Source organism: Canis lupus, chromosome 12 (genome assembly GCF_011100685.1).
Source record: "Canis lupus familiaris isolate Mischka breed German Shepherd chromosome 12, alternate assembly UU_Cfam_GSD_1.0, whole genome shotgun sequence".
Classification (NCBI taxonomy): Eukaryota; Metazoa; Chordata; class Mammalia; order Carnivora; family Canidae; genus Canis; species Canis lupus.
Genome location: NC_049233.1, coordinates 12,931,984 through 13,076,162, shown reverse-complemented (window position 1 = coordinate 13,076,162; position 144,179 = coordinate 12,931,984). Strand labels below are relative to the sequence as shown.

Below are 144,179 nucleotides of genomic sequence, written 5' to 3'. Positions count from 1 at the left end.
CCTTACCATCTTGTCAGCTCTTGTCACTTTTAAGAAGATTTTTTTGTATTTTACCCAGAATTCTTGGCTGTTTTCAGCATGCAGGATAGCCTAATTAACCTAACTCCCCATTACCTGGAAGCAAAGTTCTCATAGTCCATTCTCTATCAACAATCACCTGCATCTTTCAGCACTTTTCCTCCACTATTCTCACAGCATCTGTTTTTTTTTTAATTTTTATTTATTTATGATAGTCACACAGAGAGAGAGAGTAGTCACACAGAGAGAGAGAGAGGCAGAGACATAGGCAGAGGGAGAAGCAGGCTCCATGCACTGGGAGCCCGACGTGGGATTCGATCCTGGGTCTCCAGGACCGCGCCCTGGGCCAAAGGCAGGCGCCAAACCGCTGCGCCACCCAGGGATCCCACAGCATCTGGTTTTAACCTTTTGAGACCTCCAGGCCTTTGGCTTCTTCACTTCTCACAATATATTAGCCCCTCTGTCTCCACTCCCTTCTTTATATCCCGTGACCAATTATTTAGCCTGTCTTACAAAAATTCTTAATCCCTTTGCCCCATTTTCCTTCCCTTAAATCTACCTGGAAAAAAAAAATTAATCCTAGACCCAGTCCCACCTTCTCTGTTTCTATATTCATAGTGCTGAGTGCTTCTGGGGAAATCCACCCAACCACTCATTTTGATACTGTTCTTCTCTCATGGTCCTTGACAACTGCCATGCCCCCATCACTACCCATTAGGCATCCTTTACAACACAATCAGCCACCATACCGTACTGCAGCAATTTTATTAAATTTTCCCCCTCATGAAGACCCTTACCTTCCCACCAACCCCCACATACTCATATCATAAGGTGCTTACACCTCCTGGTTCAGCCAAAGCAGCTGCATCTTCCTATTTCTCCACTAGCCTCCTATCTGCCAGCTAACCTACATCTATGTCCACCCTTGTCTCTTCCTCATCTGCTTCACAAAAAGGATTCTCCCCCCTCCTAAGGATCATCCTCTCACCTGGCTCCATCCCCTTCCACCTTCTCAGGAACCTCAGGCCAATAACTGAACTCAATCTTTTCTCTTTCCTATGGCACCTTCCCATCATCATCTTGTAAACACACTCAAGTGTTTCCTGTTTTATAAAGGAGCTCTTTCCTTCAACTCTCCAGTCTGTCCAAGGAAGTGTTCTTGGCTCTGCTCCCCTAACATGGAGTTGTCACTCCTTCTACAAGTTCCCATTGTACCCCAGGATTATAGTCTGTTTCCTGGTACTACAATTCCGCCCCCTGCTCCCCCAAAAAACAATGAATTCCTTGAGGGCTGGGACTTTGTCTTAATCACTATTAAATCCCCAACATCTAGCATAGAATTTGTGAGAGGAATGGAAGAGGAAGCCCTGGGGTCATTGTTAGGCCCGGCAGCCCCCATTAATCTCTGTGTACTGGTTACCAGGGAATTCTGCTTTGATGGGAGGCCAGTTGGCAGAGTGCTAACTTTACAGTATTACTGATGCTATGCAATTCTTTTCAGTCTATGGAAATTCTGGCTTTATTTAGTTAGTATCTAATTTGCGGGTTAATAAGTCTTTGTCTGAAGGTCTTGGTGCACAGTGCAGGGCTAGGATCACCTTTCCCAGACTCCCCTGGGGCTTAGGGTGGGGAGATGAGTGTGTTTTGAGGCGCTGGCTCTTTGTACAACTTACAGGATCTCAGACTGGGTGTATTACTCATTAGGGTTTATTTACCTTTTGTGGTGGCCTAGAAAAAGCCAAACTTAATGAAGTGGTTACCAAAAGTCTTTAACATCATATTTTCCACAGAGTTCATAAAAATGTTGACAGTGGACTTTACTGCCACATGGCATCTTTCAAGGAGATGAACAAAAATGATATTAAGCCTATTGCTTTGGTTTTTTATAAAGTCTTCCCAGCAAGAAGCCCGGTGTGTTCTCATTCTCCACAGTAGCAAATAGGACCTTCTAATGGTTAATGAGTAAGTTGACCACATAGCCTTGGGCATGCCACTATCCTTCCCTGGGTCTTGGCTTTAGCACCTTAAATAAGAAGCTTGGATGAAACGAGCTTTAAGGTTATGTCTGTTTCTGAATAGAATGATGCTATTCTTTCTAAATTCACTCCCAGGACAACACACTGCCTTTGCTTTAAAGGGAAAGACAACAAAGAATATTCTTTTTTTCTCTGAGACATGATAGAAAAATGGGGGTGATAATAATAGCGCTGATCTCATAGAGCAGTGGTGGAGATGAACTGAGATATAGATACAAGTGATCCACGCCAAGTACGCAATAGGCATCCTCAGGTCACCCAAGCAGGTGCTAAGGGCCTGCATTAGGCAGGAAGATGTCCCTACCATGTCCCGCTTACCAAATACACATATTATCTGTCACATCCCAGGATGGCACATCCAGCAGGACCAAAAGGGAAAGAGGAAGAACATGCTGGGCTCCTTTCTCTGCCACCAACCATGGTTCCCTGCCTGGCCGTAGGCCCCCTTGCATGTATACATATGCCCACAGACATACACACATATCTCTGGAATAACACTGGACTTGCTTGGGGATTAAGATTCAAAGGAAATTGGAGTCCCTGGATGCCAACCAAGGGTCAAGCCCTGCGTCCTGCAAGGTTGGGTTCCTGATCCTGAATACCTTTCTCATCTCCCTCAATAAAGCACACATACTGGGGTAGGCCTGGTGGGGTCTACCCACTATTCATCTCTATTTCCTCCAGCTAATAGAACCAATTTTATTCAGGTGACTAAATTTATTTAGTCCTCCAAGATGAAAACTGATTCAACTAGTGGCACCTGGTTGGCTCAGCGGCTGAGCGTCTACCTTTGACTCAGGTCATGATCTCCAGGTCCTGGGATCGACTCCCACATCAGGCTCCCCACAGGAAGCCTGCCTCTCCCTCTGCCTATATCTCTGTCTCTCTCTGTGTGTCTCTCATAAATAAATAAAAATCTTTTTAAAAATTAATCACTATTTATTAAGGTGACAGCAGAGGCAGGAGCCTTTGAGGAGCATCAAGACATATCAAACCTGGTCACTTCCACCAAGGATCTCAGGGATCAGTTTCCAGGTGAGGAGCTATTCCTGTAAAAGGGGCAACCTCAGATGAATGGCCCCAGGAACGGTGCTCAAGCAGGCAGAATTTCACTCACTGAGCAACCAGATCTGACACAGAGCCCACAGAGCTCTGCCCTGCAGATACAATGGTGAACATGCTGGGAAGATCTGCCCTTCGTCTAATATGGGAGACAGACCAAACAAGTACACCCAGAAATAGGCAAAATAATAGCAAACTGCATTGAGTGCTACAGAAGACCCAAACAGGTTGGTGTGGTAGGACCCCAATGTTCATAGCAGTAACGCCCACAATAGCCAACCTGGAAGGAGCCACAATGTCCTTTGACAGATGAGTGGATAAAGAAGCTGTGGTCTATATACACAACAGAGTATTACTCAGCCATCAGAAAATACGAATACCCACCATTTGCTTCAATGTGGATGGAACTGGAGGGTATTATGCTGAGTGAAATAAGTCCATCAGAGAAGGACAATCATCATATGGTCTCATTCATACGTGGGATATAAGAAATAGTGAAAAGGATTATAAGGGAAAGAAGGGGAACTGAGTGGGAAAAATTAGAGAGGGAGACAAACCATGAGAGACTCCTAACTCTGGGAAACAAAGAAAGGGCTGCGGAAGGGGAGGTGGCGGCGGGGTGGGGGGGAGGTAACTGGGTGACGGGCATTAAGGAGGGCACTTGATGAAATGAGCACTGGGTGTTATGCTATATGTTGGCAAATTGAATTTAAATTTAAAAAAAAAGGATGGTGTAGTACGTACTTAAAAGAGGGGTCTCATTTGGAAAAGTCAAAGAACACCACTGTGCAGAGGTCTCATTTAAACTAAGGCCTGTAAGGTAAAAAGAAACTGGCCAAATACCAAGTGGAGAGCATGTTTCAGGCACAAGGGACAGCATGTGTGAAGGTTCTGAGGCAGGAAAAAAAAATGACTTATTTAAGGAATCCAAAGAAAGCCAGTGTGCCTGGAATAAAGGGAGGAAGGGAGAAAGCTAAGGGCAGAGCTGGCCAGGCTCTGTGAGCCATGGCGAGGAGTTTAGCTTTCATCCAAAAAGAAGCAGGGATCTACTAATGGGTTTATGAGGTGATGATAGTCCCTAGGTAGAAAGGAAAAGAAGTAGCCTTTCAGGAGAAAGCAAAGGAGTCATAGAAGAAAATAGTGGCTGAAAACTAACCAAAGAATTATCCATAAAGTGCTTAAACCCTCCAAAATGCACAGGAACTATAATGAAGGGGCCATTTTAAAGTTCTCCCTCTCTCTGTCTGTTCTAAAAAATCCTTGAGAATTTTAAGCACTAATTAAAAGGGTGGCGGGGAAGGACACTGAGGAATTTTAGGAGACTTTAAACAGCTTGCACAATTAAAAACCACCCTCAGATCCAACGCCCACATGCCTCCTGATAAATGTCAGCTGGACAGCACTTTACATTGAAGCCACACAGGGTAGGAGTGGGAAGGGTCAGTTTAGCTTGGGGATGGCCATCCACAGACATCCCAACATGGCAAGTGACAGGGGCTGGCCGCCCAGAGAGTATTACAGGAAGGCAAATGCCTCTCCCCATCAAACGAGAACACAAAATCCCCCACCCCATTGCACATGAAAAGTTCAGTGAGAGTTTGAAGATATTAAGCCAGGATTTCTGGAAGCTGAGTAAAAACGACCTTGAAAATAAACCACATGCTGCTGCTAATTAATCTTAGTTCCTAGTTCTTTCCAATCAGACCCTGAACTATAATCCATCTTCATTACACTTCTTTTAAAGCAAAAATGGTGCATTTCCGCAAGTCTAATTAAGGAAGGAACATTATAAGACCTTGGGTCATAACTCTCTTTCTGTCACATACGTGTACATAAGTCTGCTACACACACACACACACACACACAGACACACGGAAGTAAATTATTTTTAAAACCCTCCATAACCTATTTACTTGCAGCTACAGGCAGGTCACTCAAGAGCCCAAATGGAGATGAGATGACCAAGCTGGGTGCCATCAGAGTCATGTCAGCCAGTGGTTCTCCCCACTCCAGTATCTCCACCTTGCACACATCTACCCAATATATTTCTGTACACACACCTAGTTGGCAGCCACAGACTCAGAGGAGGGCTGCCTCCACAACCCCACCCCTGGCCCCAGAGAATGAATCAGATGAGACTGAACCAGTAATGGCAATTGAATGGCTCTTTGACAGTGACTGAATTTAGAATGACATTTGACCCACTTCTTCTGACCAATTAGACAAAAGGAAAGGTCTGCTGGGGGGTTCTGGGAAATATTCTCTTCCATGATGAAAATGATGAGCCCTGAATGTGATTGGGTGTGTGAGGGTAAGATGCTCATCTCCTCAGCAGCCAACATAGTGAAAAACTAGTGACCCCAGAGAGGAAAGTGACCTACCAGTGTGGACCTGCCAAAGATAGGACTTTGGGAGTTTGGGAGAACTTGAGGAGAAAGTATTGGGATCGAGCTGTGTTATTTCCAAGGGCTTGTCTAGTCATCATTGTCTAAGCCCAAGATTTTTTTTAAAAGATTTTATTTATTTATTCATGACAGACACAGAGAGAGAGAGGCAGAGACACAGGCTGAGGGAGAGGCAGGCTCCATGCAGGGAGCCCAATGTGGGACTCGATTCCAGGTCTCCAGGATCACGCCCTGGGCCAAAGGTGGCGCTAAACTGCTGGGCCTCCAGGGCTGCCCTAAGCCCAAGATTTTGAGTTGGAATCCCAAAGAAAGATTGGAATGGTTCAGGATCCATCTTTGAGTTGGACTTCACATCATGGGTGGGGACCAAGTTGGGGTTTGAGGGATCTGGTCATAGGTGTTTCCCAGCTGGGGATGGATCCATTCCATTGACACATTCCTCAGTCCCATTTCCATCACTACCCCCACATCCCTGGATGAACCATAAGATAGATTTGAGTTTTCCCAAACTCAACTTGTTGACAGTTGGAGGGTTCCTACAGGCCTGTCAAAGATTAGTCATTGAAGTTCAAGAACCTATCAACCTTTAAGTGGCCTCTGAGGCTTACTGAAGTCTCTCTCATTTACCTACAACCTCTACTCCAACCCACTTACCTCTTCCCATCCCCCACTTATTGCTGCGGTAACTATCAGTCAAACCCGGGAAGAGCTTCTAATTCCAGTCCTAGCCTAAATTACACCAAAAATTATAGATTATAAAGAGAGATACATGTGCCTTTGAATTTCTTGCTTAGAAAATTTAACAATCCATCTAGATGATTCCCCATTGTCACATGATCAGCTCAACACAGAGAGAGCTGATTCTCATTAAGAGAATATATGCCAGTGTAGTTTAGAAAGTACCTAAGTTCACAGGTATGGGTGATACTCTCTTAAAGACTGAACTCACACACATAGATTCGTACGTATTCATGTACACGGTGTAAGACCCAGCCAGGGAATCTCTTATAGCAGAGCAGGAGAAGAGGGCTGCTGAGTGGCACTGCCAGCAGGTTGTATTAGAACTTGAAGGTACAAACCCTTCACTATACAGATGAAAAGCTAAATCTCAAGAAGGAAAGGGTATTGGCCTGAGTCCCAAAGCTCCAAGCTTAAAATAAGTGAAAACAAGTGAGTTAATAGTGGTGTTAAGGATGCTGGTTTCCTGCATAGTAAAATGGTAGGAATGACTTTGTACACTCTTCAAGGTTAAGCCCTGCTGGTGTGGTGAAGTTTCACAGAGTAGCATAGACACCTCTTGGATAGCCCCCTGAACTCCTCCATCAGTGGTGGACACAGCCAGGCATTCTAAGGTAGGCCCCAAAGGCCATGACTACTCTATGTGATGCTGGCCACTGGCCACAGCTCATTGATCATTGAGGACACACAGCCCAAAAGGGGTCAGAGACGTCCTGCTTCCCAGGACTTTGACATCCATATCAGCACACATGGACTAGAAATCTTTGGGGCTAGATTGCGCCAGTGGGAACAACCCAGAAGAGGATCTGGAAACTCGTGCTCCTGAGCCATCAGGGGCTGCCCCATTTTGTTCCAAATCTTAGTTGTTCAAGCCTTCCTTTGATTTGTGAGGTACCCCATCATCTCTCTAACAAATCACCTTTTTTCTTTGCTTAAGCTAGTCAGTGAGGTTTCTGTTGCATGCAACTAAAAAAACAAAACAAACAAAAAAGCTGAACCACAAGTCTGGTATTCCACAGGCACCCCCAGTTTGCTGATTCATGGACAGCGTGTCTGAGAGGTCCATGAAGATAACTAGTTATATGGCTTTAAATCCCCCAACACTGTTCACTGGGGCAAAATAAATTAAATGAATCAGGCTATACAGAGCATCAGCAACCCATGTTTTAAAGAGCATGCTGAGTTTTATTGAGAATATTTGACACTGTACATAAACTTTGTCCTAAATGGATGACATTTTTATTTAGACAACAATCAAACTCGGGGGGCAGAGGCTGGGTAAGGGGTCACTCATGCAGAAACCTTGGGCCAGATGTCTGGATCCCAAATGTAAAGTTCTTTCACTGTCCCAAGCACTGCAGATCCAGGAGTTAAGAGCTTGGATCTTTAATCTTTATCCAGCCACAAACTCACCCTTGAGCCTGAAACAAGTCATTTTGCCTCTCTGGAAATAATTTCCTCCTCTGTAAAATGGGAATGTAGAGATACATCATTTCTAAGTTCCCTCTTAACTACAAAATCCCCAAATTCTATTCAGCTAGTCATCGGATAGTTTTCTGTTTATTCATTTTTAGGCAATGATTCCAAAACTGGTCCTTCTAGGACTCATAGAAAGGGTTATATCTCGGGGTACCTGGGTGGCTCAGTGGTTGAGCATCTGCCTTTGGTTCAGGGCATGATCCTGGGAGCTTGGGATCGAATCCCACATCAGGCTCCCTGCTCCATAGGAGCCTGCTTCTCCCTCTGTGTGTGTGTGTATATATATACATATATATATGTATGGAATATTACTCAACCATCAGAAAGGATGAATACTTACATCGATGTGGATGGAACTGGAGGGTATTATGCTGATTGAAATAAGTCAATTGGAGAAAGACAATTGTCATATGGTTTCATTCATACATGGAATACAAGAAATATTGAAAGAGATCATAAGGGAAGGAGAGGAAAATAAGTGGGAAAAAATTAGAGAGGAAGACAAACCATGAAAGACTCCTAACTCTGGGAAACAAACAAAGGGTTGCAGAAGGGGAGGTGGGTGGGGCAAAGAGGTAACTGGGTGATAGGCATTGGAGAGGGCACTTGATGGGATGAGCACTGGGTGTTGTACTATATGTTGGCAAATTGAATTTAAATTTAAAAAAAATGTCTTACTCTTTAATTGTTTGATTTTAGGAGTCTATTTGTTATGCCAGCTCAGCTTATAACTCACATTATATAATTATAACTATATAGTTAAAATTATAACATCATATACCTAACATTATAACTGTCCATATTGCTCACCCCTTCATGTCATTCAGACCTGCTCAAATGGCATGTGCTCAGAGAAGCTTTGCCTGTCTGCCAATCTAAATCGGCTCCTCCCCTCCCTTTACCATATCACCCTGTTTTCTTTGGCTTCATAGCAGGTGCCTCTACCTGAAATTATACTTGAGTGTTTTTTTTAAAGATTTTATTTATTTATTCATGAGAGACACAGAAAGAGAGGCAGAGACACAGGCAGAGAGACAAGACTCCATGCAGGGAGCCTGATGTGGGAATCGATCCCGAGACTCTGGGATCAGGCCCTGAACCAAAGGCAGACGCTCAACCACTGAGCCACCCAGGCATCTCTACTTGAGTGTGTTTAGACAATGATCAAACTCTGGGGGGGCAGAGGCTCCTTGTCTGTCTCTCATACCAGAAGTTGAGCTCCATGAGAATGCATAGCATATAAGAGGAACATGCTCAGTAAATACTCGTTGAATAAATATAGTAAGCCAGGCCATGTTGGGAACCCAGGCTAGGAGGTCCTAAAGCATAAACAAACTTAACCAATCAGTTTCCAAATCTTGGGGCCATGTCACCTTGGGGAGCTTATTAAGTGCACAGTTTCTTAATCTCAAGCCCAAAATTTCTACCCTGTCAGGTTTGGGCATGGAGTAGGAACCAAACCTCTGTGTGTTCATGCATGATCAGGTTTAAGAGTCAGTGTTCTGGCTCCCCTCGGGATCTGCACATGCCCCTCAGATACAAACTCAGAGTGTCCACACAGTGGAAATGAGGAGGCCTTCATCTAACCTCCAGTGGCTGGGGGAGATTGAAGAAAGACTGGCTCCTGGGGAAAGACAGTGTTCCTTGTGGGCAAGTGGGCATATTATTTAGGATATAGACTTGGCTGCAATGGACAGAGACCTCACCCCGCAGTGGCCTAAGCATCAGGGTAGATGTCTATTCCTCTCTGAAATCTGAGCTGGAAGAGGGGCATGCCCACCATTCCCTCTAAGGGAATGATACTAATGAGCCCACAGGGAACACAAACCCCTACCAATCACCATTGAGTGCCAGCTGCAGTACTTTCCGGAAAGACCTCCAGTTTGCTCCAGGGTGGGCAAGGGCGCAGCCTCCTGAATGACTCATAACCACCCTGTTGCACTCCATTACCACGTTTTATGGCAAGCCAGGGAACAGGCCTTCCACGTGTACGCTCTCCCCAATGAGCAATAAAAAAACGCCCAAGCACAAGAGTCAGATGTGCTGTATGTTAGGGGTTTTCTGTCCTCCCTCAGCCTCTGAGTGTCTGCCAAGTCCCATAAATTAGGCCAACATCTCCGGGCTCTGAAGCCGCAGAAGGAGAATCACCAGCAGCCAAAGCAGCAAATCCAGAGAAGAGGAAGACTAGATCAACACGGGGAGGAAAGTAGCTCATCCCTGAATTTCCCAAGCAGCCCTCAAGAGGGTTTTGTGCCACTTTGCAATTCCCTAGGGTGGTGATTCTCAAAGTGTGGTCCCTGGATCAGCAGCATCAGTGTCACCCAGGAACTTGCTAGGAGTGCATATTCTGGGGCCTCTATGCAGACCTCCTGCATCAGTAATTCGGGGGCTCGGACTAGCAATTTATGCTTTAACAAAGCCCCTTTAACCAGCCCTCCAAGGGCTTGAGTGCTCATAGAAGTTTGAGCACCCCTGCATTAGAGGCTTTCTTGTCTAACCAAAACCAGCCACACATTGGCAGGACAGGCAGGAGGAAGGTGAGGCCAGAGGGACACAACGTGTAAGGCTGTGCGCTTGCATGGCCCTGAGAGCGAGCACCTCATAGTCCCAGCCCTGTGTGGCAATGATATACGGATGGTCAGCGGCTATAGGGGGTGGTAGCTGGAGCCAAGTTGAGGCATTTGGACCTGGGAGAAGCGGTGATCTACAGGAACCAAACTCCACGGAGGCCACCCTGGGGGAGGGCAGGAACCCGGCAGGGTATGGACTTGTGCCTGGTAAGTGCTCGTGGTGGAGTATACCTGGGCCAGCTACGTTGTTCCCACTCTCCCGCTTGATGCCCTGGGCCAGCAGGGAGGAAGGTACCATGACCCCATCTAGCCAAGAAGGAATCTGAGGCCCTCAGAGCCCATCGTTTACGCAAACTCATCTGGCAAGTGAATGGTGGTGATGGCTTGGGGAAGGGGAGTGGGGACAGCACCAATGCAGGGCAAAGAGAAGGTGAAGGAGGGAAAGAGAGAGCTTCCCCCTTGAGGATTTTCCAGAGCCTATCCTTCTGTCCACAAAGCCCAGCCAGCAAATCTCTAGTTATAGCTTTTACAACTACCATGTTGGAAGTCAACAGCCTGAACAGCAACTATTTCCTTCTCTTTGCTTCCTGCTCAATCAGGCTTCATCCCCAAGAGGCAATAGGGACCCCATTGTTGCACAAGGGGGAGGTCCAGGCCAGGCACGCAGAGGGAGTGCAGATCAAGAGGTCAGGAGATCGACTCGCTAGATCTGTTCTAAAACACAGGATTTTGGAGCTGGAATGAACCTTAGAGATGATCCTATCTAACCCCATTTTATACACAAGGCACAGAGAGGGACAGTGGCGTGCTCAGGGTCACCGAGCAGATTGGTGGTTGAGCTAGAGCTGTAGTCCAGACCAAGTGCTGTCCTGCTCTTCAGAAACACATGTGACCTGGGGCGCCTGGGTGGCTCAGTGATTGAGCGTCTGCCTTTGGCTCAGGTCATGATCCTGGGGTCCTGGGATCGAGTCCTGCATCAGCCTCCCAGCAGGGAGCCTGCTTCTCCCTCTGCCTGTGTCTCTACCTCTCTGTGTGTCTCTCATGAATAAATAAGGAAAAGAAAAGAAAAGAAAAAAGAAGAAAGAAAAGAAAAGAAAAGAAAAGAAAGGGAAAGAAAAGAAAAGAAAAGAAAAGAAAAGAAAAGAAAAGAAAAGAAAAGAAAAGAAAAGAAAAGAAAAGAAAAAAGAAAAAAGAAAAAAAGAAACACATGTGACCTGGTCTTGCTGGCCAGGGCTCTTCTGTGGACTGGGTGGGACCCATCACTCCTGCCTCCATATTTTCATGATTCTATTATCCCCTAATTCTATCACATTATTAGAAACGTCTTTCTCTCTTCTTCCAAAACCTGAGCTGCATATTAGTTGACATGGCTTATTCTGTGGTACCAAGCACCCCCACCACCTCAGCCTTAACACATACAGGCTTGCTCTTCCCTTCTAGATCCCTCTTCAGTGGGAAGTGAGCCTTCTCTGAGCCCAGAAGGAGAGAAGAACTGGCTATATTTGGGTACTGGTAATGTTGCCATAATCCATGACTGAGGTAGCGTGTGCCACAAAGCAATCACCCACTAACTCCTAGAAAGTGTGAATGAATGAACAAATGAGACAAAACAAGGAAGGAACAGAGAGGACAAGGGAAATATGGGCCTGGTTGTCCTCTGCCTATCTGATGGCATTCAATCCCCAGGCAACAGGGAAAAGTAGAACGAGCAATAAACACAGGGGCAGGAAGGCTGCCATAAAATCCTGGCTCTGCCAGCAGCCTGGCTGTGTGGCTTTGCACAGGTGTGCAATCATAGCTAAAATATAATGGGTCTCTCCTCACAGTTCCTGGCACCGATCTCCTAAAACCCTTGTAATTCCCTAAGTGATAGGAGCATCTTTAGTTCTTGGTGGGCTCCTGGGTAGGCGGCCAGGCACCAGAAAGACCAAACCATGACCAAAAGGCTGAAACTTCCATACCTGCTCCTCATTCTCTGCCATGCAGAGAGGGGCTAGAAACGGAGTTAATAACCCATCAGGCCTACATGATGAGGCCTCCATAAACATCCCAAAAGAATAGGGTTCTGAACGCTTCCAGGATACCCTACACATGGAGGTGCTGGGAGGGGGCCGCCCCTGGAAAGGTCAGGGAAGCTCTGCACCTCCCTCCCCATAGCTCACACTTTGTCTCTTCATCCGGATCCTTCATCATATCCTTTATTAAATGATAAACTGACAAACAAGTGTTTCCCTGAGTTCCATGAGCTGCTGTAGCAAATTATTGAACACAAGGAGGGGGATCGTGGGATCCCTGGTCGGTCAGTAGTACAGGTGACAACGCGAGACTTGTGACTGACTCTGAAGTGGGGGCAGTCTTGTGGGACAGAAGACTAGGGGTTCTGGTACAAACTCCAGGTAGACAGCGTCAGAGCTGAATGGAATCGTAGCATACCCAGCTGGTGTCAGAGAACCAACGGGTGTGGGGAACATCCACACATTCGGTGACCAGCAGTGTGAGTGTGAGAGTAGCAGTTTTTCCTCACAACAGGTCATTTCCCTTATCTGGGCTCTGGTTTTCTTACCAGGAAAGTGATACAGTTGGGCTATCAGAAAATCAGCTCTAAGGTTTCTGCCAGCAACAACATTCCATCAGGCTACAACATCATACGACCAGGACAGAGCGCAGAAGGGGTCCTGCTGCATGAGTGTGTAGCTGGAGTTTGAGTGGAGCAAGTATAAGGATATGCTTAGGGAAAAATGACCCAAACTCAATGCTTTGTAGACTGAATTAATCATCAGTTGTGACTCAAGAATTCCTAAAGATGATGGCAAATGTGTTCTTTGCCCCCAAAGACATTATCTGAAGGAGTACTGGAGATTGTATCTCTCCTGGTCCAGGACCCTGGGCAGCCAGGCTTGCAACACTGAGTTGCAAGGGACTTGCACTTGGAGCCAGCTAGAGAGGGAAGTGGCTGGGTCTGCCTTCATTGCAACTCACCTACTCTCCACCCTCCCCCATACTTAGGCCCCAGGGAACTAACCATGGGCTTCATCAATGACCCACCTGTCCTCTGGCTTCAACTGATGAGGGGCTCTGGCAGCAGCCAGAGGACAGAGGAGAGTGAGGCTTGGGTGCCCATGCATCTCTTTCCCTCCCTGCATCCCCACCTCGGGCAGGCTGCGTCCCTCTGCTTCTCTAGATGGCTCTCCTTCCAGATACCAGTAACCACCCCTCCTGCCTCCCTGAGGCTTAAGAGTGGTAACAGCTCAGCCTGTACGAACCCCGAGCACAGCACAATCCTTCATGGCTCCCCTACACCTTCACCTTTGCTCCAAGACCCTCCTCTAATTGTCCTGCTATTAGTGGGCCACCAGTCTCCAGGAGGAACATAGACAAGGGCACTGATGGGAAAGGCAGACCAAAGAGATAAGCACCCCAGACTGGAGGGGGAAGGGGAAAGGAGACAGCATGTGGTCTACAAAGGCAGATCTTGGAGGACATAGACTTGCTCCCAGACCTCAGAATACGAGATCAGGGGAAATGCCCCCATCAGTAGGATACAGGCTTGTGACAATTATGGGGAAGAGTCATGTAGATGACACATTGCAAGGTCTCTGCCCCAACCAAGCCCTCTTCTCTGGGTACAGCCGAGCCCATAATGTCTGCTGAAGGTGGGCCTCAGTGGGACAGGCTGTGTGTGTGTCCCACCCCCTGCTGCCCCTGATTGGGTCAGGCACAGACAAGTGACACAAGCTGGACCAATCATATTTGCTCCATCTAGGACCACAAACAAGAGTCCCAGCCACTGAGTCAGTGAAGGACAGGTCAGAGAGAGCACATCCTATCCCATAGTTACTAACTTACAGAAGTGATCACTCTAGAAGATGGGAAAGACCAAAAACATAATGCAAGACAAAACGACATATCCATAGACCATTTACTATCAATGGATTTGGATTTTACCGTATCTTTTTATATATATATTTCTTACATATATTTAGTTTATTAATATTTTACAAATTAATACATTTTTATTGATGTATATAATTTTACACATATGCAATTTCTTCCCAGCCTTTCTTTTTTTTTTTTAAGATTTTATTTATTTATTCATGAGAGACACAGAGAGGCAGAGACATAGGCAGAGGGAGCCTGATGAGGAACTCTATCCCAAGACCCCATGATCATGATCTGAGCCAAAGACAGTTGCTCAACCACTGAGCCACCCAGGTCCCCCTCTTCCCAGCCTTTCTAGAAGAACAAAGTAAAGCAGCTGGTTACTGGGAGTAAGGAGGAATGTGGGGGAGAAGGACCGGAGATTTACTGAGCACTGTTCTATACCAGGCTCAGTGCCATGTACTATATATAAACCTCACTTGTCCTCGCAACCCTCTAAAAGCAACTATAATTGTCCTCATTTTGGAGTTAAGAAAAACAGGCTCAACGGGGTGTTATATGCAGCTGACAAATTATTGAAGACTACATCTGAAACTAACGATGTACTATATGTTGGCTGATTGAATTTAAACTAAAAAACAGAAGAAGAAAAAGAAACTCAGCCTCAGAAAAGTTAACTTTAGGAGCATCGGACAAATGGTTTTTGAGCTCCTACTCTGTACGCAGCATGGTTCTAGGCTCTAGGGAATGTCTGTGAACAAAACAAATCAAAGGTCTGCCCCCATGAAGTGACACCTCACACCCCATGGAGGAGAACTGAATAGCTGGAGTGTATGGCCATCAGTTGACAAATGTCATAGAGGCAAGAGCAGCAGGGAAAGGGCAGGGGAGTATATACAGAGGGATGAGAGGACAGAGAAGAGCATCACTCGGTGCCAACAGGTACAGGGTTTTAAAGAGGTGGCAGCATGAGCCACACAGCCATCTGGACGAGAGTGTTCCAGCAAAAAGGAGCAGCAAGTGCAGGCTGGATGGAGGGGCCACAAGGAGGCCAGTGCTTCTGGAACAGAGTGAGCCATGGGGAGGAGAGTGGGAAATGATGTTAGAGAGGCTGCCAGAGGAAGCAGGACTCAGGTGCAGGGGAGCCTTTGGAGGGTCCTGAGGAGACCCGTGGTCTAAGTTGGGCTTTACAGTTGGGCTCTTTCCAGGCTGCTGAGCAGAGAAGAGACTGAAGAGGGGTGACAGGAGGCTGCTGTAATCATCCGGGGGGAAGATGAGGTGACAGCTTGGCCTAGAGAGACGGCAGGGGAGTCGTGAAAAGCAGACAGATTCTGGGTATGGCCTGTAGATAAAACTCACAGAATTTGCATGCAGGTGGGACGGGTATTGGCTAGAGAGAGAAAAGTCAAGGAATATGGCTCCGGAAACTTTTTGGTCTGGCGACTGGAAGATGGTGTGTCAGTTACCCACTGCTGTGGAACAAACCACCCCAGGACTGAGTGGTTTGAAACCACCATCTGTTCTGCCCGTGACTTTGTGGGTCGGGACTTAGGAAAAAGCCGGCTGGTAGTTTGTTTCTGCTCCTTGGGGCGGCAGCTGGGGAGGTCAGGGCAGCAGATGGACCTCCAAGGTGGCTCCTCTCTCCTGCTCAGCGCTCCGGGCTCCTTAGCCCCTCTCTCAATCTTTCTCTCATTCTCTCTCTCCCTCTGTCCCTCTCTCTCTCTCTCTCGCTCTCTCTCCTCTCCTCTCCCACCCTCCATCTCTCCTCACAGCATGGCAGTCCCCTCTTACATGGAGGCTGCCTCCCACGAGGCAGGAAGTAGAAGCTTCCAGGCTACCTAAGGGCTATGCCCCAGACTGGCACGGCGTCATTTCTACCATGTACTATCATGCAAAACAGTTGCAGAACCTCACCTATTTCAAGGGGGTGGAAAGTTAACTCTACTTCTTGATGAATGAGTAGCAACATCACATCGCAGACGAGCATGGCAGGGGCATCGGGGATATTTTCCAAGCCATCTCTGGTAAATACGATCTGGCCCAGAGGAAGTTAGCATTTTCTAAGACGGGGAGGATAGCATGGGTTGGGGGGAGGTCAGAACTCCATTTCAGGCATGTTAAGTCTGAGCCACCCATTGATCGTCTAGGCAGGGGTGGAGGATAAGGCCCCGAATCTGCCTTCATCCATCCACCCACCCACCCACCTATTCATCCGCCAGGCCTTTAAGGAACAAGCAGGATCTCTATGGTTGGCCTTTCAGTGCCCGAAGGGTTTAGAGAACTTTTATAGCTTTCTGCTTGGGAGGACAGGAGAGTGGAGATAAGATGAGAGCTCAACACAGCCTCCTCCCTGGCAATGTCAGGCCATTTGTAGTTATAATAAACCCTTCTGCTGGCTCCATTCAAGGCCCCAGCACCAAGGTGTTATAAAAAAGGCTCTGAGTCAATGAGAGGCAGCTGGTTGAAGCATTTCCCAGTTTTTCATATGACTCATAAATTTGTTACACGGTGAGGAAATTCCCTGAAAGCTTTTTGGCAGTCTCATCCAGTCTGACCAGTAGCTAAGAAACACATAACCTTCCAGTTAAGAAAAGGAAAGAAAACACACAAGGCTTTGACTCAGGGCTTAAATGGAGGGTCACTTTGAAAGCTTTCCTTACACTGAGTTCACAACAGCTTTCCCAGAGAGATCAGAAATTTATCAGGACGGTTTGCAGTTGCAAGCAGACTTCATGCTACGGATAGATCACCTGGAAGTGTGTGTGGGGGGGGGGGGGGGGTTGTCAGGGGGGTGATGTGTGTGCTTGTGCATATGCACACGCACATGCCTAAAACACAAGCCCCTGGATGGGATAGATAAAAAGAGAGTTGCTCCGCTGACAGGCCTTTCTCTGATGGCTGAGAAATGCATGGCCTTCTTCCCAGACACACAAATGCCTGTGCCTATATCCAGCAAAGCCAGGGCCAGGACAGTGCAGAAGCAGGAGTCAGACCTGTCTCCTGTCACTGCCCTCAAGAGAATGCTGCACACTTTGGGAGCTCATGTTATGGGTTGTAGAAAGTCACTGGTCTCTTCACTCAGGGACTAAGCTCAGACCAACTGCCTCATCTGTGTGTTAAAAATCAGATGATGGGGGAATCCCTGGGTGGCGCAGCGGTTTGGCGCCTGCCTTCAGCCCAGGGCACAATCCTGGAGTCCCGGGATCGAGTCCCACGTCGGGCTCCCTGCATGGAGCCTGCTTCTCCTTCTGCCTGTCTCTCTCTCTCTCTCTCTCTCTCTCTCTCTCTCTCTCTCTCTCTCCCTATCATGAATAAATAATAAATAAAAAAATCTTTAAAAATCAGATGATGGTTATCTTTGGGAGGGAGAGCAAGGCAGGAAGGGGGAACATTTCTGGCACACTGGTGGTATTCTAGGTCTTGTTCTGGGTGGTGGCCAATAAATGTGTTCACTCTGTGCTAATCTGTCAAGGCTTTCTTTTTTTTTCTTTTTTTTTTTCTTTTTTTTTTCTTTTTTTTTGTCAAGGTTTTCAATCACCAGACCCGATTATTCTCCTTTTTTTTTAGGCAAGTGACCTACTACTTGACCTCTTGGTGACGTATGATTCTTCAACCAATCTCTGCTCTCACAGCTTTCTCTGTAGAGGATATGTGTACTTCTCCATATGTATATTTCCATAAAAAGTTTATTTTCAAAAATGACCTTGTTAGATCATTATATTGTACACCTTAAACTTCTATGGTACTGTACGTCAATTATATCTCAGTAAAACTCGGGGGAAATTACCTTTTCTGTCTGAGCCTCAACTTTCTCATCTGTCACATGGTGATGGTAAAAAACACCTCACACCTCCAGGGGGTATGGCAAGGATTAGAGACATTGAGGAGGAGTGTTCAGCAAGACATCATCACATGGTAGACATTTGACACCTGCTGAAGCTACACATGACAAAATGTGTTCCTGTGTTAATCTCCTGCGATGTGACATGATTGTCACAATAAACCATGGCTTCTTTTTTCCCTTCCTTCTCATCTACCCCCAACCATGGACCACAAGGTGTCTGTTGGTTGTTTGGCACTGGTATTATTTCCATGGGTTAGACTTTCAGAATTAAAATACTAGGCCAAAGGATAAAGAAAAAAGATTAAGATTTGTAATATATCAGTAGCTTAACATATACTGAAAAACAGGACCCTTTGAAGACCTAATGGATGTCGCTAATGTTGAATAAAAACCACTACGGCCATGCTTAGTGGAAGGAATTTCTTGAGAAAGCCCTGGCGGTATGGAGGTAAGGAAGGGCCTGGAACATACGCAGACAGTAGTAGGGCATTAGTAAGAGCAGAAGCTAATGGATATGAGAGGACAGGGAAGCTTGCATTTCCTGGTGTGGCTTCAGATTTTAGCCAGAGGCAGAAGGGAGGAGACTCTGAGTTTTAAAGTAAGTATCAGGGCTGGAGCCACATCTCAGGAAGAAAGCAGCATGGAGGGTGGGGACTGAAAAGAGGGGCAGGCCAGAAGATTCTTAAATCACTTTCTTAAATTGTGGTAAAATATATAAAGTTTACCATCTTAACCATTTTCAAGTGTACAGTTCAGTGGAATTAAGCATATTCGCATAGTTCTGCAAGCCATCTCCAGAACTTTTTTCTCTTGCAAAACTAAAACTCTACTCATTGAATAACTCCCACCACTCTACCACCCTCAGATCACTTTTATAGGGTTTATTGACCTACTAGATGTAGAGTTGAAGAATATGGAGAGAATAAGATGACTCCCAGGTTTGGGGGTTAGAAGGCTGGTTAGGTGGCAGGGCCACTAACCAATTTGGGGGATATAGGACACTTCACTTATCTCTTGCTCATAACAAACACCTCAAAACTTAGGGAATTCAAACAACAAAGATTTACTATTGCTCGTGATTCGGGGGTTAGCTGGATGCCTCCTCTGCCGGCTTTGTCTGAGCTCACTCATTCAGCTGTAATGAGCCAGAAGATGTGCCGGGCTAGAAGGTCTGAGCTGGCCTCACTCATGAGCCTGGCAGTTGGCACTGGCTGTCAGCTGGACCACTTTGGTTCTCTCTCAACTCACACCCTCCAACAGCCTAGACAGGCTTCCTCATATGGCAGCTAACTTCTTCCAGGCCTAGGCTTCAGACTCTCATAGAGTCGCAAGGTCAGCCCAGATTCAAGAAGAGGAGACGTAGATTCCACTTCTTGATAGGAGGAGCTACAGACAGCCGTATTTGATCTGCAACAGAAGAGGAGGACCAGGTTTAGCAGGGAAAATGAGTTTATGGCCACAGAGATAGAAGAGGAAGTTGACATCAACTCAAAGGAAGAGACTACCCAACCTAAAGGGAACATAACACTACAAGGAATGCAAAAGATAGGGTAACAGATGGGCCCAGACAGACCTAGATGAGGTGGCCAGAGGAGTAGAAAGAACTGGGAGAAAACTCAGTCTAGAAGCTGAGAGAAGAGGGTGGTTGACAGAATCATATGTTGCCCGCACGCAACTTATCTAAAATAAAGAAAAAACAATCACTACATGTGATGCCTGAGAAGACTCTAATGATCATGGTAAGGGAATTTTGGTAGAATGTTAAGAATGGACACGAAACTACTCCAGGTAAGCCCAAGGGTGCTGAATTTTCCCCTGTATACCCACGACACCTCACACCATGAATAGAGATGCTTGTGGTAGCACTCCTGGTGAGGGGGCCTTCCCCCTAGCCTGATGCCCCCGGGCTTGGTCACATGACCTGCTTCAGCCAATAGGAGGCAAATAGAAGTCCTGTGTGCCACATCCAAGCATAAGTTTGCAGAGCCACGTGCAGTTCCATCACTGCTCTTTTTCCTTCTAGGTGCTGCTGCTTCAGCCTGGATCCCAGAATGAACCACTGAGGAGTTGGAGTTGTTAGTTAACACAGTATAACCTAGCAAAAGCGGACTCATCCGGTGCTCAGTAAATGTTCATCGAGTTCCATCAACTAAAGACAAAATGAGGGGCACCTGCGTGACTCAGTCAGTTAAGCATCTGCCTTTGGCCGGGGTAATGGTCCCAGGGTCCTGGGATCAAGCCCCACATTGGGCTCCTTGCTCTGTGGGGAGCCTGCTTCTCCCTCTCCCCCTCTCCCTCTGTCTGCCGCTCCTCCCTGCGTGTGCTCACTCTCTTTCTCTTTCTGGGTCAAATAAATAAAAATTATTTTAAAAAAAAAAGACAAAATGATAAGAGCCCAGAATTGGAAATGCTCAACTGTGACTGAGGTGACAGAGAGAGGCCCCAGAGAAGGGAACATTTGTGCCAGACCCTGAAGTCTGGCCAAGATTTAAAGAGGAAGCAACTGGAGAAGTGGTATGTTAGTGTCCCAATAACCAAGACCACGTATACTCTTGGGAGATTTTTTTACATTACAAATTCCGTATAAAAACTTTCTAGTTCCTATGAATTACTCATTTAATAGTCTGCTTTGGTTCTCTTTGGAAATATGCTTCAAAAACCTGTAACAGCAAACAGGGGCTGCATATTAATGGCTTGGCCCCGCTTATGCATAGGAAGGAGATCCAAATAAAATTGGAGTTACAGAGTAGAGAAAATAAAGAGGGATCTGAAAAGAGCCCCAGAGTCTTGCCTGAAAAAGACTGTTCTCCTTTTAAGAGACAGACATCCGACACCCAGGAGAAGCTCAGCAGAGAAACTGAGCCCCTGGAGAATGTGGACGACTGGGGCCTTGCAGTAATGATATGGGCCCCCCTTACGCTCCCCTCTTCCTCCTTGGGGCCTGGCTGTCTTCAAAATGTAGCAGGAAGGACACCTGAATGGCTCAGTGGTTGGGCGTCTGCCTCCAGCTCAGGAAGTGATCCCACATCGGGCTCCCCACAGGGAGCCTGCTTCTCCCCCTGCCTCTGTCTCTGCCCTTCTGTGTCTCTTGTGAATAAACAAATAAAATCTTTAAAAAAAAAAAAAAATGTGGCAGGAGAAGGCAAGCTGTGAACAGGTTGGGAGTGGATACCCTCTGGAATTCAAAGGCTGCACCTACTCCTCCAAAGGGTGTGTTCCAAGGCTTTGGGTGAGCAGCTGTGCTTGGGGTGACTCTGTGAGTGTGCCTATATGTGTGTGTGTGAGTGTGCGTGCACCCGGTGCACGTTCAGTTTAGCAGAGGAAGTCAAGGCAAATAGTTTAATCACAACCATCCCTCGAGGCAATTTGGAATAATTTTCTCATTAGAGAATGTAACGTGCTGCATGACTAATGCTCAGACAGTAGCTTGCAGTCCCTGAGCTCACCACTGCTCCTCGGGCCTCTGCTCTGATGAATGGGGAAGGGCGTCCCTCCTGCCTTTCTGGGCCTGGGAAGGTGACTGGAGGCTGGTGGGGGGCGAGGGGGAGGGAAGGCAGGAGGGAAATCTCTTTTCAAATATAAACATGAGAAATAAAATAACGGGTCCCCCTCCCGGCTTGAAGCTGTGCCCTGATTAGAGCTGGAGGCGGCGTCACCCCCTGGAGGATCAGGAGGCTGGAGCAGCACATTCCAGCCCTGAAGGAGACAGAGTGGGAACCCTGCACGTCTCCCCGTGCCCCCCCCATTTCCCTGGGCTCTCCACCTGTGCTCTCCGCGGCCGTCCCCCTCCTTCCCTGTGCCTTTCTCCGGCGCGTCCCAGTCTCTCCTCCTGTGCTCTACTCTTCTCTCCGCATCCCTCGCCGCGTCTGCTCCCGGCCACACGGGGCCCAATGCCAGCCTCTCCATCCTTCTTCCTACCTTTGTCTCTGCTCCGTGATGTGTGTATGTGACCTCTGGGTTCAGAGCTCTGTGCTTGAGAAACCCCTGAAGTGTGAGGACCCCAGCTCTGCTTGCCCACCTCAAAACCGTAATTCAGGACAGTCACATTGAAAGGACTCTTGAGGCGCCCGGGGTGGCTCAGTCTGTTAAGCGCCAAGCATCCAACTCTTGGTTTCAGCTCAGGTCATGATCTCGGGGTGGTGAGATCGAGCCCCCTGTCGGCCTACACACTCAGCCTGGAGCCTGCCTGAAATTCTTCCTCTGCCTCAACCCCCCACACCAAAAAAAAGAAGCAAGGCCTCTTGGCGACTTTTAGAGCTTTGACATTCCACGTGTAGCCCCGGGACCAGCAGCAGCTTCACCTGGCACTGGTTAGAAGCGCTCTCGAGCCCTTCTCAGATGGACTGAATCAGAGCCTGCATTTTATCAAGATCCCCAGGGGATTGATGCGCATGGTAAAATCTGGGAAGTGCTGGCTTCACTGCCTCATTTCAGAGGACATGCAGGGCCCAAGACCCCAGTGATACAACTCACCCTGCGTTAAAGACTGTCGCAGCCCCAAACCCAGGACCCCTGCTTCACCGTAGTCCACGCCCCACCCGTAATGAAAAGAAACCCTGTTACAGTCAAGATGCCTCTCATTTTAAGATGTCCAGTTTTCAAGGGGGTCCTTCAGAGACCACTTTAGAGAAGGTGTAGCCCCAAATATAATTCCTCTTTTTGCAGGGGTACCACCCCCATCACTTTTCTCCAACTCCATTAAGTTATGACCATTCAGAAAACCTGATAACACATGTTTTGGATGCACCCATTTTCGGGCCATGATGGGGAGCTGTAGAAAATGCCGAGCTCAGTTCTTGCCCCCAAGAAACATTTATTCCCAAGGATTCCCACCTGCTCCAAGATATGATAGCTCAAGTCCTCAGGTGCCATACACACTTATACTAATTATGTCGGGACACCTGGGTGGCTCAGTGGTTGAGCATCTGCCTTCCAGCTCAGGGCATGATCCCGGGGTCCTGGGATCGAGTCCTGCATTGGGCTCTCCACATAGAGCCTGCTTCTCCCTCTGCCTGTGTCTCTGCCTCTCTCTGTGTCTCTCATGAATAAATAAATAAAATCTTTTTAAAAATTAAAAAGTACGCCCATGTCAGCACACACATAGCTTAAATAAATCAAATAACCAAGACTTCATGGAACGACTGGGGCAGATACAGTTATCAGGCAAGACTCGTCCAGAGCAAGAACTTCTCAAAACTTTCCTGAAAGTTGCTTTGGGGCAAACCACCTCTTCCCACACCCCACTTTTCCCAGTGTAAGAAAGCAACAGCATGCAGGCAGCAGGAGAGAGGCACCCATGGTAGTCCCCTCTTTTCTCCCTTTCAGGAGTCAGGAATCTGAGGCTCAATGAAGCCAGAAATGGAGAGTAGAGTGGACATAGAGCCAGGCGACCCCCAGCTCCACATTTCCCTGCTTCCGGCCCCAGCATATGGGGGTCAGGCTATGGAATCTCCATGCACGCCAGACAATAAGCTGCCAAGGCCAGCGCATACCAGGCACGTCACAGTGAGGACAGTCTCCCACCGTCCAGCCTAAAGGCTAGAAATCTGATCATAGGTGGAAGAAGCATAAGCTGGGGGGTCAGACAGACCTGCAGAACCCCAGCTGCCTCTTCCACTTGTGTGGACCACCCGCGGCCCTCAGCCTCCCTCAGCCTTCATCTGTGAAATAGGGAGCATCCAATGAGGGAAGGTACGCAAAGGCCTTGCAACGTGTGCTTGTCCGTGGACCGCAGGGGGTGCTCCCAGGGGTTGCTGGCAAAGTGTAAATATTTAAGAGACCCTCCGCAACTCCAGACCCCCGAGGCACGAGGACAGAGGCATGAGGTAAACCCTGGGATCTGCTGAGTGTTGGTTTTCATTACACGGTGCATGAGAACTCAAAGATCTGCCGGGCCTCCCCTGACCCCGAGCCCTCCCTGGCAGCTCACGGAGTCAGGGGCACGGGAGCACAGCTGGAACCAGTCAGCACCACAGGTGGGGACCCCTCTCAGCACCACCCCCAGCTGCCACAGGTTGGAGTGGGAAGGGGGCGTGTCAACACCAGTGAAACCACTTCACCCCCTACTGCCTCCCACTGAAGCCACTGGACAAGCCCCCACATGCAAGCCTGGTTGTGAAGGTGGTGGGAAGCGCCTGCGATGAGAGCAAGATTTACTCCGGTGCCCCTCACTCTCTTCACCAGGCCCATGTCTTTGGGGGAAAGCACCACCTGCTGCCAATACGTCACACACACCATTGAAGTAACTGCCCTCCCTTAATGTCCCCGTCCAGCCTCTTCCTGCCCCCAGTTGCCCAGACATCCACGCAGACCCTAATGGGGCATTCAGTAGCCACCCCCAGAAAACCTCAGTGACTTTACTGGAGTAGCCACCAGCTTTGTGAGGGCCTGATTTCTTACGTGACTCATTTAGAAGTCATGACTTTAAAAAGACAACTCTAAATTGAGAGGAGAAGGGCACGCAGAGCAGCCAGGATTTAGCAGGGAACTACAGGTTCCACGGTGAGAGGAAGTGGACAGGGATGGGGCAGGGAAGAAGCCCTGAGGGAGGAGTGGACCTGCCTCAGCTCTGCCCTATGTGCAAGACAACTGAGGGCAAATGTCTTCCTCAGTCACATTTGCCCAGGGAGGACAGATTTCCACATCCTGAGAACCCGGAATCACCTGGGCTGCGAGCCTCTTCCCATGTTGAACCTGAACCCACCACAGGAGTTTTGACATCAACTGCCATCGTCCCATCGTCCCTCGTCCCTCAGAGGGCCCCCCAATCACTTAGGGCCTTCAGTGCCTCCTCACACAGAACCAGCTCACAGGAGGTGATGGGGGCATGACCACTGGAGACAGGTGGCTCCACTCAGTCACCATCTCTCCCAAAGGCCCAAACTCTGATTTTTTTTAAAGATTTATTTATTTATTTATTTATTTATTTATTTATTTATTTATTTATGATAGACGTGTAGAGAGAGAGAGAGAGAGAGGCAGAGACACAGGAGGAGAGAGAAGCAGACTCCATGCCAGGAGCCCGACGTGGGACTCGATCCTAGGACTCCAGGATCGCGCCCTGGGTCAAAGGCATGCACCAAACCACTGAGCCACCCAGGGATCCCCCCAAACTCTGATTTTAAAGACTACATGAAGGAAAGGATGCAAGTGTGCTTTGGTAACTGGGACAGTGAGAGCAATGTTCTTACGGTTATTTGTATCTTGACTTCTCTCCCTCTCTTGAGGGCAAGGATCTGATTCATTTATCTTTGAATCCCCCATATGGCACATAGGGCCATTCCTGGCTCATGGTAGGAAAACAAAAGACATTTTAGATAGATAGATAGATAGATAGATAGATAGATAGATAGATAGATGATAGATAGATAGCTGGTTTCATGGTTGGAAGGGTGCAGCCAATATCCTCTGGCAGGCAGAGGATGAAGGAACATTGCCAAACCCAGGGAGTGGCCAACCCTCCTGTGGACAAAGCCTGGAAGCTGGGCCCAGTTAAAAACATTGGACAGCATTCTAGTATTCAGCAATCAATATGGAATATTTCTCACTAAATTCAAATCAATCTTAAAAAAAAAATCCCGGTGGAGTACCTCTCTGCATACCTTCACTGTCTAAGGCCTGAGCCATCTTCCCTTGGTCAATTCTTCAAACCAAGATTTGCCATAATGGTGAGATATAGGAAGAGGGAACTAGGGACAGGACTGGGATCCAGCAGCCACCAGCTGCCCGTAGCCAGTCCCCAGAATCCTGTGTGGAAAGGACCCAAGTGGGATCCAGAGTCCTGGCATCTGGCTCAGCCCTGGCTCCCTGACCGGAGTTTCAGTCTTCTGAACTTGCTGGTCCCCTGGGGCCCTTCTGGCACTAACACTGTGTGTGCAGGGGTACTTCTGATCTCTGGCTCTTATAGTGATTGTGGTCGAAGTGTCCACAGACTAGAGGTTAGTGAAGGTCCACACATCACAAACATCTTCTAGACACTACTGATGCTACCCTACACTAAAGCCTCGTTGCTCCAGGTGTGGTCCAGACCAGCAGTGTGAGCAACACCTGGAAGCTTATTAGAAAGGTGCCCACCCTAGACAGGTAGGATCAGAATCCGCATCCATAAAGTATGAGAAGCAGGTTCTAAGGTACTCTGAGCCTCGGAGGAGACAGCCTTGAGGAAGTGAGACGGTCCAGGTCCAGGGCAGAGGCTCAGAAGCCAGCAGGCTCTATCCCTGTGCCTTACGGAGGTGATGGCCACAGAACTTTGGCACATCTGTGCTTCAGCTTTACATTTGTAAAGAAGAGGGATAATGTTTGACCTATGCCCACCAAATACCAGATGGCAATGAGCTTCTCTAAGTCAACTCATTACCAGTTAAGTGCCCGGTTAACACAGGGGAGTTTGCTGCAGCGCCACGACAGCCCCAGAGCTGAGCACAGTCTCTGGCAGCCAGGAGGGGACCATCTTGAGAAGGGACCTATGGCCACACAAGGCAGAACAACACCATGGGGAAGGATAGATGAGGATTATGTGTTCATGATCCATTTGCTAAGTGAAAAAAGCAGGATTACAATCAATATCTGTAGTGTGATGTCAGCCATGTAAAAACAAACAAACAAACAAACAAGGACACCTGGGTGGCTCAGTGGTTGGGCACCCGCCTTTGGCTCAGGGCATGATCCCAGGGTCCCAGGATCGAGTCCCACATCGGGCTCCCTGCAGGGGCCTGCTTCTTCCTCTGCCTGTGTCTCTGCCTCTCTTTCTCTCTCTCTCATGAATAAATAAATAAAAATATTTTTTAAAAATAAATAAAAAAACAAAACACACATATATGTTTATGTACAAATGGAAAAGTCTAGGGATCCCTGGGTGGCGCAGCGGTTTGGCGCCTGCCTTTGGCCCAGGGCGCGATCCTGGAGACCCGGGATCGAATCCCACGTCAGGCTCCAGGTGCATGGAGCCTGCTTCTCCCTCTGCCTGTGTCTCTGCCTCTCTCTCTCTCTTCCTGTGTGACTATCATAAATAAATAAAAACTAAAGACTCTTTAAAAAAAATGGAAAAGTCTAGAAGATGATAACACAAACTGCTTGTTGTGGATAACTGAGAAATAGAGGGAACTGAATTGGGGGCAGAGAAGAGGCTTTTGCTTTCTCAGAGTTGTTTCAGATGTTAAGATGGATCAGAAAAAAATACCATGCTGTAGAAATCCGAGGCATTATTACTGTCATAACTGATGGGACGGAAGGAATGCAGCGACTTTGCCCAGGAGAGAGAACACACCCAGAAAGTTGTGCTTCTCTCACTGGTGTTACTAAGTTCCGTGGCATCCAGACAATGGGCCACGGGGACAATGTGAGGCTCCAGGAGGTTCTCAGACTCAGTTCCTGGAATCAGGTGTGTTGTCCTGGAGTGAAATAACTCTCAGACGGCAGAGCATTTCCAAATATAAGTGTTCCCCTCCCTGTATGTCTGTTTCTGCTAAAATACTCTTGGTCTATAGCAGAAGAGAAGTCAAGATGGCATCCAATTTAGAGCGGAATTATATCGTACTCAGTCTTTTGACTTGAATAAATCTGTATCTCATGGGGTTGCACAAAGTCCTGAGCCCCACAGCTGTGGTTAGCTGGTGGCGGAGGCCTGTGGGGGGTTCACAGGATGCCAGGAGGGCTACTAAGGGGGCAGAAGGCGCTGCAGGAGAGCGCCATGACTACGCAGCCGGGAGGTGGTCCCAGGGGAGGAAGGGCATCTTGGCACACCCTTGCCTTTGCCCAGAGGTGCCCAGGAAAGTCAGCTCTACATGAGTCATCCAAGAAGGGAAGATAAAGATTGGGGTCCAGGGGTTCCTCGAATGGCAGCCCCAGTGCCATCCACTCACACCTGCCTAAAATATTGAGCCTTGGCAGGATCAGAGGAGCCCAAGGGGAGCCTAGATAGTAGGGTCTTTGGGGGAAACCACTCCAGACTCAGGGCCTCCCATGAAGACAGGTATAGAAACCCAACGACTAAAGCCCTAGAGCTATTTCCAAATTCAATGCCTGACAAGGCAGGAATTCAGCATGAGTGCAGAGAGGTGGGGTGAGGTCTAGGAGGGCAAGGGAGTCAGGAGCAGGGTTAGCACCTAGCAGGGGGCAAACATCGAGGCTGGAGTGTTTACCACCTCCCTGGCACACAGTAGGTGCCCAGTACACAGCAGCGTGCTCTCCCCCATCTCCCCCGCTGCTCCAGGGCCTCAGCCCTTCTGAACTTGTCAGTGCTAGAGCATCTGTCTCAAGTCCAAGGATGAATGAGCCCTGATATCCCTGAGAGAAAGGAGCCCTCTTGACCCAAAAGGACAGGGCCAGCCAGGGCCCTGGAAGTCATCCTGACAGGGCCCAACTCCAACTCACTTCCACGTCTCCATCCCAGATCTGGTTGCCAGGTAAAACCCAAATGAAATATTGCATGGGACATATTAATACTAAATCATTACACGTGGTTTATTTGAAATTCAAATTTAACTAGTCATCTTGTTCGGTTTGATGCTGTTGTTTGCTTATTTGCTTGCTTGCTGGCTAACTGGGGCTAAATCCAAACCCAGAACAATTTCTGAGCAGGCAGGCATCAAAGATGTCATCATCCCTACACTGCAAAGAAGAAAGTGAGGGCCAGGATTTCTTTTTCTTTTTCTTTTTCTTTTTTCTTTTTAAGATTTATTTATTTATTTCTTCATGAGAGACACATAGAGAGAGGCAGAGACACAGGCAGAGGGAGAAGCAGGCTCCATGCAGGGAGCCCCATGTAGGGCTTGATCCCAGGACCCCGGGATCACGCCCTGAGCCAAAGGCAGACACTCAACCGCTGAGCCACCCAGGTGTCCCAAGGTCTGAGATTTCTTACCATGCTCACATTCCCAGTGCTGGTGAGTGGTGGGGCCACGACAGGACCCCAGGCTTTGGATTCCCAGCCTACCCTGACCCCCACAATAGCTCCCCATCTTCCCAAGCAGCAGAATCAGCTGAGGAACTTGGTAAAAATGAAAATGAGAGGTGCATCCTCAGGGGCAGGGGGAGGCGGGGGGTGACATGCTCCGCTGGGGAAACCCAAGGACTGTGTGTTTTGTTTCATACACCTTCACACTGCTTGACTGGTTCTCCTTGAGCATGGCGCTGCTTTTGTAATTTTAAAACTAAGAAAATAAATGAGCAAATGTTCCCCGTTGGAAGGGACAGGAGGTGGGTGTCTCGGGGGAGTGGAACCCAGTACAAGGGAAGGAGCGAAGCTATTTCAAAGTCTCTACTCTAGAGCTTTGTCACACACCCGAGAACCCAGCTCGTGGGAGTAATTGGACATGCAGACAAAGATTCCCTTATGTGGGGCCTGTACAGAACATGCTTTCAGAAAATATTTCATGTCTCAGGAAAATACTTGTGATGCGCAAAAGGGAAAGGACACCTAAGTGGGCGTGTGCTACTTCTCCAGATATAAAGGTATGTACAGTAATAAAGACAGGAAAGAAGTTTGCAAAAACATTCATGTGATTGTTGGAGGGGGGGAACATTAGGGTTGATATTTTCTTAATTTTATAAAGGTTTTGAATGAACATTTAAATAATTTTTTTAAGATTTTATTTATTTATTCGAGAGAGACACAGAGAGGCAGAGACACAGTCAGAGGGAGAAGCAGGCTCCCTGCAGGGAGCCCGACGTGGGACTCGATCCCAGGATCACACCCTGGGCTGAAGGAAGATGCTCAACCGCTGAGCCACCCAGGCGTCCCTAAATACTTTTTAAAATAAAAATTCAAATGCTTGAGTTCTTCCATGAGGTAGAGTAAACCAGAATCTCAAAAGGCTGTGAATCCTAGAAATCTGTACTTGTTAAGTGTCTGGCTGGGCCCCTCTGCGCCTGTACCACATCCCTGGGTACCAAAGGCCGAGAGAGGATTCGAGCCTGTGCAAGTCTCTGCTCTCCTGATTCCTTCTGTCCTTCCAGGTGGTTCTAGGGAAAGAATGGCTGCAGGGGAGAGGGGGGGCCATCCTGGAGGAAGGCCACCTCCCAGGCAAATGCTCACCAGCATGTGACTTCCTCTAACTTGAAGAAAACCGAGCTTGGTGGCTGTATGGAAATGGCTTTGCAAACAGAATGGAAAGCAGGGCCTTTGAGAGAGCCAGCCCCGCAGCACACACCCAGAGTCCCTCCCTCGGAAACACAGTTAGAGCCTAACAGGTGGCACCACTGAGTGTAATTCAATCAGTCTTATCTATGAGCTAAGTAACAAAACTGTTTCACACATCACTCGGCCATCACGGGGCCACCATTTTGGACTCTGGAGTCCAGGAGGCCCTTGGGCTTTGCAAGAAGAAATCCGTGCATGATCAGACCAAGTCAATGAGTAGGTGAGGCGGTCTGTGAACATCTTAGCCAGGGGGTCTGGTGGCACCTGGGAGGCAGAACAGGCCCGCTTGGGTAGCTGAGAGCAGGTGAGGCCTAACCCCACCCTTAGCATCCCTTCCCCCATACACACCGAAGTGCCCAAAATGCCCTCCTACAGGTGCCACCACCCAGGCTCCCCTACAGGTCTGTTTCACTGAAATTCTCTCTCTCAATCCATCCTTTCTCACAAACTTCCAGCCCCTCAATGGGCAGGCTTGACTATGTATTAAGCAGAAAGAAAAATGATCAAATCAATTCACATAAAGGGGGACCTGGGTGGCGGAGTGGTTCAGTGCCTGCCTTCAGCTCAGGTCATGATCCCAGGGTCCTGGGATTGAGTCCGGTATTGGGCTTCCCGCATGGAGCCTGCTTCTCCCTCTGCTTATACCTCTGCCTCTTTCTCTGTGTCTCTCATGAATAGATAAATAAAATCTTTAAAAAATCATTAATTCACACGAAGGTGTGATGGGTCCACACACCGATGACCCCTGTGAGCCACAGAAAATGGGTAAGCCATGAAGAACGTCTTGGTTCCTGCCCCACTATGGGCTCAAGAGCCCTAACACCCCTCCCCGAGAGGTTCAGAAGAGAGGTTCTTCTAGATAACTGCCACCATCTAGAAAGGAGGCTTCTTCCTGGGGCTGCCTCAGTGACCATCAGCAGGCCCGGAGCCCCGAGGAGAGGCTCATGGGGCAATTACATCAGCACAGGACGCCTTTGTTTTGAGCTGAGGCTGGTTTTCCCACAAGCGACTGAAATAAATTACAGCATTTTCAACGAGGGCGGTTGAAAGCAGCACTCTTGGAAAAATCTCAGCAGCTGCTCTTTATTGGATTATAACTAGGAGCAAAACACCCCAAACCACACAATCGCCTGCAAAGGGGGGGAAAAATCAAATCAAATGCAACATTGTTGTAGGCTCTGGAAAATGTTTCCCCAGGAAAACCAGCCTGGGAACCTGGTCAATGTTCTCCAGCTCGACTGCTCGGGGAGACAGGCACTGCTCCTTGGGGGTCAGATACAGTTTGTCTACACACAGGCGGCCAGAGACACCGACAGGCAGCCACACACAGGCAGGCTGGAGACGGGGAACAGGCACGCCAGCGCAGGCAGCCGCCACGGGGCTGTGCAGAGGCCCCACGACGCGGTCCCACCGGCAGGGCGGCCAGCCCAGGACCAGGACACGCTGGGCCCTCTTGGCCAGCAGATCTTTAAAAAGAGGTGAAGAAAAGAAAAAAAAAAAAAAAAGAGGTGAAGCCACTCTGGTTAAAGGCAAGCAATTCGCACTGTGCCCCGAAAGCCAGAGGCAGGCTGTGTGCCCTGGGAAGGCCACCGAGGCACTCCAGCCACTCTCAGCTCGGCAGCTGGCTTGAAATGGAAAGGGGGGGGCACTCAGCTGGGAGACCAGAAACCAGTTAGAAATTCTAATTGTCCCACCACCTCGCTCCATGAGCTCACACAAGCCATTTGCATTTCTCTGGGCCTCAGGTCTCTTATCTGTCAAACTAGGTATCATCTCATCTGTTTTCCCTCTTTCCAGGGTGCTGGGGGCAAGGGGTGTTGTGAAGCCTCAAATGAGAAGCAAGAGGAGACAGAAACGAGAACAGTGGTTGTTTGGTGGAGGTGGGGGTGGGATGGACCAGGAAGGGGCAAAGCGAACTAACTCTGGGCTGACACAGATGCTCTAGATCTTGACGGGGTACCAGTGCCTCAAGTACACACATCTGTCAGAACGCAGCAAGCTGCATGTTTAAGATCTGCGAATCCACTATGTTTAAAGATGGGGACTGAGGTTAAAGTGCTGAACAAATGAGAGCTACTCCGGCCATAAAGGAAACTCTACTGGCCTGCTGGGAACAGGACACTCTCAGGCAAATAAAGTCTCACTTCGCCCTTGGATAATAGATTATTTTGAAGTTCAGGTTCAATAGTTTCAGAAAACACATATGTTTGTGTCTAGTTCAAACTGGCTTGGTAGGTATTTAAGAAAAAAACAGTTCAATTCAGAGTTCAGTCGAAAAATAATAATATTTGGATTCGGTTTTGGGTTCAGTGAATCAGGGCAGTGTTTTCCAATTTGGGGGTCATGGTTCGGTTCAGTTCAAGTTCTTACATGAGCAGCCCAGCATGGGGCGTGGCCCCTGGGATGCAGCCAGCCTGGCCCACCAACCATTGTCTGCGCACTTTCAGCCCCTCCAGATCAGCTTCGGTCAAGGGGGCGCTTTCTGGCCTCTTTCCTGTGCCTTCCAAAAAGAGAAACCAGAACATAAGAGAAAGAGAAAATCACTAAATTCTCTGGCTATGTAAGATCAAATTTAGGTCCATATGGGTATGCACATGGGTGAGGGGGGGGAGTGGGTGCTCGAGATCCCGCCACCCAACCAGGAGAAAGGGCAAATAGTCATGACATCCAGGCAGCTTATGCCCTGGCCATGGGGTGAGTGGGAGGGGCTGGACCCCCCCTGGAGGTGGTGGAATCCTGCGCCCACGGCAGGGGTGGACACTGTGTCCACAGCCAGGTCTACACAAGCACTGGGCAGATATGGGAAGTCCTTCCAGACCACCTCAAGCATAGGGCTGGCTCCTTCTAAGCAACCCCTCCACCCCACCCTGCATTCTTTGCCCCTGTTACTCCCAGTAGGCACATGTGTAGGATCAGAACTCTCTTCCTCAGACTTGGCATTTCTGTTGAGTAAGGTTCCCAGCTTTTTTTTTTTTTTTTTTTTAAGATTTCATTTATTTATTCATGAGAGACACAGAGAGGCAGAGACACAGGCAGAGGGAGAAGCAGGCTCCACACAGAGAGCCCGAAGTGGGACTTGATCCCAGGGCTCCAGAATCACACCCTGGCACAAAGGCAGGCACTAAACTGCTGAGCACTCAGGGATTCCCAGGTTCCCAACTTCTATTCCCAAAGATCCCCTGCAGGAGCAGTCGCGGTGGGCAGAAGACAGAGCTCAGAGCTTCAGATGGAGGTTTCTGGGCATAGCATTTATGCAGTATGGCAATAAGTATGAGGGGAGCCTACCAAAAGAAGCGTTACCTCCCCCGGCCCTGTCCCCGCTGCTGCCCCCTTCTCTCTGGCCTGGCTCATCCCAGCCTCAACTACAGAACAACACACGGAAGTCCAGGCCTCTGCCGTCTGGCCCTTCCCTATCTCATCCCCCAGTGGGTCCCACTTTGCACCCTACTTTCCAGGCAGCCTGCAGATGTCATGCCTCTGTGCGTCTCCACATGTTATTCCTTTGCCCAGAAAGCCCCTCCTCTTCCTTGTCTTCCTGAAAAACTTCTCCTGGGTGCTTCCCAGGCAGAACTGACCACTCTGAGCGCACTCCAGCCTCACTCCTGAACCCACTCGCGCCGTCACTCTCCTCCTTCCTGATGAATTCTTTCCCAAAAAGCGTCTCAGCCCCCGACACAAACAGGCTTCTGTCCGCAGGACCACCATGCACAGTTGTGCAGTTTATGCACTGCACAAAGGCATCAGCTGAGGGAGCTAGGGGGATCTGAGCTTGCAAAGCTGTGCTGCTGAGAGCTGTGCACATTGAGGGAGGGAGGGTCCAGGGGAGGGCATTTTTCCTTCCTTCTCACCTGTAAAGGCAGGAGCAGCCCTGTTCGGCAGATACATGCAGGTCCCAGGAGTGGACAGTTGACACCTCGAGCAGCTGTCTTAGCAAGCTTGTCACTCATCCTGGGTGCAGTGCCTTGCTGAGGAGTCTGTCGGCTGCAGGACTGGGAGCTCTCACAGGTAGAGATGGAAGAGCCAGGGCTTCTCTCTCTAACACTAGTCCTGAGCACAGCACACAGCCTGGGTTGACACAAGTTGCTTTTACCGGATGGATCCAGAACCATGTGGATTCATTTGGGTTTCCATGCTAGCTCGAGTGTTTTCCCAGCTTCTTTCCCTGACATCACTTCACGATGAGCGATGACAGCTAATGCTGGCCCTGCCTGTCTCGCAAGGGAGAGGACAGTGACCTTCCTTCAAGATCTGCTTCTTTCTGCCCACCTGGTCCTGCCCAGCTCAGCACACACAAGTCCTGAGCTCATCAGGCTTAGGGCTTTTGTTCTTGTACTAAAAGGTATCTCTGAAAAACATCCGGGCTATGGAGGAGGTAGATGAAGTTATTTGGGCCTTCTTGGTGGTGTGGTCGGCCCCTCTCCAGCTGACAGGACCTGGCGCTATCTCCCCACCAAGCCCTGGCAGCCCCAGCAGTGCCCCCTTGCCTGGCCCATTGCACACCTCTCTGCTGCCTGTGCTCTCACTGACATGTCCCCATGTCCCCCAGTTTCCAACATGCTGCTTTCCTCAGAACTCCAAGCCCTTGAGGAGCTCCTGGGCTGCTGCCCCAGCTCGGGCAACCACTGCAGTGCACATTATAATTATCTGTGCCCACGACCCACAGCTGCCTACTGTTCGGGCCTCCCAGATTTGCCTTTGAAAGTCACTTCTCAACTCCCAACTACAGAGGCACCCAGGAGACAGCGGAGTGCAATGGAAAGATGGAAAGAACGCCGGTGAAGGGGATTTTCATTCAAATGTCAGCTCATCCCTCCCCATTCTGAGACTTTGGGCAGCTTGCTGAACCTCTCTGACCCTCAGCCTCTGCTTCTGAACAATGGAGATGACAACGCTGCCACCTATGCGGATTAAATGAGTTAACGCCTGAGAAGTGGCTGGTACCCAACGTGTTCCCGGCTGCCCTGGGCTTTCCAGGGCGTAGCACCAAAGTCGTGCATCCCAGTGTTGAGGAAAAGGGACCATTGGTCACCCCCTAACCCCATTCCGGTGAGCCACTTCCTTTCCCCCTACTATTCAGAAGAATAACTGAAACCCTACAACAGGACCCTCAGTGCAGCCTCTGGAGTCAAGAAAAACAGCCTGGGGAGGAGATGGACTCGGCCTGGCAGATCCAGGCTGGGCCCCTGTCTGCTACACTGGCAAATCCCCGCTCCAGCTGTCCTATCCCCCTGCTGGGCCCCAAGTCCCTGTCTCCGTTCTTCGGAGCACCGGCCTGGCTGCAGGGGGGACACCCAGAGCGGCCAACCTGCATGGAATTCTCTTCCGCAGCACCTTCCCAGCCTCTGGGGGCTTGGGGGCGGGGCTGTGACCGCTCCTCCTAGGCAGAGGTGGGGGCCTGGGGCCGGAGGGCTTCCAAGCCTGTGACTGCGGACGGCGCGGGAGACCCGGCCGGGCGGGAACCGAGGCTGCGGCGCGCGCGGCCGTCCGCTGGGGCAGCAGCGACACCTGCTGGGCGGCGCCGGGGGGGCCGCGCTGGGCGGGCCCGGGCCTCCCTCTGCCGCCGAGCCTCCCTCTGCCGAGCCTCCCTCTGCCGCCGAGCCTCCCGCCGCCGCGGCCCAGCCCGGCCCTGGGGGGACTGCAAGGACGCGGACGGCGGGCCTGGACCGAGCCACGAGGCCCTGCAGCCCCCCGCCCCTTCCCCGGTCGCCTCCTCTCCCCTCGGAGCTTCCCAAGAACACATAGATGCCCAGGAACACATCTGAATTCTAAGAATCATCCCGTTCTCTACATCTTCATTCCGTTTTATTTTTTTTTTTATTTAAATTCAGTTTGCCAACATATAGTATAACACCCAGCGCTCATGCCATCAAGTGCTCTGTTTTAGCCGCAGCGCTAATAGCTGGTTCTCGCTCGGGGGCTTCTTCTGAAAATGAGTATTTTCGCCGTGAAGGAGCATGATGGGATGCGCTGCTGCCTGCACTCCAGCCTCCCAACAGCAGCTACCCCAAGATCAGGCCAGAGCAAGATCACAGGCGGCCATACGCCTCCAGGACTCATGATCTATGAGCAGGCTATCTTCCCTGGGCAGATGGGGTAACAGGCTCAGAGAAGAGGAGTGCCTTGCGGGGGCTCTCACAGGTACCTGCCACCGCTCTATGCCACACTTCAGGCTCCTGGACGAAGTCATATACCTGTTTGGGGATGTCATGATACCAAAGAGAGAAACTGAACACAACCCTAAATGTTTATCAGTAGCAGGGCTAATGATGTAAACAGTGCCCATCCACTCAATGGAATACTATGGAATACTCTGCTCGCCTTAAAAAGCAGGAGATATACATACACATATAGATATAAATGATGCTGTCTTTTGCCCATGCACACACAGATATATACATGTGTGTAGGCAGACTGCAAACCAATCTATGTCCTTACTATCAGTCGAGGTCCTACAAACCTGACATGGGGTGATCTGAGGAGAGTTTAATACAAAGGCATCTTTATAGGGCTAACGGAATCAGCAAAGCATGATGAAGCACCCACGGGTAAGCACACACACATGCACACACGCGCTCTACGGCCCAGGGAAGAGGCAGGTGTGGGAATGCAGAGAGGGGAAGCTGCCCAGAGCTGTGACCCAGAACAGAGACCCCAGCAGAGAGGTAGCTAGCCAGGGGATAAATACCAGCCCACTCACCGTGCCCCGCAGGGGCAGAGAGGGGCAGAGGAGCCGAAGTGGGCCTGGGGGAGTATCCAGGGAAGAGGCCACCCAGATTATATGCAGATGAAATTGTCCAAAAGAATACACAGCAACATGCTAACGTGCTAAGAGTGTTCCTCTTGGGGGCAGGAGACCAGAACTGCAGGCAGTTGGGGAGATGACACTCTGACATTTTCCATCTCTGCATTTGAATTGATAACAACCAGCATATATGAAATGCACAATCGCTCTGATGGCAAGAGCCCTGGGAGGAAGGAGGGTCACCTCCCCCAAGAGGTTCTGCCAGTCTTCCCGAAAGTCCAACCACCCTCAGCCCTCCCTTCTCCGAGCGCCACGTGGGCTCCAGCTCACTGTGGCCTGTTCTGGACTGTTCCACTTAAACAAGGCGTGTGTGTCCACGGCTAGACAGCAGCCACCTCAACATCCTTGCCAGCAGCCCAGCGAGGGGCACAGAGGAGGTGGCCGGTAAATACGCGGTCATGACAGACGGATGGGATGCACAGGGCGACCTGAGCCGTGAGTCATAAACGCAGTGTCCTCATCTCTCAGGTGCAGAGATGGATGGAGGCCTCGCTTATTTCCCAGGGCTGCTGTGAATTGGAAGCCTTCCGAAAAGGCAAAAGCACACCCAAACCCGATGTGTCAAGAGTAACATGCTTGGATTCATGCACCTTTGCAAATACTTTTCTTTTCACTATACAATTTTTTTAGTGCGTTTAAGAAGAGTGATCACTTCTCTTCATTTCCTGCCCTCTCCCCTTCACCGGGCATGAGACATTTCATTCAGGGTCGCAGATTCTGTTTCCGTCTGGGGGAGGCGGGCCTCGGGGGAATGGCCCCCTTTAGGAATTGATACCGGCTGGGAAATATAATCCAGTGTTTTCCAGCCATCATTTAGCAGAGAGTTGTCATCAGAGTGGTTTGCTCCCGCCCAACTCTGCCTCCCACCGGACCCCCTCCCGGACCCCGAAGGACCGACTTGGTGACTCTCTCATAGTTATGAACAAGCAAATCTGCGAAAACTTAGGAGGCCTCGGCTGAACCAAAACGTTTTTCAAAGAAACACTTTCCAGCCCAAGAAAGGTAATATCCTGGAGGGCTGCCCGCCTTCCTGCAATTAACTAGAATACCACCCAACGGCGCTTTTGTTGGCTACCATTTCCCGTGGAAATACCTCAAATGCTTTTCCTCCTGGTGGCTCAGCAACTAGAGACATGGAAACAGACAGCAGCTCTCAAATGGGACCTTTGTCTCTTTCCTGTTCAAGCCGCAGATGGGCAGCCGGGACCCACGAGCCCTTCCTCTGCCGCCCACCACAGCCCGGGCACCGCGGGCAAGGGACAAGGGGCCTGGCTCCCAGGTGGCCTCTGGAGGCCGGGGGCCCGAGGAGGGGGAGGCCAGGCAGGGGAGGGAGGGGCACAGTCTTGAGGACAGGCCAGGGGTTGAGACTTGACCAAATGTTCCTTTAAGTGCAGCCCCATCTGAAGCCACCAGCTCTGTGACCTTGACTGAGTAACTGTCCCTTCTCAAGCCCCCGGAGCTCCACTTCCCTATGTGATAAATGGGGAAGTAAACCCATCTGCTGTGGAGATGAAATGAGGTAATGCTTGTGCTCCCAACACCCAGGAGGTGCTCACTACACCCCGGTCTTCACTGCGTTCTTTGGGTTGGAGCGCTGCCCTCCCTGGCTGCCCCACTGTCTCCTTTTATAATAGAAACACTCCAGGAAGGGGTAACGTCGGAGGGTTTCTGGGAGCCCATCAAGGAAGAGGAAAGGAGGTGGTGGTGTCAGGCAGAGGGGGCCAGAGCAGGGGAAACAAGTCAGAGAGCAGCCGGGCTAGGAGAGAGGATGAAGAGTAAAAGGGGGGAAAAAGAGGTGGGAGAAAGGGAGATTTGCAGCATGATTCATAAGCAGCATGGACACAGAGAGGTGAAATAATTCTAGGACTCTTGCCTTTGTATTATTTTGCTCATTTGGTACCATCCATCTCTGACCGGTTTTGGACTTGGGCAATGTATAAATTATTTCGTGTAAGTTGGATGTAGTCAATTTCAATATATAATTTGGTCAGAAAATAATAACAAATACACTCACTGAATTTCATTTTTTACTTCCTTGTGTGTGAAAAACAGGGCTATGAGGGGCACCTGGGTGGCTCAGTTAAGCATCTGCCTTTGGCTCAGATCATGATCCCAGGGTCCTGGGATCCAGCCCTGTTTCGGGGAGTCTGCTTCTTCCTCTCCCTCTGCCCCTCCACCCTGCTTGTGCTCTCTCTTCCAAGCTTGCTCTCTCTCTCTCTCTCTCAAATAAATAAACAAAATCTTAAAAAAAAAAAAAAAAAGACAGAGCTATAAGCTGTTGATCCTTCATAAATCTAGTGTGTTGACTTTTGTCAACTTCTGAAAAGCAGTTAAATTCATAGTAAAAGAAGAAATCTTTGCTATTACAGAGCAAAACTTTGGATATTCATGTCCTTCAGACATCCTTAAGGAAGGAGGGACGCCTGGGTGGCTCTGTGGTTGAGCATCTGCCTTTGGCTCAAGTTATGATCCCAGGGTCCTGAGATGGAGCCCTGAATCAGGCTCCCCACAGGGAGCGTGCTTCTCCCTCTGCCTGTGTCTCTGCCTTTCTCTGTGTGTCTCTCATGAATAAATAAATAAAATCTTGAAAGAAAGAAAAGAAGGAAGAAAGAAAGAGAGAGAGAAAGAAAGAAAGAAAGAGAAAGAAGAGAAAGAAAGAAAGAAAGAAAGAAAGAAAGAAAGAAAGAAAGAAAGAAAAAAGAGAAAGAAAGAACAGAAAGAAACAGAAGAAAACTCAACATAAAGCCAAAACTCACTAAACACACCCGACAGAAAGCCCCCCCATAAGAAATAAAGATACCAAAAACAAAATAAAGACAGCAAGAAGAAAGAACATAAAGAAAGAAAGAAAGAAAGAAAGAAAGAAAGAAAGAATTCAAAGCAGAAATAAAATCTCCAAAGCCTGGGTCTAAGAGGAAGAGACAGGGCACATCCATGGATCACCCGCCCTGTTGTACAGATGGTCCAGGGTGGCTGAGTGCAGACAGTGGGGAGAAGTGGCCACAGAAACTGGAAGGAGGAATTTTGAAGATAAAATTTACCTTATTTGCAATTTTGCTAAAAAAAAAAAAAAGTACCACTAGTGCCAAATAACACCTTAGCAGATGTATTTGTTTTTGCCGACTGCTTTATAAAAAGATGTCACACAATGAAATCTTCCAGAACTGTTTTAGATCATCTAAGTTTTCTCTTTCTGAGAATTTTTTTCAACTCACTACAAAAGATAATAGAGAACAATTCCAAGCACTCATTCACACCACTCTGAAATGGGTTGTTCATTTTCATGGGGAGCATAAGTGGGAGGTATGAACCACTATGATCATGACTGTTCAGGTTTTCTTATAGATTCGTGACAGGAGATCTGTATTTGGATAGTGCCCAGCTGTACTGGTTGGCAAAAAGCTGAAGTTCTTGTACAGTGCTTGGCAAATACCCCTCGCCCTGAGCCCTTCCCTGGGACTCCTGCACCTGTCCACAACCCAGCACCCATAGAGTTAGCACTTGGCATAGCCCAGGGCCCCTAGAATCTAGGCTCCTGCCCAACCAGCAAGATTCCAAGTCTACCTGCCTCCTCGACCATGGCAGCCTGCACTCCTTGGCAGTGGGGTCGACATCCTAAGTGGAAAGGACCAGCACTCCCAGCCCCACTCCCAGAGGCTGTAGCTGTCCTTGCCCACTGCCTCTGAGCTGAAGTCACCCTCACATGGCTGCATGGAGAAACTGCAGGCTCTGGGCCTGACAGTGAGAGGCAGAAGAGATGACCTAGGATGGCCCAGATCTGAAGGGTGTAGGTCCCTTGTCCCATAGTCCCTCCCTGCCGAATTTCACCTCCTTTGAATGGAACACATATGAAAACTCCTTGATCCCCAGCCCATCACTGCAATGAAGAATCTCTTTTTTTTTTTTTTTTTTTTTTAGATTTTATTTACTCATGAGAGACACAGAGAGAGAGGCAGAGACATAGGCAGAGGGAGAGGCAGGCTCCCCATGGGGAGCCTGATGCAGGATTCCATCCCAGGCCCCCAGGATCACTTCCTGAGCCAAAGGCAAATGCTCAAGCACTGAGCCACCCAGGAGTTCCTGTAATGAATAATTTAATTAATAGAAATGAGAGTTGACAGTAATCTGACAACAGAGCCCGCGCGCCAATAGAGCCAAGCGTGCTGGACTACCTCTCATCTGCCTGAAACATTGGACTTGACCTAACTACACATGACATTGCAAGGAACGATTTTCAGTGATGCTGTGAATAATTGGAAATATGGAATATCTAGAATGCTGAGATAATTTCATAAGCCCTAGAAAATGTTTAATTGCTGTAAGTTTAGCAGAATCTGAGAAGAGATCAGCGTCATTTATTATATCACCGACATTCAGAAAGATTTCCCATTTACAGAGGCTGCAAGTTACCTAATGACTATAATTTAATAGAGCGATTTCTGGAAGAGCTTTCCTGCATCAAATCAAAGCCCAGACAGGTGCATGAGTTCAAGTGGGTCAGCCACATCTATCAAGAGCCCACAACAAGAGTCCCTAAACGTGAACAAATAATTTGGAAATTATCACATGTGTGTCATGAACCATTTGTGCTACAACTGAGAGATTAAAAGAGAATGTATGTTTTAATTTAGTCTGTCATTCTACAAAATGAGTTACAGGGTAACTCAAGTTCTGTTTCTTTGTCTTTATAATCATTGAGCTGTCAGTGTCCATTTCAGATCTATTGTTTAAAACAGGAGCACTCAGGGGGCACCTGGGTGGCTCTGCAGTTGAGCATCTGCCTTGGGCCCAGGGTGTGATCCCAGGGTCCTGGGATCAAGTCCCACATCGGGCTCCCTACATGGAGCCTGCTTCTCCCTCTGCCTGTGTCTCTGCCTCTCTGTGTGTCTCTCATGAATAAATAAATAAAATCTTAAAAAAAAAAAAAAAAAAAAAAGCAGGAGCACTCACCCAGGCAGTGGAGAGGAGGCATGAATTGCTCATCAAGCCTGAATGATTTTGGGGAGCTATGAACTTCTTCTCTAAACGAATGTATACACAGTCAGTTCCCATGGGTCGGGAGCCAACTGTAGACCTGGGGCGCTCTCCAAATTAACTTCCAGGGAGAATACAATATTTATTTCTTAAAGGAGAAGAAATTAAAACAAGCTAATTTAAAGCTCACTTGTATGTTACAACAACTTACAATGGCCATTGTTTGTGACATAAGCCAAGGAGTACTTACCACCACCATGGTTTGGAACTGCTTGTTGCTTTTGCCCAGTGATCATGAAAAGCCAGTTTTTATTTTCTTGTTGCTCTTGTTACTTTCATACTTGAGTCAGTGTACTCCCTTGCCGACTGCTCCCACCACTCACACCGCTGTCACACTCAGGAGAGTTCCAGTTTAGATGATATATCACTTGGTCAATAATTTATCTGCAGTTTTGTTTTTGCTTAGATCGGGACTGGAGTGGGGGCAGAGGGACCGGTTCTCAGGTACAAGCAGGAGAGGAGAGGAGCGAGGAGCTACACAGAGAAGAGCCAGAGGCCCAGAACCTGTGAGGCTCAGCCCTGCACCTTCTGTTATCTGCCTCTGTGGAAATGCCACCCTGGTCCTGCTTCTCTCCTCCCTTGAGGTCATGTGCGAGCAAATTAAGCCTCTTTCATGTGACAACCTCCAAGTACTAAAAGAGGGCTTGTTATAGGTTGAATTGTGTTCCGCAACCCCCCAAAGATGTTGAAGTCCTATCCCCCAGGACTATCCCCACTATTTGGGAATAGTGTCTTGGCAGATGAGCAAGTAAAACGAGGTCATTGTAGACTGGGCCCTAATTTAATATGACTGTGTCCTTATAAAGGGGGGAAATTTGGACACAGAAGAATGAATGCACACAGTGAGAACACCATGTGAAGATAAAAACAGATAGGGCTGGTGTGTCTACAAGACAAGGAATAATGGGTCGCCTGGATGACTTAGTCTGTTGAGTGACTGCCTTCCACTCAGGTCATAAGTCCAGGGTCCTGGGATCGAGCCTCACATCGGGCTCCTTGCTCAGTGAGGAGTCTGCTTCTCCCTCTCCCTCCGCCCCTCCCCCCACTTGTGCTTTCTCTCTCTCTCTAAAAAAAAAAAAAAAAAAAAAAAAAGACACGGAATGCCAAAGATTGCCAGTAAATCACCAGAAGCCAAGAGAAAGGTACAGAAGAAGGTACCAACCCTACCAACACCTTGATCTTGGCTTTCGGGCCTCCAGAACCATGAAACATTTCTATTGTGCCAGAACTTGGCTACGGCAGCCCCAGGAAACTTAACATTGGGCTTTTGCCTCATTCCATCCCGTCCGATCAGGTGTTTCCTCAACTGGCTCTCCCACATCATGTGTTTGAGTCTCTTCTGGCTGATGGCCAGTTGCCCCCAAATTCACAACTCAACACAATTCACGCAGTGGAAACTATGCCAAGACCACTGATGTATATGGGCCCCCCATTGGGCAAATTCTACCGTTCAGCCTCATCTCATGGATCATATCGTTACATTCGGCCCCTAAGGCTGGTGTACTTCTTCCCATTTCTCTCACTCATTCACAGCTGACCCAACCTCAGCAGGTGCTGGAAGCCTGGCTACACCTACTGAGTTTTAAGTAGCGCATTAGAAGAAATCATCTGCCCCTTTGGGGTTAACTTTGCATGTTCCGCAAGTCTAGAGATGGTCAAACTGGGACTAGTGGTGTCAAGGACCTCGGGACCTTTTATTCTGTTCTTACCCAAGCTTGGCTTCCTTGCTCAGCATCTCCTTGTGGTACAGTAGCTACTGTGCCATGACCTCAGTTCCTGGCACAAGGCTTCTAAGATCTCTTCAGACTTCCTGAGTGGTAGGGGTGATGAGAGTGTCTTGTTGTTCATAACAAGACCCTTTAGACCATACATGAGTTACACTAATGAGGTGACTCTTGGCAATCCCCTGGACAGCTTCGGGATGGAGAGCTGATGGCAGGAGGAACCAACCATGTGATTAGAGTGGACCTTTCAGCCCATCCCCCACCTTCAGCGAGGGTAAGGGGCTGGAGGTTGAGCGCAGTCACGAATTGATTATGATTTTAATCAATCATGCCAACACATGGAACCTCCTTAACAACTCCTAAATCACAGGATTCGGAGAGCTTCCAGAATGTGACTGCATCCACATGCTGGGAGGGTAAGGTACCCCAACTCCTTGGGGGCAGAAGCGCCTGTGTTTGGGAACTTTCCAGATTTCACCATATGTCACCTCTTCTTCTGACTGCTCACAAGGATCCTTTATCATATCCTTTTTTTTTTAAAGATTTTATTTATTCATGAGAGACACAGAGAGAGAGAGAGAGAGAGAGAGAGACAGAGAGAGACAGAGGGAGAAGCAGGCTCCATGCAGGGAACCCGACGTGGGACTCGATCCCAGGTCTCCAGGATCAGGCCCTGGACCAAAGGCAGGTGCTAAACCACCGAACCACCCGGGCTGCCCTATCATATCCTTTATAATAAACCAGCAATAGTAAGTGAAGTGCTTTCTTGAGTTCTGTGAACCATTCTAGCAAACTGTCAAAACTGAGGGGGTCATGGGAACCCCCAATTTGTAGCCAGTCGGTCAGAAGCCCAGGTGGCACCCCGGGACATGTGACTGGCATCTGAAGTCTTGCGGGACCGTGTCCTTAGCCTGCAGGATCTGATGCTGACCCCAGATCAGTAGCATCAGAACTGAACTGAACTGTAGGACCCCCAGTTGGTGTCCAGAGAACCAGAGAACTGGCTGGTGTGGGAAACAAAACCCCTACATTTGGTGTTATAAGTGCTGCGAATAAAAACAGTATGGAAAGAGGGAAGAAGGGGACATGGCCTCTTTTTTAAGAACACATCTCTCACCTGCATTTCTGCTTACATCCTACTGGCCAAAACCAAGACAGATGGGTCTTTTACATGTGGACTTGAAAACTTAACCGCCAGAGCTCTGAGCATGTTAACTGAGAAAGTGGGAGTTATTTTGGAAAAATACAAAACAGGCTTAAAGTCTAGGCCGTGTGTAGGAAGTCTGGGGCTTGTAACTTTGGATTCGTTTCCTAAGAGATGTGGGGAATTTATTTGTCAAGTAACTGTATTAGTCAGGATTAAGTTCAGCTGTAATAGAAAACCCCAAAGTAACAGTGGTTTGGTTCTGTTTCCCGTTGCTGGGTGTATTAAGTGACAGTAACACCTACCATTGACTGGAGGCCTGCTGCGTGCCGGCTGCCGGCTGCGGTCTTAGACACTTTACATTTACTCTTCACAGGACCCTGTAAAGGAGGTCCCCCCTTTATGAGCAGAAGAGACTAAAGCTCAGAGAAGGCAGGTAACCTACCCAAGGTCACACAGCTCTTTCATGGTAGAGGCCGCATGAACCCAGAGCTCTTTCCACACTGCTGCCCGTCTTGCCGGGGACAAATGCCACCCTCCCTTCTCCCCCATCAGCATAAGGGGAGGGAAGGTCATCACCCAGCTAACTATACAGTTGCCAGAAGCGTGTTTTTGCAGCGTGGCTTTCAGAACATATGTGTTAAGGGTTGAAAACTCCAACTGAAATGTATTTCCACACTCATCACCCCCACACTGCTCTTCCTGTTAATTTGTTTAAATACCACAAAGGAACATATTTTGGTTGTGCTTTTGGTTCACCAAGTACAAGTAATCAGCACATCTACTCACTCAGATACAAACCAACGCCAAGGACTTCTGAGTCAAGACGCTGTGGAATGATGAGTCTACAGGCACTCCCGGCCTCCCCAGCCAAGTCCGCTTTTCTTCCATAGTACTATGCTTGGGCTCTGAACCTGGCATGAGGCTTTCTCTAGGATCTTTCTTTCTCCATGAGCTCCGGTCAAGAAGCCGTGAAGAGCATGGGTGATAAGGAAGCTGTGCAGGTGTGGGCGCTCAGCAGCTCACAAGCCACACTAACGTGACTCTCATGACAATCCATGAGAGCAGAACAGCTGCATCTCACACAGAGAAGTTCAGAGACATCAAGCAATTTGCCCCAAGTCACACAGCCTGACAATAAACAGAGGCAGGCCTCAAGCCCAGGACACGTGAGTTTAAGAAAAGAACTTGTTCTCATTCCCAGGAAATTTCTCAATGACTCCCTCTTCCCATTCCCTTCTGCCCAGTGCAGCCAAAGTAATTGTTTACTAACTTCCAGACTTGAGGCTCATCTGTTGCCACGGGTGTCGGGAGTAGGAGACTGACAAGGGGATCTGGTGTTTGTGGGCCAGAGGGGTCAGGAGACAAGAGGGAGAAGGGGAAGAGACACACAGAGATGGAGAAACAGAGTCAGATACAGAGAAAGAGTGAGCAAGATATTTAGACATGCAAGTAACTTTTTTGGAGAGATCCTTGAGAAAACATGGTTCAAAGCAGCTCATGATCCAGCTAAGATGAGACACGGGGAGACATGAGGTCTAAAATACATGCAACCAGATGTCTGTCAGCAGCACCATGGGTGACAGAGGACTGAGCGGGGTAGGGTGGGCCGAAGTTGGCCTTGCTGGACTGGCACGGGGCCTAGTTAAAGGACAAAGACCAGCCTGAAGCCGGGGTGAGGCCCCCAGCTCCCCCAGCCCCAGGGCACAGGACTGTAGAGTGCTCCATGGCGTGGGTATTGCCATGATGAGTTGAATCCTTGTATGAACATCTCAGTTGTTTCCCAAACACAGGGCTGCAGTGGATTTCCCTTGCACTGCGGCTGGATCCGCAGATATTCCTAGATGTGTTATTGCTCCTTCAAAAGAGCATTTTGCAGGCATTCTTATTCCACTCTGTATTACAGGATATGATTTTTTTTTTTCCTCTGCCACTGTGCTGATACAGCCCCAGAACTGCCCTCCTGCTTCTTTCCAGCCTAGTGACACAGAAATTGGTGCTCTGGTCATGTAGTTGAGGAAATGCAGAGAAATTAAGGTTTGCAAGCTTATTCTGACTTTTTCAAATGTCCTACAGGGCCTAAACAGGTCTGTACACCCCGTGCTGACTCTCAAAGACAGTGAAAAATCACTCTGTCCTTTATGTGGTGTGGGGGAATGTCCAGGGTTTTGGATGGATTGGCGTTTGCTGAGCTTGTTTGAAAATGTGTGGGGAGGTCACTGTCCTCTGGTGGTGACCTCCGTACACCCGGGATCGAGATGGCCAAGCACGCCCCCACGAGACTGAGACGTGTGCTGAGGGGCACCTGGGTGGCTCAGTGGTTGAGTGTCTATCTTTGGCTCAGGGCATGTTCCCGGTCCCGGGATCGAGTCCCACATCGGGCCCCCTGCATGGAGCCTGCTTCTCCCTCTGCCTGTGTCTCTGCTTCTCTCTCTGTGTGTCTCTCTGTGTGTCTCATGAATAAATAAATAAAATCTTAAAAAAGAGAGAGAGAGAGAGAGAAGTGGGCTGAACCATGAATGCCCTTTAGCTCCTGTCTCTCGCCCACGTCCGTACGGTTTAGTAAGCAAGGCTGTACCTAGGATCACACAGTGTCCATGTGATCTCAAATGGGCTTGAAATACACTAAAATACATTATCAAAGACCAACACACAGAGAGTGAATTCTAGACACTGTTTTACTTGTGTCCAAGGAGAACCAATCAACAGTGCTGACTAAACGAGTCAAAGGGAAAAAGCTTCTTACGGGCAGAGGGAAAACCTGCAAAGACAAAGTGTTTTGGATTTTAGGTAGGAAATGTACAGACACATTTTATATGTGCAAACCTGTACATAAAACGTTGAGCTGTAGAAAATGTCACGTAGAAGAACGTGAGTATCTTTGTGTTTGAAAATACCATTTTGCCGAGCTGCCAGACTAAGGCTGTGTTATATAAAACAGCCCGCATCAGGATTAGTTTCGAACCTGTTAAAATTGAATCTCAAAAGCAACACTAAACTTGTATAGCTTCATATTCCAATACAGTTTAAAGAATTCACTTCTGGGGGGTGCCCTGGTGGCTCAGCCGGCTAGGGGTCAGACTCTCAATTTAGGCCCAGGTCATGATCTCAGGGTGGTGAGATCAAGCCCCATGTCGGGCTCCACACTCGGTGCTCAGTGTGGGGTCTGCTTGTCCCTCCCCCTCCCCCTGCCCCTGCTTGTACTCTCTCTCAAATAAATACATAAATGGTTCACTTGTGTCATGCTCACCATGCCAGTTTTCTTCTAGAGAGGATAATACTAACATTATTGGAAGTGCAGGGTGACAAGAGTGTATTTTTTGTTATTGTTGTCATTTGCTTTTGTTGTTGCCGTTGCATTTAACTGAATGAGGATGCGTGAGTTTTCATCTTCGAAGCCCCGTGTGCAACTCCAACCCACTCCATCTCTCTCCCTCTCTCTGGCGCCCAAGCCAATCAGTGTGACACACACACAGTGTCATTACGGAATGAGATGGCCAGCATTCCCCATTGTCAGGTGTGACACAGGGCAGACAATGAAACCAGATCTTTGGCTTTGGGCTCAGGACATGGCCCACAGCAACTTAGCACTTGAACAAAATGAACACAGATGCTCTTGTTTTGTCTTCAAAGCCTCACAAAGTCCCAGGGCGCCCAGGACTCAGTCGGTTAAACGCCTGCTTTCAGCTCAGGTCACGATTCCAGGATCCTGGCATGGAGCCCCACGAGCCCGCACGTTGGGCTCCCTGCTCAGCAGGGAGTCTGCTTCTCCCTCTACTCCTCCCCCTGCTCATGTTCTTGCTCTCAAATAAATAAAATCTTTAAAATAATAATAATTTAACTACTACATGCTAGCAGCCAATATGCCAACCTTATATGACTTTCTAGAACAGCATTGCCCAAAAGAACTTTCTTTAAGCTCTTAAAATGTGGCTAGAATGACTGAATATAATTTTATTAAATGTAATTACAATGTTCATTTTAATAGCTATATGTAGCTGAGGTCCGCATATTGGACAGTGTAGTTCTAGAACCAGCACCTTTCTGAACCTTTATTTTTCCTTGAATTTCTCTTTGACAAAAAGTACAAAAATGGTAACTTACAGATACAGCAAGAGTTCTTGTTTTCCCCATCCTCACCTCGTAACTCCCCCTGCCCTTTCTATCATTCCCCCCTCAACCCAAGTTCTCTAGAGTTTTCTCGGGCCAAATATTATTTCTAATAACAGAGTTTTCTCACTCCAGTTATAATCACAAATCCCTCTGGGGGAAAAGTCTTATACTGAAACAAATGGCCTATCCAAAGGTTTCAGAAAATTGCTTTTTAAAAACTCTTTGGAGTGGATTATGCAGGGAAATGAAGTAAGTATCAGGTTGGTTTCAGTAAGTTATCACATAAGCCCCAGGAGCTTCAGGGCATGTTTTGAGAAGGCTTTTTTTCACTGCTCCCAAATAACGGACAAATTGTTGATATAATGAGTGATCGAAGGAAGGGCTGGTCGGCAGCCTTCAGAGCAGGAAGGCCTCTGCAGGGAGCAGAATAGTAATCAAGGCTTCCCAAGAGCAGGGAGCAAGCAAGCAGGAGAAAAACAAGCTTCTCCTTCATGGATAAGGCAGCTCCTGGGTATGGTTCCAGCAGTTTCCCAAACTTTAATGTGCATGCACACCATGTGGGGAATCATGTTAAAATGCAGACTCCCATTCAGTGGCACCAGTGATGCTGAAGCCACTGGGACAGAGACCACACTTTGTGTAGTGAGGCTTCAGGCCACAATGCTCCGGAAGTGCATGGAGACCATCCCTTGAGAACAGCCAGCAGTGGGTTCCAGTGCCCGGACTCCCAGCCCACTCCTGCCTGCTAGTTTTTCTTGAAATGATCATCCTGAAGCCTATCTTCTAGGAAATCAGTCCAGCTTCATAAATGCACCCACTGCAATCGGCAAGCAACAGAATTTTGTGAAGTTGCCAAAACCCAACCAAACGCAGAGGACCAAAGCCCTGAGCGAGCATCTCTCCTGAGTCTAAGTGAATGCATCTGCTCCATAAATTCACCCTGGCTCCTAAGGGGGTTGTGCTAGGTGGGGGAAAGTACTAGGAAGCCTCTCTTAGCACAAATCTAACCCCATCTTCCAGTCTTGTTTTGTCAGTAATAATGTTGATGTTTTCATTTATTTCTTCTTGTTTCCTGCTAATTCAGTCTTAACTGGGGATGGAATGGGTATAATTTGCCCTCTGAAACCACTTTACCTGCATCTATAAGATGAGGATATGAGGGACACCTGGGTGGCTCAGTGGTTGAGCCTTTGGGTCAGGTGTCATGATCCTGTCAAAATCTTTAAAAAAAAAAAAGGAAAAACAGAGCTATAAGCTGCTGATCCTTTATACATCTAGTGTGTTGACTTTTGTCAATTTCTGAAAAGCAGTTAAATTCATAGTAAAAGAAGAAATCTTTGCTATTACAGAGAAAAACTTTGGATATTCATGTCCTTCAGACATCCTTAAGGAAGGAGGGATGCCTGAGTGGTTCAGTGGTTGAGCATCTGCCTTTGGCTCAGGTTATGATCCCAGGGTCCTTGGATCGAGTCCCACATCGGGCTTCCTGCATGGAGCCTGCTTCTCCTTCTGCCTATGTCTCTGCCTGAATGAATAAATAAAATCTTTAAAAAAAAATGAGGATATGAGCACTCCTACACTTCTCATTTTTCTGAGGATTAAGTTAATGCACAGGCATTTAGCACTGTCTGCATCTTACAGGTGCTTACTAAAACACAAATTGTTATTACAGACACATTACAATGTTTGTTTCATAAATAAGTACAGATTGGTCTCCAGTAAGGACAGTCCTCTTGACCTCCAGACCCAATGCCTGCTTGATAGTTCCGCTAGAACCAAACTTTCATCTTTTCTCCAAAATCAGTTTCTCCGCATCTTCTGTCAGAGATGACCAACCCAGAGCTATTTTTTCTGCCTCCATATCCAGGTACTGACACTTTTCAATTCTGCCTTCACAAAACCTCTTGAATTCTTCTGTCTTCATTGCCCCCACCCTTGTCATCTTGGGGTAACCCCACCTTGGGCTCCAGCAATAACTTCTCACCAGTCTTCCTGCCTCCCTCTCTCTTCTTCCCAGCCCCACTATAGAAGTGGCCTCCAAGTTGGTCTTTCCTGAGCACCACTGAAGAAATTCGAAACAATTCCAATAAGCAGTTCCAAAGACTTTTTTTTAAAGCAGTGGCAGCATTGTTGGCAATAAGCGCATGTCTTCCTAAGGGGCTACTTGGGAAAAGTACACACACATGCACCCTGACCCTTACAAAATTGCTCCACAATCAATCATGGTATTTTTTTTATTTAAATTTGCCAACATACAGTATAACACCCAGTGCTCATCACATCATGTGCCCTCCTTAATGCCTGTAACCCAGTCACCCCATTCTCCCAACCTCCACCCCTTCTGCAAACCCGTTTCCCAGAGTTAGAGGAGTCTCTCATGGTTTGTCTGCCTCTCTAATTTTACCCCCACTCAGTTTCTCCTCCTTCCCTTATGGTCCCTTTCACTATTTCTTTCTATTGTCTTTTTCTGACTGACTTATTTCACACAGCGTAATACCCTCCCATTCCATCTACGTCGATGTAAATGGTAGGTATCCATCCAATCATGGTACTTTAGAACCACTTCACAGGTACCATGTGAGAGAAATGCAGACAGACCTTCGTGGCCTCATCTGTACTCAGGGAGCCCCTATGAGGGCTAGATGGTGAGCCATTAACAGCTCAGTCTGTTGAGGGAGAGAGTTAAGATTCAGGTCAGATGAACCTGTTTCTCTGACAGCACTGGCTTTGTTTAGGTTTTTCCTTTACATATTTGCTGTTACTCTGTCATCAAGGAAAAACCATTGTTTCTATTTCTTCATTACCTACTAGGGATTTTAGGGCCTAATATTATTTTGGAATTCATCTAGTTCAAAATAAAGACCTCCAAAGAAGCAAGTTTGCTTGAACATAGCAGTGACACTTGAGATTGAACATGTTCTATTTCTGAGATTTGAAGGTCATGAAGTTTGAACCCAGTTGCTAGTTCCCTGGTTTAAAATAATTCCTCCACTCCACTAGGTGGCACTTGAGCCATGGTAATGTTGAGACAGCTGGGTGGAGTTTAGGGTCACACCCCATCGGCCGACAGAGACTACTGGAATTTGGGAGGTGTGCCATTACATCCCTACCCAATCATAACAAGCATGTCACTCCAGAACCGAGTATTAAAGGCAAGAATAGGGATCCCTGGGTGGCTCAGTGGTTTAGTGCCTGCCTTTGGCCCAGGGCGTGATCCTGGAGACCTGGGATCGAGTCCCAAGTCAGGCTCCCTGCCTGGAGCCTGCTTCTCCCTCTGCCTGTGTCTCTCATGAATAAATAAAATCTTTAAAAAATAAAATAAAGGCAAGAACAAAATACTTGATTATCATCAAAGCAATAGCAGAAAACCAAAGGTGACTTGGAAGTTAATTCCACCTAAGAATCTATGTCATGAATTCTCCATAGTTCCACTGTCTAGTTCCAGGCCCTCACCCCCTGAAAATGATCGCTTCTGCAGGGTGACTGCCCCCAAATCCCCCTGGCTTAGCACCTGGTCCCCATCTGCAGGCTCATCACTGCTAAGATCCCCACCTTCCCTCTGAGCCCAATTCTCCAAGGGGCTATCTTGTGAGGATTCAGAAGCCATTCATTCATTCAGGCTCTTAACTCATCAAGCAGAAGTGGCTCACTGCCAAGCCTCAGTTCCCATAGCCAAATACCACATTAAAACAAGGCTGCCGTCCTCTTTCTTCTTCTTCTATCAGATTATGAACCAATTCTGAACTTTGGAGGGCAGACACTGGACACTTCCATGGATGTTAAAAACTTCTAGATTTCCCAAGCAAACAAATCTTGAATCTGGGCAGGTTTTCTTGACGTCTCCTTCCTCAAATAAGGAATTTTAAATAAAACTATAGTTGGCAGACTTGACCTTTTTCGTTGGGAGATTAGGGAGTTCTCCTTGGGAGTAATGAAGTATCCATCACCCACATAGTTTGAATTGTTCTACTCTCCACCAAATAATAAGTCTCCCTGCAAGGGTTATTCTGGAAGCAGAGAGTAAATTGTATGTTTGATCTTGCAATTAATCCATAATGTGCCTCCTGGAGGCAAGCCATACAGATCACTTCTAAAACCTGGCCTAGGGATCCCTGGGTGGCGCAGCGGTTTAGCGCCTGCCTTTGGCCCAGGGCGCGATCCTGGAGACCCAGGATTGAATCCCATATCGGGCTCCTGGTGCATGGAGCCTGCTTCTCCCTCTGCCTATGTCTCTGCGCCTCTCTCTCTCTCTGTGTGACTATCATAAATAAATAAAAATTATTAAAAAAAAAAAAAACACCTGGCCCAACTTCTGTTTTTTGGCCACTTCACTATAGCAGGACAATCTTCAGGTACATTCTGCCAAATGTTCTCTGCAAGGAGGGGCACGGGGCAGAAGATCAAGTGATGGTGGTGGGAAAGGATCACAACTGCTCTTCCATGAAATCTGTTTTAAGGGCAATCAGTACAAGATACACTCCCGAGGTACAGAAAGAACCTCCATAATTATTTGTGATTATTTATGAAAGGTACATTATTTAAAAAAAAAGAATTTCTTTAAAACTTCAGTTTATGCCAGTGTTCAGGGTGATGAGTCCCTGAAGTTTATTAGATACAGTAATATAAGGGGTTATTTTATTTAAAAACTAACAAGTGTCCTTGGATTCATTGTGTTTGAGATTTCTGATCTCACAGTGGCTGGCTACAGTAGAAACAGAAGGCCTAGAATCTGGACTTGGCTCGAACATCAATTTCACTATTTGGGCAAATCCCTTCCCCTCATGAGATTTTAGTCACCCCATATGCAAAGATTTGTATTGCACTAATTGCTATGGGTTCCCCTGTGACTGTATTTTGCTCACCTCTCTAATATCAAGATAGGAAAAAAAAAAAAAAACAGCAACAAAATCTAACTGGTCACTTCTGCTATTTAAGTTGAAAAGCCTCAGAATCCAAGAATGATAAAGGACAGTGACACACTGCACACACCGGACACAGCCACCACCAGCCTCTTTCTCAGCACCACACTTCTGATAAAAGACCAGAGAACTGTGGATTCTGAGCAGATGTTCCTTAATCTAAACTGGCAATTCTCATTTGTGAGGATCTCAAGATCTCTTTATACTTTTAAAACTTGAGGACCCCAAAAATCTTTTGTGCGTCATACCTGTAAATTATTTACTGAAAGCACCATATACCCCCTGACTTCTAACTATACTGCAAAGCTATAGTAAGTAAAACAGTATGGTGTTGGCATAAAAACAAGACCTACAGATCAATGGAAGACCTAAAAGATCAATGGAACAGAATAAAGAACACAGAAATAAACCCATGAGTATATGGCCAACTGATTTACAACAAAAGAGCCAAGAGTATACACTGTGGAAAGAACAAGTCTCTTCAATAAATGGTGCTGGGAAAACTGGACAGCCACATGCAAAAGAATGAAAGTGGACTCCTATCTTATACCATATACAAAAACTAACTCAAAATGGATTAAATATAAGCCCTGAAACCACGTAACTCCTAGAAGAAACATGGGCAGTAAGCTCCCTGGCATAATAGGTCTTGGTGAGGATTTTTTTTTAATCTGACACCAAAAGCAACAAAAGCAAAAAAACAAACAAGTGGGGCTACATCAAACTTAAAATAGCAAATGAAACCATCAACAAAATGAAAAGGGAAGCTACTGGATGGGAGAAAATATTTGCAAATCATCTATCTGGTAAGGGATTCATACCTGAAATATACAAAGAACTCAATACAACTCAATAGCAAAAAAACAAACGATTAAAAAGGCGCAAAGGACCTAAATAGACAGATGGCCAAAGGGCACATGAAAAGATGCTCATCATCATTAATTATCAGGGAAATGCAAAACAAAACCATAATGAGACATCACCTCACATCTGTCAGAATGGTTAGTAATCAAGAAGACAAGAAATAGTAAGTGCTGGCAAGGATGTGGAGAAAAAGGAACCCCCATGCACGGTTTGCAGGAATGCAAACTGGTGCAGCCACTATAAAAAAACAGTATGGAGTTGCATCAAAAAATTAAAAATAGAACCACCATATGATTCAGCAGTTCCACTTTAGGGTATTTACCCAAAGAAAATGAAAACACTAACCCCAAAAGGTATCTGCATCCCTATGTTCATTACACCATTATTTACAATACCCAAGATGTGGAAACAACCCAGATAATCAATGGATGAATAGATAACAATGTGATACACACACACGTGCACATGCACGCACAGAATATTATTTGCCCATAAACAAGAATGTTTCCTTCTTAAGTACTCTCAGTCTACAAGTAGTGGCTCCTCTCTACATCTGTTAGTCCTATATTCTTTAGAGTTGTCTTTGCCCCTCTTAGTAATTAATCTCCTGTTACTAGTTAATAATCCTTCATATTAAATTTCCTTGTTCAAATTACTGGTACAGTTTCTTTCTCTTGATTGGATCCTGAACCCTAAATGATACCATCATCATCTGTAAAACTTAAAAGAGAGTGCCTATTTCCTAAATCACTAAGAAAATTAAAGCCCAGGACATTACAGTCCATTTAGGAAATGAGAGGAATCAGTGAGAAAGCATAAAACATGATCACAGAAGACCAAAGTCAGTAATTAACATAAAAGCAAATGGATTAGTCTCCCCTATTAAATTGCAAAAATTCTCCAAATGGGCTGAAATATAAAATCCAGCAAGACATGCTGTTTAGAAACAAAAAAATTATATAAAAGTTAAAAAAAAAAACTTATCAAGCAAATACAAACAAAAAAAGAATATTTCAATCTCAAAGAAGTAAATTTCAAAGCAAAAGTATAAAGGAGAAAAAGAATAACTTTGTAGACTAGTAAGTCTTCTTATGACCCTTAAGAGACCTAAGGATTTACATACTAAAAACAGTATCAAAATATAGGAAGCAAAAGCTCTAGACAAGATGAAATTGAGAAAAAGAACTATCTAGAAAACTTTAAGACAACACTATTAGTCTATGTAGTTTACACCCCAAAATAAGAAAATATAATTGAAGTGGTTGAGTGAATGTCCATCTCTGTCCCACACGAACAATAAAGCTTCACTTAAAACATCCAATGTTTTTTTTTTTAAATGCTGGGCCCCAAAACCTCAATTCTAAAAAGCAGAAACTACAGAAGACATATTTCTTTGCTACAATGTAAAAATGCTACAAGTAGCAACAATTAAAAAAAAAAAAAAAAAAGCCAACCACACAGAAATTTTTAAATATTCTTATTTAACCAAAATTTTAAAACACAATGATAAACTACTTGGAAAACAAGACTCAACAATGTAGCTGGGATGTGAACATATTTGAAATTAGAGATAATCAAAACCCTTCATTAGTATACAAATAAAAACAAAAATTAAACATCAGACTCAAAAAGTTACAAGGCAAAAAACTCTACAGAAAACAAAAGAAATACATATAAATGAGAAATTAATATATTTCAAAACAAATCACAAGTGGTAAATCCAAACACCAGGTTTTTCTGAAGGGAAAAAGATTACCTTTAACAAGTCAAATCAAGAAAAAAAATAAGGAATGGTAAAACTAAAGTCAATTTCTTATAACTTAGAAGTAGCAAACTTAATATAGATTTCTTACTCTCTATTAAAATTCTCTGCAAATAAGTGAGTTAAATTTCAACAAAATTAAGTTTTCAGGAAAAAGTATAAATTACTTAAATCTAGCAAATAGCACAAAAGGAGAAATACATTTTAAAACAAAATTTTAAAATCAAATTTAAAGATACTTGAATTTAAAAACAGATAACACGGTTGCAGAAGAAATTATCAAGAAATTACTTCCCAAAAAGGGGAGTAACTTTCAATTCAAAAGTTTCATGAAAGCAATCCTTCAATCTTTAATGGAACAAATCACTCCACTGATATAACTGTTCGATGCAAAGAAAAATATACAGTTATCCTATCGACCTTATACAGCTAGCAAAATCTCTATGTCAAAAATTAGACTGGGACACCTAGGCAGCTCAGTAGGGTGAGCATCCGACTCTTGATCTCAGCTCAGGTCTTGACTTCAGGGTTCAATCTCTGCATTTGGGCTTGACACTGGGTGCGGAGCCTACTTCAAAAAAAAAAAAAAAAAAAAAGACAACAGCCCAAAAGACTAAATTCACTTACATAAAAATGCAATTTTCCTGAATAACCTATTAGCAAATCAAATTTTATAGGGCCAATAGGCAGTCACATTTTAGGAGACATGCATCGCAGAACATCACATACTTCACAACTAATTTTCCCAGAAAAAGAGATATAAAAATAGGGAGGATAAAATAGTTGGACAGCGTATGTCTACACTTGCTGTTATGCTACTTTTTCTTTGGAGACTGTGTTTTCTTATCTCAGCATTATTTCTAATATTTCAAAGAGGAGATCTCACTCATGCTGGTGTTTTTATTGGCTCTATATCATATTTAATTTCTGTCCCAAAGTTGCTGAGACTTAAACATGCTTTTCAACACTAGTTTTAACACGACCACATAATGAATGCCTGTAGGAGAATAAGATAAATGTGAATGTGGAAACAGTTACCAAAATCACACTCGAGAGTGCTGCTGGTAAGGAACCCTGGGTTTTATGGGGTACAAAGATGATGGCAGAGCTGTTTACCAGTTATAGCTGCACTAGTATGTGCATTACTTCAAATTTTGAAAACAAAGTGAATCTACATTATTAGGTCAACAATTCTAAATCCATATGATTCAAGTCTACAAAGAAGCAAGTAAAATGTAAATCTTACAAAAAAAAATTTTTGTAATTATTCTACTTGACTCCAGGGTTTCAAATATGGTTTAACACTGGAAGATCTATTGATATGTCATCAACAAATTAAATGGGGGGGGGGGGACCTGTGATCATCATCTTAAGAGATATCCAAAAAGCATGTGCAACAAAATTCCAGAGCCAATCCTGATTCAGATTCTTTAGAAACTAAAAAAGGGGGGATTATTTCCTTTCTAGATAAAGAATAACTCAAAACAGCCAGCCACAAAGTAAAATACTATGGACATTCCCATTAAAATTAGAAACAAAACATCTACCATCATCACTCTTATTTAACACTGTTCTAAACATTTCTAACTGCCAACAAAACATGCAACAAAAATTAAACTAGAAGAAACACTATCATAATTCACAGATATCAAAGTGTTTTCTAGAAAACTCATGCGAAATTACCAAAAAAAGTACTAGAATTCAGTCACTAGATACTAGAAAAATATATAGTCTGATGAGACTACAGAATTACCACCACTCAAATCTTTGCACCTGTCCCCACCAGGACTGCCTCTGTCTTGGTTTGAGAGTATTACTGTTTGCCTGAATTCCCACTTCATGTTCCTCAACTAACTGCCTTCCCTGTCTTCAGCCTGATGAGACTTTATACAATGTTTCTAAACCAACTCTAATCATGTCATTCCTTTGCTCAGCATTTTCTCATAGCTTCCCATAATAGAATAAAATCCCTATTTCTTACCAAGGCCTTATAAATATGCCCCTAATCTATACCTAGGCCTTACTCAGATGCCATCCTTGACACTTTAGCTACATTGTCGTCCTTTCTATTCCTCAAATGCTCCAAAGGGGCTTTGTGCTAGTTCTTCTCTCTGCTGGCACTGCTCTTGAGTGGCACCAGAATAGCTCCTCCTAAGATGTTAATCACATCTTATCTTAAATGTTACCTCCTCAAAAGCTCTTCTGACCATCCAGCCTAAAGTAGCTACCCAGTCACTATCTCCCATCACCCTATTTTAATTCCCTCTTTAGAATCAAAGTTCATGATCTGATACCATTTTCCTAGTATACTGAGTATCTCCTCCCACTAATGTCACCTCCATGACAGCAAGACGTTTTTAACTATCTCCAACACTTAAATGCCTAGCACATAAGAAGGGTCACTCAACAAATACCTGAATTTTAATCGCCTAAAATTCCCAATAGACTATAAGCACCACCAAAAAAGGAGTCCTATCACCACAACTCTGACACTGGGTATATAGTTAATAAATACCTGATGAATGAATGAATGAATCCTTCTTTCCCTCCTTTTAGTCCCTAGGATTCTTAAGATTGGGAAATTTGCCTGGTAAGTCCAACATATTGTTGTAGCCAACTAACAGAGGTCCCAAATGATTTTATGTGAATTATAAAGTCAGGTCTTCTCACTCCTACCTATTCCCCAAATTCTACACTAGCCTAATTAAGATAAACACAAAGCTTTAATAAGGCCCAACAGCCTTACTGAAATTAATCTTTAACATGCCTTTGTCAAAAAGACATTTACAAGAAAAGAATTGGTCAAAAAAAATTGAACCTTTTGAGTCCTAATCCATAAATTGTGTAAGTAGCTGAGCAGAGAAGAGACATGCCCTAAAGTTATACTGGAAAAAAAAAAAAAACAACTGAGGTGTTAAAATGTTAAACTATCTTGTCAGTGTAATGAGAATGAGTACTCTATGCTAAAACTAACAAAGCCACAAAATGACTCCTCTTAAGGAATTAAGATACTGATTCGCCATTTTGATTACCCAAGAGTTACTCATTAAATATGACACAGAGGACATACTTGCTGTTTTGTGGGCACTCTAAGTATGTAATTACTTGAAACAAAAGGCTACACTCTCAATTTTTTATATTTTGTTTTTATTCAAGAGTTTACTCACAGGCAGCACTTTAAAATCAGGCTTTTAAAATTAAAGGCCAAAACTAAAAAAATTTTGCAAATATGACACTGCTAAAAGAATGATCGTCTTAATAATTTAAACCCTAAAATGTCCTGTGGAGTTAAAGTCTTTATACATAGACTGTGTAAGATCAATATCATTTAAAATAAACAACTGAAAAACCACAGATTTGGGCAAATTTGTCAATGAAGATAATCATCAGTTTCAGCCTTCCAGAGTATGAAAACCAGCAATTAATTCATCTTGTGACAGAATATAAACTATGCTTCAGAATTTGGACTTTAAAGTCTCTTTCTCCAGCAGCAAGTCAGCATATCTATGCTGAAGTTCTTTTTCTCTTTCCTGTTGTCGCTGAACATCTTCTTTCAGACACTTGAAGAGACAAAAATATTAAGTAATTATTTCATATGAAAGCACAGTGAAAATTAAAAATACCTTATCATCTTACAAACAGCTAAGCTAAGTCATGACTCTTAAGAGTGTAAGTATTCCCTCAGAGAAAGAAGTAACTACTTGTGCTATAAAAACTTGTACTGCAACCATTCTTTGGTCAAACGACTATCATCTTGATTTTAGCAGATTAAAATCTCTGCTGCCATCTCAAACAAACAGCCACTATTGTCCTATCAATACCCACAAGTGCACTTCAGTAAGCCCTGACTGCTCTTTATCTGATCAGTGACTATTATGCACACTTGGGAAATAAAGTTACATTAAATAGGGCCAAAGGAATTCCATGCTTTAGAATGACCAGCTATATTTCTAGCATCCTAAATTATAAAACAGACACTGGTTTAATGTACCTCAGAGAGCTATAAGAATGGGATGCAATTAAGTTTCAGGGGGACAAATCACAAGGGTTATTCTATTCCTCAGTGTATCGATATATAAACCAAAAATAAGTAAAGGAAAAGCCAGTGTATCCACCAAAGGCCTGGTCTATCCATCTATACACAGACAATTCTAGATAAGAAAGTCAAAAACTTCAGGCTCTCACTGAGAAAAGCCAGACAGTATCAACTTCAGAGGTAGACTGCACAGGAAAAAGAAAAAACAGAAAGCCCTGGTAATTCTTTGCAGTTCTCTTTTTAAGCAATGCTACAAGGCAATAATGTTACCTCTAGCCTCCGGGGAATAGCAGAATCTTCATGTTTCTTGAGTTCTTCAAAAGTGCGTAACTCCAAGTAAGCCTGCTCAATTTGGTCCCATAAGTCATTCAACTGTTTCATGAGCCCCATAGCACGAGATTGGTAACCCCCAAGCAAAATTTTCATCTTCTTCTCCATCTTTGCAGCTCTTTTGGCTTCCGTTGTCATGTGACCCCTGTTTATCTGGGGGTTGAGATAAGATCACATCAGTAGACTTGACAAAAGCAGGTTAAATAACAACTTAAAAAGGCACTGTTTACCTCCTCAAAGCAAAAGTACATTAGAATTTCGTGTACTGTACCACAAAATTTGGCCTAAGAAGTATTTGTCTTGCACTAGAAAGGTTTCATAGTTTAGTCCCACATTATCTGTAATAACTTGATATATCTATAATATATATATAACAGTATCTATAACTTGACCCATGATTCAAGTTCAAAGCAAGCTTGAATTTCATAGTATAAGAAAACTAATCTCTACTCCTGAAAATAACTTCTGCTATCATTTTTTTTAAGATTTATTTATTTATTCATGAAAGATAGAGAGAGAGAGAGAGAGAGAGAGAGAGAGAGAGAGAGAGGCAGAGACACAGGCAGAGGGAGAAGCAGGCTCCACACAGGGAGCCCGACATGGGAGGGACTCGATATCAGGTTTCCACGATCAGGCCCTGGGCTGAATGAAGGTGGTGCTAAACCACTGAGCCACCGGGGCTGCCCACTTCTGCTATCATTAATCTGCACTGATCTGGGGACTGGCAGAGACTCATCTTCACCATCTTTATCCCAAAAATGCACTTCTATACAGCATGATGACTACAACTAACACTATTGTATGATATAAAGAAATTTAAGAGAGTAAACCTTAAGATCACAAGAGGAAATTTTTTTCCTTTTTTTTTTCTTCTTTCTTCTCTTTATATTTTATCTATATGAGATGATGAATATTAACAGAATCTATCATGATAATCATTTTACAATACATGTAAATCAAACCATCATACTGAACATCCTATACAGTGATGTATATCAATTAATTTCTCAATAAAAGTAGGGAAAATGCACTTCTGTATTATACATCCAAGTACATTTTTAACAACTGAATAATGTCCAACTGATGAGCCATGCATGGTTGTAATCAAAATGTAACCCCCTTAAACAATAAAACTACTGGTTTATTTTTATAATGTTCTAATTCTAAGCTTGGCATAAAACTCATAAAGGAAAAGGAATGTCACATTTGGCAATGGAAAAAAAAAGCTTTTGTTTTAAAAAAGTGAAGACACCATAAAATTGAGAGATGACAGTTTTCCTATTAAATATGTATACTGAGCTGGGCTCAGTATGGGCTCAGTATGGGCTGCCTACTCAACTCCTTCTGAAATTAGGGGAAAAGAATTCAAACTCCACAAAAGAGAAGAAGGACATTAACAAAAGCAAGATATCAACAAAATTCATGAACTCATGCAGGGCAGAGAATGCCCCAGTTGAGAGAGTCCAAGGAGAGGGGGCCAAGAAGGGAACAGGTGTGTAATGTAGAATCACAGTCACATAACACCTACTCTAGATGTATATTCTACATTCCACAATATAATCACTTTGTATTTTAAAGTAATCTGCAAATGCATGTATGTTTTCAACATACAATACTTAAAAAATTACATGGTCAGAGCCACAAAAAAATTAAATCTGCATTAATTTCTTAGGCGTGTCTGTTCTTTCCTCTCTCCCTCCCACAACTTACTTCCTCTCTCTCTCCATTCTCACCAACCCACCCCCATGCAAACTGATTCCATCAAGTGACTCCAACACTAGTTTGAAGATAATGTACACCCAAATGATAATCCATAATTCCTACTAGCATAACTATAAATGAGGAAGACAGCATGACAATACACATACCCTTTTTTTCTAAGATATTAAATGTAGAGGTACCAGAAATGGTACCATGGAAAAATACAGTCAAATGTAAAATAATTGATAGGAAAAACTGTACATAAGTTTTTTTTCTTTAATTTAGGAATGGGGGCACCTGGGTAGCTCAGGCAGTTGGGCATCTGTCTTTAGCTTAGGCCATAACCCTGGAATCCTGGGATGGAGCCTCACATGGGGCTCCTTGCTCAGCAGGGAGTCTGCTTCACCCTCTCCCTCTGCCCCTCCCCCCTGCTTATTTTTTCTCTCTCTCTCTCTAATGGATAAATTTTTAAAAATTTTTAAGATTTTATGTATTTATTCATGAGACACACAGAAAGAGAGGCATAGACACAGGCAGAGGGAGACGCAGGCTCCATGCAAGGAGCCCGATGTGGTTCTCGAACCCAGTACCCCAGAATCACACCCTGAGACTAAGGCAGACAGACGCTCAACCACTGAGCCACCTAGGCATCTCTGGATAAATAAAATCTTTTAAAAAATTAAATAAAATAAAATAATTTAGGAATAATATAATCATGAAAACAAGTAACACAGCTTTCCACAATAACAACTTTGAGGGCACATGAGTGGCTCAGATGACTGTCTGCCTTTGGCTCAGGTCATGTTCCTGAAGTCCTGTGATTGAGCCCTGAGTTGGACTCCCTGCTCAGCAGGGAGTCTGCTTCTCTCCCTCTCCCTCTGTGATTCACTCTACCTGTGCTTTCTTGCTCGCTCACATAAATTTTTTAAAAACTTAAAATTTTTTTTAATTTTTAAATCTTTCAAATAAGTAAAGAACTTTGAAATATCCACTTCAACATATAACTTCTGATTTAAAAATAAACACGTCAATCACAATGCTTTATGGTTAAAATTTGTTAAGAACACCAAAAAGGGCAGCCCAGGTGACTCAGTGGTTTAGCACCGCCTTCAGCCCAGGACCTGATCCTGGAGACCCGGGACTGAGTCCCACGTCAGGCTCCCTGCACGGAGCCTGCTTCTCCCTCTGCCTGTGTCTCTGCCTCTCTCTGTGTGTCTCTCATGAATAAATAAATCTAAAAAAAAAAAACCACCAAAAAAATTTAATGTTCCTCAAAATATAAAGTATAGTTGACCCCTGACCCCTGTGTTGACTCAACACAGGTTTGAACTGCACAGGTCCACTTACACGGATTTTTTACGGTACAATACTGTAAATGTATTTTCTCTTCCTTATGCTTTAAAGAACATTTCTTTTTTCTAGCTTAATGTAAGAATATAGTATGCAATACATATACAACAGAGAATCTGTGTAAAATGACTGTTCATGTTGTCAGCAAGGTTTCCCAGTCAATGGCCCAGTAGGCCATTAATAGGTAAGGTTTGGGGGAGCCAAGTCATACGCAAGTTTTGAACTGAGTACAGGGTCAGTGCCTCTAACCCCTGTGATGTTCAAGGGTTAACTGCACACATCTACTGGAAAAGTAACACTTCATATATATATATATCCATCTCCAGCTTAGTTCATTAAAAGTCAAAGTCAAATAAGCCTGTGGAGGAGGGAAAGAAGGAACATGTTGCATGTATATGCCTTGCCTTAAAAATGTGAGATGGATCCAAAATTAATTTAAATAAAGCCCCTTTAAAATCATTTTATAAAAGTTAGTAAGCTTGTATTCATCTGCAATTCATTTGAAGAATAAATCCATGAATAAATAATATCCTTTATAAAAGAGCCATTTTCCTCTAATAGGTAACAAATCAAAGTAAGTTCTATGGCAATGATATGTCTTTGAAGGAGACACTGTGCGAAGTCCTGCAGCACGTTAGAGTGGGGCAGTGAGTCACTCTTGCCACCCAGCACTGCCACCCTGCTGTTCTCAGTTGATACAAGTTATTTAACCTGTCTCCCTTTCCCCAACAGTAAAATGACAATCACTGCTAAAAGTTATTATGGGACTTAAATAAGATAATAAATGTAAAAGCCCTTAGCCTCCCAGTGATTAGCACAGAGGAAGCATCTAACAAATGTCAGTTCTGATTACAATTATGTTATACATACTAACAGTTTAACCATTTTGTTCTCCCCTCTCTAATGGACCAAGGGGCTAATGATGTGGCTTTAAAACGTTTAATTCCAACTTTAATAAAAAATGACCCAGAATCCTTCCTGGAAATAAAGCAAGGAAAAACAGCTATTCCTTCTTTTATTTATTTATATTTTTTTATTTTTATTCCTTCTTTTAAAAGAGAGTTTTGCCCCTTGAGGACAACCATACCAAGTAATGAGTACTGGAACATGTCTTCTCAAGCCAGTGGTTTTCAACCCCAGCTAAACTTTAGAATTACCTGTAAAGCTTTTAGAATCTACCAGTACCAATAACCTAAACCCAAAGGCCCTTTAAATAGTGGACCTTGGTATTTTTTAAAGCCCCTAGATGATTCTACTAGGCAATCATGATGAAGAATCCAGTTTCAACCACTGTTATTACAGAAGCTAGGTATCAACTGTTTTCTCTGACCTAGACCCACCAAAAAGTCCTCACTCCCAGTAACAAGTGAACTGAATCAATGAGCTGCACTCAGTTCCTTATAAATCCAGTATGTGCTAAGACACTCTAATATGTGGATTCAAACAAACATTCCAAAACCCTGAACATTAACAGCACGGAATTTCAAATTAATATACATAGCACACTTTTTTTGAGAGAAAGCAAGTGTGAGAGGGGAGGAGACATGGAAGAGGGAGAGAATCTCAAGCAGACTCCCTGCTGAGCACTCCCTCTCACCACCCTGAGATCATGACCTGACCTGAAATCAAGAGTCAGTACTTAACTGAATGAGCCACCTAGGTGCCCCTACACATAGCACATTTTAAAAAACAGACATACAAATTTTCATTTTCATTGGTTAAGATAATTCAATTAGCTATATGCACTGTACTCCACTGACATTCAATTTCCAATTTGGTACAACAGCATAATACTTATGTTCTGAAAATGTTTATTACTCAGTCATCAAGGCACATTTAGAATGACTGGTACCTTGTAACTGGGGAGTACATCTCATACAGTTGAGTCATTTATGCTTCTCAAACTATCAAAGATTTTAAAACTGCAAAGTTGCTAGCTACCATTTCATGCCAATAATTTTATTTAATTCAGCTCAAGCTTTATGTAAAATCTTCTGGCTCAAATATTATGCTAAGATTCCAAGCAAATATGGAAATAAATTATACAAAAATAATTAGGCACGGGCAAAAAAATTAATTTAGTCAAATAACTATGTAAATTTAGTCACTAAAAGTATAAGGAATTTTAACTCAGCTTTTAACATTCAATTTAAGCTCAGTTACCTTACAACTACCATCTGATCATTAAAACATAAAAGACGATGATTTGTACACTATGTAAAATGTGTATGTTCAACCTTCGCCTGCTCAATGCACTTGAGGAGGGAGAAATAAATGCTAATCTTTAAGGTCTGGCTTTTTTCTAGCCAAGAAACCTCAAACATGAAATGCACATGCATTCATGGAACAGAACTGCCTTAAATTAGTCCAACTTCCCCACCTCACACTTACATACCACAGAAACATTAAAGTCCAACAGGGTATAAGACCTTATTGTTTAAAATACAAAAAAAAAAAAAAATCAAGAGAAAAGAGACTGTGACTTAACCAAATTCATATTTCTAAGACTTTTTTTAAAAAATTAAGTATTAGCAATTGCCCTTCCTGAAGGACAACTTATTTTGAACAAAACAATACTGGCTTAAGGAGCTTGGTTGGTATGTTAGTGCTGAGTTACAAAAAGTTCTCAAAAGTTTTTTTTTCAAATTCTTATCTGTACTCAGAAATGCACTTCAAATTCTTAAATACTTTGTTCATTTGTCACCAAACCTACCAAATATGGTTATAATGAAAGCTTATGCTTTAAATTTACATCAGCACAAAATTTCTAATAATCCTGAATAAAACGCACTATTAGAAAACTATAAACAAGAGAAAATTCAAGTAGAACACTTGATGTAAAGCTGACTATATCCAAAATGAAAGAGTAAAATTCAATTCAAAAGGGGAGATGAGGGATCCCTGGGTGGCGCAGCGGTTTGGCGCCTGCCTTTGGCCCAGGGCGCGATCCTGGAGACCCGGGATCGAATCCCACGTCAGGCTCCCGGTGCATGGAGCCTGCTTCTCCCTCTGCCTCTCTCTCTCTCTCTCTCTCTCTCTGTGACTATCATAAATAAATAAATAAAAAATATTTAAAAAAAAAACAAAAAACAAAAGGGGAGATGAGGGGATCCCCTGGGTGGCTCAGCGGTTTGGCACCTGCCTTCGGCCCAGGGCGTGATCCTAGAGTCCTGGGATCGAGTCCCGCATTGGGCTCCCTGCATCAAAGCCTGTGCCTGTGTTTCTGCCTGTGTTTCTGCCTATGTTTCTGCCTCTCTCTCTCTCTATCTCTCATGAATGAATGAATGAATGAATGAATGAATGAATGAAATGTAAAAAGGGGAGGGAATGAATAAAATTGTATCCACATATAAATGCGTAGGGACACCAAACTGACAAATTTCATGTACTGTACCGTAACTCAGTCTTATAACACAATGTTTGGAATTTGCTTCAAAATAATGGGAAAGGGAGAATAACATGGGAAACAAAGTGGCTGTGAGCTGATACTCCTAGCTGGATGATAACACTTGAGGACTCATTAATACTAATCCATATTAGGGTATATTTGAAAACTCCCAGAATAAAAGGTTCTATAAAATTCAAATTCAGTATCTACAGGAGATGCTATTTTGTTAAGACTGTATACCACAAACCATGAAATAATACGATGAAATATAAGAGACATCAAAATTTACAAGTATGTCAACAATTTCAACACACCAAAACGTATATATATCAAATGTTAAATTAAAATCCACAATTACATTAAAATCCATTTATACTAACCAAAATCTGAGCCGTAAGCCTTACTCAACCTCTCTGCGAAAATCATCCCATGTCTCAAATTTCAGACAATCACCAAAATTTACAGAACAAAATCTCAGCCACCCTGTTGTGCAAGGTTAACAGTTACTTCTTGATATCTGAAAGTATCAAACCAAGTTTAATCCAATTTAGGTAACACTAAGGGTGATAACACACCTGAAGAGACATGGGAGAATTTCCATTCACAAAACCTTGCTAATTGCTAGGCACACCATATCTCATTTAATCTTAACAGTATCTCAAACTCTCACTTCCGGGAGATAAAAACAATTACCCGCCCAAATATCACAGGTAAGCAACTTAGAGGCTCAGCGAGGTTAAGTAACTGGCCCTGGGCCACACAGCCACTAAGTGAAGAAGCTCCGGAGTGTGTCCTAATTGAAAGTTCAACACATTAGGCCACACCACTACTAATAAACCACTACTGAACATCTGTCTTGCCTCAGCCCCTGCAATGCAAACATGCCTGAAGAAATTCAAGCTGTGGGTCTAAATGGCTTAATGCCATCAGACAGTTCCCTGAAAAACAAGTTATTCTAGACACCCATAAACAAGATCTTAATTAATGGATCTGTCCATCATTCTTTCCTTGATTGAGACATTAGCCTACAGGAAAAGCTTGGACTTTCCCCAGCTTATACTTTTAAATTCCTAATTCTTTTATTCTTAATAAGCTATAAAATTATAAGAAAACAAACATCTCTCAGAAAAATTTTACAGGGAAGAAAAGGTTATTTAACAACTTTTTAAGAAGCTGAGCAGAATATAACTAGTATATAATTACCTGAGGATTTCAGCAAAGCTATTCTTTGCCACAACTTTATAGAAGAGAGCAAGTGATCAGGCTTTTTTAAAAATGTTATTTGTAATAATATACCATTAAGTTAACAAAGTAGTATACGGTGATTCCAATCCAGTTCTAAATACCTTCCTCCTTTCCTCCACGCGTGGATGCATCTGGTAATTTTTTCTATATGTAGTGATATACATACAAATACACATACACACACATATATATAAATATATACATATATACATACACACCCCTCAAAATGTTTAAGGCGATTATGTCTGGATGGTAGGCTTCTTTTTAAATTGTTTTTTAATATCTTCTTAAATTTTCTACAAAGTACAGGTATTATTTTTAGAAAAACGCCTACAAATGTTATTTCTTAAATGCATAGAAGAGAAACTGTCTAAAAAAGACTGGCCAGAGACCAATGGAAAACTGATGGTCCCCAGGAGATGAATCAGTGGAACCATAAGTGTTTCCTCGGGTCATTACAAAAGGGGGCTGTATGGGACTTATAAAAGTGTAATTGTTACTTTCAAACTCACTAAGTTTGTTAAGGTTACTAAGCTTAAGTAATTCCAAAATAAACACATTATCCTGGGTCTCCAATACTGTCTTCAGTTAAAGCCTGTTACAGTGAGGTTCAGAAACATTAAGAGCATCCCTCAGTGAAACTCTTGCTTGGGGGCCCAGAATATAACTTTATACTACTGGAAAAACAGGTTTAAGGATACCCAAAATAAATACAGAGTTGATGGCAGCTCCACTTCCTAGTCCATCATTTAGCAATATGATCCTATAGTAGTAACGATGTGGTTCAACCACCAAAATGTTTGCAAACAACAAGAGTCCATGAGTGCCCTTCCTTTAATCTCTATGCTATTCACTGGTATTAAGTTCTATCAGTGAACCTTCTCCATACTGATGAGCTGCAGGTCCAAGTAAGTGATTATTGCTACTAGCATCAACCCAAGTTAGCAACTACCAAGCTGCATCCCGATAAAGCAAGCTAAGCAGTGAGGCAAAACCTCACCAAAATCCTTTTCAAGAACAGTAATGGACCAACAAAGCAGAACACCAAGAGCACTTGACAACTGCATGAGTTAGGAAATGTCACATGAGACAAAGTCAACTCAATGTTGAGGCCTAACAGAAGCAACACAACTGTACCAAGGAAATCTCTGATCCAGCTCTAGAGTTCTTGAAAGAAACAAGAGCTCTGTCGATGCCTTTAAGGATCAAAGGAAAGAGCAGAACTCGAGAAAGGGAGCATTTCAGAGTATTAGAAACTTCTCTCCTATGCCCTGCGCTGCCCCCTCCCCCACACACCTCTGATGAGGTAGCATGAAACCTGCAGAGTGACTACAACACACAGGCCGTCACCCCAGGTTAGCGCAACAACTCAATCTGCACCGGAAGCTTTCACTCTTCCAAGTATTAAGAGGAATTTTTTCCTATGTAAAAATATCTGACTTTTTAACGAAAATAACTGAGAAAATATGATCCACTGTGCCAATTTTGCTGAAATATAACCATTCAGTCAGGAGTCCTCATAAGAGTTCTAGAAATACACTGAGAAAGATTTTAAATGTGTTATCTGTGTTAAGTTACTTTATTTCCAAGAAGCTGATGGTTACATAATATTTCTTGACTAAGTTGACTGTGCCAGTAAAATACAGGGAGAAGTATTACCTCTGGACCTAGTTTCCACCTCTAAGGAAAGCCTTTCCATTTTTATAGCTAACATGACAAAATCTACTTTTCAGCCAAACTTCCTCAACACGGCAGTTTAGATACTATTTCAAATACTATTAAATTTAATAGCAGGCCTAAATTCAGACTTCTTATTTCACTTTTGCACCTACTGGAAATTATTTCACTCAAAATAATTATGTCTTCAGACAATTTCCTATTTCCACTTAAAGTGGAAACAAATTAGAACACTTCAAATTCTATTTGCACTTCCCAAATACAGTAATGACTCATTTATCTGGCATCATCAAAAAATGAGGTTCTCCACATGAAGCATTTTCCAGATAACTGAAGTCCACAAGAGCACAGAGCTTGTCTGCTTTGTTCCTACTATATTCCCAGGGGCTTGGAGCAAGGGCTGGCACATAGCAGATGCTCACTAATACTCACTAAACATATGATTACATCAAATACTAAAACCGTTTTATTTTTTACCATCTAATAAAAATTTTCCTACTGTTTTAGCCATCCCTCTTTAAAACAAACAAAAGGAAAGAGATGACACTAAACAGAAATTAAATGTTTTATTTTTTAAATCTGGGGCATCACTACAAATAGCAATCATTCTACTCTCCTACCATACACCTACAATGCACTCAGAAGCTATTAAAATACCATATTTAAATAGCCTCAATATGCTATGCTTTCTAAAAACTTTTCCTTTCCTGATATTAGCTATCATTTCTGTTTGCTGCTGCTGCCGCCTTTACACAAAAAAATCTGACAGGATTCTAAAATTAATTCTGCCTCCAAAGCAGAATAAAATACATGACCTTGGTTACAATTCTGAAGTCTTTCCTGCTTACTTCTAACCTGTGACTACATTCTGATTCTATGCATTTAACAGACTCCTTTTACCATGCACCACATTCTACATAAAATCTGAGATGGTTCTTTCTATTAGTTTTAAATGAATATCTTAAGGGTTTTCATTTAAGTTCTACGTTTCAAATACTAATGAGTAATGGCTCAAAGACCAGCTCCAATATAAACCTCAGGGCATATTTTTTAATCCATTTAGGAGACACCAACCACGACAAAGCTGGATTTCATCTTGCTTGATACACTGTGATAGGGCCATAATTTAGATTCACTGTTCCAAAGTTCATGACAGCAAAAATCAAACACACTGGCAGCCATGGTGTATTGTGCTTGCACAGAAAAGCATATCTCCCTGAACCTAAGAGTGGAAAGAATAATTTAAGTATAGCATTCAGTTTATATAATACGACTGGAGTTCCTTCCCCACAACAAACTTTGAATAATGTTTATAATTTAGCAATCAACTGAAATGATGAAAGAATTACCACAATTGAAATAAAATATTTATGTATTTCAAACCAGTAGAATTGTGTCTTCAAAAACTAAAATAAGCTAACACAAACCTAGTTCTGAATTAGGGATGGATACAAATAAAATGGGGGATTTGTTTATTTGGGTTTTTGAGTCTCTTTTCTTCTTTTTAAAGATTTAATGAACTTTCATTTGAAATAAGTGTAGTTTACTAAATTAAAGGATTTGATTACATATTCTTTAAAAGTAACTAGCTGGGTAAACAATAAAGTAAGTTATCCAGAAGTCAAGAAAAGAAAAATTACTTCAGACTGTTTTATGAATATTCTTCCAAAATCACCAATCCTTCAACAAAAATAGTTCAACGGAAGATTTCAGTTCTTGGTACTGAACTGAACAAAGAGAACCACATGTTTTTAATGGTTGCTCATAAACGACCCAAATAAATCTCCAAAAGAACAGCAGAGGTTCTTTCTGTATTTTTCCCTTCAAAACTCACAAGACCAATTCAACATAAAAATAAAAATTACTGTACTTTATGGCACCACTCACTTTGTGACACATTTATTTGCTGTCATGAAAGTTAGTGCCTCAACAAAGTAAATGAGATTTAGGAAAAAAAAAACTTTTTTTATATCTTAAAGAGCACAAAATGTCCTTACCACTTGAGGCAGAAAAAGTTTACCCACCTCAAATGAGAAGCTTTTCAAACTGAGTGAGAGACCAAAGTATTTGTATATAAATGTTACAAGGAAGCTTTCCAAACAGCTTTCTAATCAATTATGATGTGACTTTAGATCAGGATTACACTGCTAACTACCATTTATAAATAAGAAACAAAGCCTATACAACAGAAAATATAACTTTAAATGTGACCACTGATGTTCTCCTTTCCCAGACTTTAAATCGTGAATTAAAAACACAGCACAACAGCACACCCTGCTGGAAGCTAGTAATACAACTGAGTAACTAGCATTACTTGGATTGCAAAGGTTTCAACCAAGATGAGAATTACTTCAAAGAGAAACTCATTACCACTAAATGAAAAAAGAGGCTCACAAGTGTTAACCATTAGGTGCCTATACATGTGGTCTTAAGGGTAAAATTAAGAATTAGAATAATTTCATATTAAAAGAATGCTTTTATTTTTTGTTCATTTTCCTAGCCCTCACAACAGCACCAACCACCCCAAGTGATATTATCATTTTTTTATTTTAACTCTAAGTAAAAATATTTTCCAACGCTTTCTGTAAAAAGAAATTAGGAACTACTTAGGAGGAAATTGAGGCCATTTCTGCATGTGATTGCCTATAGCATCCCTTGCTTCCCCATCCCATCCTGGCCTCAGAAACATCCCTGAAGGCCACCATTAGGAATCCAAAAGGCAGCCTAGTGGTCCATGAACCACAATTTACATGCCATTGGAAAATTGCCTACACAGATTCTGGAATTCAAAACACAAAGACCATATTACGAAACCATACACTAAGAAACTCCCATCTCGTACATTTCAACATTTCCTAGGATGTGTAAAAAATCACAGAAGCCACTGTCTAAGATAATCCAGCTTGGTGCTCTCTCTGCAACAAACTCGAAAGAATCAGAGGATGAACAGAGAGTAAAACAAAGTTTTATAAATGGGCTCCCTTGGCTATAAAATTTTCTTGGTACCACTGAGCTCCCTCCTTAGAGAAAACAAGCTATTTCAGCATTGATAAACATTGTTATGTGTGACTAGTGTTAACTTCTTGTCTCCTGCTCCCACATTTAAAAGGTTCTGTTTGACCTGTGATCACCTGGAGGGCACTCTTTATCATAAATTGCCCATTTATCAGCAATTCTGAAAAAGTCAAAGAAGATAGAACACTTCAGTGCAGTTTTCTCTCAAGAATTGCAAAAGCAAGGAGCACCTGGCTGGCTCAGTCAGAAGAGCATGCAACTCTTGGTCTCAAGGTGGTGAGTTCAAGCTCCACATTGAGTGTAGATTACTAAAACAAACAAAGAGACTTTTAAAAAAAGAAAAAGAAAAAGAAAAAGAATTGCAAAAGCAATAATCACCTCAGGTCTACTCTTCTGAAATTGTCTCCAATGGTATTATTCGGTTCATTATTTCAATCAAGGTACACTTTAAATTAGAATTTTAAAAGGATACCAACCTCCAGCCTCTTTTCCAGTGACTCGATCCTGTCCTTTTTGCTAGCTAGGTTGGCCCGTGTGTAGCGGCTCTGCCCAGGAAGATACAAAACTTGGCTGTAGCATTCTTCCCATACCTGGTTATAAGCTTCACTTGAGAGTTCTCCGTGGCTCATACCTTGTTTTACCACTTCCATCTCCTGTACCAGAACATCCTGGGCCTGTGTACAGTAATAATTTCAGTAAGTTTAGGTACTAGAATAACTTGCCATCAAGAGAGAAGTTTAAAAAACTAGTTTTTCCTTTCTTTGGGTAAAGAGAAGGAGTTTGGGTTAACTGGTTGTTTTCTTGGAAAGGGAGAAAACATCTAAGTTAAAATGAATTAAGAAGCCAATAAGCTGGGGCAGATTGATCTGAAAAGTCAAGCATCCATGTATCCTGAACAATATAAATATCCTTTGCCTTCAATCACTGTAATAAGAAGCAACCATTTCTCAGATATCTACTATACGCCAGAAACATTTCAACCTACATTATCTCCAAACACCACAACCATCTTACAAAGTAGTTGGTATTAATCACATTTTAAAGTTGATGAAACTAAGGTTCAGAGAGATTAATCAACATGTTCAAAAACACATCACTAGGAAAGGCAAGGCAGGATCAGGGCCAAGCCAAATGGCACCTGTGCTTGGCTAATTCCTTCCACTCTACCAATTGCCTCCCTACACTTTAGACTTCACAAGATTGTGAAGGGGAACTAGGCATTTCTTTTGATACATGCCTGTTTTCTCATTTGAAATGCCCCCAACATTGCCAGAGAATGAGATGGGGCACAGATCGGAAAATAATGGATCACAGACCAGCTTTTACTTACTACTAAGAAAGTTTAAGATGAAAGAATGAGGGGGATAGAATTGATAGACCTGAGTACAAATCATAGTTTTACCATTTAGGCAGCTGTCTGAATTTGCTGAACATCTCTGAGCCCATTTCTCATCTGTAAAATGAGGATAATACCAACCTATTTGTTACTGGGATTAAGTGATACAAAATACATACAGAGGCTACCCCAACATCAGACACAATGACTCCATGAGTAGAACACATAAACTTTTTCCAGCCCTTTGCCTCATGGCTAAAAACTGACAACTATCTTTTCATGCTTTAAAGAAAACTTTCAATCATTCTAGTACATCAGAAAATAAAACAGACCAAAGTATATTAAAATCAAATACAAAAGACTTAATGGAAAATCGTGTCTCTAGAAGATAAAGAATACACTTTAAAACAGTATCTCTGAGGGGAAATAATGAAAACAAATCAATTGTAACATCTTTAATGAAAATCTGACACTTCATAAGAGAAATGGTATTTCATTCCCAAACTGTACATAATAAAAATTTATAAAATCAGCTCCTATAATTATAAGAAGAGAGTATGACTAAGTTATCTTTAAACTCTCCATAAAGAATCTAAGTAAATAGCTGTTTCAAATCCTTTTTGGAACGGAGAGGAATATAAATACATACATAAAATATAAAAGAATATTTAAACTAGCCTGTAATGGTTTCAAATAATTCCAAAGCACTACGTATTTTTCAAAAACTTTATTAGAATCTATCCCCTACAGAATCTTCTATTAAGCTACAACAGATCATAATGTGATCCTTATTTTGGTTTCCATAAATACAGTAAACCCCTTGATCCCATCTTCCCCTATTTTCCCTCCGAAAAAAGAACACTGTTCAAGTACAGAATTCAGAGTGTAATTCTTAACCCCAGTCCAATGATTAAATGTGCTTGCCACAAGAGGCCCTCAACAGATGTCAGTTTCCCGTCACACTTACTAAAATGAATAACTCAGATCCTCAGAAATCACAGGCAAACTGTTTAAATATAAATCTAAATAAATCCTCTTTCCTTTCTCTATTTTCTCAAAATCTTTTAATAAACATATATTACTTCTCAACAAGGAAAATGGAAAGAATAAGACAGAAGAAAAGCACAAGAAAAGACAGAAAAAGGTATCTTATGGATTTCCTCCCAAGTATGCAATAGCAGATTCCAACAACGGGTCTGTCTGTTCCTCAAGGCTAAGCACTACAGAAAAAAAGACTAATGGCTAATGACCACTCTGCTTCCAACCATGGCACCCACTGTATTTCCTCATACCATGGAAGAAATGATTTCTATTCACAATCATAGCTGTTTGCTCTGTCAAAGCAGAAATAATCAAATGCATATGGAGAAGAGGCAGGAGAGACTTTCTACAGGAAAACGTTTCTCTATTTCCTTATCCAAAAGAATAGTGGGAAATCAAGTAAAAGGAATAAATTCAGTAAATGGTATTTCCTTTCTTTGACTAGGTGAAAGAAACATTTTGAATATGTGCTTGCTTTCTCATATTAATCTAAATGAGGTTTAAGTTTTGTTTTTTTTTTAAGATTTTATTTATTTATTGAGACACAGAGAGAGAGAGAGAGAGAAAGCAAGAGAGAGAGAGGCAGAGACACAGGCAGAGGGAGAAGCAGGCTCCACGCAGGGAGCCCGACGTAGGACTCAATCCCGGGTCTCCAGGATCACACCCTGGGCTGCAGGCACCGTTAAACTGCTGCGCCACGGGACTGCCCCAGGTTGAAGTATTAAAGGTATTCAATTCTACTCAGAAATAGCAGTTGAACACAGGAAGTGGCAATTGTAGCAACTGTCCATCAGGCATATACCCATAAAACAAAAACACCTTGCCACCTAAGCTAGTGTTCACCTGAAGAAGCTCTATCAAGAAAGGGGAAAGGGGCATGGTCAAGTATGTCGTCCTCCTAACACGTCATATGACCAGCTATCTCCTAATTACAAATTCATTTGTTTATAAATATCAGCCTCAGAAAATAAGCTACTGTTCATCTATGATACACAGTACTGAACCAATACTTTAATCAAGACCAAAATATTTCTGTTTAATCATACCTTTTTCAGCTCTTCTTTGGAGAATTTTTCATAAGGGTTGTGTTCCAGATAGGCAATGTGTTCTGAATTATTAGTACCAAATCCTACAGTTTTCCCTTTTTTATTTCCAGATGGTTCATAAGGATGATGTAGAAGGTCATAATGAAGCATTGTAATCATTTCTTTTTTGATTAGTTCTTCACTTTTTTGTAAATCTGTTAGAGGTGGTTCTACATTTAGGGGTCTTAGAATCGTTTCATTTACCTAAAATTTTAAAACAAGTACCATTAACAAACAGATCACTGCAATACTGATGCTATTACTTACTTGCCCTAGCATGAATTAAATAGCAGTTTTACATTTTAAAAAAAAATTTTTTTCCTTCTAAAGTCTTATTTGTACCAGTGAAACATTTTAAAGATTAGATCTGCAACTGCTTTACTACATTCCAGAAAGTAGATAAAATTTTGTTTTACAGACTTTATGAATGACATAAAAACAGCAATCACAAAGAAGAAACTTAAAACTTCCAAAGCCAGAAGTTCTAACACTTACTTCTGATGGTCTTGGCAGATCTTTCTGGACAGCTTTGTGCATTCGTTTCATTTCCTTTACACGTTCTGCCTCTCGTATAGCCTTAAAAAATTATTTTTATATCCATTATTACAGATATGCAATATTTGCCGCATTTCAATAAAGTTGAAAACTTTAGTCTATAACAACATGCATGCTCAAGAGCTAAAGCTGTAGAAATCTGTGTAAGTTTGTAGAAAGACAATAAAGCAACAGAAATCAGTCTATTCACTCTCTCATTACAATACAAACTAAGAATTGCCAACAGCTACTAAAGCATTCTCCAAGTTTACATGGCTTCATCCATCAGATAATCATTTTTTTCTGTTTAAACTGGAATCCTAATAAAAATCCTCGAAAAGAACACAAGCAGTAATGTCCCTGACATCAGCTGTAGCAACATTTTTCTAGGTAAGTCTGAGGCAAGGGAAATAAAAACAAAAATAAACTATGGGAATTAACATCAAAGTTAAAAGCTTTTGCACACTGAAGGAAATGATCAACAAAACTAAAAGGCAACCTACTGTATGGGAAAAGATATCTGCAAGTGACATATCTGATAAAATATATAAAGAACTCAACACCAAAAAACAAATGATCCAATTAAAAAATGGAAAGAAAGAAAAATGGGCAGAAGATGTTAACAGACAAAATTCTCCATGATGACATTCAGATGGCTAACGGACACATAAAAAGAAGCACAACATCGCTCATCATCAGGGCAATGCAAATCAAAACTACAATGAGATAAGGGCACCTGGATGGCTCAGTTGGTAGGGCATCTGACTCTTGATCTCAAGGCTGGTGGCTCAAGCTCCACATTAGGAGTGGAGCTTAGTCAAAAAAAAAAATTGTTTTAAGACCTATAATGAGATATCACCTCACACCTGTCAGAATGATTAAACTCAAAAACACAAGAAACCAGTGTTGGTGAAGGTGTGGAGAAAAAGGAGCCCTTCTGAACTGTTAGTAAGAATGCAAACTGGTACAGCCACTGTGGAAAACAGTATGAATAGAACTGCCCTACAATCCAGCAATCACACTACTAGACATTTACACAAAAAAAATACAAATATAACTCAAAGGACACATGCACGCTTATGTTTAGAGCAGCATTATTTAAAATAGCCAAATTATGAAAGCAGCCCAAGTGTCCATGGATAGATGAATGAATAAAGATGTGGCATATGTATGTTTCTGTGTATATATGTATGTATGTGTGCATATGGATAAAGAAGATGCAATACACACACACACACACACACACACACTCTACAGTGGAATATTATTCAGTCTTTAGCCATAAAAAGGAATGAAATCTTGCCATTTGCAACAGACATGGATGGAGCTAGTGCGTAACGCTAAGTAAAATAAGTCACAGAAAGACAAATGCCATATGATTTCACTCATATGTAGAATTTAAGAAAAACAAAACAAACCAGCAAGGAAAAAAGAAAAAAAGGAAAGGGAGAGAGAAAAGAGAGAAACCAAGAAACAGACTCTTAACTATAGAGAACTAACCAACTGATGGTTACCAGAAGGCAGGTGGGTGAGGAGATGGGTGAAAAATAGGTGATGGGGATTAAAGAGTGCACTTGCTGTGATGAGCAATGGGTGATGGAAGTGTTGAATCACTACACTACACACTTGAAACTAGTATTACACTGTATGTTAACTATATCAGAATTAAAATAAAATTTAAAAATCAAAATTAATAATAAATTTGAATCCTAAACCTAGAGGGGACTCTTAATTGTTCACCCTGCAACACAACCCTCACTTCCACCCCAAAAGTTACTGATTTTTCATTTAAAAAGCCAGCCAATGAAGGTGTTGGTTTCCTGATTCTTAAATCATGAATAATATGGGTTAATATATTAGATTTCACAGCATTTCTTAGAGTAAATGTAGAACAAAACTAAGAAAACTCAACACAAGTATTATCCTGTATTACCCATCAGAAAGCACATTCATATGGTTTCTAAAATATTTCGTATTGATGCTATTCATGCTCCAGTTCCATGAAAATTACTCAATTTCTAAAATCATCCTGAAATGGACTGTAGCCAAGAATACCTAAAAGGGGTCACATGATCTCAGTTTTAGATCAAGATTCACCACTTTCCAAATATGAAAGCTAGAAAAGTAATTAAACCTGAGCTTCTTTCCTTTTTTCTAAAATGAAGCTAATACCATCTCTCTTTACATCACCAGGATGGTATGTGCAAATTAGTAACTATAATGTATCAGTACAAGGTGTTACTAATATTATTCCGATACATTCTAAATTTCCAAATCCACTTAATTATTACTTTATACTGACCTAAAGTCATTTACTCAAGCAATTCAAGATGTACTTGTTTTTAAGACCAATCAATAACATCTTTTCTTGGCTAAAGTGAAAAGCAATGTCTAAAAGACTATATATGGGGCGCTTTGGTGGCTCAGATGGTTAAGTATCTGACTCTTGATTTTGGCTCAGTCATGATCCTGGAGTTGTGAAACCGAACCCTGCCATTGGGCTCCACAATCAGTGCAGATTCTGCTTGATATGCTCTCTCCCCTTCTCCCTTTGACACCCACCGCTTGCAGGCTCCCAATCAATCAATCTTCTTTTTAAAAAATAAAAGTCTATGTGTATTTTAAACAGGTATAACAAATCTGAAGGAGGGGGACGCCTAGGCGGCTCAGCGGTTGAGTGCCTGCCTGCCTTTGGCCCAGAGCATAGTCCTGGAGTCCTGGGATCGAGTTCCCCATCAGGCTCCCTGCATGGAGCCTGTTTCTCTCTCTGCCTATGTCTCTGCCTCTCTCTCCGTCTCTCATGAATAAATAATCTTCAAAAAATAATAAAATAAAATACATCTGAAGGAGGTATTTAAATAATTATATATGCACATATATATTACACACATTTTAAGAATATCAAGATATTCTGAGTATATTCTTAGTTATGTGACTCTATGTTATTAATGATGTTATTCACTTTAGAGCAATCTTTTCGAATAGTGATAAAACTCTGAAGTAGAAATCTTGACACATTTAATGACCATTCATTCTTTCAGCCTACTGACACACTCAGCAACTTCACACTTCCTTTCTAGCACAATTATGCACCTGCTTTCGAGCATCCACATCAGCAGCATCTTCAATGTAAGTATCATCTATTTCACGGTCTTCCAGCTCCTTCTCAGCATTTTCTGGCAGAACAATTTCAAAGTCATTCTTAGGGGCAGGAAGACCCAACAACCCTAAGCGGAGATGTTCACGAGATTCTCTTTCCTGTAGAAAAAAATTGGTCCTTCTCAATTCATACACATTACGAATTCAACCAAAATTCTTTAAGAGTTTCTAAAAAATAATCAGCCTAATTTTAATTCTAGGAAAATGATCCCTAACTTCAGAGCTGAAACAAGTTTTTTGTTTAATTTCTATCTCACTTTCTTTTCTAAATTAAGATCAAAAACTCGGATCTGTGATCAATACACTTACTCTGGGATATTCTAATAGAAGGTTTGGGAATTACGTCTGTAGGGACAGAAAAAATCCTTTAGGATTTCCATTTAAGGCAAACATTTCTGACACTGAAACTTAACAGCAAATAAGAACAAGTTCAAGTCAATTTGTTCTTGGACGAATAAAACCTAATCTGAAAAGATGCTTGAATTTTTCTGTATTTTTAATAGAAATTACTATGTCATGGGGCATCTGGCTGGCTCAGTCAGTAGAGCATATGACTCTTGACCTCGGGGCTGTGAGTTCAAACCCCGTGTGGGGCACACAGTTACTTAAAAACAAATAATTTAAAAAAAAAAAAGTGAAGAAAAAGAAAAAATTACTGGATCATATGATGGCCAAAGAAAATAGTCTACACTTCCCAAAAGAAACTGCCTGGTACCCAAAATTTTCCCCAATACATCCTTGGCTTACCTTTCCAGTCTCATTCCCCACAGCTCCATTACATGTATGGTAGCTGTGAGGACCCAATAAGCTGCTATGTCCAAAACATGCTCCATGATTACTCATATCGTGGTCTCCTACTGAGACAGCCCCCAATCTCCTTCTGGGCATATCTCCTCAATGAAGGCTTTCCAAGTGCCCACTCAACAAATGTGATTACTCCTTTCTTTGGTCACCCTAAGCATGTTGGTTTTACCCAGAGAGCTTATTCTGTTCTTATATTACAATTATTTTCAGACTTGGTTTAGTAAGTACACCAATCTCTCCAGAGTATAAACTTCCTTAAGACAAAGGATTATCTTTAACTTCAGATTCTTTCAAGTCTCCAGATCAGCGCTTTGCACACATTAGATTCTTCATTTGTTTAGATAGTTGTCATATAGCTTTTTACAGTTGACATTAGTTGATATCAATTTGTGCATCAAAAAAATTCTAAACTGGGATCCCTGGGTGGCGCAGCGGTTTGGCGCCTGCCTTTGGCCCAGGGCGCGATCCTGGAGACCCAGGATAGAATCCCACGTCGGGCTCCCGGTGCATGGAACCTGCTTCTCCCACTGCCTATGTCTCTGCCTCTCTCTCTGTGACTATCAAAAATAAATAAAAATTAAAAAAAAAAAAAAATTTCTAAACTAACCAAATCTATACATGAAGTTAGAATTAACTTAGAAACTGAGAATAGGCCAATATCATTGGAACTCATTAAAAAAAAAAAAATCTCACGATGATTTTCTGTAGTATCACATAAGATTCAATAGCGACTTAATAAAAGCAGCAATAAAGGTAGAAATAAAACTGTGACTTTTAAAATTAGCTGTCTATATCAGCCTGCAAAATACACAAAGGAAAACTTCACTAAGATAAACAATAAACATCAACTTGGCTTTGAGATCTAGACTATTCTTCTAAAAGTATAGAGCAAACAGAGGAATCAAGGCTCAAAACCTAATTTATGAGGCATTCCAAACTCAAATTTTATTTTAGAGAACTAGAAAAAAAGTATCATTCAAGAAAGTAACCTATTAGTAAATGGTAAAAAATGAAGTAATAGGAGATACAAGGAGCATTACTATCAGCATAATCAATATTCACAAACATACTAAGTAAGCTTATGAGACCAAAAGGTTCCCCTTCTCACGTCCTCCAAATCATTCTCCTTTTCTGGCATCCACAGGTGTATAGTTTCTTAAGGTGTATGTAATATGCACCAACAAGGGGAAATATTTTAATATAGCACCCATGAGACAGAACAGTTTTTTTTTTTAAAGAGTTATTAAAAGGGAATTGACATATACCATCTGCTTCACATAAGAGGGGTCACTGTAGTCTGCCATTCCATCCTCAGGATTAATGTTTAACTTGTCTCGAAGAGGAGTTCTACCCGGGGTGGAGTTAATAACTGGTTTGGGAGTTGTCCCACTGCGGGGAGTCAACCCTTCAGATCCATGAGAAGGGGTCCTACAAAGACAGAAATTCTAATTAATAAAAGTGCCAATTTTATCTGGATTATACTTTCAAAAGTTTTTCACATAAACTATTTTATGTGAAAATCATTTCCACATTATTTTGTCAAAGGATAAAAGAAAGAAAGATTGCAGAAATTCTGTCTCCCTATCTGGTTTTTAAGTTAGCTCTCTAGGTTCAAATACGGGTTTAGTCAAATAGCTTAGTATTTACACATAGTATTTTTATTTTAATGACTTTAAGTTATTACATTTGACATTTTCTGGTCTTGCTAAACTAGACCCACCAGAAATTACTGCAAGCTTTCCTTTATGCACTGCAAGGTGGCTAAGAACACGGTGGTCAGCCACTATGCTCAAAGACCCCCAGGAAACTCTTTTTTGAGTTCAATATCTTCATCTTATCATTTGCTCCTCCCCGCCAGGATCTGTTGGCTAGAGCACCACTATCACTAGCATTCAATTCCCTAGTTTCACCCTTAACATTTTGTTTGGAAACCAAACACCAGGCCTACATATGAACAGTACTGAGTGACAGCTGAGACTCCCTTAGGAATAAAGTCCACAGACTCTGCAACTTGTATTTTAATTGATCAAAGCCTTTGTTGTTGTTATTATTATTTCCTGTATCTTGGCTCTGCTGCAAACAAGTGGTGCTGCCAGACAGGTGTTCCCAAAGGTGAGGCGAAGTGTTATTTTAAGACATGGTCCCTGCCCCTCAAGAGCTTACAATCTGGTTGAGAGACAAGACACACACAGGAAAAAGAGCAATTAGGCTCTCTTACAAGCCTTGCAAAAGTATTAAATATTATATAAGGATTTGGCCGCCAATGCTTCTTGATCCTGCTGTTGGGTACAGTTGGAACAGTCTGAGATGCTTCCCATACTAAACAACAAGTAGGAGGACATGTCCTAACACTGAAAATTAAAGTAAACCTCAAAGATTTTTCAACCTTAACAGCTCAAATTTCATTTCAATATGACTTGTTCCTACAGCATTTTACAAACTCTTCTTAAAAAACTGACTTTAAACAAAAAAATTGCGACACTGAACTATGACCTCTAGTTAATGATATGTACAAGACCATCTGTGTTAGATGTGAAATGAATGGAAACCTGCAACTTACTTTGAAATGCATTAAAAAATTTGATGGACCAATGGAAAGATATGTAATAAAGCAAATACAGGGGGCAACCTCGGTGGCTTAGCGACTTAGGGCCCCTTTCAGCCCAGGGCGTGATCCTGGAGACCCAGAATCGAGTCGCATGGTGGGCTCCCTGCGTGGATCCTGCTTCTCCCTCTGCCTCTTTCTCTCTCTGTGCTTCTCATGAATGAATGAATGAATGAATGAATGAATGAATGAATGAATAAAATTTTAAAAAATAAATAAAGCAAATACAGTAAGATGTTAACAGCTATAGGATCTAGGTGATGATTTTCCACTCCATTCTTTTAACCTCTCTGATTAGAAATGTTCACAATAAAATACTGGGAGAAAAGCAATAGTAATTCATACAGATAAAGGACTACAATTTTCATAAAATTCAACAAATGATCATTAACAACGGACTTATTTGTCCTTTTAAATCAGGTAAAATGGGACGCCTGGGTGGCTCAGCAGTTGAGCATCTGCCTTTAGCTCAGGGCATGGTCCCAGAGTACCAGGATCAAGTCTCACACCGGGCTCCCCTCAAGGAGCCCGCTTCTCCCTCTGCCTATGTCTGTGCCTCTCTCTCTCTCTCATGAATAAAATTTTTTAAAAAAATCAGATAAAATATACTCAGAAACAAGGTGACAGCATCAGAAACTCTGAAAAAGAAGAAAGTTCCTTGTAGCTTTAACCAATTCCTGGATATTATTATGCTATGTACTACTATGAATGAGAAAAAATCAAAAAGGCAAGTTAAACACTTTTTCCATTCTTTATCAACATTACTAAAGCAAACACGTCCAACCCTAGATTCAAGTTTTTCAAAAAGATTTATTTACCTGAATGGGGTAGAAAGAACTGTGTTTGGAGTCTGTACAACCTGCCGCTGAGGAGTCACACCTGAGAAGTCACTCTCGTGCAAAGGGGTATTAAGACCACCTTTTAATGGGGTGTCCACATTGGTCAGGGCCATGAGGTTCTGAGCTTCCTGATAAACAAGAAGGTAAAGAAATGTGTTTTAACAGTTCAGCCAGGAGAGAATTCTCTCTCCTGGTCCTACTATACAAATCTCAAAAGGGACAGAACTCATACGTTTTCTTAATACCAAGAGAGAAAATGAACTCTGCGCCATGGGAGAATTTAGTACTTCCATTTCCAGTTACCAAAAAGACCTGACGAAGGGGTACTTGGCTGGCACAGTCAGTAGAGTATGCAACTCTTGATCTCAGGATCATGAGCTAAAGCCCCACAGTGGGTATAGAGCTTACTTAAAAAGGGGGAAAAAAGAAAGAAGATTTCAATCCAGAATTCTATACCCAGTTATACTAGCAACAAGTTAAAAGGATGCAACGTCTTAAAAATTCCATCTGCCATGAACCCATCCTCAGAAAGTTACTAAAGTAAAGATATGCTTCACTATCAAGGGTGTAAACCAAGAAAACCAAAGGCATGGAAGCCAGGAAAGAGGCAATCCAAGGGACTTTCTGGGGTACCAGTAAATCAAGAGAACAAGCTGTAAACAACAGTAAAGAGTAATCAGTACAGAACAGAACATTCAGAAATTCTGGGAAACATTTCTTCAAAAAGCTAAGAATATCTAAAGTTTGATCAGATTACAGGAGATTTATACAGACAGTATCAAGTCCAGAGTTGAATCCATGCTAAGTAATCAGAAAATTTAGCATCTGAATAAAATAAGCATTAACTCAAAGAAAAATATAATGTACAGTATAGTACTTATAAGGCACTTTGTAGGCTCAGCAATGAATATGGTTTACACAGTCATATGGCAAACCATGAATACAGAGCTAACCAAAATTATCATATAACTATAGTGGAACGCAAAGTGTGTGTACACATGGTAAAGGAAGAGGGTGGGAGAGCCAAATGTTCAAATTCCCAAGTGGAAAATGGCTAAAACTAAAAATAAATCAATAAATAACAAATGTCCTAGCAATAAGGTAGTAAAAACAAAGAGCTGTAATTGGTGCCTCTTGAGAGCAAGCAATGAGGAACACAAGTGTCTCCCTTACTAAGTTTATAGGAACTTCTTGATTCCAAATCAAGACCTTAAAATTATATTTCTGGGGGCGCCTGGATGACACAGTTAGGCATCCAACTCTTGATTTTAGCTTAGGTCATGATCTTAGGGTCATGGGATGGAGTCCCCCTTCAGATTCTCTCTCTCTCCACCCCCCCTCCCTCTGTTCCTCCACAACCCACATGTATGTGCTCACTCTCTAAAAAATAAAAATAAAAAATAAAATAAAATTCTATTTCTAACTATTAAAGAAGAGGAAATGAGATGAAAGGGTGCTCTATAGTGTTTTGTTAGGTGTGGCTATTCTCTGGAATAAATGCCCTAAGAACACACAGAGCTGTACACCTCATGTATTTATGAAAGAGAGGGAAATAATACTAATGGCAGGCTGTCCCAAGCTAAGTATAGAAATGCAAGGAAGTTTTAAAAATCACTACTACAACTTCTGAAACCAATACTGACTGTATGTGAACTAAAATTTAAGTTAAAAAAATAATAACTGACTACATACATCTGCTTTCTAAGATTGCTAAGCAATGTGAAATTTTAAAATGTTGCACTTTTTTCAACTGGTGCAGATAAATGAAGGAGGCAGGGCTGACTTCAAAAGAAAAAAAAGGGATCCCTGGGTGGCGCAGCGGTTTGGCGCCTGCCTTTGGCCCAGGGCGCGATCCTGGAGACCCGGGATCAAATCCCACGTCGGGCTCCCGGTGCATGGAGCCTGCTTCTCCCTCTGCCTGTGTCTCTGCGCCTCTCTCTCTCTCTCTGTGACTATCATAAATAAATAAAAAATAAAAAAAAAAAAAGAGAAAAAAACCTATGAATTAATAAATGTAAAAATGAAACCACCTAATTACTTAATCTGCTAATTTAGCTTCCCTAATACAGAAATCTCTAGGATCTATGAATTCTAGGCTCAGTTTCAACTGAGTTTGTCAGAAACAAACTAAATCACTTACCATTCTCTTTGTCAGAAACAAACTAAATCACTTACCATTCTTCATAACACTTTCAAGAACAGGTGTCATAAGACTGAGGCTACTATGACAGCTTACCTGCAGAATTCTATCCTGGGAAGCTGGTGTGCGAGGTGTTCTAAGAGCAATACTGTTGTTGGTGACATTGTACTCAGACAGAAGAGTACTGGAGGCAGAGTTTGTTATACCAGATTCCTCAGCAGTCTGACGTGCAATTTCACTTGCTTGGCCTACTTTCACCACCTCTTGGAGTTCAGCATCTGAAATCTAAAAAGACAAATGTGTGCACGCACTCTCTCTCTCAAATAAATAAATAAAATCTTTTAAAAAGAAGGCAGCCTGAAGTTCACAAAGCCAAATACCACCTTCATGCTAGTCAGCTACAATAAGAGGCCAGGAGGCCTAACCTGCTCATAAATTGTTTATAGCTGACAAAATTACTTAGTAAACCATTACAAGGTATAAGGCCTAATCTAATTTATACAGAGAAGTTGTTACTTATTTATCATACTATATTACAATGACTTATTTTTATGTGGCTCACCTATTACACTGAACTTAAGGGCACCCAATATCTAAAAACCTGGCACATATATCCCCAAACATTTGCTAAATAAATGATAAGCATAGGAGTTCACACAATAAAAAAACTTTTATCAGATTACCTGAGGGGCAGGAAGTACTAGTTTGCTTCTCTTTTTAGTAAATTCAGAAACACCACTAGTCTGAAGAATAGCTGATGGTAAATCAGATTCTTTTTTCCTTTTCAAATGCTGCTTATCTTTTTTTCTGTCTCTTCCTTCTTTTTCACTATCGTGAATCAAAATAGATAAGAGAATTTGTAAAATTATATATAATCAATAACAGTAAAAGCCACATACTCATATACTTTGAACAAAATAATACCATTTCTAAGAAAATTATTGATAAAAAGACAAAATCCAAATGTTAAGTTGTGCCCTACACCATCACTTACCCATTATATTCAAGAGAAATTGAAATTAAATAATTCTATTGCTATTCAAAATAGTTTGATCAGATTACTGGAGATTTACACAGACGGTATCAAGTCTAGAGCTGAATTCAGGTTACCAAATTGTTATTTAAAATAGCAATAGATTTATTAAGAAAATAAGATATAGTACTAACTAACTTATGTACCAAATATTAAGCCTACTTAAAGACTATGATGATAAGCAAAATTATAATTTCAAAAGGAAAACAAAACTACTCACATCATAATTATATTCTTACAAAAGTATATATGTGACATATGAAAGTGAAGAAGACAAGCATACAAAGTAGAAAATAATTATATGAAAAGGATGAAATTAAAACACTGCATTTTAAAATTTTTTCTCTTTAAAATTGTTCTTCCGAATGTGCCTGGGTGGTGCAGTTGGTTGAGTGTCTAACTCTTGATTTCAGTTCAGGTCATGATCTCGGGGTCATGGGATTAAGCCCTGTGTAGGACTCCACCCTCAACGGGGAGTCTGCTTATCCCTCTGTTTCTTTTCCTGCTTCCTCTCTCTCTCTCTCTCTCTCTCTCAAATAAACAAAATCTTTAAAAATCTGTTCAATTGTTCATTATGATTCTTTTTTTTCATTAGGATTCTTCTTAATTCACAATGTTTTTTAAAGGATATTTAAGGCCTGACAAATGGTTACAAAGTCTAACACCAGGCTTGAGGCTACCGAAGAAAACTCCAAGAATGCCTCCTCCCAATCTGCATGTCAGCAGCCTCTTCCCCATCTAGCCTGCCCATTCCAGATGATCTGCTCCCATTTCAACCTCTTCATTTACAAAGGCTACTAAAATAAGGCCTTAATTTGAGAAATAAATACAGTGAAGTACAGCCAAGAAAATCCTGTTTCACAGTGCCTGACATCTGTTGTTTAGTACCAATTCAACAGAAATGGAAGGTCAGTGAGGGAGTTGAAAACTGAAACTCTTTGACAATCAGAAAAGGTTCTCCCCACAATATTCAGATCCAAGAATAGAGAAACCCTAAAAATCCCTAGAAATAGGCAAAATCCTCTACCCTTAGACAAACATTTTATAAATACTTATTTATCTCCATTAGGTAAAACGATTTAAGTATGTATGCAAAGATAACTTTTTCTTTTAATTTCATTCTAAGAAAAACAAGATAAAATTTTCACTAGAAAAGATAAAAAGAACCAGATCATATTTTGACAGATTTTTCAGGCCATTAGTAAAATAACTAACCCATTCACAAATGTACATAAACGTTAAGATGGTGACTCAGTGAGCAGACAGTACAGTAAAAGCCAAGAGCTGACATTTCAAGAGAAGCAAACAGCCATCTGCGCCAAAAACATGACAGCAAGGGTCACTGGTTTTCTCAGAAAGGTGAATCCAGTAAATAAATAAAAACAACTATGTAGGCCACATTGTCCTAAATAATAAAAATCTGTCTCTGACAAGGATAATGCATGACCCTCTACAAAATTCCTACTATACTTTTTCATTTTCAAAATCAGAAAGGCAACTTACGATCTTAGTTCCCCATCAAGATCCTGTTGTCTTAATTTTCTGAAATCTGCATCAAGAGCCTGGTAGTTTTCCTCAGAAGTATCGTAGAAACCAAGTGCAGGCTTTTTTTCAAATGGGATTTCGGCATTATAATCAACTCCTCTCTTCTTTTTTCTCTTCTTCTGAATTTCTATGCCAGCTGCTCGAAGTTCTCTTCTCTTCTGGAGGGCCGCAAGACGCCTCAAGAAAAAGAACACAAGATCACTTTGAAAATCACATACCATGGGAAAGGGATAGATCATCCAATAGAGCTAAGAAAACTACCTGGTTATTTGGGGAAGAAATATTTATATAAATCCTCACCTCACACTATTCACCAAGATCAATTCCCCTTTCGAATTAAAGGTACACACATAAGCAAAAAGAAAAGCCAGAAGAAACTACAAGTAAATACATATCCTATCTCTGGATAGGAATGCATTCACTTAATAGAAGTTAAATAAAGGGCAGAGGAAAGATTAACAGCTTTGAATTTTTTTTTTTTTTTTAAAGATTTTATTTTAGGGCAGCAAGGGTGGCTCAGCGGTTTAGCGCCACCTTCAGCTGGGGCCTGATCCTGGGGACCCAGGATCAAGTCCCACGTTGGGCTCCCTGCATGGAGCCTGCTTCTCCCTCTGCCTGTGTCTCTGCCTCTCTCTCTCTCTGTGTCTCTCACGAGTAAATAAATGAAATCTTTAAAAAATAAATAAATAAATAAATAAATAAATAAATAAATAAATAAATAAGTAAAATAAAAATAAAAAGATTTTATTTTAAATAATTCCTATATGGGGCTTGAACTCACAATCCTGAGATCGAGTCACATGCTCCACTGACTGAGGCAGGCAGCTGCCCCAACAGCTTTGAATTTTAAATGTTATATCTCCACAATTCTATTTTTTTTCAATCATGAAGCAAAATTAACAGGCAAGTAACAGGAAAAAACATTTGCAATTAATATTAATATTGGCAATGGTTAGATACAAGGACTCTGTGCAGGCTTTTTGGTTTTTTTGTTTGTTTTTTAATGTATCCTAAGGGGGAGGGAGCAGAAGGAAATAAATAGTTCACTAAGGAAAAAATGCAAATAGCCAAAATGATAAAAGGTGTACTTAGCTAATAAAGAATCAGATTAAATTAAATACCATTTCTTCATATCTCAGTAAGTGTTCAGGGTTTTTTTGTTTTGTTTTGTTTTGTTTTAATGGCAAATATCCAAAAAGTGGACAGTTACACTGATAATGGAAAGCAAATTGGTATAGCTTTCCCCAAAGAGAATTTGGAAATACACATTAAAACTCTGAAGTTGGGATCCCTGGGTGGCGCAGTGGTTTAGTGCCTGCCTTTGGTCCAGGGCGCGATCCTGGAGACCCGGGATCGAATCCCACGTCGGGCTACCGGAGCATGGAACCTGCTTCTCCCTCTGCCTATGTCTCTGCTTCTCTCTCTCTCTCTATGTGTGACTATCATAAATAAAAATTTAAAAAAAAAATTAAAAAAAAAAAACTCTGAGGTTTCTCACATTTTTTAACCCAACAATTTCACTCCTCAGACTTTAGCCTAAAGAAATAAATAACATGAACAAGGCCTTAGCTATAAGACTGCACCGAGCATTGTTCATTAGCTGATAACTTGACACAATCTAGACATCCAACAATAAGAAATTAGTTAAGAGCATTTACAGCACAGCTATAAGATAGGATATTATACAGCCATCTGTATAACTTTAGAAAATCTGTAAATCTACTTTGCCATGGAAAGATGCTCAAGACACACCAATGTGTAAAAACTGCTGCCAAGTTCACATTACACAGCAACATGTAAAAATTACATGCCCATCTACCAGCGAACATATATGCATGTAAGATGTAAAACAGGTCCACCAAAATATCAACAGTAATAATCACTGGAGGTTGGAAATTCATTTCATCTTTACTTTTTTGTACTTTCCCATGATGCTATAATTTTAAGGATTTAATAATGAAAAAAGTTATTTACAATATTAATGAGGGAAAATCAGTATGCAGAGCCTTATACTAGAAGTTGCTCCTCTATACTGACGAAAATTAGAAAAAAAAGTTTAAGTCTCTGGAAATGAAAAACGTTTAAGTCTCTGGAAAGGATCCCAAGGAGATACAGTATATGAAGAAACATTTATTCAAGTAAATCAAGTAATAGAGGATTTCAACTACCCGCACCTATGGTGGTATCAGTCTGTACCTTCTGTTTAAGTTCTTCTTTCCAGCTTATCTCTTAACTCAGGCAAAAGAAAACAGCCCCCTCAAGCAATAAGGACTGCCCTGAGCCAGCAAGACTCTGCATGACTGACTCCAAGACAGTGATCCACTTGCCCCTTCCTGCCCACCTGTACATACCCACTGAACTTTGTCGCACATTTTCCTTATATAAACCTGGAAATATTTTTGGTACATTGGGAACAGTCCTTGAGATGCTAGTCCGTGGTCTCCCTGATGGTGGCTTCACCAAAATACATTCCTTTCTTGTTTCACCACCCCTCATCTCTCTGCCTTTGGATTTTGTCAGGACCGAGTGGTCAAACCTCGTCTGTTTAAAGCCAGGTGCTCTTTGCATCACAGCACCCTAGATACAAATCTAGTAAAATTTGGTTAAAAGAAGTGAGAGGCTATGGTGTCTGAATTAAGACCCACTTTCGGAAAAAAATAAAAAAAAATAAAAAAAAAAGACCCACTTTTGGGGATGCCTGGGCGGCTCAGCAGTTTAGCGCACGCCTTCGGCCCAGGCCGTGATCCTGGAGTCCCGGGATCAAGTCCCACGTCGCACTCCCTACGTGGAGCCTGATTCTCTCTCTGCCTATGTCTCTGCCTCTCTCTCTCTCTCTCTCTCATGAGTAAATAAATAAAATCTTTAAAAAAATAAATAAATAAAAGACCCACTTTCTCTTCTTACCCCCCCTCTCAGCTCTCATAGATAGAAACTCTACTCCACATTGATGCAGTCAAAACCACAAGGTTCTCTCCCCCGTACAGTTCCCAACAGGAGGGCTTTCATTCCAGGAGGGGCAGAACATCAGCAATTCTCATCCGGCCTCCAGGATCCTATTGCAGAGGCTAAATTTCAACAAGAGCTGCCCAGAACCAGGGCCACTTCCTTCTTCTGCCCAGACAGAGGCTCTACCTCGAGCACAACGCTGCTCAGAATACTGGGGTTCCAAGAGCCCTTGCCCCAGCTTGTGGGATGAGGCTTCCACACTAGGAGAAGCAAGCCAAGGAGACCTGGTACTGCTGCACACACCGAGCACTCAGTTCCTACAGTGGGCATATCAGAGACAAACATAGCAGAGCCCAGGGGTAGAACACAGAACTCCAAATCTCCCCCAAAGAAACCGACTTTTCTGCGCCACAGAGTATGGAGAAATGTTCAAGCTTCAGGACACTCTCAAAAACAGTGGAACTTGTAAAAGGTAACTGGGAAGAAACTGACAAAAATCACTGGAAAGTACAGGCTAAACTGTAGGTAACTCCAGTTTGCCAAAGAAAAAAACAAAGAAAAAAATGGGAGGGCCTTCCTGAGGTCCAAACAAATACCAAAGACTGACCTCAGAAACTACTCCTTCAAAGGAGCCCAAATGTAATTGGATCAGTTTGTGGAGCAATTTATGCCCCATGACACTGTTGAACAATACAGCAATCAGCCAGCAATCAGAGTTTAAAAACAGTGTAGGCAGGGAAAAAGATGTCAAAGAAAAGTATGGTCAAAACGACATCATCCCACCATCCGACGGTGACTGTGGGCATACCTAAGCCTCACAGTGAGGAGCAGTATCAGAGAGAGGCTTTTCATTTCTGAGGGGAGAGAGAAAGACTTCACTAAAATACTCCAGTCACTAAACAAACAAGCAAGTAACAATAACAGATTGGGGATGGAGAGAACATAGCACCCAGAATTGCTACAATATATCATATAAAGTGTCCAGTTCCCAACAAAAGCCTTGAGACATAGAAAGAAAGAGGAAAGCATGACCCATATACCAGGGAAAAAAAGCTGGCAACAGAAACTGCCAGTGAGAGCAACCAGATGTCAGATTTAGCAGACAGACTTCAACAGAGCCATTATAAATATGTTCAAAAAACAAAAAGAAACTGCAGGAGGTATGATGAAAATGTTGCACAGAATAGAGAAATAACTTAGCCAAATAGAAAATGTGGAGTTGAAAGGTATAAAGCTAAAATGAAAACTTCACTACAGGGACTCACCAATAGATGTGAACCAACAGAGGAATTAGCAGACTTACGGAGAGATGGGTTAAGATTATATGAGCCACAGAAAAAGAAATCGGAAAAGAGCCTCACGGCAATGTGGGGCATCATTAAGTGCACCAACATATGCACAAAAAGAATACTAAAAAAGAGAGAAGAAAAGGAGAATTAAATATTCAAAGAAATAATGGCTGAAAATTCACAAACTTACTGAACCTACACATCCAGAATGCTCAACAAACTCCAAGTCAGAAAAACCTAAAAATGTCGGCAAACAGAAACATCATGCTAAAAATGCTAAAAGCCAAAGAGGCAAGGAGGAAATCTTGAAATCAGCAAAAGAATTTCATGGCTTACAAGGGAACTCCAATAAAATTAACAACTAAGTTCTCATCAAAACAGCATATACAAGATGACCCAATTTTATACAAATTTACTGTGTATGTAACACCTAAATGTACCCCTGCATTGAAAGAAAGGTCTGCAAGGACGTATTTACAAAGTACAGTAATTTCATTCTTTAAATACAGGACATAAAGACTTCAAATTACATCAGAGAAAAAAAATTTACATCAGAAAACCTTTACAATAAAATGTTAAGTGAATATAACCAAGGTATATAATAGCATCATGTCAACCCCTCCCCCAAGAGAAAATAAATAGCACAACACAAGAGGAAAAGTGTATTACTCTCATAACCAATAAAAAGCTTTAAAACAGATCTGTAATTTAGCATTAAAGGAAATAGGCCTGCAATGTATTCTGCACACAAACCAACCTATTCTAAAATACATATACAAATTATTAAGATGTACAGACTTGGGGGATCCCTGGATGGCTCAGTAGTTTGGCGCCTGCCTTCGGCCCAGGGTGTGGCCCTGGAGTCTCGGGATCAAGTCTCACGTCAGGGCTCCCTGCATGGAGCCTGCTTCTCCCTCTGCCTGTGTTTCTGTCTCTGTCTCTCATGAAAAAATAAATAAAATCTTTAAAAAAATAAAAAAAAAAGATGTATAGACTCTACAAGAAATCTGAGATAGTACAGAGTAAATTTAAATCTGCCAAACAGGGATCCCTGGGTGGCGCAGTGGTTTAGCGCCTGCCTTTGGCCCAGGGCGCGATCCTGGAGACCCGGGATCGAATCCCATATCGGGCTCCTGGTGCATGGAGCCTGCTTCTCCCTCTGCCTATGTCTCTGTGCCTCTCTCTCTCTCTCTCTCTCTCTCTCTCTCTGTGTGACTATCATAAATAATAAAAATTAAAAAAAAAAAAAATTAAATCTGCCAAACAGTATTTAAAGCAAGCAATACAAGTTATACTCAGAGAGAAGCATCCTTGGTCCAATCTACATGGTGAAAAGGCTCAAAATATTTGGTCTCCAAACACGAATGGAAAAGTGAATTTTTTTCAACCCTACTCACATTACTTAACCTTAAGTAGTATACAAGAGAGAAAAATGACTAAAACTGGGCAGAAAATCGAGCAACTCCTCTTGGTTTGTTTACTGTTCCAGGCCATTCATACCCCCCCCCCTTAAGTAACTATTTTGGCCTATAGACTGGCCAATTATGCCAACAAGCACCCTCAAGCATGAAAGAATCCTCCATCCCAGGATCTGGCACTTCAAAAGTCATTAGTGGGGAAACCAACAACACACTAGTCATCAGGTGAGGAAGCACTTCCCCATGTGGGGAGCAAAAAGGGCAGCTGTGTAGGCTGAGGAGGTTATCCCAATGCCTGAACTCCTAAAGCTAATAAGAAGCTCTTATAGAATTGAGATTATCCTTTTACCTGCTTTACCTTGGTTTCTGGGCGATTAGAAATTATGTCAATCATAGATCTAACCAAAACAATAATGGAAGGGAAAAGTGGAGAAAACCTGCAGCAGGCAGCAATACTTAATTCCACTCACTTTTGAAATGAAAATTTCTAGGAGAGTCTAAAATTTGGTTCAAGGCTCACAAACTCCTCCATCAGCCAAGCTTCCTATTTCACAGCCAGTGCCTACATAACAGTAATTGAGAAGATGAAGTGGCAGTCATGCAAAAGTCACATAGCCTTGTGTGTCCTCTAGCCATGTGATTCCAAGACGGCTAGAACAAATGAAGCTCTCGTATGTTAGTTAATAGAACAAATCTAATATATCAAATGACTATCTGAGCGTTACCTCTGCCTACATCTTTTACTTTTTACATCTTTTTAAACGCATTTTTTTTCCCTGTATCTATTCTACAACAGTTAGGGGTAAAAAAAAGACTTTTCCAAAGTATAGAGGTGCCTAACTCAGAGAAGCATGCAACTCTTTATCTTGGGGTTATGGGTTCAAGCCCCATGCTGGGTATAGAGATTACTAAAAAAATAAACTTCAAGAAAATTTTCCAAAGCATAAAGGAACTAAAGAATATTAGCAGAATTGGCATTGGACAACTAATTATTACTCATCCAATAAAGTTGCTAAGTCAGGTTTACTGGGCCTAAGGATACATAGACTAATTGTTCAACTATGGATGGAAACAACCATACCTTGCTTCTTCCAATTGTTTCTCTCTTGCTTTCCTCTTGGCTTTCTTTCCCTGAGTATTTGCCAGGCGGGCTCTAGCTTCAGAAAGCATCTCAAGTTCATCTGCAAGAATATAGAGAAAAAAAAAAAACTAAGTTCTCCAACAGAAACAAGGTATGTGAGAGACAAACTGTACTGCTTAAGAAGAGAAAAACCATAAATGTAACCATTATATGGTGTTATATAATGGAAATAGCCTGAGTTTTGAAGTCAGAAAAACCAAAGTTAAAAACGAGGCCCAGTACTTGGTAGCTATGTGACCCTGGTTAATTTACTCTCCCTGACCATGTTTATCATCTATAAAAATAAAATAAGTACTATTTCACAAGAATATGGAGAAGAACCAAGTAAAACATAATAGGTAAAGCATATTTATCATATAATTATATTCTTCATTATCATCAACTGGCACAGCACCAATCATGAAAAACTATCATAAAAACTACTATTTGGGGTACCTGCATTGCTTAGTCAGTTAAGCGTCTGCCTTTGGCTCAGGTCATGATCCCAGGGTCCTGGGATTGTGCCCTGCATCCGGCTCTCTGCTCAGTGGGGAGTCTGCTTCTCCTCTCCCTCTGCCTCTCCCCACTGCTCATGCATGGGTTCTTTCTCTCAAATAAATTCTTTTAAAAAAAAAAAAAAACCTACTATTTAATTACAAAGAAATTTATAATCTCCATTAGTTACACTTTTTCCCTCAGAACTATTTCTCTCTTCTAATACATTTCCATGGCTCCTAGAGTAAAACAGATTTAATTACTGATGCCTTAAAGCAACTCTTACATAAGGCTGTCCAGTGGAATCACAAGAGAACTTTAAAAAAAAATACTCAAAATTCCAGAATTACCCCCTCCTGACTCCAGCTTACTGACTCTGAACTCCTGGGGAGGCCCTGGTAACTATGTTTTTAAAAGTTCACCAAATGGGGGTACCTGGGTGGCTCAGTCAGTTAAGCATCTGCCCTCAGCCTGGGTCATAATCTCAGGGTCCTGGGATCGAGCCCCACATCGGGCTCCCTATTCAGCAGGGAGTCTGCTTCTCCCTCTCTGCCTTGCTCCTAATCTCTCTCAGTCACTCTCTCTCAAATAAAATCAATCTTAAAAATAAATAAAAATAATAAAAAAATAAGAGTTCACCAAATGATCATTATGCAGGTGGAAATCACTACCTTTAAACTTTAAAATTTTTAAATCTCAACAAATATCCACTGAATGCATCACAACAACCCTGTAGGGTAAGATAACTTATTATTCTCTATCTGGCAAGAAAGAGAATCAAATCTCAGAAAGATTATATGACTTGCCTAAGGTCAAAGAGGTAGTAAGAGGCAGACATAAGACTAAAATCCAGTTCCTTTGATTCTTGACTCAATATCTGAAAAAGGGATCCTGAGTCTCCCTCATAATACTGCAGTGCTGTCTTTCCACAAAGATTAAATTACCCGCCTGAAGTCAAAAAAGTTAATCGGACTGGAACCCCAAATCCTGTCTTGCCGCCACCACCTCTCCCCATCGAACAGGAAAGAGAAAACAGACTCCCTCAATGGCTTACTACTAGCCTTTAGGAAATCTACCCAGAAAAAAAAAAGAAAGAAAGAAAGAAAGAAAGAAAAAAAAAAAGGAAATCTGTCCAGTAGCATTACACTGCTTAATTTATTACATGAATTGAAAAATAAAAATAAAAAATAAATTCTTCAGGAGCATACACTCACTCACCCTCATCCATATCAATTGGATCAGGCCGCGCTGGTTTTGTTTCTGGATTTGGATCTATTTCTCCAGGTTTAAGTTTTCGTGGATCATCTGTTGTTTCCTCTTCGTTGTCTCTCTGTGCAGCTTTATCCCTAGAAAAAGGCCCAGAAAAGTTAGTCACACTATCCTATCATTCAGTCTTAGCTATACCAGGTTTTCTAGCGCTGGCACTCTCTTCTTTCAAAAACCCAACAGATGGGCATTCACAAAATAAAGTGATTCTACTATTGCTTCACCTGAAAGAGATGGTATTAAAATTCTCATTTCAATGAGTGTTTCCTTTCACTATAAAATACAATCCAAGTAGCTCCTTAATCGCAAATACAGGAAAGATTTACAAATAAAAACTTTTAATAAAGACTCAGGATATCCCAGTTACCTCTCTTTTGACTATGGGTGATTATTTGCTTTTTTTACAATTTTTTCCTCGACTATCCAGAATAAATATATATAATTTATATATTTCTTCTTTTAAAAAGTATATAAGAAGTATATAATTTCAATCAACCACATGAGACTTAAGAGTATATATAATTCAATAGTTTTAGTTCCTTTGCCTTTACTCAGATCTGCAACTGTATGTTTAAATACAGAACAGTGCTAAAAGTTTATTGGCCTCCTTCAGGAAACATACACACATTTTAATACTACTTTTGGAAACTGACTTACAAAAGAAACTCATAGTGTTCCAAGCACTGGGCAGCTGTTCTTCCAATGATTGGCGCAATAGTCCTCCACTGAGTTGGCATCAACTTGGCCAAATGCAAGAGTTTTTCTTCTTCTTCTCTGGACCACTCTGTTTTCTTAATGCTTGGATCCAGCCACTCATACCTATCAAAAAGATACCATTTTACACACTATTCGGTCATCTAGCATGAATATCCTATTTACACATTAGATATACTAACCTCTAGTGTCTGAAAAACACAAGCTAACTCTCAGCCTTTGATTATGAAAGCTGTTCTTCTTTCACAACCGATTATTCATTATTTGGTTAACTTTATCCCATTCAATATTCCCTAAGTCACCAAATTCTACTATACTTTAATTATGCAAGACTAGTAATGCTTGAAAAAGGTAACCTAAACGAAACATGATCATATGCCTTCTTTCTCAACTATCAAATGTTTTTTATACTTTATTAGAGGTTTTGAAATTATCTGAATTAAGACAATAACACCTCACATTTTTTGTGTTTCTAGTTTTCATAGCACTGTCTCATACTTTGATACAGTTTCCACAACACCTTGGCTTACTTCAAACATATGACTTACACTCATTAACTGCTTTCCAACATCACATGCTTTATTTGGAGTTTTTAAATTTAAGTAGAACTACTATGCCATCCTCTCCTATCACGCCACCCAACCCACCTTTTCTATCCAGTCTATTCAGCTGGCAAATAAGATATAAGCCTTATTAAATACTGGGGCAGGAGCTTAGCTCCACCAAGAGAAGCAGAAATCAAAACTTCAGGCTGACAACCATCTTCCTCTTTGGGATTCAATCTCTACATTCTGATCCTTTCTCCCACCCAGGTGCCTAGGAAATTAAGTCACTCTCATACAATCCAAAATATGATCCTAGCACCACATGGGTCAAGGCTGGCACCAGACCATTCATGCCATAAGCTTAATGTTTACACTATCCTGTCTGTGACTTAAAAGGGGACACCACAGATGCAGTGTTCGGTTAAGTTATATTCTGAGGTAGCAAACATACAGTATTTCAACTGCATTAATAAGGAAACTCAAGTAACTGTGAGCTAGCCTAAAAAATTAACCATTATTTATCGTTAATTTCTTTGGGAAAGTAAGTTCTAAATCAACTTATAAATTTCTGGAACATGATCCATTTATAAACTGGGGTCCATCAGTACTAAAAGTAAATTTATTTTAAGCCTCCCAAAACACTCTCAAGCACATTAACTCTTTTGAATCTCATATCTCTGTAAGTTAGGGCCAAGTATTACTATCCCCAATTGGGGACAGGAAAGAGGAGATAGAAAAATGGCTTGTCTAAGATCACACAGGAAGCAAGTGACAGCTAAGGCTTAAATCTAAATTCCCATCTCCCACACCATACTTTCTGTTATATCACATTGCCTGCTTTCTTTGGCAAGGTTCAAAGAACTGACATTTTCCTCATCATAATTAAGGTCGCTTTCTGTTTTCCACTCATTAAGTGGTACATACCATCTGGCTTTGCACTGCTTTGCTGATTTTCTATGCAGCAATGAGGCAATCCTAGACCACTGGTTTTTTCCATATTTCATTACTGCTGCTTTCAGAATTTCATCCTAAAAAAATTGTCAAAGAAAAACAATATATTCAATCATAAAATTCCAAGTGAGAAAAGACAAAATTTAAATTAACTCTGACAGTATTGCTAGGGAGAAAGAGAAAGTCATAAACACACACACACACACACACCCCCTAGGTTTTGGGGGGAAAAGGTACAAAACTTCATTTATTATAATAATAAACAAGCTAGAATTGGCAAAATGCAAAAACTTCAGAAGAAATCCCTCAGAAGGACATCCTACCCCTCTTTATACACAACCCCATCCCCAACCCAATAAACTAGGAGTACAGCCCAATGTGAGAAACCCTACTTGGCAGTGATTAACAAAAAGTACACGCCTGTGTTTGGGTGTCATCATCCTCAAAAGGATACAGCTCAATCATTTATTCATTCATTCAAAAAACATTTATTGAACACCTACCTTGCACCAGGACTTGTATACTGAGGAAAAGAGAATGAAATAGACCTCATCCAGCCCTCAAGAAGCAAGTCAAGACTCCGGTGAATCCATTCTCCACTCCAATTTACAAAGGTCATTTTCTCTCCAGTCCCATAACCCCTGCTTCGACCCAAAAGTCCACATTTCAGGTCTAACCTAAGAATTAAGTATTTCTTCCCTGCTGCACCAGTCAGCTCTTCCTCCAGGCTCTAGTTCCTGTTTCATCAGGGCACCCATTCTGATATGGAATTCACCAATTCCAGGGGAGTCCAGAAAGGTAAGCCACAGACACCAAGAATAGTGTGCACTTGGGGCATTTAACTTGAGGCTTTTTTCCACACTGAACTTTAGATACATGCCTCATACAGGAGCCATTCCATTCCACCCCATTCCACACACACCCCACACTCCCCCCCACCCCCCATCATCAGAGATTTTTAAAGACTGCAGGGCTTTGGCCACTCTACAGGAATCCTGCTGTTATTTGATTTTGTACATCTGTCTCTCCCCCAGAAGTCATCTCTCTTCCAATTTAAACAGCCTGGTTCCCTCCGTGCAAGCTGTGAGACAAGGTTGTCACTATGTGTAACTTTGTTACAATACTGCTAGACTTAAACACATCTTCAACGGAGTGCATACAGCAGTTACCCACCCTACTAGATTCATCTCTTGCCAAACAATCTATTTCATGTTGGTTACTATCCTAGGTTCTAGGGGTCCTCTTGCAGCGCTGTTTCCTGGGGGAAAGCAGTATCAGCTAGCAGTTATCAACTAGCACCTAACTGAAAGACTACTGTGTGCCAGATTGCTCTATATGTTGACTCGTTTCATCTTCAAAATAATTCTTATTCCCATCAGAAAACTGAGGCTCTGAGAGCTTAAGAAATTTATCAGCATCACACAGAAGACTGTGATGCTTGCAAAAAGGCAAACCATTCTATACCAAGTGGATGAAGGAGGTGCCATGGGACGACGGGGGGTGTAACTCATTTTTACAGAGTGATTGGGCAAAAATTCCAATAGTTTCTGAACTGGCCCTGAAGGATAGTTAGAAACACGTCAAGCAGCAGGAGGACATTTCAAGAAGGCACGAGAAGTAAAAAGACACGATGCCTGAAAAGATACGATGTGCTCAGGAAACTGACAAATCCAGCGCACGCTGGACACAAACTGCACCGAAATCCTGTTCGTTATTTTACTCCTTCCCTACCGCCCTTCGGCTAGCCATCAGCATCATCCGCTGCAGTCCTGGAAGCAAATAACTACTGCGGGCAGTTTGTCCTCTCTGGCTTCTTATCCTAGCTGAGGCGGAGCGACAGGAAGGCACAGGCCTGGGGATCCGTCGTGAGGACGCACAAGTCATGCCTTAGGAACAGGTAACCAGAGAGCTGCGGGCGCAAACGGGCTCTGAACTTGGCACTCAGGCTGCCCCAAGCCCCTGCAAGGAAGTCCATGAAGTTGTGGCCACAGCACTTCCCTTTACGTGAGTTGTCAGAGCGGCACGGTGCCGGGGCCGTGCGGGAGGACGGAGGGACGGAGGACCAGCTCTCGCGGAGGTCCTACCCCGCCCCCTGCACGCGGCGAGCTCCTCCAGGGCTGGGGCGCGTCCTCAATTCGACAAAAACATTCACTAAGGGCCTAACAAGTGCCTCGCACGTCAAGTGGTTAAATCACAGTCCCCGTCCTCGGGGCGCTCAGGCGGCGCAGGGCCGGACAGCCGACGAGGACCCCGAGGGGCGGCCCCGCGGGCCCCGTCCCCACGCAGACCCCGCAGGGCATCCTCCTCGCCTCCTGGACCGCCGCGCGCCTGCGCACAAACTGCCGAAGGGGGCGGAGGGCAGCGGACGGCGGGAAAAGGGGACTTACCTCGGTATTCCTCCACACGCCCCCCTTGATCATAATTCGAGGCATCTTGGCTGCGGGGTGTCTCGGCAAGCGGCCGAGAGGAGCTTCACAGAAGTAGTAACGGCGCTGCGGCCACGGGACCTAAAGCCGCCACTTCCTCCAAGCGCGACCTTCTGGTTTGAAGAGATCTGCGCAGGCGCAAGGCGGGGTGGGGGGGGGGGGGGGGTGCGGATAGGGGGAGCGGTGTAGCAAGTCTCGCGAGAATGCGGTTACTGAAAGGAACGAGCGCCTCGCTAGAGCTCCAGCCTGGAAAGACCGACGGAACGCCGTCCAACCCCTCCACTAAAGCGCCCCCACGCCGCGCGCATGTCCAAAACAGGTTGGAGGAAAGCACGGCTCTCGCGAGATATCGCGGGCGGCTCTTCGCAGGGAAGGTGGCGGTGGGATTGATCGTGACGTCACCTAGTGGCGAAGAGAGGGAACATCACGGGTGCAGAAATAGCCCAGGTGTTCTAGGAAGAGCTTTGTTCGTTTATTGTTTGTTTTTTTTTTTTTTTTTTTCATTTATTAAGTTAGCGCTTTACTAGGCATTTAACGAATAGGACTTTATTCGCAGAATACTCGGGAAAAGGAACTAGCTTAAGCCTAAGCTTTTTAATCTGTAAAATAGAGATACTAGTATAGCAACCTCATAGGGCTGTCCTAAGGATTAAATGAGATCATAAACCTCGCCAGTCCAGTGTCTGAGACATTACTGCCCCCCAAAAGTGGCAGCTGTTGTTATAAGAAGGACGACCCCAGATGACCGGTGATTATCCCAGAAACCTGCAAAACTATCTTGTCAGTGTTTTTCGTACATCGCTATTCAGTCCATGTGGATTGATAATGAAGAGTTACCGTTGGCAGGCACTGGTATTCAGACAAACTCGGATCGGATTGAAATCTTGGCTCTCTCATCAGCTTGGGTAATAACCTTGCTGAATCTCAGTATCCTCATCTGAAAAGTTAGCCATTTTGGAGTTGGTTTTTTATTATTTTTTTCCTTTTTTTTTTTTTTTTTAATGATAGGCACAGAGAGAGAGAGAGAGAGAGGCAGAGACACAGGCAGAGGGAGAAGCAGGCTCCATGCAGGGAGCCCGACGTGGGATTCGATCCCGGGTCTCCAGGATCGCGCCCTGGGCCAAAGGCAGGCCCCAAACCGCTGCGCCACCCAGGGATCCCGGTTTTTTATTATTTGTAAGCAAGATTCCTAATAAATCAGAATTACACCGGTCCTCTCTCAAGAGCCATTTCTAGATCTAACATTACAAGGGTGCATGATGATGGCTTCTCCTTCCCTCTCAGGACCACCTTTTACCCTCTATGTAAACCTCTGTACCAACGGGAAAACGGTGCTTCTCCAAGGAGCTTTATTCCCACTTGCTGGGAAATTGTCACAAAATACTGATGTTTTGGAAACAAGAGATATACTACAAGAAAGTGAGATCCACCATGTCTAGGATGTAAATCGTGCCCCCTTGGAGCATGCATTGTGCGACCTGCCTCACCGGGACAGAGCAGTCCTGTCAAATGTCCTCCACTGCACCCTTGAACATGCAGACTGCATGTCTCACTTAAGGATTCAAAAAATGCAACATCACGCCAGGTCCAGGATGTCTAAAACCAGATCTAGTAGCCATGAACACAAGAGGCTGTCCTCTTTTTCAGCGAGAGGATAAATTTCTTATTGTTAGTCCCACAGTTTGTTATTTTGTTACAGCAGCCCTAGGAAATGAATACACTCCTTTTTAACATAGGATTTCCAAATGAATTTGACCCTGGAAATCTTTCTTCTTATAATATCTATTGATATTTAGGAAACATAGAGAAATCCTGGCCCATGAAAAAGAAGCTGGAGGTCCATCCAGCTTACAGAGGAGTGACAAGAAATGTTAGCAAGAGGGTTTGTAGGTTGCATGTTTCTCTACCTTTCACTTCTTCCTGAGGCACCAGCTTTGACTGGGCCGACTTTGCTTAGCCAAGAAAACAATCAAAATTCGAGTTCCCTTCTTGTTTTTACCATCAAAGTGTGCAGGGAAGGGATAAATTAGGGTCAGAAGCCTGTGACAGGACCAGCCGGTGAAGCCCGCAGGATGAATGTAGGGGTGGCACACAGTGAAGTAAACCCCAACACTCAAGTGATGAATAGCCAGGGCACCTGGCTGGCCTACATCATCTTGGTGGGACTGCTGCATGTGGTTCTACTCAGCATCCCCTTCTTCAGCATGCCTGTTGTCTGCACCCTGACCAACGTCATCCATAACTTGGCTATGTATGTCTTCTTACATACGGTGAAAGGGACACCCTTTGAGACCCCTGGCCAAGGAAAGTCTCAGCTACTGACACACTGGGAACAGATGGACTTCAGGCTCCAATTTACCTCTTCCCGCAAATTCCTCAGCATCTCTCCTATTGTACTTTACCTCCTGGCCAGCTTCTACACCAAGTATGATGCTGCTTACTTCCTCAACACAGCCTCATTGCTTAGCATACTGCTGCCTAAGTTACCCCAACTCCACGGGGTTCATCTCTTTGGCATCAACAAATACTGAGGGATAGGGCTGGGGATAACACTGGACCAAAGGGCTAGAACATCCTTTCCTTCTCTGTATTGTCTTCTGTATCTTGAAAGCCTGAGAACTATATAACCTTTCCCAAACTCCAGAAAGAGAACAGATTGGAAAATGGGGTTCCCGGGGCCCAGCCCTAAGAGCAGATGTTTTTGAATCAGGAAAGGTAGGAAAGATAAGGGCTAAATCACTCTCCCTCACAGCAGGAAGCCATGTTTAAACAGCTTGTTTGGTAACTGAGCAGCTTGTTTTGTGATTTTTTTCTAGGTCTTCTACCCACACCACTTTCCAGCTCTGTTTTGCTATGTATTTTCCTTATAATATACTTTTTTTTTTCCAAAAAGAAGGAGGAGGAGGAGGAGGAGAAACCTGTGACACCGCTAAGGCATTAGGGGCTGGGAATAGCCACTCTCATAACCTTCATCATCTCCCCAAATAAACAGATACAATTTCAGTAGAAACACTGCTATTTTGCAAATATAATTTCAAGACAAAACCTCTAGCCCTGCCCTGTTTACCAGATTGCTACCCCTAAGCCTCTCCCTTCCATTTAGAAATCCTCAGCTAATGTAGGAAGAAGCTAATGTCTGAGTAGAAATGGAATTCCACACACCCTAAATACTAGCAATTCATACCGTGATGCTAAATTGGCTTGGGTTTCACCTACTGATACTTTGTGATGGATCCAGTTGTAGTTTGTAATTTTTTTCCCACAGGTGTCCATATTCACTATTTCTAGGGAGTCCTCTGTGTCCTGAGGTGGCAAATTGTTCCCGAAGAGATTTTGTTTTCTCTCAGGCCACAGAGGTTCATCTTTTTTAGCTTATTTCTTGGTTTGGAATCAATATTCTGATCAGGTCATTTATAGCTAGGCCCTGCATCCACATGGCACAGACTAGGGATTTATTTCTCACAAGACACTTTTCTACGTTCATGTACCACACCCCTGACCCATATACCCAACTACATCCCAAAGAGTTCCGCTTGTGTCACAGCTACCTCAAATTCAATTTCCCAAAATTAAGCTCCTCCATAAAGCCTATACTTCTCCAGCATTCCTTATTTTAGTCAACAGTGCCAGGCTGTCATAGATGATGGTATAAGTAGTTCACTGCCCAAGGGACAAAAGGGACCTGAAATCTAGCTTGCACGCGGCTTACCAGGCACTGCATCTGCACACTGTGTCCACCATGAGGGCATCTTTCTCTAAGTGTCTAAAGAGATCACATGTTGCCCTGGGAAAAGCACCGCCATCCACCTTGTGGCCACTTGTCCTTTTCCCATAGCATCCCCCACCCATATCCAAGTCATTTCAGATTCCTGCACTTCTACCTCCTAGTTAGACCTCAAAACCATCTCCTTTGTGCCACTTCTGTAAGTTGCCAGATTTTGCAAATAAAAATGCAAACTCCCAGCTAAATTTGAATTTCAAACAAAAAAAAAAAACACAGTTTTTTGACTCGTGTGTCCATTCTGTCCCTTTTCTAAAAGGGCCCCAATTTTTACTCCAGCCCACACTGCACCCAAAATAAAGAACTCATTTCTAACCAGATGATCAGAGCCACATGCAAACCATCACCACTGAAAGCTGCCCCAATAGAGTTCCCATATTTGGTAGAGACAAACACATTTCCTTAGAAATCAAGTCATTGGGATATTCAGCTTCTCATACGCTATGAGGCTGGGCCCTTCCATGCACATTAAGAAATGTTTACTTTTTACATACGTATTTCTTACAAAGTCCAGGTTGGGGAGGCTCAGTGTTTACTCTTCAAGTCAGCAGGGGCCCCCCACCCCCCAGGGTAACCCTTCCTAGAGTTCCCCAGCATTGGAAGGACACCACATAGGTTCCCACATCCTTTCCCAGAGCCCACTGGGAGGCTGGCCAGTAGACCATCCTACATCAAGCCCATTGCTCAGTTTCAGGTCAAGGCATCACTCTGTCCTGAGTTTCAGCCTCTCAGTCACTGGCATAATCTGGAGGAGCTCTGGCTCTAACATACTTCAGCAAGTCAAATCCTATAAACAAGGCTTTTTATCTGCTCAGCTTCTGAGGGCCAAATGCCTCAGAGCAAAAGGAAACAGTCTAATCAAACTGGATACCTCATACTGGAAATGTAGACAATGAATGGAATGATACAGACTATTCGTAAATCGTGCATGGAATGTAAATTATTAGCATCCTAATATCTTAATATTTGATAACTGAGAGTGTGGAGACTATAGCAACAGAATTGGAATTGTCTTCATTTAGTTTATTTGGACTTCAGAGCCCCTAGCACTAAACAGAATATTCCCTCCACCATAGGAGCCCATTGTCATTTTTCTCAGGATCTGAAATTAGAATACCTTGCGTACAATGCCAAGTTGTTACCCTAATTTTTTTTAAGATTTTATTTATTTGAAAGACAGAGAAATAGCATCAGAGCATGAGCGGGGGGAGGGGCAGAGGGAAAAGCAGACTCCCCACTGAGCAGAGAGCCCGACATGGGGCTCCATCACAGGACCTGAGCCAAAGGCAGACACTTAACTGACTGAGCCACCCAGGCATCCCAAGTTGTGACTCTAATGAATTTATTTGGAAATGTCATGTACAATCTGTTTCTATTAAGCCTGTGAGCTGCAGTTATTTAAAGAAATGAACATATGCACACACCCACATGCACACCTGCACACCCATGCTATTTACCATGGAACCTAAAGTGAGGTGAAGGGAATTTTCACATCTTAAAAGATCCAATATTTTTGTGCCTAGAAAGAAGGACTGGAATGACAGTCCTTCTATGTCATCCACATATTTTTCCATTTGGCCATTTGGTCTATGCATTACTCTCTCCAAGAGATGCATGCACATGCCTTATGTCCTGCCCAAAGTTAGCAGTGGAACTCCTCACCTGCCAGCTTTTGTCAATGCCATGGAGTAAGTCCTGGCCACTGAGATGTGCCCACAGAGAACCCCAAATCCAATAAAAAATTACAGGAGACGGAATGTGGCCCTGCAACTCCAGGAGGTCAATTATTCAATAGCTTTCTTTTTTAATCATACCTACTTCAGTTTAGAGCAGCATGCAGGAATTATATAGACCTCCTTGAAATTTTGAGGCTGCTATGCATTTTCTAAAACTGTACTTCAGCTGCTTAATACATTTACTGGGACTTTGGAGGGACTTCTTCCCTTCAACACACCAGAATCCCCTCTGAGAGCAGTTTCCTGTTCCACCTAGATAATCCCATATGGAAATTCCTGCAAAACAATTTTTTGCATATACACTGTGTTTTCCATTACCCATCCACACGGGTGGTTGCAATTGACCTTTTCATATATTTTAAATAATAGAAGCACAAAAACTTTTTTCAGGAGTGAATGTATCTGAGAACATCTGTTGACGCCTTCTTTTTTCTTTCCCTTTCTTAATTACTTGGTCTTATTTTCTTTTCTGGATTTTGTTGGGGATGAGCTTTGTGTCCCAGGGGCAAGAGAATCAGCACAGAGGCATGCTGATGCTAACCCAAGGAGTGGTCAGACACAGTTGTTGGCAATATAACCACCATGTTTTCTGCTAGTTGGTCCAATGATGTGTATGAAGAAAGCACGAATGTACTGTGTTCTAAACCTGCTTCATTTACTCTGGCTATGTCTAGAGATATTGTTTTGACAGGGAAAGAAATCATATCTCGTGTCTTGGGCATTTTGAGTGTCAATCTGCGCCCCAATTCTCTTTCCACTTTAAGGTTTTAGGAGACCAGACCTGCACCCCCCATTAGCCAACCAGAGGGTCTCCTTGGCAGAGCAGACTGGCTATGAAAATGCCGAGTCACTGACTTGACTACAGAGGGTCACAGCCCATCTATATACAGTTGACTTCTGTTCCCATCTTTTTCTCCAAGTATTTGCTTCTTATCTGATTGATGAAAGGCCCTAAGATTCAGGACTGGTACTCACTGAGCTCTCGTTCTGCATGGTTTTGTGAACAAAACATCAGAAATGGGGAATGGAGTTGCAGGACAATGTACCGAATTACCACTGGCGATCCAGCCTTCACATCTTTCTGACATGTACCAAATGAATAGTAGAGAAAAATCTCAAATAGTATTAATAAAATGAGAACAATTTTACCAAATTAATGAAAATTTCATACCTGCATTCTACCATTGATTTGAGAGCATCCTTCAAAAACTAAATTTAATTGAATAAAACTGAAGGCAGGCTGTCTACCAGTAGAATTGCATCAGTATTAAGTTCCCTGAATTTGGCATTTGTATTGCAACTGTTGGGAGATCTTGACCTTCAGAGATACATATTGAAGTATATAGTCTATAGGAGTAAAAGGTTATGACATCTGCCACTCATTCTCAAATAATTCCACAAAATAATAATAGCAATGAGAGAGAGGGAGAGAAAATGCACAAATTTTGACAAATGTTAACAATTGTAGATTCTGGGGGAAGGATATGTAGGTAGTTGCTCATTGTATGATTCTCACAACTTTAAGTTTGAAAATTTTCAAAATATAAAGTTAAGAAAAGCAAAGCACAATGATTACTCATCAAAGTCAAACATTTGATTTAGAACAGTCACACTGACAGAAGTGGTCAATTGGAAGAGGCTCTCCAGACTACAGTCAGTGCATGCTCTGTGGGCCTCTTTCTGTTCAGGGTTGTCTTGGGGAATCCAAAGAACCTGTGAATAGAGGCATGGAGTTAAAGGTTGTGCTCCATTATAAGACTAACCATGAAAAAAATAAAAAAATAAAAAAATAAAAAAAGACTAACCATGCTCAACCAACACACTCAACTAGCGATGCCTGGCCATGATTTCGGCCCAAGGAACCACGTTGGGGTAAAGGACACCATCCACTCTGGGAAAGGCTTTGCCTTCTCTCCTCTCTACTGCAAAGCCTCTCAAAAGCCTCTTCTGGGCTTGCCTTCAGTTTTTATACTATTCTATGAAGGTTCTTTAACCCACCAGCAGGGAGCAAATTGTGTATCAAGGGGGACGCTGGTTGCCAATTGTCAAGCTCCTCAACCTCTCTTATCTCATTCTTCAGCCTGTTGGCCTTCTCCTTCACCCAGAAAGGCAAGCTGTAGGAAGAAAACAACCCTGAGTTTGAGTTTGTCCGATGCAAAATGTACAAACACTTTCAGCACATAAGGAATTACATCCTCCAAAGTAAGAAGTCCTCCAACTTAGGACTGATGACAAAATAAAACACCGTGTTAGTTTTCAGCATTTGTCTCTCTCCCAAAGTCAGATCTCTTTTCTGCCCTTCTCTGCCCAGAGATCTGACCCCTGCAACTTGCATCACCTTGAACCCATCATATGCCCCTACCTTTGAGCTGGGCTTGGCTAATCCACTGGAGGCACCAGCAGGAGACCAGAAAGCAGGGAAAAGTTGGGTGAATTTCTCACCTAGCTCCTCTACTCCCGTTCATATCCTGAGGTACCCCAGCTTTGGCAGTGGCTGCATTTTCCACTGCCACAACCTCTTCCAGAAAGTCTTTTTCCATCTCCTGCCACACTGAGCAACAAGATCACTCTTCTTGCTGTTCAGACCTGGGAGTGGTAACAACTTCCCACTGGAGAGAGCCTCTGACTGCTTCACCCTTTCATGTAAGTTCCCTCAACTGTTTATACATCTGTAAACAGCCCTTTCATTACGCTCTCTTCAGAATCCCACCTGAGTGTGCTTTGTTTTTTTGTTATGGCCTCAGCTAATGCAGACGCTTAGCCTCCTCCCAAGTCTGTAGAGATTTGAAAGGACATATGCTGGGCTACACTGCGTATGTTCCAAGAGTTACCAGGAATTGTGACTCCTGATGAGTCAGAGAAAAGAGATGAAGAATCATTTCATCTTTTGGCAGCTATAATTTTCATACATCTTGGGAGAAATGCACCATGATTGGAAAAATGCCCCAATAAATCTGCTAGTGATGAGGAAGTCCCTGCAAGCAGGAAACAGGGGATGACCACATGGGTAATAGGTGGGAGTCAAGGGTCTCATGTAAAACTGACAGACCAATAGTAGAAGCCCAAGTAAGACCGGTAGGATCTTACTTGGGCAATATAGAAAGATTCTAGCATAAAGAATCACTGGAACAAAACCACAAGCTTTCCTAAACATCAAAACAAATAATTTCTTTAACTTTTGTTGAAGCAATCAAAACAGTAAGCCTCGTGGTAAAAATAATATAATATGCATAATAATTGTAACAAAATATGATAGAATTGAAATCAAATATGTCAAATCATTAATTCAAATTATCTTAATTCACCTATTTTTTTAATTTTTTTTGAGAGAAAAAAACACAAGTGAGTGGGGGGAGGGGCAGAGGGAGAGAAAATCTCAAGGAGACTCCCCATTGAGTATGGAGCTTGATGTAGGGCTCCATCTCACAACCCCGAGATCATGACCCAAGCTGAAATCAAGAGTCTCAGACACTTAACCAACTGAGCCACCCAGGTGCCCCTCCATTCACCTATTAAAGAAAAAAAAATTTTTAGGGTGGCTCACAAAATCAAAGTCCAATTCTGTGTCTAAAAGACAGACCTAGGGGCACCTGGGTGGCTAGTTGGTTGAGTGTCTGCCTTCAGCTCAGGTCATGATCCTAGGGTCCTGGGATCAAGCCCTGTATTGCTGAGCAGGGAGCCACCTTCTCCCTCTGCTGCTCCCCCTTGCTTCTGCTCCCTCTCTCTGTCTCTCTCTCACTCAAATAAATAAATAAATAAATAAATAAATAAATAAATAAATAAATCTTTTTTAAAAATAAAAAATAAAACACAGACCTAAAACAAAGTGATTTGAAAATCTAAAAACAAAAAAATGGGTAAAAGTATATTAGTCATATACAAACAAAACAAAGTAAGAGATGTAATCTTTATATCCAGCAATGTATAATATAGGACAAAAAGCATTAAATGAGAAAAAGAAGATTTTTTTAAAAATTTAATTACAGTCAGTTAACTTACAGGGTTATATTCATTTCAGGTGTATAATTTAGGGATTCAACAATTCTATACATTAGTCAGTGCTCATCATGACAGGTGCCTTCTTCAATCCCCAGGATTTGCTTCACCCATCACCCCACCCACCTCCCCTCTGGTAACCACCAGTTTCTTCTCTACAGTGAAGAGTCTGTTTTGAGTTTATCTAAAAAGAAGATATTTTTATAATGTTAATGGCTACAGTTAACAATAGAGACAGAAATATATTAATATTTGCACAACCATTTTCAGTCCAAGCTAGGTCAAATGAACAATTTTAATCAAAAAGATAAATCTGGGGCACCTGGGTGACTCAGTCAGTTAAGCATCCAACTCTTGGTTCAGCTCAGGTCATGATCTCCTGGTTGTGAGATCAAGACCCACTTTGGGCTCTGCTCTCAGTGCAGTCTGCTTCAGGTTCTCTCTTCTTCCCACTCACATGCTCACTCTCTCTCACTCTCTTGCACATGATAAATAAATAAATAAAATATTTTTTAAGTAAATCTTCTGGGTATGTATCTAACTTTGCATCTTGATGAAATAGACCACCTTCAAATATATAGAGAGACAATCCTCAAATTAAACATGGTCACAATGAAGAGTTGTTAAGTTTCATAAAATAAAAATAATGAAAACAACATTTTCTGGTCATTAGATGATAAAAGTAAAAATGAATTACAAAATAAAAATCAAAAACCTCTTTCACTTGGAAATTTTAAATCAAGTAATGTTTTAACCAAAAGAAAGAGACCAAAACAAACTGCAGAATTCTTCAAAAAAATAAGGATAATCTAGGGTGCCTGAGTGGCTCAGCCAGTTAAGTCTCCAACTCTTGATTTTGGCACAGGTCATAATCTCAGGGTCGTGGGATTGAACCCTATGTTGGGCTCTGCACTGGGCATGGAGCCTGCTTGGAATTCTATCTCTCCCTCTCCCTCTCCCCCTGCCCCTTCCCCCTACTGTCTCTCAAAAACAATTTAGAAAGATAGATGATGATGATAGGTAGATAGATAAATAGATAGATAGATAGATAGATAGATAGATAGATAGATAGATATAAAAAATATATATATGGATAATCTACACATCAAAATTTATAACATATAAGCAAAGCAGTGGTCAGAGGCACTTTCATAACCCTTAGTATAGATATTAAGAAAAATTTAAAAATTAATTAAATATCCCATTCAAAAAATAGAAAAAGAAGGGCACCTTGCTGACTCAGTTGGTAGAGCATGCAACTCTTGATCTTAGGGGCATGACTTCAAGCCCCACACTGGGTGTAGAGATTACTCAAAAAAAAAAAAAAAAAAAAGAGGAGTGCCTCGGTGGCTCAATTGACTAAGTGTCCAACTCTTGATCTCAGCTCAGGTCTTGGTCTCAGGTCATGGGTTCGCACCTCACATTGGGCTCCAGGCTGGGTGTGGAGTCTACTTTTAAAAAGGAAGAAGGAGGGATCCCTGGGTGGCGCAGCGGTTTGGCGCCTGCCTTTGGCCCAGGGCGCGATCCTGGAGACGTGGGATTGAATCCCATGTCAGGCTCCCGGTGCATGGAGCCTGCTTCTCCCTCTGCCTGTGTCTCTGCCCTTCCCCCTCTGTGACTATCATAAATAAATTTTAAAAAAATAAATGCAAAGGAAGAAGGAGGAGGAGAAAAATAAACCAAAATAAGCAGAAAGGAGGAAATCATAACAATAGAAGCAAAGGTTAATGTTTTAAAAACAAAGAAAGAGACAATATGTAAAAAGAATACTAAAATTTTTAAAGCTGCTTTTAAAAGAACATATACACAAACAAACCACTATCTAACCTAATGAGGAAAAAGGGGGATAAAGCACAAACACACAAAATAAATGAAAAGGGGAAAACAAGTGAAAGAAGAGAGGAAAAAAATTTTTAAATATTTTATTTATTCATGAAAGGCACACAGAAAGGCAGAAACATAAGCAGAGGGAGAAGCAGGCCCCCTGCAGAAAGCCTGATATGGGACTTGATCTCAGGACCCCAGGATCATGCCCTGAGCCAAAGGCAGATGCTCAGTTACTGAGCCACCCAGGTGCCCTGAAACTTTTTAAATAATAAGACTTTTTGGAATAAAAAATAAATTTGAAAATGTAAAAAAATGATAATATTCTAGAAAAATTAAATATATGAAGATCTTGAACATAGATTTTGATCTACGTGTTGAAGAATAAGTATGTTCCCTCTGTACCCAGTTTGTTGAAAGTTTTTACCATGAAATTTTGGCGAGTTTTTTCAAAAGCTTTTTCTGAATCTGTTGAGATGATAATGATTTTTATCCTTCATTCTGTTAGTGTGGTAGATCACACTCATTGACTTGGGGACATTGGACCATCTTGCATCTCTGGAATAAATTCCACTTGATTATGGTATATGATCTTTCTAATGTACTGTTGAATTTGATTTGCTAATCATTTGTTGAGGATTTTTCATCTATGCTCATCAGGGATATTGGCCTGTAATTATTGTTTCTGGTAGTGTCCTTGTCTAGTTTTGGTATTAGAATAATGCAGACCTCATCAAATGAGTTTGGAAGTGTTCTCCCTCTTCCACTTTTTTAGAAGACCTAGAAAGAATGAAATTAACTCTTCTTTAAATGTTTGAGAGAATTCACCAGTGAAACCATTTGGTTCTGGGCTTTACTTTGTTGGCAGGTTTCTTTTTTGCTTTTTTTTCCTTTTTTTTTTTTTTTTTTTTTATGATAGTCACACAGAGAGAGAGAGAGAGAGGCAGAGACACAGGCAGAGGGAGAAGCAGAATCCATGCACCGGGAGCCCGACGTGGGATTCGATCCCGGGTCTCCAGGATCGCGCCCTGGGCCAAAGGCAGGCGCCAAACCGCTGCGCCACCCAGGGATCCCCCGTTGGCAGGTTTCTAATACTGATTCCACCTCCTTACTAGTCATTAGCCTGGTCAGATTTATTTCCTCATAATTCAGTCTTGTTAAGTTGTATGTTTCTAGGAATTTACCCAGTTGTTTCTAGGTTGCCTAGTTGTTTAGAGTATAATCTTTTTAAAGATTTTATTTATTTATTTGAGAGAGAGCACAAGCAGAGTGAGGGGCAGAAGGAGAAGCAGACTCCCCACTAATCAGGGAGCCCAATATGGGGCTCGACCTCGGGATTCCAAGATTATGACCTGAGCCAGAGGCAGATGCTTAACTGACTGAGCCACCCAGGCACCCCTGGAAAGTGAAATTTTTTATACTGATACATATCGTTTTCTAGGTCTAAACCCTACTTGGGCAAATAGCTGAGGTTCAGAATGGAGCTGAACTTAAAATATGAAATCAGAGGAATGATACTTCCCCCCAAGCATGAGACTATTCCGATGGGTTTTTCTCTGCCTCTTCAAACTCTACCATCCTCCCTGGCTGCATTCATTTAAGCATGGGTCTTTCTTTTCCAACAGCTCTTAGGTTTTAGAAATCAGGGACCCTGTCTTTTTTCTCCAATAAAACTCCCCATAGTGCATACCTAGCACAACACAGGGCCTCTGGCAGGCTGTCCATTGTATTAGCTGAAGACGTGGGCAACCCAGCTGCCAGACTCCATAGTACTTGCCCTCCAAGTGTCTCACCAAAAACCCTCCATACAAACTGCCCACCCCTGCTGGTGTGTTAAAGGTCCTCTGTGTTGGGTGTCTATGAGCTCCTCCATAGGAGAAAATTATAAATAACTGATGACTTCGTAAAGATCGGTTAGTATAAAACACGGTGAGAGAACTCACGTAGGAATTTGTGGAAGAGGCTCAAGTGGAATAAATGTATCATATTTCTTTTCATAAGGCACTCTGGAAAAAAAAAAAGGCAACCATAACATTGGTACGGCTTCTACTTCTATCATTGTATTCAATAAAATGTCTTATTTTCTGGTTTTAATGGCCACCCATGGGCTTCAAAACTGTAAAGCTATAAAGGTGATAATTCCTATTTTAATTTTTACTAAACATGCTTAAGCCAAACATGATTAGTTTTTAGTTTTTTAAAACATTAATGTAATATGCCAACTCTTTTCTTTTAACCTAATGAACCTCCCTTTCTCCTCAGTCGCTTCAGTCTTAGTTCCAAGTGTACATCAATCCAATCAGAAGTCACTAATAAACAATCTGATTCTGTATGAAACTGAAAAGTCTTCAGATTTGTGGTGACAACTAATAGGGGCAAAATTAACAACCACCTTTTGGTAGTCAAGATCCTGTGTATAATTTCAATTACACATATGCATGTGTACAGACACTAAGGAATGAGAGATGAAAGTTTTTAGGAATTATCAGCAACCATGTTTTGTTGGAATCTACTCCTTATGAAATATACCTCATATATAGTACAGAGAGATTCAATTCCTTTAAAATTAGTGAACTAATCCTGGCATTCACATACACTTACATGGAGAAATTCACTGGTGGGAGAGTTGATCCTGTTTTGTGGAAGTCTTTACTCTGTTCTGGGTACATATATGGGTTATCTCCTGGAGTTAACGTTGGTATTCCATTCCTAGGATCAATATCTGTGAAAGATATTTAAAAACAAGATCATAAAAAGGACTGAAGGCAATCCAAAGATATGCTCTATAGATATGACAATGGAAACGAAAATTTCATGTTTTATTACGAGGTACATATTATTATGCTGTTTGTGATTGTCTTGCCTTGAGAAGACGAAAAGTGTGCTTGAGAAACGCTGTGTTTGGGAGATTTTCCAGAAAGTGTCATGATTACCTCACCCTGGGAAAGAAGAATAGCTTAGGTTCAGATGGGATGTTTTTTGGTTTAAAGTGAACGGTGAATCAAAGGTATCTGCAACGAATGAGAAATCTGCTTAAAATCTGAGCATTGGTGCACTTTGAATCCCTGTGTCCTATAAAGCTTAAGAAGAAACTGTAATTAGACTCTGCCTCTCTGACTGGATCTCAGAAGGAAATTAGCTAATGAGGAAGAGCTATAGAAGACAAAAATTATATTTTCAGGCCAATTTCCTTACAACCCATAACCACAGACCACATTTTGTTCTTCCATCTGTGACAACAAGTTAGGTCTTTAAGGAACTCCACCAATGGCCTCATCATAGCTAATGGGTTAGAGTCAACCATTTATGAAACATATTTTGATTGGGTTTTTTCTATAATAAATGTGTTGAATTTGGCTCTGATCATGATCCTGGGGTTCTGGGAATGGCCCTGAGTAGGGCTCTGCGCTCAGTGAGGAGTCTGCTTCTCTCTCTGCTCCTCCCCCAGCTCGTGCTCTCTCTCTAATAAATAAATTAAATCTTTTCTAAAAAGAGAGAGAGACTTGAGAGACATTTTAACTAATCACTCAGTGTGGATCTTATTTGACTCCTAATTCAAACTATAAATATGTTTAAATTTTGTCATTCGTGAGGCAACTGAATGTTTGAACACTGAATATTTAGTGACATTAAGGAATTATTCACTTTTTAAGATATGAAAATGGTATTGTGGTCATATTAATAAAAATAATCCTTATCTATAAGAGGTACACACTGAAAATATATACAGATGCAATTATCTGATGCCTGGAATTTGCTTTAAAATAATCCCTGGAGGAGAGGGATAAAAACGAAACAAGATAAGCCACATGTTGATAATTGCTGAAGCTAAGTGATCAGGTAATATTATGCTCTTCTCTCTAGTCTGACATATGTTTGAAAATGTCCCCCCAAAAAACCTTTCCTTTGTAATAAAGGTAAAATAGGGATTATCAGTGGAGTTAGGGGAGAAAATATGTCATATTCAGGAAGAAGCCTCTCAGAAACTTCAAATATAAAGACAATACTCCATTTGTTAAACGGAATAAGAAGCATGCAAGTGATTGTGATAATTTATTCTGTATACTCAATAAATATTTCACAAGTATACCTCTACATTCATTTAGTATGTATAAAGACCATAAAACAAAGGAAGGAAGGAAGGAAGGAAGGAAGGAAGGAAGGAAGGAAGGAAGGAAGGAAGGAAGGAAGGAAGGAAGAAGGGAGGGAAGGAAGGAAAGAAGGAAGAAAAGAATAAATAGAAGGGTAATAATAATAAACAAAATTCAGGATAATGTTTACTTTGAGTTAGAAGGGAAGTGATAGGCTAGGGTTAGGATTTGAGTCAGTCATGATCATCCCATTTATTTTTTATAAATACTTGCTGCTGGCCCATTTCTAGGCAGTGAGACACAGGTGGAAGGAAGGCTCCTAAGGACCATATGAGAAAAACTTCCCTTCATTCTAAAAGGGGAAGGCAACAAGAGAGATTCCTCTTTTTCATGTTTTGAAATATAGGCATGATGCATGGAACTGCAACAGTTCTCTTGTGGCCATAAGATGACAAGTGTGAAGACAAAAATTCAACACAACTTAGAATAGCAACACAGAAAGACAAAATGAGTCTATATCTTTGATGACATCACTCAGCAACCAGTCCATATAGGCCACCTAGATTCCAAAGCTTCTTGTTAAATATATAATAAATATCTTTTGATTTAAGCCTGTGATAGTTTGGTTTTCATCTTACCGTGACCAAGAGCTTCCTAAGTACTCTACAGCTAAACTTAGTCCCTTCCTGATTTTTCTCAGTTGTTTCATATTTAAATAAATCATTTCTGTTCTACCGTATGGCTGCATGTCAGTTGGGAGTGAGAAGGGTGTGTCCAACAGGCTCATATGACGTCGGGGCTTTGGTGGAAAGCTTTGGGTCACTGTCCGCAAACCACACTGGTATCTGATACCCACCTTATCTCTGCTACTCTCTGAAGGTTGGCATTTTATTTCTGTTGTCTGCTAAAATGTGTCATCTAGTCTGATCCTCAGGAAGCCAGCCTCCTCCACAATGAATCAGGTGAGGCATAAATCTGTTCTATGATCCCTGGCCTGATAGTCCCCAGTGCACCATACGGTGATCTCCCAGCATTTCAGTTGTGAGACCTGGGCAGCTCTTCTGGCTTGCCCTCTTCATTTCATCCTTTCTCTGTGTCTAAACCTCCTCTGTCTTCATGGGGCACAAATGCAGCTGTTCTTTCACATCTCCTGGGTGGGTGAACCCCTGAGGCTGGTTTTCTGCCCAAACATTGCCCACAGCTCTCACTACTCTGTTGCTCAGTCAGAGCAGATGCCATTCACTCTGACGCTGGAGGTCCTCCCTCAACCACACTCTGAAGCAGAAACCCCAGCTAGAGCCACATCTGATCACCTACTAGATTTTGGTGTCAGGAATCAAGCAGGATGCAGGACTCCTCAAGGCTCCCACATCAGTGACCACTCTCCCGTCTCCCTTAAAAAGGTTTCTTGGGCATCTCTATCCAAACAAAAGCTTTGATCTTCAAAACTATTTGCCCCTGCTACAAGTTTAAAGGTCTGTTTTGAAACTCAGAAATGAGAACTTTCAGGGACGCCTGGGTGGCTCAGCAGTTGGGCGCCTGCCTTCGGCTCAGGTCATGATCCTGGGATCCAGGATCCAGTCCCGCATCAGGCTCCCTGCGAGGAGCCTGCTTTCTCCCTCTGCCTATGTCTCTGCCTCTCTCTCTCAGTCTGTGTCTCTCATGAATAAATAAATAAATCTTAAATTAAAAAATAAATCTTTTAAAAAATGAGAACTTTCTCTTTTTTTCTCTTTGTATTCCTGCCACAGCAATACATTCAGCAATAGCTGCCTCCTATACAGGTATTTCTAGAGAAAAATGTGCTATAATGGTCCATTGGTACTCAGCAACCCTAGGATCTTTTTTCTTTTTGTAAATCTATTTTCGGTAGGTTGGGACAGATAATTCACCATGTTACAAATATATATATATATATATATATATATATATATATATATATATATATATTCATCTCAATTACTTTTAATATAATAAGCTATGAAATAAAGTGTGCACTTCAGGCTAGGGTTTATGGGATATTTTCCTTTTGAAGACTATAATGCACAATTTAAATACATATGATGGGCAGCATCTAACTGAAACAAAAATTATTTTCTTCAGACATGAATGAAGGTTTCTATTAATAAATAGCTGAGAGAACTTATCTGAGGACTTAAATGTCACATTAGCATTTTCTGAAATTCAGAGAAAAACAAAAATGTGGATCAGCATATGTTGGGAGTTCTTTGCCAAAAAGTACAGTCTGCCAACCATCCTTTCTTCACTTTCCTTTCTTCCTGGCTGCACTAGAGTGACATAGTGACCCCAGAGAGCTGACACCAGCCACGGAACATTGGGCCTGCAGAACCCAACTCAAGAGAGTATTTTTAGGCATGGCACAGTCAAGGTCCAGGAAGAAAATATTACCATATTTCTTCCTCCCAAAGCACTTGTCCACTATTCTCTCTGATAGAGACCTCCTGTTGCCAAGGAAGACTCCATTAAAGAAACACTGCTTTCCAACATGGTAGGTGTGGATATTGCTGCTAAATCTCGGGTAAAATGTCCACTCAGGACGATGCCCATCTTCTGCAAGACATCAGAAATCCTTCCATCAGCATCTCTCCCAGCCTCACATAATGCAATTAAATGACAGAAAAGTTGTCCCAGGGAAACTCTGACTGTACTGTACTTTATCAATGTATATAATTCCTTGCTTCCACATCAGGGGCAGGGTTAATCTCTGGGGGATTAGGTTCCAAAAGGAAGGGAAGTGGAGAGAAAGGTATCTAAGAGGCCTCTTTTTTTTTTCCTTTTTACCCACTCATCCAAAAATAAAGCCAATTTTATGGTTGGAAGTGATATACGGAATGGGAAGCTCAGAGAGTTTTATAAGCACCTGTGATCCAACCTTCACTCTGATAAGCAGATAGGAGAAACAGAAGGCCCATCAACCAGGGAAAGGCCAGGCCAACCATGGCAATTCCAAGTCTTCTGTGTAAAATGGTAGGTCTATATTAGCCACCTAGATTTATATGTATTCACACAGAAAGAAATCCATGATCTCTTATGTACTACTTTCCACTAGTGCAAATATGGTTATATATATACTACAACCTATATATACATAAGTACATACATATACACAAAATTCCTCATGGCTATGGGGAACAATGGGGATACTGCTGGAAAACACTGGAAAAGGGGTTTTTATACTCTAAATATTATTTTAAAACTTTGCCATGGTACTTTTATCATTTTTATATAAAGCCATGTCAGTTTTGAAAAATATATAATGATAGCTCTGCAGCAGAGTCACTGTAAGAATTAAGACAAAATGTGTCAAACACCTAGCACTTCCTGAGTCTTCAGTGAACAGTGCCCAATAGTCTGGCAGACTTCTGGAAAGCCCTGGACATGCAGGCAGGCAGAGGAGGTGCTATGACATACTCACTTGTCTGTAATTTAAGCAAGCTGAACTCCTCAGGATATTTATCCTTCAGGTCCTCAGGCAATGATGTTTCAGAGGAGTGAACAGAATGTGAGGAGGATTTCAGATCCAAATCTGCAGCAAGGCTGGAAAGAGGAAGAGGAACAATTAGATTATTCCATGTTCTTAAATGGGTAGTTAGAACCTGATTTTACACAGTTTACACTAGAACTACCCTCACAATAACGAGGCCTGCCCCTCCATAAATGTCCACATCCTATCATTTATTTACTCACAGTCTGATGGGACTGACACATAGTCAAAAGAAGCATCCTAAAAAACAGTGTGATGACTCTCAAAAAAATATAGTATCCCCATATAACCCAGTGATTTCACTCCTACCCAAAGAATTGAAAACAGAGACTCAAATTCTTGTAAACAAATGTTCTTTGCAGCATTAGTCACATTAGCCACACAGTGGAGACCACCCAAATGTTCACTGGCAGGTGAACTGATAAGCAAAGAGTGACATTGACATACAATGGAATATTATTCAGCCATAAAAAAGAACGGAGTTCTGATATACGCCACAACATGAATGAAACTTTAAACATTGTGCTAAATGAAATAGGCCAAATACAAAAGGACAAATATTGTATGATTCCATTTATATGAAATATCTTAATAGGTAAATTTGGAGAGACAAAAGGTAGAGGTTAGTAGATTAGGATAGTTAGAGTACCAGGGTCTAGGGAGAGGGGAGAATGGGGAATCATTGTTTAATGGGAACAGTGCTTCTGTCTGGACTAATGAAAGTGTTTTAAAAATAGCAGTGAGGGACGCCTGGAAATCTCAGTGGTTAATGTGCCTTTAGCCCAGGGCATGATCCTGGAGTCCCAGGATCAAGTCCCACATCCGGCTCCCTGCAGGGAGCCTGCTTCTCCCTCTGTCTATGTCTCTGCCTCTCTCTCTCTGTCTCTCATGAATAAATAAATAAAATCTTTAAAAAAAAATAGCAGTGATAGTTGTGCAACATTGAAAGGTAATTAGTGCCAGTGGGTAAAAATGGATAAAATGGCAAGTGTTATGTTATATATAATTCACCCCAAATTTTTTTTTAAAAAGGAATGAAGTACTGATACATGTTGCAACATAGATGAATTTTGAAAACATGACAATGAATAAAAGAAGCCAGACACCAGGGCAGCCCGGGTGGCTCAGCGGTTTAGTGCCGCCGTCAGCCCAGGGCCTGACCCTGGAGACCCGGAATCAAGTCCCACATCGGGCTCCCTGCATGGGGCCTGCTTCTCCTTCTGCCTGTGTCTCTGCCTCTGTCTCTCTCTCCTCTCCGTGTATTCTTATGAATAAATAAATAAAATCTTTAAAAAAAAAGAAGAAGCCAGACACCAAAGATCACATATTCCATTTATATGAAATGTCCAGAATAGGCAAATCTATAGAGATAAAAAGTACATCAGTGGTTGTCTAGGGCTGGGGCGATAGGGGACATGGTGGGAGTGGCTGCTCAAGAATACAGGCTTCTTTTGGGGGTGATGAAAGCATTCTAAAAAAATTTTTTTAAGATTTTATTTATTTATTTATTTATTTATTTGGAAGACAGAGTAAGTGAGGGAAAGAGAGCACATGAACAGGGGCAGAAGGAGAAGGAGAAGCAGACTCCCTGCCAACCGGAGAGTCTGGCTTGGGGCTCAATTCTGGGCCTGCAAGATCATGACCTGAGCCAAAGGTAGACGCTCAACCAACTGATCCACCCAGGTGCCCCAAAAATGTTCTAAAAACCATTGAATTCCACACTTTACAAGGGTGAATTACACACTATGTGAATTACATTTCAAGAAAACTCTCACCAAAAGATATGCATGTTTGATAAAACCATTAAATGGAAATGAAAAATCAATAAATATAAAGAGAAGAGGAAGACGTAATCAAAAAGCAAACCTAAACTGAAATGGTTGTAATAACAGAGCATTGCGTTTAGTGCTGAAGTTCCTGGCCATTAGGAAAAAACCTACAACAAACTATTTTTCAGCAGAGAAAGCAATCACTTCTGGTTTAAGTGATGTTGCATTTGACAGGTGGCCTCAGACAGTGTCTTTAGGTATCTGTTATCAAATCATGGAATATTTTCTTATAATATTACATCACTCTCATAGTTGAATAGCTTCCAAGCAACTTCATGATCCTCGTCTCATTTGCTCTTTGCTAATACCCCTATGAAGTAGGTAGGATCAATATAATAATTTCCATTTGAAAAGGAAATGGACCACAGAGAAGGTAACGCTAAAAACACACATAGACAGGGTCAGAGCTGGATCTGCAGTCTAACTTTTTTATGGTGCCCAGAAATCATAAACAACTATAGTACAGTAACTCACAACTCTTATATAGCTCGATCTCTGGTTTTAAATTTTATTTTTTTTAATTATTTATTCATGACAAACACAGAGAGAGAAAGAGACAGAGACACCGGCAGAGGGAGAAGCAGGCTCCATGCAGGGAGCCCGACGTGGGACTCGATCCCGGGTCTCCAGGATCACGCCCTGGGGCCAAGGCAGGTGCCAAACCACTGAGCCACCCAGGGATCCTCTCTGGTTTTAATAAACATATGAATACAAATGTCCTTTAACTTTTATAACATGCAGATAGAGCAAAATTGCAATAACTCAGAGTCCCCCTTCCCAGTTCAGAACATACGATAATTTTAATATTCGGGTGATATATGTCTCACCTAAATATTTTTTAAAGGCTTTCCTAAACAAATTATATAGAAAAGTTCGCAAAGATAAAAGGAATTTTCCAAAAAAAATTTAGAACGAATAATGTTTGTTTACTCAACAAACATTATGGGATCCCTGGGTGGCGCAGCGGTTTGGCGCCTGCCTTTGGCCCGGGGCACGATCCTGGAGACCCAGGATCGAATCCCACGTCGGCCTCCCGGTGCATGGAGCCTGCTTCTCCCTCTGCCTGTGTCTCTGCCTCTCTGTCTCTCTCTGTGTGACTATCATGAATAAATAAATAAAATCTTTTAAAAAAAATTATCTAAGTACGTTTTGTGGCAAACACCATTCTAGACACTAGGAATTCAAAGATAGTCTCAGCCTTCAGGAGCTTAAGATCTAGGGGGAGAGGGCACCTGGCTGGCTCAGTGAGTGTAACATGAGACTCTCAGGGTTGTGGTTTCAAGCCCAATGTTCAGTGTAGAAATTACTTAAAAATAAATCTTTAAAAAATATATTAACATTGATTCTCTAAAAGGTAAAATTATCATGATTTATAACATTGTTTTTATACTTTCAAAATTTCTACAATGCACTTACTTTCATTATAACAAAAATTGTTTTTAAAAAAGGCTTTCAAAACTTTTTACCGTAAAGAAATCTAAACAGAGAAAAGCACTTACAACAAATACAGTTTTACAAATAATTGTAATGCCAGCCTTCCCCTCGCACTCTTCCCCTCACCCACTATTCACCAGAAACCATGTGTGTGTCCCCATCCTCAGGAATTAACCACTATCCTGACTCTGACTCTTATGGTAATCATGGCTTTGCTTTTCTTTAAGATTTACCACTACGTATGTATTCCAAAAAATATAGTTTAGTTTCGCTTGCTTTTGAACTTCATAATGACAAGCTTGCACAGGCAGCACATATTGTACGCCATGGAGTCTTCCAATCACTTTCCATGTATTTACTTATTTAATCCTCCAAACAATTCTATGAAATATTATCTCCATTTCATAGATGATAAAACTGAGGCCCAGGAGGTAATTTTCCCAAGTTCATACAGATGAACTTGCCAGAGCTAGGATTTGAACGTAAACAGTCTGGCTCCAGAATCCATGCTCTGGCCAAACATGACATGCTACCTCTCAGAATGTTGGGCTTTCTGGTCAGAATTTACCCCAATAGTTATGGTCTTCATTGCACCTTTACTTACTCTAGGTGAACAGACACTTTGCACGGGCCTGGAGGCTCACTCACACTAAGACATGTTTCAACAGAAGATGAGGGGCTGACCTTTCTGCCAGAGGGTGTTGTGTTGGCAAAGCATCCCTTAGATTCCAGAAAATCACTGTGTTTAGTACCTGAAAACACATCACCATTGGATTTCATTAAGGAAATGAAATGCCTACCCCTCCCTCTTGTTCCCTAGATTATATAAATTAGTTTCAAAAACTAACATTTATTGAGCAGTTATTGTTATTGTGTATTGGGGATCATGTTAACACCTTACACACATTATCCCATCTAATTCCCATAACGGCTCACAGACATAAGTATTGCTTATCCTTCCATTTCACTAAGGCACAGATGAGGTTAAGCAACTTGCCTAAGATCATACAGAAAATACACACCTAGGTCCAGATTTGATCACAGCTCTTGTGACGCTAATGTCAAAAATCCTAACTACTATGCTAGACCACTTGTCCCTCCAGAGTCTGCCTACCTTGAATTAAGTGGAAGAGAGAACATCTGAATCAAGCTATATATCTGTACATTGTATTGAGCATCTCAAGACAATATTCCAAAGGATTTATTCATGGAAAGACTGATGAATAATCCAAAGAAGTGCCATCAGAAACTTCCATGGGTTCCCCTCACACTGTAGTTGTCATTAATTTATATATACGTCTTCCCCACCAGACTTACTATGATGTCTTATTCACCTTCGCAGCATCCAGAACAGTGTCTGACACAAAGTAGATGCTCAACAAATATTTGAGCACATAAGTGAAAAAGAATTATAACTCCCCAAACCACTTTCAATTACAAATAAGGCAGTCCTGAAAGCCAGGGTTGTCAGCTAGAGAATCATAACTATTATCTTCACTCTGCTATACAATTACTGATTCGTGAAAGTCAATCTGTTCTCTCATTATTTTATAGAGCTGTGTGCCTGGCCAGTCACTTAAAAAAAAAAAAAGTCAGATGAATGGTTATTGCATTTCCATATGCATAACTTTACAGAGCATAGAAGCTCAATAGATACAATGTAACCTCTAGGTATAAGGAAATTATAAAAAGTAGGAAGCAGACCTCTGTGACTCTCCAGTAATTTCCCTCCCCCCCGCCAGTATCCCCATTCTTGGGTTTTTCAGGGTATGGCATAGGGACTTCCTGCATCAAAATTACTTGGGAAGCCTGTTAAAAATACAGATTCTCAAATCCCATCACAAACCCACCGAATTAGAGTCTCCCTAAGTGAGGGCTGGGAACCTGCATTTTGAGTAAGTCCTCCTTCCTCTGCAGCAATTAGGCTCATGTTCTGCAGTGATATTGCTTCTCTTCAAGTCTAGCTCCACCACTGCATTCTATCCCATCCCACTTGCTGATTCACAAATGCACAGAATTTCTCGAATTTGCTTGGTTACGAGGATCACCCTGGGGCGCTTGTTCAACATACGTATTCCAGGGCTATGACCCAGACCTACAGGGGAAGACCTGGGTATCATTTTGGTTAAGAAGCATCTCAGTGATACTCAGAGCCAGGCAAACATAGGAAGAGTTATTCTGGAATATGCCACAGTACCTAGAGCAGTCCCAGGTAAAGGAAGGGTCAACAGATTGCTTGAGGTGTGAGTAGCTGGGTGAAGTGGAGTCCAGGGGAGGGGCTGAAAAAGACATGGAGCTATGAAGAAGAGAGCACAGGTTCCCAGTAGCCAAAGGAGCAACCACCCACCTACAAGCCATGAAAGTAGTGTCAACAAATGTAACATAGACCACACTCTGACCACAATGCAATACAATTAGAAATCAATAATAAAAAGACAGCCAAAAAACATCCATAAACTTGGAAACTCAAACCACACTTCTAAATATTTCATATAAAAGAAGACATGGTGATGGAAATCATGAAGTGCTTAATGGTCAATGACATAAGTACTATAAATCAAAACTTGTGGTTATCCAAGTAAAGCAGTAAGTAGAAACTAAAGCCTGAAATGCATTTACTGTATATCCTGTATTTCACCAAATATGAGGCACCAGCAATTCTAATAACATTAGTATTTTATGTACCACAAAGAACAAAGGCTGCCAATTAAACTGTGACAGAATGCTTTATTATATATTTATTGAATCACTCTCTCAGACTTAATTTTAGATTTTAAGCATGGATCATCCATGTGCATGTTCAAAGAAGGAAAATATAAGCAAAACAAATTGGTTCGTATAAGCCATTCTGAAACCTTGCATTCAAAAGTCTGATTACTGAATCACTTTTCAACTCAATCAGCTATGTCCACATTTTCCACCTAAATTGACCTCAATGCAACAAGTATGTGGGTGATGCAGCACTTCTTAAATAAGTGCTCCTCAAAGCCTCTGGAACATTCTTCCAAGGCACTGACACACCTTCTGCATTATTCAGTGCTCATTCAGCAAAGTTTCTAACAATGACTTCACATTTGCTGCTGGGCCCACTCAACTTCAGAGATGACAACTCTGAAAAATGTCCATGGTAGAACTGACTGGTTAAAAAACAAAGATTCCAGGGATGCCTGGGTGGTGCAGTCAGTTAAGCATCTGATTCTTGATTTCAGCTCAGGTCATGATCTCAGGGTCTTGAGATCAAATCCCCCGTCAGGCTCTGTGCTCAGCACGGAGACTGCTTGAGATTCTTTCTCTCCCACTCCTTCTACCACTCCTGCTGATACACCCTCTCTCACTGTCTCTCTCTCTCAAATAAATAAATAAATCTTTAAAAACAACGAAAAAACAAAGATTCCAAAAGTAATGAGCTAAACTTGCAATGCAATAAATAAGGAAAAAAAGAATAAGCCCCTCAAAATGATAAGAAAGGATATAATAAAATAAAAACAGAAATTAATGAAATGGAGGTGGGGGGTTGGGGTAACTGGGTGATGGACATTAAGGAGGGCACATGATATAATGAGCACTGGGTGTTACATAAGACTGATGAATCACTGAACTCTACCTCTGAAATGTCCAATTACTTGTTCAAGGTTACAGAGCTATAGAGTATAATTTATAAAATGTAGTTTGATGTTACAGTAATCAAGATGGTATGGCACTAACCCTAACAGATAAATCAAGAGAACAAAAGATAAAATGTACATAGAATAAAGTTTTATGTAAAAGTGGCATTTCATATCTTTAAGGAAAGAATTGATCATTCAAAAATACTGTTGGGGGGATCCCTGGGTGGCGCAGCGGTTTGGCGCCTGCCTTTGGCCCAGGGCGCGATCCTGGAGACCGGGAATCGAATCCCACGTCGGGCTCCCGGTGCATGGATTCTGCTTCTCCCTCTGCCTGTGTCTCTGCCTCTCTCTCTCTCTCTCTCTCTCTCTCTCTCTCTCTCTTTCTGTGACTATCATAAATAAATAAAATCTAAAAAAAAAAAAATACTGTTGGGGGCAGCCCAGGTGGCTCAGCGGTTTAGCGCCACCCCAGGGCGTGATCCTGGAGACCTGGGATCGAGTCCCACGTAGGGTTCCCTGCATGGAGCCTGCTTCTCCCTCTGCCTGTGTCTCTGCCTCTCTCTCTCTCTCTCTGTCTCTCATGAATAAAAAAATAAAATCTTTAAAAAAAAAACTTGAGGGATCCCTGGGTGGCGCAGCGGTTTGGCGCCTGCCTTTGGCCCAGGGCGCGATCCTGGAGACCCGGGATCGAATCCCACGTCGGGCTCCCGGTGCATGGAGCCTGTTTCTCCCTCTGCCTGTGTCTTTGCGCCTCTCTCTCTGTGACTATCATAAATAAATAAAAATTTAAAAAAAAAAAAAGATTATATTTAAAAAAAAAAAAAAAACTTGAAATAAAGGATGTACCTGGAGAAATGATAATTGAATGTTTACATAATCTTAGCTTGGGGAAGTTATTTCTAAGATATCAAATACAAGCAAAATAAAGGAAAAGATGCATAGTTTTGAATGCATATACATTTAAAACTTCCAGGACATCTGGGTGGCTCAGTGGTTGAGCGTCTGCCTTTGACTCAGGGCGTGATCCAGGGGTCCAGGATCAAGCCCACATCAGGCTCCTTTCAGGGAGCCTGCTTCTCACTCTGCCCATGTCTCTGTCTCTCTCTGTGTGTCTCTCATGAATAAATAAATAAAATCTTTAAAAAAAAAAACCTTCCATAGCAAACTATAAACTGGAGGAAAGTTTATAGCATACACAATAAGAAAAAGAGTTAATAGTTACAACAAATAATGAGTTTTTATAAATGTATAAGATGAAAATAAATACCCAAAGAGAAAAAAAAATGGTCAAAGGACATGATTAGGTAATTCATTAAAACATACACACACACACACAAATAGCCCATACACATTTGAAAAAAAAATCCATCCTTCCTAATAATCAAAGAGATGAATTTAAAACAAGATACCAGGGCATCCCGGGTGGCTCAGCGGTTTAGCACCGCCTTCAGCCCAGGGCGTGATCCTGGAGACCTGGGATCGAGTCCCACATAGGGCTCCCTGCATGGAGCCTGCTTCTCCCTCTGCTTGTGTCTCTGCCTCTTTCTCTGCATCTCTCTGTGTCTCTCATGGATAAATAAATAAAATCTTAAAAAAAAAAAAAACAAGATACCAGTATTTGCTATGAGTTTGCAAATACCCAACATTGGCACAGCTTGGGGGAATGGCATTCTTGTACATTGCTAGTGGAAACATCTCCATCTTACTAAAAAGCACTCAGCCATATGCATCCTCCAAAGCCTGTGAGAAGTGCACTTCTGATGCAGTGGTTCTACTTCTAGAAACATATCTATGAAAAAGGTATGAAATTTACCTATAAGTGGTTGACTTTATTTTTTTTAAGATTTTATTTACTTATTCATAAGAGACAGAGAGGCAGAGTCATAGGCAGAGGGAGAAGCAGGCTCCCTGCAAGGAGCTGGATGCGGGACTTGATCCCAGGATCCGGGGATCATGCCTAATCATTTTTTAAAGATTTATTTATTTATCTTAGAGACAGAGGAGAGAATGCATGTGGGGGTGGGGGAGCAGAGGAAAGAGAGAGAGAATCTTGAGCAGGGCTCAGATTCAAGCCTTCTGTCGAGGCTCGATTCCACGACCCTGAGGTCATAGAGTCAAAGTCAAAAGTCAGATGCTTAACCTACTGAGCCACCCAGGGCCCCAGTGGTTGCCTTTTCATAGCATGTAAACATTCTAATTATATTTGCTCTTAAAGGACTGGAGAGTTCACCAAAGCAAGAACTGGTTGCTATGGATTGTTTTTTTTTTTTTTAATTTTAGGACCAAATTTTAAATATATTACATAACCCTGAACAGCAAGCGGTGAAATCGTGTCTACAAATTTAGCATATTTCCTTGTTTGCTTAAGAAGTTTTGTGTTGGCAACTGTCTAGAAAGCGGCCTGTGGTTCCTGTAGCAGGCGAAGACTTGTCTGACAGGCAAGGCAGGTAGGAAGAGCCATCTCTCTGCTAAACAGGCAAAGAGCACATCCTCCAAATTGAACTGACTACAGGATCATTCTAGAAGTAACTAAGCCTCAAATCCAACCTGTAGACACTTAAACATGGCCTCCGGCTGCCTCTCCGCAATCCCTCAAGTAGAAGAGTGCTAGAATTGCAAGTCTGACCCCTCACATTCTGACAATGATGCTCTCTGGTTTTTTTGTTTGTTTGGTTGGTTCTGTTTTGTTTTGTTTTTTTAAGATTTTATTTATTTATTCATGAGAGACAGAGAGAGAGAGAGGGAGGCAGAGACACAGGTAGAGGGAGAATCAGGCTCCACACAGGGTGCCTGATGTGGGACCTGATATAGGACCCGATCCCGGGACCCCAGGATCACGCCCCAGGCAGAAGGCAGGAGCTACACCGCTGAGCCACCCAGGGATCCCCCAACTCTTTGTGTAAACAAGTAATATCCAATTACTTCAAGCAAGTCCATTACCTCCCCAGCCCAGCTCCCATCACCTGCCCCACCTCTATCTAGCTCACTGGGCTGCGGTGATACCAAGCAGCTAGGGTACATCCTTCTTGAATTGATAAATGTTATTCAAATTCAATGTCCAGTAAGCCGAATGGTAGGAAACTCTAACAAGTTCGCTAAAACACTATGATTCAACAGAAAGGACCTGAGAGAAAGTTCTGGCAACAAGAAAGGAATTTAGGGAGAAATGGAGACTTTAGAAGAAAGTCTGTTTCTTTGGTACCATCTGTGGAATTCACGCTAATTATTTCCATTTCTTTAGGCAGGAATAACACCTTACATAACCAAGGCACTTTCACATACTTGTCATCACAGCCGATTTACACAATAGCATGGTCTGGCAGCAGAAAATAATACATTAAGCCAAGTTAGCTTAATATGGATACCTTTTAAACAAACACTCAGTTTCTCACTCCTGCTTATCTGCTCAACAAACAACCTAAGTGTATGTAGGACCGTGGTTTTTAACCTTTTTTTTTTGGATCACAGAGTCCCCTGAGAAGTAATGAAAGCAATGGGCTCTCCTTGCTGGAAAAATGCACATACACCCACAGTTTTGCATTCATCACCAACTGGTTCGTGGAGCCCCTTCCTGCTCGAAACCCATGAACTCCATGTTAATCTGAGCTCAGATACGGTCTGCTGATGGGACACACCTACAGAACAGAAAAGGAAGTCATCCACCTTTGCTTGATGTGCTCTGAGGAATCTCAGGGTCTGGTGCTCTTCTAGTACCCCTAACTCAAAACCATGAAGCCCCTCTACCCCACCTTTAAAACAACAGCTCCCTCCATTACCTGAGCTCAACCTGGAAGCTGCAAAAAAAGTCTGGAGCTTAAAGTTAGAATCCCAATGCCTTTGTCTCCTTCACCTAGCCACATTGGGCAATTAATGGTTCTAACTCCTTCTGCTCTTCTGGTCTCCACCTCTGGGTGGGCCCGGGGAGTCATACTTCTCTCTCCATGCAAAGGAGAAGGAGGAGGAGGAGATTGGAGATCAGTAATACAAAAGACTGAGGACCAAGCAATGATCTGATGGGGCAGAGACAGAACATTCTACAATGTTCCCTTTTTGCAGCCTGCAGGCTACTCACCTATAAACGCCAACCTAGGCATATACTCATTCCAAGGTTTTCCGAGAAACTATGGCTGTTCCGCTCCATGATCCTGTTCTCTAAAGGCAGTGTGCCTCCAAACACCCTTCTCAGCCTTCAGAACTGATTAGGGAGCCACCATCCATTATTTAATTTAAACCTTTCCTTAAAGTATTCATACTTTCCACCTGAGCTGCCCCAGCCCATAAACAGTGCCACAAATATACTAATAGCTGAGCAAAGGGGGGGGTGGGGAGTAGTGGATGAAAGGGTATAGGTTTGGGGGACCAGAAGACTACTGTCAAATCTCAACTTCACCATTTATTGATTGAAGTCCTGGGCAACTCAAACCTCTGGCTCTCTTTATCATTAGTAATATACCCCTGGGGCCGTTATGAGATCCAAGGAGGTAATTTTGAGAATCTCAGCTTTGAGCTGCTACCTGCCTCATCAGATCTTGGCTTAACACAGAAGTGGGCTACTATTCAGGGAGTTCTTTCTATATGCTCGCAAACTGGCCTGCCTTTAAATTTTAAGTGGTCTGAACTTCTCAGCTTTAGTATGCTTGGATCTGGGGACCAAATCCACACCCAGCCCTCCTGACTTCAACTCAACTGTATCTCTTCTCCACCACCGTCATGTCAGAGTCTCTTTTCTCTTGAACCTTCTCCAGCTCTCTGCTGCGTGTCGCTCTGCAGATGGAGGGGAGATGATAGTCCCGTGGAGAGCTTCCAGCGTGCATGGACTCGGCTATGCATGTGCTGATTTTAAGTATTAAAAGCAATCCGGAGACAAAGAAAAGACCTTTGTAAGAAAGGCATCCATCAAAGCAAAGAAAGAGAAAGTCCACAAGCCCTTGAAAAGCCCAGAGGGCAGGGCTGACGTGTGCATCAGAGCCTCCCTGCCGGTCTCCCTCTCTCCCTCTCCCCGGACTTTCCTCGCCCGGACGTCCCCCGAGTTCCCCTGGGGTCTGTCTCCGCCCGGGATCACTGCCCCGCCAGCCCCGGGTGCTTCTTCCCTTCCCATCCCCGGGCTTCCTTCCCCCGTTCCCCCCCTGCGGAGACCTCCACCGTCTCGCTGCGAGACCAACGCACCACCCGGCGGGCGAGGAACCCGCGTGGAGCGCGAGGGCGAGGGGCAGCGGGGCGGCCAGCTGCGCGGGGCGGTGGGGGGGGGGTCCCCAGGCCCCCGGGGCCGCGCAGGGCTCTGCTCCCCGCCCCTGCCAGCTATGAGAGCTGCTCAGTGTTTCTGGTTTGTTTTTGTTTTTGTTTTTGTTTTTTTAAGAGTTGTGATTTTTCTCCAAGCAGATATCATTATTGGAACTGTAGCCTCTGGTGGCAGTTGAAAGACAGGCCGTGCACAAAGCTTGCAGATGCCTGTTCATAATTGGCATTGATTAGGCAGGATCACCTACCACTTTTCTGGGCCAGGCGCCCTGCTGGATGTTATCTTCTCTAAGCAGCCAGCTGCATTTTTCAAAATAGAAAGCTGAATTTGAGCAAGGACTTGCTCAAGGTCACCCAAAAAACTGAGATTCATTTCCAAGTTTCCTCCCTCCAAATCGACCACTCTTTCCATCATCCCGACTTGAATGTGTCTCTAATTCTTTCCAGCATCTAATTAATCTTGCATGGAAAATTTTTCCCCAAGTCTGGTTTAAGTCCCTCAATTCAAATTCAGACCTAATTTCTCCCTTGGTGAAGTGGAGAAAAAATTAGATTGTGTTTTTCTTCTTCTTTTTTTTTTTTTTTTAAAGATTTTATTTGTTTGAGAGAGAACATGAACAGAGCGGGGAACAGAGGGAGAGGGAGAAGCAGACTGTCCCCCTAAGCAGGGAGGCGGACAAGGGGCTCAGTCGCAGGATCCCATGATCATACCTGAGCAGAAGGAAGCAGCTCAACCTCTCAACAGATTGAGCCACCCAGGTGCCCCCATGTTTTCACTCTTAATAACAACTCCTTACCAGTTATAAAAGAAATAAATGGTCATTGTAGAAATCTTAGAAAATATAGAAAAGCAGATACCCAGAATCCCACAATCCTAATAAACCACTTTTTCTGGATATCTATTGATGTATATCAAATCACCCCCAAACTCTGGGGCTTTAAACAACTATCATTATTATCTCCTGATTATGGGGGTCGACTAGGCTAAGCGAGGCTGTTCATGTTTGGGGTCTCTCATGAAGTTGAAGCCAGAAGGTGCCTGGTGCTTCCCCATCCACGTCTGGTGACTTGTGTTGGCCATCAGCTGGGACCTCAGCTGCGGCTTTGGTATACATTTCTAGCAAGTTCCATGGTAAGGTCAGTGGGACATGGCCTGGTCTTTAGCTCCCAATTTCCCACTCTGACGTTCAGGACTCCATTTCATGTTCACTGACCGGGCTCAGCTCTGAGAAGGGACAACAGATAGAAGGCAGGGTGGTGTAAGCAGGTTAATGAGGCAGGCTGCTGCAAGCACCAGATGGGGAGGGTCCATTCCAGTTCTTGCTTGGCTGGGATGCCTCCTGCAACCCCAGGCCCTCAAAAGCAGGTGGAACAGCTCTAAGAATTAGGTGCCCAGGGATTCAGAAGAAACTAGATAGCAGATGGGGAATACTATCAAATAAACTCTACCCTATTCCTTTTGGCCAAGGCCAAACACAGAGTGCCTGAGAAATTTGAGCCTTAAAAAATGGCATTATCTGATGGCCACGTGGTCAGGGACACTGGTAAAAAGCCTCTTGTGTTTGGTAAGCCTCAGGAGCTGCAAGCTAAATTGAGGAGGGGGTCTCAAACATTACCTCTCCCCCTAACAGCACCGCAAGCAGCCCATATAGGGGAGCCTCCCTTCCCCAATGTCAAGAAAAAGTCATCGCAAACCTTCAGTTAGTATGCTTGTCCCACAAGTACCAGCAGAGGGCAGTGTAAACCAGGCCATGGGAAATACAAGGCGACAGAGTCTACAGCTGCCTTCAGGCTGAGGCATCACAGGACCTCAGACAAAGAGGGCGCTGGGAAAAGGAGGGTAGAGTGGATTATTGACATGCAATCACCTTGGAAGACCTTCAGTGGTAGGCAGGGGGGCTCAGCAGAGACGAGGGAGAGGGAGCATTAATGACCTGAGAACCCACTAACACTACCAGCACCCAAATCTTCAAAGGGCCTCACCGATCAGTTCACGTCTGGAAACGGCTCCCAAGCACCTGCTATGTGCCAGACTCTGCTAGGGGCAGGGATTCAAAGGCGAGTAAAACCCAGCCCCTTCCCCAGGGGAGTGCCTCTGGTATGCCAATCTCTTTAGGTTCACAATCTCATTTAATCCTTACAATAAAAAAAAAAAATTTTTTTAAAATCCTTACAATAGTAAAGTGCGGGAAGAACCATCCCCCTGAGAAAAGACAGACTCCAGGGGTGAAGTACTAGTCCAGTCATAACTGACAAAGGGGGAGTGTAAACTCAGTCTCTCTAGATTCAGAACTGAGAGTCTCACCACTCTCCGAGAGCCTTCTTAGTACGTGTTCTCAGCAGGGAGAGGGGCCGTTTGCCATCTCTGCATAAGCCAGGCTATTCCCATCCTAGGCTGCCGGAGTGCCCGGGAGAGGCCTGGGGTGATGCTTGTCCCCAGAAGCACAAAAATCCCCTTGGCCCAGATATCAGAATAATAGAAACAAATAAGATTTTAAAATATATATAACATGTACAATATATAAAACAGACACACAGAGTAAGGATACCAGCAAATGGAGTGCAAGGCCTGTTCTCTATAGATTCAGAAGGGAGAAGGTTAAATTTGATGGGGTTGTTGTAAAATTCCTTGAATACCAGTTTGGACCCAATGAGAAATGGTCTCTACAGATCCCTCAGTAGAAGAAGGAGGCGAAAGTGGGGTATGCTATGTATCCTCATATCCACCCTTTGCCCCTCCAGGTCCACTCCCCACTGTCCCCACCCTACTCTGTGCCCAGAGACTGACTAGTATGGAATACATTCCCCAGATCCCTTGGGAGGTAATGGAGAGAAGGAAGAAGGGAGAGGGAGGGAGCTGTGCACCTCTACACAAGCTACTCGGCATCTCTGAGACTCAGTTTCCTCATCTATAAAGGGGGATAATAGTAGTACCCACTTTGAATGGTAATGAAGAGGATTAATGAATAAACACACATGAAGCACTTAGAATGACATGCACATGGTAAGAAACCAGCAAGTGTGCACTTTTGTTAAGAGCATTTCCTTCTAATGACTGATTTCTATAACGAAGGACAAGCTCAAATCTGATGCAAGAGGAACTGAACAGCATTTGGCCTATTCTCTTGGGGAAGGAGAGAGGAGAAAAACAGTAGAAGCATCTTCATTGTTGCACGTTGTTGACGAATTAGAGGCCTTTGGGAAGAGAGTAAGGTCATCCCCTGCTCACCACAGGCTCTGATAAGAGGGCTGCAAAATCCCCTTGCATCCCCACGCAGGTACTGAACCAGGACCAAGGACAAAGAGCCTCCAGAAGGACTGGCTATTGCAAGCAAATGCCTTCTGGGGCAGATGGGCTCCTCTACACAAACTCTAAGAAAAATGTAAAAATGGTTGGGCAGAGAGCCTACTGATCTGAGAAATTCTCCCCCAGAAAAAGAGAGTACAAGACAGAACTAGAGCAATCATCTACAGTGGATTAGGAAAATAAATGCAAGTTAGTGTGTGAGAACAGCCTAGCTAAAAATACCCTAGCTGAAGTTGTGATAAGGGTTATCTGATCCTTTTTATAAACCATAGGTGTGACAGAGGGGTTACCCAGTTCATGGTGAAAGAGCCAACTAGAAAATAATGCTACCCACAGCTCAAGCTGGTGATAAGATGGGTCATGGGTCATCCTACTGAGCTCTGCCATCTGCTTCTTCAGGTCCACTTCCACCTTTTTTTCCCCTACAGGCTTAAGAATAAACAGACTTCTCTGAGAAAAAGAGAAGAGGGAGAACAAAAGCCAGTAGATTGCCTGATGTGGACTGAAGAAGAAAGTAGTAACTGGTGGGAGAACTGCTTTCGCTCTGAGTGGTGTCAGTGAGAGCTTGAGACTTAGTCAGGTGTTACAATCCATTGGGTGGGACTCCTGTCTTTAGAAATATCTAGGCTCAGAAAAACAAGATATGTCAATGCCTTCCTAAACATTGGATATCAGCTGTTACAAAATGGCAGCACGGTCACTGATAATAATTTATGGAGGGCCTCACTCTGCACCAGGCATTGTGTCAAGTGCTCACTCTCTCTCACACTTCAGGAAAAGTCTATGGGGTAGGTATTATTACTATTTTGCTCTCTAAATCTCAGTCTGAAAAGATTAAATAACTTCCCCAAGGTCACAAGATATTTCAGATCCCGGCTCACACCAACCGTATGTGCTCCAGAGAACCAGTTCCCTGCTTAAAGTTAGGGCACATCCCAGAGCACCTGGCCGGCTCAGTCAGGAAAGCATGCAACTTTTGATCTCAGGGTCATGAGTTGGATCCCCCCCATTGGGTGTAGAGATTACTTAAAAATAAAATCTTTAAAAAAAATTTCGGTAACTGGGTAATGGACATTAAGGAGGACACGAGATGGAATAAGCACTGGGTGTTATGTAAGACTGATAAATCACTGAACTCTACCTCTGAAAGTAATAATATATGTTAATTAATTGAATTTAAATTTTAAAAAAATTTTGGTGGTGCTAATACCCCTCTGTCCTTAGATTTCACATGCCCCACCTCTCCATTATTGCTCCATCTACATATTGCAACCAGGAGCCCAGGTAGACCCTAAAATTGGAAGTCTACACCTTCCTAGGAATCAAACACCGACTCCCTTTCTGGAAACCTCTCAGATAACACTGAACAATGACACCAGAAAAGCCCAGTGCTCATCAAAGGCACAGAGAGGCTAGGGTGCATGCATGCGTGTGTGTGTGTGTGTGTCCTGTGCCACTGCCCATCCCAACATCTAAAAGAGCTCCGGTTCTAGTACTCCTTGCCTCTCATCCTCACCTTATTCTTCTTGGAGGCCCTTCCCAACTTGTTTTTTGTTCAGACCCCACCATCACTTCTTTCCTTCCTTAGGTGTCAGCCATCTGCTTCACTTAGTCTTTTATTCTCTGCTTCTGCAGTTTGGGCTTTGTATCAGTCATCTATTGCTGTAATACTGCTCTGTAACAAACTTCCCCAAAACAAGTTTGTTTTGGCCCACAACAAGCATATATTTGACCACTCATGAATTTAGAGGCCTTCAAGGTCAATAAGCTTTAGACTACAAGTCAGCCTGGCTCCAAGGTGCAGCTCAGATTCAGATTTGCTCCCTGAGATGGGTCTCCCCAAGGCACACGCTTCTCATGTCCAATGGCATAAGCACAAAAGGACTAAGTGAAATGACATACTGTCACTTCCGCCCATATTCTGTTGGCCAAAACAAATTACATGGGAAAGACTAAAATCTCTGAAGGGAAGACATATACTCCATCCATATCATTGATGGGTAACACAGAATCAAATTGCACAGGATGTGGCTGTGTACTTTTAATACTGGGAGGGTACCGTGTGTTGAGGACAATAATTTGATCGAATGAACTTCATCCATCCTCAGTAGTCCCTCCAAAACACCCACGTGGTTTGAGGCTGTTTGTTGGTCCTTGTTACTGTAACTTTGTTAAAGATTTTATTTTTATTTATTTATTTGAGCCAGAGAGAGAGAGAACAAGCAGGGAGAGGGAGAGAGAGAGGGAGAGGGAGAGGGAGAGGGAGAGGGAGAGGGAGAGGGAGAAGCAGAGAGCCTGATGCAGGGCTCAATCCCAGGACCCCAAGATCATGACCTGAGCAAAGGCAGATGCTTAACAGACTGAGCCACCCAGGCACCCGGGTCCTTGTTACTGTAAAGTAGAGGGAGGGGCAGGCTCAGCGGTTTAGCGCCCCCTTCAGCCCAGGGCCTGGTCCTGGAGACTCGGGATCAAATCCCACGTCAGGCTCCCTACATTGAGCCTGTTTTGCTCTCTCCAGCTCTCTCTCTCTCTCTTTGTGTGTGTCTCTCATTAATAAATAAATAAAATCTTTTTTTTAAAAAAATAGAGGGAAACACACTTTCTCTCCTGTCTTCTCCAATTCCTGTGACAAAACTGTGATCCACTTTTCTGAGGCCTGGACTGCTCACTGGGTTCGTTCTATGGGGCTTTGGAGAGAGTAAGGCCTCACCTGCAGGGCTGCCCACTTCCTCCAAAACAAATGTCCTCATGATTCTTGTGCCCCAGAATAAGGCATGGACACATTCTCCCTACACACTCCAATCTTTTCAAATTCCTATTCTGCTTTCTCATTTCCCAGAAACACTCCAAACCAGATGTGCCATTCCCCCGGATGAAACAGGTCTTTAAAAGTTCCAAATGTTCCTTGCTCAGCTACCCAGGATTCAGATTTTGAGAAGGAATCGGGGCAGGCAAGAGGCAGAACTGCAGACTTTGCACATTTTTCTTTTAAGCAGAGACTCTTGAATACAAAGCCCTCATATTTAGGGAGCAAGTCTTTCAGAGCAAATGAGGAAGAAAAATTCAGAAATCATCACTATTGGAAGCAGCATCATTCAAACACAGCTTCGATTTATTCTAAAGGATGGCATTCAAACCACTACTTAACCAGATCCACTCAAGGGGAAGGAATCCATTTATTACTGTGACAGGCAAGAGACGTTAACCAGGAAGCCCACAGCCCCTGCTACTCACACTGGAGACCGTGGTCTGAAACTGAACCATTAGCTGCAGAGCAGTCTCTCCTGGTGATGACAGGAAATGAGAGAAAAATCTATGAGCACAGCCTTCAAGGCACCCTTGCTGGCTGGGGACTGTCATCACACAGCTGGACATTAATAAATTTACACCAGTAAAAAGAAATGAGAGGCACATCATGTCTAGTCTCAGAGCCAGAGCCAGTCCACTTCATATCAGAAGCCCATGGCCCTGTAGGAGGTCCCAGGAGGACTCAAATACATAGAGAAAGAAAGTAGAATGCTGACTGCCAGGCACTGGGGAGGGACAGAGGGAGCTGGTGTTTCCTGGGGACAGAGTTTCAGCTGAGATGGATAAAAATGTCCTGGAGAAGGGTGGTGGTGATGGTGGCACAGCACTGCAACTGCACTGAATGCCATCCAGTTGTACACTTAAGACAGTTAAAATGGTAAGTATGTAGCTTTTACAATAAAAATAAATATTTTAAGCCCACAATGATCAGAAAATCTGTCCAGCAGTTCACCTAAGTGCACTTTCTGCATCTATGTTATATTTCAATGACAAGGTTTAAAATGGTAGAGAAATAAATGTGAAGATGAGAGGAATCAGTCAGTTGGGCTCTGCCCCAGGCTCAGATCATGATCTCAGGGTCCTGGGATTGAGCCCCACATTGGCCTCCTTGCTCAGTGGGGAGTCTGCTTCTCCCTCTCCCTCCGCCTGCCACTCCCTCTGCTTGTGCTGTCAAATAAATTTTAAAAATTTTTAAATCTTTAAAGAGACGCCTGGGTGGCTCAGCAGTTGAGCATCTGCCTTTTGCCCAGGGTGTGATCCCGGGATCCGGAATCAACTCCCACATTGGGCTCCCTGCAGGGAGACTGCTTCTCCCTTGGGCTGTGTCTCTGCCTCTATCTCTCTCTCTCTGTGTGTCTCTCAAGAATAAATAAATCTTTTTAAAAGTTGGGCTGAATTTATTTTTAAAATCTTTTAAAAAATAATAATAAGTGCTGTGAAGGAAGTCAAACTGAGTAGAAGGACAGAAAACATGAAGGGGGAGATAGGGCTTGCTAGATGAGGCTGCAAATTTCACTCTTTCCTAAGAACATCAGAAAGCAATTTCATACTTCTTTTTTGTTGTTGTTCTGCAGGCAGCGATTAAATTAAAATTCAAGTACTTAGTACAGTGTGCCAAAGAGTTACTGCTCAATATATTTATCTATTATATCAAAGAGGACAATGTTCATTCCAAGTAAATAGAAGCTTTTTTATTTATAATTGAAATTTCATTTCAGCAAAATTCAAGGCTTTTTGTTTTGATATTTTATTTATTTCATTTTTAGGATCTTTTTTATCCTGCCACAGTGTTGCATGAAGAAAGAATATGATAAGTATTCCTTAAAAGTCATCGAAAAACATCTATATGTGTATATACGTGTGTGTATATATATGTGCGTGTGTACATACATATACACATGTATATGTATATGTGTGTGCACATATGTGGGGAGGGAGACAATCTTCCTTGAAATAAAATTTAAGCAATTTTCTTAAAAATCCATGACCAGGGCACCTGGGTGGCTCAGTGGTTGAGCGTCTGCCTTTGGCTCAGGTCATGATCCTGGGATCCTGGGACCGAGTCCCTCAGGGAGCCTGCTTCTCCCTCTGCCTATGTCTCTGCCTCTCTCTGGTGTCTCTCATGAATAAATAAATAAAATCTTAAAAAAAAAAAAAAAAAAAAATGACCACGGACGCCTGGGTGGATCAGTGGGTTAAGCATCTGACTTCAGCTCAGGTCATGATCTCAGGATCCTGGGATCGAGCTCCCCCCACTTCAATGGTGGCAGGCTCCCAGCTCTCAGTTCCCTGCTCAATGCTCAGCGGGGAGTCTGCTTCTCCTTCTCCCTCTGCCTGCCCCTCCCAGAGCTTGTGCTTTCTCTGTCTCACTCTCTCAAATAAATAAATAAAATCTTTTTAAAAAAATTCATGACCATATACTGCTAAATTTTGGCTTTAACTTAGGGCTCCACTGAAATCATACCCAAGTCTTAACTCCGGGTTAAGCAAAAAGTCTGGGGTGAGATCCCAAGGAAGCTAGCCTCCAATCCCAGTTCAGGGAATGACAGCTCTCCTGACTGCTCTACTCTCTTTCCTAACTTCTCTGTGTTCTGCAGCTCACCTCTTCACCCCTCTACCCCAACTACCACAATCTGGATGCTTCCCCTGAGTTAATACTGTCTGGGGAAAAGAAAATGTCAAGTGTCTTTCAGGCATCAATATTTCTCAAGACTACTCCAAAGTAATTAATTCCTGCCTTTCTTTCTCAGGCTGCCAAGTGCCATCTAATACCTTCGATTTATCATTCCCTACAGTCCCCTGCTCCAGTGAGGGTAACATCATCATCCACAGAACTGACAACCAGAGTTAAATAGCTTTCCCGTTATCTATCAGCCTGTCATTGAGGGTGAGAGAGGGAGCCAACTCGTGCTTTTGAAAGCACAGATCTAATTTCTGAGGCCCCTGGCCACTCCTTCAGCTTTTACCATTACTTAACGATGAAAGAACAGACACTATTAGCTAAAGACCCTTCTCATTGCTGGATGATATATCCTGAGTAACGTCTGCTTACCCACATCCTACCCTAAAGTTTGCTGGAATCTGTCTCATGCATGGGAAGATCCTGGATGAAGAAGGAAAGGACAAAGAGGGAAGCTCAAGATATCAGTTACATCTCTTTAAGATTTTATATTTTTAAAGATTTTATTTATTTATTCATGAGAGACAGAGAGAGAGAGAGAGGCAGAAACATAGGCAGAGGGAGAACCAGGCTCCATGCAGGAAGCCTGACATGGAACTCGATCCCAGGACCCCAGGATCATGCCCTGGGCTGAAGGCAGGGGCTAAACCGCTGAGCCACCCAGGGATCTCCATCAGCTACATCTCTTAAGACAGAGAAGCCTCTGAACGGGCTTTTCAGCTTCAGCTTCCATGACACACAAATACTCCTCTCTCTGAGGAGAGCACAACACTTCCAGGAGCTAGAACAATGGCCAGCAAAGCTTCCACTCAGCCTTAGGACTCTGCTTGCACGTCCCCCCAGAGAGCCTCACCTGATGCCTCAAGTCAGGGTTGGGTGTGTGCCCACCAACGTGGATCATTTTTTATAACCACATGCTCATCTGTCAGTGTCCCTGTACATCCTTCATTGACTATGAGCTCCCTGAGGACAAAGACCCTGTTGGCACGTTCCATAAATATTTGTGGGACTGAACTGAATTTACATCCTCTCCATATTACATCAACCAAGTGGAGTATACTCCTTTTTCTGCCAGCATTTAGAAAGTTTCCAGGGATGTTTCCAAATAAAGTTGCCCCTATTAGGCTTCAAATTTTGTTACTGAACTCTTCCTAAAATGCTCTGAATATTTCCTTGATTTGTTAACAAAATACAGCGAATAAAATGTAACCTTTCCTTGACGTCCTGGGGATATTCATTGGCTTGTGAGTTTGGCTGCTTTAAGAGAGAGACTTAAAATGGCTTAAACAAGGGACGTCTGGGTGACTCAGTGATTGAGCACCTGTCTTCAGCCCAGGGCGTGATCCTGGAGACCCAGGATCGAGTCCCACATCGGGCTCCCTGCATGGAGCCTGCTTCTCCCTCTGCCTGTGTCTCTGCCTCTCTCTGTGTGTCTCTATGAATAAATAAATAAAATATTTTTTTAATTTTTATTTATTTATGATAGTCACAGAGAGAGAGAGAGAGAGAGAGAGGCAGAGACACAGGCAGAGAGAGAAGCAGGCTCCATGCACCGGGAGCCCGACGTGGGATTCGATCCCGGGTCTCCAGGATCGCGCCCTGGGCCAAAGGCAGACGCCAAACCGCTGCGCCACCCAGGGATCCCTAAATAAAATATTTTTAAAAAATAAAGATAAAATGGCTTAAACAAGAAAGTTTGTTCTCTTGCCTGGAACAATGCAGGAATGATTATTCAAGGGTGCCCGTGGTGACTCCACAGGGTCCGGGTAAATCTGCT

The 144,179-nt window shown here is 42.8% G+C and overlaps 2 protein-coding genes and 1 pseudogene across 3 annotated transcripts; 1 reads left to right on the top strand and 2 right to left on the bottom strand.

The window, feature by feature from the left end:
* Positions 1 to 59,658: 59,658 nt before the first annotated feature.
* CDC5L (cell division cycle 5 like) lies at positions 59,659 to 102,708 on the bottom strand. The gene is made up of 16 exons (XM_038554212.1): positions 102,527 to 102,708; positions 100,113 to 100,216; positions 98,587 to 98,748; positions 97,882 to 98,009; positions 96,130 to 96,229; positions 89,354 to 89,572; positions 87,501 to 87,645; positions 86,914 to 87,102; positions 84,657 to 84,805; positions 82,499 to 82,661; positions 80,364 to 80,528; positions 77,232 to 77,312; positions 76,698 to 76,940; positions 73,751 to 73,948; positions 60,839 to 61,051; positions 59,659 to 60,092 (listed from the first exon to the last, which is right to left on the bottom strand). The coding sequence occupies exons 1-16, from the start codon at positions 102,569 to 102,571 to the stop codon at positions 59,988 to 59,990; spliced, it is 2,409 nt and encodes an 802-aa protein (XP_038410140.1). The 5' UTR covers positions 102,572 to 102,708; the 3' UTR covers positions 59,659 to 59,987.
* A 914-nt stretch (positions 102,709 to 103,622) lies between these two features.
* LOC100683487 lies at positions 103,623 to 105,413 on the top strand (annotated as a pseudogene).
* A 4,241-nt stretch (positions 105,414 to 109,654) lies between these two features.
* Positions 109,655 to 133,553, bottom strand: SPATS1 (spermatogenesis associated serine rich 1). 2 transcript variants are annotated; one of them, XM_038554210.1, is made up of 9 exons: positions 133,506 to 133,553; positions 133,057 to 133,202; positions 125,366 to 125,513; positions 121,430 to 121,551; positions 120,403 to 120,564; positions 116,504 to 116,624; positions 115,846 to 115,908; positions 110,081 to 110,196; positions 109,655 to 109,795 (listed from the first exon to the last, which is right to left on the bottom strand). In XM_038554210.1, exons 2-9 carry the CDS (start codon positions 133,181 to 133,183, stop codon positions 109,767 to 109,769), a joined length of 888 nt encoding a protein of 295 aa, XP_038410138.1. In that variant the 5' UTR covers positions 133,184 to 133,202; positions 133,506 to 133,553; the 3' UTR covers positions 109,655 to 109,766. The 2 variants fall into 2 exon arrangements, with proteins under 2 accessions (XP_038410138.1, XP_038410139.1); XM_038554211.1 differs by lacking the exon at positions 133,506 to 133,553 and adding an exon at positions 131,895 to 132,004 and having other exon boundaries at positions 133,057 to 133,189.
* Positions 133,554 to 144,179: the final 10,626 nt, after the last annotated feature.

Coding starts and splice junctions, on each gene's coding strand:
- CDC5L (XM_038554212.1), bottom strand. CDS start 102,571: ATGCCTCGAATTATGATCAAGGGGGGCGTGTGGAGGAATACCGAG. Junction 76,941..77,231: donor ATCTGCCAAGACCATCAGAA/GTAAGTGTTAGA, acceptor TTAAAATTTTAG/GTAAATGAAACGATTCTAAG. Junction 73,949..76,697: donor CCAAAGAAGAGCTGAAAAAG/GTATGATTAAAC, acceptor TACTGTACACAG/GCCCAGGATGTTCTGGTACA.
- SPATS1 (XM_038554210.1), bottom strand. CDS start 133,183: ATGCACGCTGGAAGCTCTCCACGGGACTATCATCTCCCCTCCATCTGC. Junction 121,552..125,365: donor AAAGTGTCTGTTCACCTAGA/GTAAGTAAAGGT, acceptor TCCTCTTTCCAG/CCTTGCTGCAGATTTGGATC. Junction 110,197..115,845: donor CCTCTTCCACAAATTCCTAC/GTGAGTTCTCTC, acceptor TTCTTCCTACAG/CTTGCCTTTCTGGGTGAAGG.